Source organism: Gymnoscopelus microlampas (assembly GCF_963454915.1).
Source record: "Gymnoscopelus microlampas genome assembly, chromosome: 20".
Taxonomy (NCBI): Eukaryota; Metazoa; Chordata; class Actinopteri; order Myctophiformes; family Myctophidae; genus Gymnoscopelus; species Gymnoscopelus microlampas.
The window spans coordinates 26,280,663-26,424,841 of NC_139957.1; the positions used below are offsets into that span (position 1 = coordinate 26,280,663).

General features: G+C 41.9%; 4 protein-coding genes and 1 long non-coding RNA gene across 7 annotated transcripts; 4 read left to right on the top strand and 1 right to left on the bottom strand.

Moving 5' to 3' along the window:
* Positions 1–6,918: 6,918 nt before the first annotated feature.
* Positions 6,919–23,552, top strand: e2f2 (E2F transcription factor 2). 2 transcript variants are annotated; one of them, XM_084044743.1, is made up of 8 exons: positions 6,919–7,187; positions 7,303–7,745; positions 16,826–16,925; positions 17,616–17,835; positions 18,761–18,922; positions 19,493–19,607; positions 20,190–20,442; positions 21,505–23,552. In XM_084044743.1, exons 2-8 carry the CDS (start codon positions 7,467–7,469, stop codon positions 21,783–21,785), a joined length of 1,410 nt encoding a protein of 469 aa, XP_083900869.1. In that variant the 5' UTR covers positions 6,919–7,187; positions 7,303–7,466; the 3' UTR covers positions 21,786–23,552. The 2 variants fall into 2 exon arrangements, with proteins under 2 accessions (XP_083900869.1, XP_083900868.1); XM_084044742.1 differs by having other exon boundaries at positions 6,919–7,745.
* An 8,159-nt stretch (positions 23,553–31,711) lies between these two features.
* asap3 (ArfGAP with SH3 domain, ankyrin repeat and PH domain 3) lies at positions 31,712–69,375 on the top strand. 2 transcript variants are annotated; one of them, XM_084045345.1, is made up of 26 exons: positions 31,712–32,099; positions 37,439–37,511; positions 41,838–41,983; positions 45,718–45,792; positions 47,062–47,111; positions 47,725–47,848; positions 48,978–49,063; positions 50,258–50,333; positions 52,818–52,904; positions 53,499–53,608; positions 54,687–54,756; positions 54,936–55,023; positions 56,097–56,145; positions 57,605–57,771; positions 57,952–58,085; positions 59,269–59,360; positions 59,514–59,706; positions 61,046–61,131; positions 61,407–61,522; positions 61,627–61,694; positions 62,224–62,331; positions 63,613–63,820; positions 64,217–64,517; positions 65,335–65,563; positions 65,972–66,099; positions 66,262–69,375. In XM_084045345.1, the coding sequence occupies exons 1-26, from the start codon at positions 31,968–31,970 to the stop codon at positions 66,272–66,274; spliced, it is 3,009 nt and encodes a 1,002-aa protein (XP_083901471.1). In that variant the 5' UTR covers positions 31,712–31,967; the 3' UTR covers positions 66,275–69,375. The 2 variants fall into 2 exon arrangements, with proteins under 2 accessions (XP_083901471.1, XP_083901470.1); XM_084045344.1 differs by having other exon boundaries at positions 65,972–66,103; positions 66,262–69,374.
* A 24,112-nt stretch (positions 69,376–93,487) lies between these two features.
* Positions 93,488–97,267, top strand: LOC311036383. Its single transcript, XR_014599843.1, has 4 exons — positions 93,488–93,520; positions 93,772–93,869; positions 96,599–96,804; positions 96,885–97,267. It is a non-coding gene; the product is annotated as an uncharacterized lncRNA (long non-coding RNA).
* Positions 97,268–114,266: 16,999 nt separating this feature from the next.
* On the top strand, positions 114,267–118,497 carry LOC311036063 (uncharacterized protein; the record flags this gene model as incomplete). Its single annotated transcript, XM_084044588.1, has 6 exons — positions 114,267–114,802; positions 114,886–114,936; positions 115,233–115,409; positions 115,695–115,831; positions 115,942–116,006; positions 118,479–118,497. Exons 1-6 carry the CDS (start codon positions 114,745–114,747, stop codon positions 118,495–118,497), a joined length of 507 nt encoding a protein of 168 aa, XP_083900714.1. The 5' UTR covers positions 114,267–114,744.
* A 9,785-nt stretch (positions 118,498–128,282) lies between these two features.
* LOC311035856 (uncharacterized protein) lies at positions 128,283–131,083 on the bottom strand. Its single transcript, XM_084044320.1, has 7 exons — positions 130,941–131,083; positions 130,474–130,669; positions 130,233–130,285; positions 129,875–130,011; positions 129,700–129,764; positions 129,352–129,431; positions 128,283–128,759 (listed from the first exon to the last, which is right to left on the bottom strand). The coding sequence occupies exons 4-7, from the start codon at positions 129,932–129,934 to the stop codon at positions 128,641–128,643; spliced, it is 324 nt and encodes a 107-aa protein (XP_083900446.1). The 5' UTR covers positions 129,935–130,011; positions 130,233–130,285; positions 130,474–130,669; positions 130,941–131,083; the 3' UTR covers positions 128,283–128,640.
* Positions 131,084–144,179: the final 13,096 nt, after the last annotated feature.

Consider the following 144,179-nt stretch of genomic DNA (forward strand, 5'->3'; position numbering starts at 1 on the left):
TACATTATATGTAGAAGTATTTGCCTTGTTCAAACAACGTGATGTAATCTGATTTTAACGTAGCAGTGCTCTTCAATGGAGAGGGGAAACATTGACATGCTTTTCAGGGTTTGGTTTAGTGAATTGCTGATACATACGACAGGATGTATTCAGAAGAATCTTGAGGTTGAGTGATAGGAAATCAAACTGAGGGAGTTTCCTGTGAGTGTCTCTGTTTTTCCATTGACTGGGTGAGCACCCGTTCCAGTGTGAGGCAATCACTCCAGATGGTTAAGAACACAGGCAGGCAACAAGTTGTCACATAGCAGCACCACATGCTCAAAACAAGCATTTGGCAATCTAGGAATAAGTTCCTCATTGTTAAAATATGAAAATCAAAGGTCAGTGTATGGGATAAGGACATGTATTGAACACAGTGTATAAACGACCTGTAATGTTGCATTCCCATATTGGCATAAATACAGCATGCTATGGGTCTGGAGCACATGTGCCAATATGCAATACCTTTTCACACTATCAAATTAATACAAAATAAAAATGTAATTATGTGAAGTGTCTGATGGTACAAGAGCCCAATGGTTTATTATCTAGAATGAGAATGCCACACTTGAATTGAGCTCATAATGGAAGCAACCTACCCCACCTTATGGATATATGTGGACTTACAGGCCTTAAATTATGTGTAGTGTAGATCAGCAGTACTAGTTGGTTACGTGTATTGTCCCTGTGGGGACATGTGTTTTGTAAAATCATGTAATGTTATGCCACCCTACTCTGACCTGACCCACTGACAGAGTGCCAGCCAGTTAGGGTTAGGATTTTTGTTTAATAATTTAATTGTTAGCTGATCATCACTCGGGGTCATCACAGGCAATGTTCAAAAAACAGCTTCTTAAGTATTTATTGTATGTTTAAATTAGAGGAGTAAATGAGTAAATGCTAAAAGTGAGCATATTACAGCTAAAGAAATGTATACATTATGAATTGGCCAAGTGTGCGAGGATGACCAACGCTGAGTATGCAGGCTAAGACTATACTACGGCTCCATCTAGTGGTACAGAGGTACCACACTTTGGGACAAGTACTCTACTGGTATACAACTTTCTTCAGTTAATTTATATAAGAACAAATTGAAGGATGTTCTGAGTGACCTGATCACATAATGTCACATTCATTATCACACATTCCCTGATAACTTTTTGGTTTGCTTTATTTGTGTCTATTCTCTGTTTGCTTGTTTGCACTATGGATTTGACACCCAGTAAAATCAGATATGTCAACTATGTTAGCTAATTATTACCAGTAATCTTGTCATGGATAATCAGTTATAACCAGGTATTTCAATTATGTTGTTGATTCTTATTTGTATACATGATTGCAAATTGCAATTTGTCAATTCTATATATTCATTTTGTTTACAAATCATGTTCTATTAATGTTTTTAATGTTGTTATACATAGTTAGAGGCCTCGTATGAGCCCTGTGGGCTTCTTGCCTCCTCCTGGCACTTTTCTTTTTGTATTGTTCTTACATTTTGTGCTAAATAAATCAAATCAAATAAAAAAATCCATTAAGAGCGCACACACACACACACACACACACACACACACACACACACACACACACACACACACACACACACACACACACACACACACACACACATACAAAGAATGGGAAGGCAACGGGAGTCTGGAGCAAAGAAGAAACGTATTTGTTTCGAGATAAGCACGAAATAGCGCTGACATTACTCCCTCATCAGACACACACACACGCATGTGGGAGTTATGTCAGCGCTATAAAGTGCTTATTTTGATACAAATGAATTCCTTTTCTACCCCAGACTCCCAATGCCTTCCCATTCTGTGTGTGTGTGGGGGGGGGGGGGATAATTTAATCTGAATGTTGTGAAACACCAAGTAACAAATAACGTGGAATATGGAGTTACAATGTGGGACAAGCTAACTATGTTTTTTCAGGTTGGAAATTATTTATCTCTCTAGGTCATCCTCAGACGAGCCCTCCATCGTTGCTTCCAGTTATCCCGGTTCTCCATACATCTGGCCAGTTCGTTGGTACTTTGCGCTCCTGCATCATTCTTGAGTACATTCACGTATGTTTTTGTGGGACGTCCTTGTGACCGATGCCCGTGTGTTGGTTCCCACAGCACCAATTTGCTGGCTGGCAGTTCTTGATGTCTTTGGCAGTGTCCTGCTAGTCTCATTCTCTTGGCTGCTATTTTCTCGCTCACACTTGGCATTCCCTCATACAGGATCTTGTTGGTAACATGTGTACTCTTGCTGATGTTAAGTACTGCACGCAACATTCTGGTGTAGCACCCATCTAGAGACTTCTGCAGGGTTGGCTTCAGGGTCCAGCATTCACTGCCATAGAGGAGAACAGACTCTACTGTTGCATAGAAGAAGCTGAGTTTGATTTATTGATCCCATTAATGAAATTCAGTTGCCATGAAAGTTAGGCTACAGCAGTTATAATAACACAAGAACAGAAAATAAAGCTCAGCAGATAAGAAACAATTGTCAGGTGAGGGGAAAAAAAGCATAAGCAAGAGTCACATTGGTCATTGGTCATTGGTCATTAGTCCGCAGACTGGGCCGAACAGTGGAGCGACCGTAGGCATCATTGTACAGATTCATGGCAGCTGGCATGAAGGACTGACGAGTCCATTGGTCCTCTGTGGTGGGAGGGTGAATCTGCGTATGCCTCTGGTAGGCCTACTCAGCCCAACCCAACTATTTTCATTCTGGAGGGGGTGGGAGAGGTTTGCCACCAGCCTTATTCCTTATACTCACCTCCACCACCACCACCTCCACATCATCCTGTCTAGCACCAATGACAATGCCTGCCTTCTTCACAAGCTAGTTCAGTCTGTTTCTGTCCCTTATGTTGATGTAACCGCCCCAGCAGGCACTGCACAGAAAAGGACACTAGCCACAACATACTAATAACATCTGCAGTATCCTGTTGCACATGCCAAAGGACCTGAGTCTTTTCAGGAAGAGTTTGCTCGGGCCCTTCCTGTAGAGCCTCAGTGTTATCAGTCCAGTTCAGCTTGTTGTTCAGGTGTACAGAAACTTGCAGGTGTCCATTAATTGTAACTCCCCATGGATGGTACTGGGGCCTGGGGGTCTCTTTCTGCTACGGCGGTGATCCACCAGCTCCTTGGTCTAGATTGTGTTGAGGATGAATGTGGTTGTCATCGCTCCACCTCACGAAGCTCTCCACCACAGCATTGTAATTATCCATGTTATCGTTGGTAATAATACAGCTTACATTGACAGTATCATCAGAGAACTTCTGGAGGTGACACATTTTGGAGTCAGATGGGTGAACAAGAATGGTGACAGTACTGAACCCTGGGGAACTCTTGTGCTGCATCCTTGCAGTTTGATGTATAGCAGGTGAGGTAGTCCGTGATCCAGGCCACCAAGCCATGGTACATCTGCATCACAGAGAGCTTCTTGGCTAACCGGTGTGGTTGGAGTTGAAGGTGCTGAAAAAGTAAAATAAAATACATACTTTAACTTGTAGGTTAGTGCAGTTTCCAAATAATTGATTGTAAACAAAAACTTTCAGACTGTAGGCTCAATGAGTCAGTTCTGTAATGAGCGTGTCTGGTCACCTAAAATAAATAAATGAAATAAAATGCAATACTTTAATGACACTGCGTCATCTCACGTCCATGCTCAGAGGTTTTGTAGTCTGGCTGGGATTTTCCAGTGAACTTATAAATGTTTAATATTGACTATTAATGGGCTGTTTGTGTTTTCAGCATTTTGTTGCATGCTAAATAATATTAAATATTGCACCTAAAAGAAACACATTCATTACATGACCTTGTTGAACTCTGAATCATTAAATATGAGTCATCTGCTTGAGAGAAAAACAAAACCTTTGTGTATTTATTTATTGGAGGGTGCACCAAAATGGCCAGCAGCAGCCCTGCACAAACTTACACACACGCAGAAGCACACGCACACACACTCACTCAGAAGCACATGTGCGCACGCACACGCACACACACGCACGCACGCACGCACGCACACACACACACACACACACACACACACACACACACACACACACACACACACACACACACACACACACACACACACACACACACACACACACACACACACTAATGCAGGTCATTCTAACATGCATACTTGCTCACACAATCACATATTGTTCACATAATATGTACAGCACACATAGTCATATCCACATGACAATCATACTCTCTGCAATTGCAGAATTGTGCCTACATATTATTTTCAAAGCTTTTTAAGCTGCATTCTTTCTATCTGAAGGGGCCGTAAATCAAACAAGCACAATGCTCCAGGCTGTTGTTTTGCAGATAAGATGCCAGTCTCAGTCTACACCACAAGATGGAGGTGTTGGTTGAGCATGCAATGACTTGAGTTCTGCTGACATCCCAGGAATGCTACTCTAATCTGCCCTGCTACATATTGTGACCACAAAATCAACTTGTTTAGATAATGGGCTATGCTTTGTATGTCAAAACCAACTTCTGAGGGTCAAGTGTGGCTTTGACATGAGAACCCCAAGCCTCTGACCTTGTAACAAACACAAAGAAGAGAACAAGGCTACTCTGGCCTAATGTCAGCCACGGATTCCAACATTCAAATGCTGTAATTGTCAGCATTGTACTGGGATGACATAGACAGTGGTGGAAGAAGAACTCAGATGTTTTACCTAAAGGAGCATGTTACCCATTTTCAACCTTATCTTACAATGCTTCATTAATGCTCATTATAAGATGTTCTGTCTACTCACTCAGTGTCTTTTTGGTGGGCTATGGACAGTTCAGAAACCTGCCTACCAATGACATCATCAGCTGGGATTCCAAGCTGAAAGAAACAACAGCCTTTCTCACCTTGGAAAGTTAGCATGATGACATTGAAGCTGTTGCATTCATAAAAATAGATACAAAATCAATCTTGTTTGAAATGACCAAACCTGAATGCCGATGCTGTCATTGGTAGCCATGTTCCTGCTGTTCACAGCTCTCCTCTGACACACAGATCGAGTAGTTGAAGAAAGAAATACAGAAATACCATCTATGAGCATTGGTGAGGACCAATTATACAAAGATAGGTTGAAAATGGGTGCACTGGTCCTAAGTAGCGATACCACAATGGAGAAATACTTTGTATTGTATTGAAATCAAAATATACTTACTGTACCAGACTAGTTAGTTAATTAGGCTACTCATTGTGCAGAATGGCTCATTTCACGATCATATTATTAATTGGATTGTAATTACTAAATCATTGTGTTAATTATTTACTGTTGCAGCTAACATGTAGCTGATTTGTATTACTTTATGTGCAGCTGGTTAGCTTAACCTATAATAATACATCATAATATATCAGTTACTGTTTATTTTGTAAACTAAATTTGAAAAGGAACAGGAAACTAAAAGCTGCCTCTGCGGTTTAGTGGAGTAGTAAGTATAAAAAATAGAAACACTCAAGCAAAGTAAAAGTACCTCAAAATTGTACTGAACTGAAGTACTGTACTTTCCACTACTGGAAAAATTCTGACATAGTGACATATGCCAAGCAATAGTCAATAATAATTATGATCATTACTATTACAGATAGTGTAAATGTTAACAACTTGCACTGGCATGTGTAACCCCATTCTGGATCATTGTGTGAGGTGTCTCACACATATCTTAAGAGCTGCAAGCACAGCATGAGTAGCTATTTGCTCTGTAGGCTACTATTTACACCCAAGATCTATTTCTTTTCAAATGTGTCACAATATATAATGCAAGGCAGTGTATTGTTTGATAAGCAGGACTATTTACATATAAAGACCCACATGTTTTTACATGTAATGGGGTACAATTAGCTTTAGAGAAGTCATTAGCAACTGCCTGGGGTGAGCATATAGTGTTCCTTTTCTCATTTTCTCAATAAAATAGCCTATTGTAGATTCATTTCATGCAGTCAGATACCTCACTGAAGCTCTGCACTGGGTCTTCATTTAATCTTTTGGGGTTTGGCTGAGTTGGGTGGTGTGGAGGGGGGAGGGGTTGTTTTCTTTCAATATTTCTTCTGAGCCAATAAGCAACAGTGTTAGCCTGCTCAATTAATCCAATTATCATCAAGACATCATGCACAGGGTCAGCTACTTGTAATGGGCTACTACATTAACCATTATAACGTTTAAAATGTAGGCTAAATACTAAAATAAAACGTGTCTCTTCTCTCTTTATACATTATTAGAAGGGGCACATGTTTCAATGTTGACAATACAGAGGGAGAAATGTTTAAACTTGACCTATCATGGCATACAGTATATTTTTCATGTTAAGAGCTAAGCAATGATCACTTTAATCATGCATATATGTTAAGCTGCACTGATGTTTTTCTCTTCATAATGTAGTTGATGTCTAAAATATAGATCAGTGGTTCTCACACTTTTACATTTCAAGGACTCCCCTTAATGCTGACAGTATACAAATATTCAGTATACAAATACAGTATTTGTATACTGTCAGGGTTACAGACTTGTAAGGTTCATTGGCCTCAATGAACCCTGAGAGTCCCTGGCTGGAACCCACTTTGAGAACCACTGATATAGATTCAGTCATAGTCTGGTCATTGTCTCCCATGTCCCAAGTGGTCACAAAAGAACACCCTGTACCAAAAATCGACGCTGTCGCTTTAACAAGGCCGGCCACGCCCATATACAACAGCTTTTTGCAAATGTATGAGGAGTGTGACACGCCGAGCGTGCCGCCAGCCAATCAAATTCGAGCTCTAACCGCGGGAGATCTAAATTTCGCGGGACGAAGTTTGGCGGTAAAAAAAAAAGCTGTTCTTCCTACCTCTTGTCCCCTTGTTGTATGTTGTATGGAGAGCAGAGCTGGGAGCTGACGGCCAGACAGGAGTCATACACCGTCTCTGATCCCATGTAACTGAGGAATACAAGTAGACTAATATTTGTCATTCTCAAGAGGAACCTGCTTTGCTGCGAGGACGGGAGAAAACGCACAGTATTGGACTTTGAACTATAAGACCGATCGTTTGTTTGTTTATTTATTTATTTTCCTATACAATCTGCTCTGCTGGGCAACTTGCCTTTGCACTTTTGCTGCCGGACAATTGGACAAAGGATCACTGACCAAGGTGCTATTTTTAATTCACGAAACAGTCATTGATTTGAACCGCGTGTACTGCATATTACATTTATACATGTTGCTCTTCGTCAGCTAATTTGTTTTTATTTTCTAATTCGTTGCAGTGTTATATATTCGTCTGCACATTCTTCCAAGAAAGCCAAGCAACTTTCACATAGGACTAATTGTCCTAGAAGATTGATCACTGAGCCCAGTTATAACAACAGTAGAGACTTCTACTACCACTACTTCTTCACCAGCTAGCCAGCGTTTTAAGCTCAGCTTATTGATGAAAATGATGCGGATGCCTAAAGGCGTCTCTCCGGCGTTGGGTCGGGGAGCAGCAGCTGGACTCCCGTGCTCTCAGCAGCAGAAGTTAAAGGTTCTGACCAGCGGAGGAGTGAAGGCGGACCTGTTCCACACGGGACTGTCCAGTCCACCCATGTCTGGGTATTTCACCCAGATCTGCAACACCACGGTGGCCGAACAAAGAGCTTCAAGCTGCCTGTATTCAACCCCCCACGGACCAGAGGCTAAGCCGGTCAGATCATCCTCCGGTCGACTACCGGTAAATACTCAAACAAACACACACTCACCAGTGTTGCCATGTCCGCTTATTATTCATGTCAAGGAGCCCCAAATGAATGTGTAATTGTCTGTGGACCCCCATCTGAAAATATGTTATGCCAGGAACCCCAACCATACAAGATTTGTGTTTTTAAAATGTTTCAACAACAACAACAACAACACAAATCTTAACGATTTTTTAAAAATAAAATGGCAGATCTACAGGCTTGTAGATCGGCTATTTTCAAATAGCCATTGCATATAGGTTTAAAGTGCTCATGTGACCTAGTCGCTTCTTTTGGGCTTCTTCTCATAGACTTGGTTGCTTATTTCTCTCACACGACAATATGGCAACACTGACTCACACATACACAAACACACTGAACAATAAACGCAGAAACACAAAATGTACTGCATTCTACTTGTCAATGCAATAATGAATAACCGGTGCCTTGTGTGGGCAGATTAATGCCTGATTTGCATCGGTATGCATACATACTGTAACTGGGGTTTGTTCTGATGAGTTGACGTGATAAGCCACAGAGGAGCCACTGTGGCTGCTGTTGTGTTTGACGTGGATGAACCGTGTTGCTTCTGGGGTCTGAGAAACTACTTTATGTCTGTGACATTTCTCTCCCGCACCCCAGCTGTAGCACAGACAGACAGACACAGTATGTGTGTACGACGCTAGGATGGGGTGGGGGGGGGGGGGTCGTAGTTGATAATGTTTGGAGTGTTTTGGGGGGGCCCCCTCGTCAAAAGGAAGGATGAGTTGCCCCACAGTGGGAGGTTGCAGGGTGTGTGTGTGTGGGGGTAGAATCGAACAAAGCCTGGGGGTCATTTCATTGCTGCTGGAAGAAACCGGGTTTCATATTAAAGACTCAACATCACACTAGGCACCAAACTAAAAGCACTGCACCTATTCTATTCTGTTATTAGGAGTGTATAAATACTTTTCAGATTATTACAGAGATATACACTTTGTTTGCAGCTATAAGATTAGGCTGCCCAATCAGGTATTACAAGTAATTATAAGTAATAATTACCCAGGTCTATGGTTGGCACTCTCTTATTTAGACAGCTTGTTTTAGTGTTTACACCACAGGGCAGCTGTTCCAACCATGATCACTAAAACATGGACTCACCTACAGTATCTGATCTGCACCTGTGGTCGTGTAGTCCTGTGTAACCTGTCTATGGACACCGCACCGGTGCCGGTCAGAGGTCGTAACTGGACAACTGGTCTGTCTTCCTGGGAACAGGACATGATGTGCATGTTCCCGGGACACACTGAGACTTTGTTTATCCTCATATCCATGTGATGAGTAGCATTCATGGCAATAACATTATTGACCATATGATGTGTGCTCGGCTCAAGTTACATGTAAACCACAGATTGTCTATTTTTGGATTATGTTAAAAGCTTGATGACCTTTTCTGCTCAAACGGCTCAAGGCCTTCTCCCTACAGTGCAACATACTGTATATGTGACAGGACTGGCATAGAGTGAGCAACATGGAGGCCCTTCACAGTCCACACCTGTTGCTGTTTGTTGGGTCGGCCTCCTTGCAAACGCTGGTCCAATCTTCTCAGATCTAAGGAAGTGCAGCGGGGGCTAAAGGGGTTAATGGTCAAGGCTGGTCAGGGTCTCCAAATCTTGTGTTAACTCCCTTGGCCTTAGACCTGTACCCACTAATAGGCCCATCCAAGAGGATTAGTTGAGCATAAGTAAGGTGGAAAATGTAGGCTACCACCTGGTTTATCATAGGACAAGGTGAACCTTATTACCATATTGTTTTAAGCCTTTTCTTTCATCTCGCATCTTTAGGTTTCTGGTTAAGTTTGAGCAGACTTAGTAATACGAATCATGATAGTTTTGTTCTGCTGACAAACAACATGTATTAAACTCAGCAAAAGCCAACAATGTTTAATCTGATGTTCTCTTCTTTTTGCTTTTTTTTTGCACTAATTTTTCATAATTATTTCTATTATTATTATTACCTATGCTGCGGCATTGTCTGAAGGAAGCCGGACAAAAATAAGTTTTGCTCTTTTGTGCCTGTACACATGATGTAACAATAAAGCACAACCTTGAACCTTGTTCAGTTGAACATGTAATTCACTGGGTGTATAAGGCCTGGGTTGATCTGGCACAGTATTGTATGCAGTGTCATCAGGAGGAGATGGTGACACTTCCCTGATAAGCAACCAGGATGCTGAGTGTGTTTTAACACTGATAGGGCGCTCTCTCTGCCCAAAACACTGACAGTATATAGGCTGACTCCTTTTCTATGTTTGTCTCTGTTCTAACCACATTGACCACGCTTACATTAGGGATAAATGCACATACAGCTATAACAGAGACCATAGATCACTGCTGTTGGATGAATGCCCACACGGTTCTATACCCCGCAATTGAGCTTAAAGGAACTAAAGAAATGTGTTGTTATTGATACGTTATGGAAATTACAGGATGTACTAATGGGTTTCATTTTAAGTCCAGGCATTAGGAAACTTCCTCTGAACACAGAATAACATTTGATCCTCCATTAAGCAAAGGAAAAAAACATTTATTTTGTTTAATTATGTTATATGACAGCAGCCGATTCATGTTTTGGCAACAGTAATGTTTGTTTTAAGAAATAAACAAGGTTCTGAATGAACCTTGTGAACCACCGGCAACACATGATCTTAAGTGTCTATTCCTTCCTTCCCTCTTGTCTCAAAACATCGGATGATGGTTCCCCTTTCAATCTGTTCTCATTTTAATAGGTGAAAAAAGGCAGAATGTGGCAAATTAAGTCAAAAGAGGCTAAATGGGAATTGGGAATGACATTTTGCTTCTAAATACTTGTTCTTTTTATGTGGTTTAGTACTGACAAAAGGGGCAGGATCTTCATAGGAATGTGTGCACTCAACTACACTGTAGTAGAGGAGGCTTATTGTGAATGTGGATGGCATCTCAAGCTCTTGTTCATGCTGTGTGTGTGAACCCTTTGCTCTCTGACACAGTGCATGTTGTATATGACAAATTATGTACGCCACAGACAGCATAGTAATAATGAATCAGAATAGATAGCCTTCTATGTTGAGATAATAAGGACCATGAGATAATCAGTTGGATCATCCCAGACAGAATGAGTTATTGTCCAGGATCTCCAGAAAAAAAGAGATTCTTGCTTTCTCTTTTTCCTCCCCTCTTGTTCCCAAAAACCTGGGTTTTAGCGCAATGGGTGTTTAGACCATTATAATACATTTAGCCAACCATTTCCTTTTAGGATTCGGGGGTTAGCCTTTAGGCTTAGCGATGTGATACATACAGATTCAGCGTTAAGTCAGGGTCATAGTCTTCTGACAATGACCCAGTAATGAGGTGGGACATCCCCCCGCCAGTGTCCCACCTGATCGTTAACGCTTCTTTGGTTTCTGCCAGTCCCTCTCTGTGAACTGCTCACTTCCTTCCACTAATGCTTATAACAACATGCTAACCACATTCTCACTGGTTTGCTAGGTGAGAGCTAGCTTGGAGGGCTCAGTCTCCAAGCTTAGAAAGTTGCTTTGAGAAACAGTTGTACAGTGATCAAACGCAATCTTAGGAATGAAGGCCTACCGGACACAGCCCTGCCTTTTGAAAATGCGAAAGGATTTATGGTAAACAGTACATCTAGAGAACTTCAAAGACAGATATATCTCATACTCTAATGCTAGTAATTTAGCTGCCTGTGAACTGGTGATAATGTTGTAGCACTCAGGTTCCTTTCTGGTTGAGAGTGAGTGTGTTAACACAAAGTTTAGACTGCAGCGTTGGCCACTCTCACTGTAGCATCGGCTCCTGTAAAGGTTTTGTACTTGAATCATATGCTAGGAATCAGACCACTGTCATATTAAGGAAAGGCAGCATAGGTTTTGTCTTCCTGTAGGCTTTTTAGTGGGGATGGCAGGGCAACAACATGGGGGAAAATAGAAAAATGCAATGTGAATGTCAACCTGCTGGGTTTGCATGCAACATCCACAACATGTTGTCTCCCCTGCTTCCTCATTGTGGGCATAAGAGAAACATGGAATCGTTATGGCTATCAAATAACCTAGCCCTTTGGTACGAATCTATGTAAATACCTTTTTTTTATTTTTTTATCTCCCACCAGGATGGAAAACACCCCTTTTTACTATACATGTTTCTGTTGAAGTCAATGCATCCTTATATACTATCTATGAATGCACCCATAACTTATAAATGGAAGAGGCAGTGGGCTCAGGCGGTAGAGCTTCTGCTTGGGAATCGGAAGGTTCCTGGTTGCATCCTCAGCTCCTCCGAGGTTTAGAGTCGAGTGTCTTTGAGCAAGACACTGAATCCTTAACTGCTGCCGATGAACAGGCCTTGCATAGCTTCCTCTGCCATCGGTGTGAATGGGTGAATGTAATGCAAATTGTAAGCAATTGTATACAGTGTCCTTCGCACACTGGCTCCAGCGATCCTCCACGGAAATCCCTGTGGTGAACTTCCATTCAGATTGTGAGATCAGGCTGCCAGGGTGTGAGATTGGCCACGTTGCCCTGCTGTTCACACTTGAACCAAAAGCTGCATCATTCCCTAATCCCTGTCTACTTTCCATCATGTACCTTGTTTTACCCCAGCCTCAGGCCAGCATCTAGGCCCAAGAGGACCATAATGTCCTCAGTGGGAGGGGGTTTGCATATCAAAGCCCCTCCGCCAGCCCACCCAAAACAGATCCGCCCTTCTCTTTCACTCCCTCAGGGACCCATTGACAATCATGCCAACAGCTAATGCAGCAGGCATTGTTGTTATTATTTGCCCAGCCATGGGTGTGGTAAGTATGGTTTTGTGTACAGAGAGGAACAGGAGATACTATTTGCCGGCATACAAGGACTTGCCCTTGGCTTAGCCTTAGATGGAACTCACTGCAGCCTGATAGACAAGGTTTGTTGGTTGAGGAGAGGCCCAGCTAACAGAGTGTTGAAAGTCTTTCACGTGACTGAGATTATGAGCAAAATACCACTGTGGAAAGTTCACCACCGGAGAAACGGCGGGAATGAAGCGAGGGAGGAATAGCATACTCTTGGGTGTAACTAGTCAGAATGAGGCAATAGTAATCATAAGTGTGGTCATTACTGTAACTGAACTGACTTGGAGATAAATGGCTGGTAGGACTGCAGTAGATCTAAGCCTAAAATGTGTTGTGCCACTGTGTCGCTCGCAGAAAAATACCAGATTTTTGGTGCAATGAGGTTATTAGGCTTTTACCGGCGGGTTTAATACACTTTTAATGTGGGTAATTGAGCTCACTGAAGACGGGGCCAGTTGCAGAGACAGAGTTATTGAGCGTAACGATTTTATATTCCCACATACATTTCTGTTGAGTATTTATTAGAACCCGTAATATATTCAGATGTATACATCGCCAAAGGTCTCAAAATATTGAGCTATAATTTTTCATATGGTCCAGCAGCCTTAATGGTAGCTGCATTGCAGCTATGTTGGACTTATTTGAATTGGTTTGGCTTACTGCAGGTCTCCCGTTTCAGATTGCCCTAATTATGGCAATGACTTTTATGACAGTGTATTGCACTAGTGTCTTTGTGCTTGCATGTGAGGATTTCCTTTACCATAATCTGCACTCTTAATTTGTTCATTTACAGTGATGGGAAGTTGGCTGAGTGAGAGACAGACAGGCTGTATTTTCACTAGCTGAAATGCTGTTTGCATAACTTGGCTGACTCACCATATAAATCTCTCATGCAAGCAAAAGGAGCCCCTCACCCCATACAGCTGCAGGGTGAAACCGTTGGTTCTCGTTCTCATTTGACGCCCTGGATATGGTTGAGTGTCAAAAAGAAGACCAATGAGGTCATGCCATGTCTTATAAGCAGAATACGTGTTTCGTTCAGATGGGGAAAAAAAGTATACATATACATATTATAGAATCTGTATACTTTCCTGCCATCTGAATGTTGGAATGGGGCGCGACCACGATGATTGCAACATCTCCGGTTCGATTCCAGTCAGTACCATGTACTATTACAAGTCCTTCCCTCTCTCCACCCTCAGCATCCTGTCTCTCTACACCCTCTTAGCTAAAGACATAAAATACATAATAACAGAAAATCTTTGAAAATATATGAGGGAGGAATCAAGCAAGATGAGGTGAGATCCACTGTCTCTCCCAGCTGCAGTTGTCATAGATGTTCTTAACCCACTGACATATAATCTCCTGTGGTTTCTGTACTTGACAGCTACGGTCAGAGTGGTGTTGAGGCAACAAAGTGCTTGTTAATCCCAGTATCCCACATCATTCTGTCTTCATTTAAAGAAAAGCTGGGCTGTCACTCTTGTCCTTTGTCTGTCTCTGCCTGTCTTCTATGCCCATATGCTGTAAAGATTAGCACACACTGACACACACACACCTGCTGTGGAGTTCCAGATGTCGCTAACTAACAGGTGGACATGTCATGGAGCACCCTGGGACAATGGCAGCCTTCATTAACCCCACAGCAACCCTAAGGCACCCACTCGTCCTGGCATAGGCCATGCCCTCTCACTTGATCAACTATTTTTGATCTTTTTTATATTTTCTCCCCAATTTAATCATTGCAAATTCACCCCCATGTGTTTATAGCCCTGCCCTGTCACTGCCAACCCCTACTTTTGGTTTTGGGAGGGCGCAGTGTTGCCATGTCCGCTTATTATAAGCGACTTTGGGCTTCTGTTTCTGTAAAGTCGCTTGTAAATATTGGTAGTTGCGGGTAGTTTTTTTTGGGCTTGTTTCTTAAGTGTAGTTGCTTTGGGCTTGCTTTAAATAATAATAATAATATTAATAATATTAATAATCATTAAACCAGTGGTTTTCACATATTTTCATGTCATGGACCCCCAAATAATTATGTATTTGTCCCTAACCCCAGCTGAAAATGTTTTATATTCCACAATTTATTTCAAGATTCTTTTTAAAATAGCAGAACTAAAAGTTCACAACGTGTCGCGAGTTTGTAGCCAATGTATACAGTATATAGGTTTAAAGTACTCCTGATGTGGCCTAGTTGCTTCTTTTGGGCTTGTTTCGTAGAACCTGGTTGCTTATTTCTCTCACAAAATTTGGCAACACTGGTCACCAGCCCCTTTCACCGTCCTGACAGTGAAGGTTTCACCGGGAGGGGTTGTAACACATGTGGAGGGACATGCTATCCCTCCCAATTCAGCACCCTGCTGAACAGGTGCCCTGACCAATTTGTAGGAGTCACTAGTTCAGTGACAGACCACCCTCCCCTGCCGGCTTCCCACCCAGAAACAAATTATGTTGTGTTCTTTGGAGCGATAACATAAATGATAAATAATAATAGATAAAGATAAAATAAAATGGAATACATAGATTTGGTATGACGCTAGGCATCTGCACTCACTGGGTCTACAACAGTTAACCTTTACAGGCGTGATCCTCCTTGTACACCCCAGTAGTCCAATGTCAAGCAGGAGTCTGTATTCCCAAAGGACAGAATAGACAGCAACTATTGCTTTCATTGTATCTTTCAACAGTGTACAGGAAGATCATTCACCAAACCTGAACATGTGAGCTGCTCTTTTGCTTCCTCTTCAGCAAATGAAGACATAAGGTGCCTTAAAGTGTATACACTGTCCACAAACATGTAGGGAAGGCAGAAGAATGAAAAGTAAGAATTTATAGGTTCAGAGGGAGATAGAAAGAAAGATAGCTGGATGACTGAGGTTCTAACCAGAAGCTACTAATTACCCAGCAGCCACAGCAATGTCTGGATGAAATCCTACGCCTCGTTAGTTCAGTCAGCTGTGTGTGTCGAGAGGCTGGTCATGTGTGGGTCTGTACGTGTATGCACATAATGTTTGTATTTGTGCACTCTCTTGTTAAATCCTGTCAAGTAGAGCGGTTCTGCATCAGCACTCTTAACCTGAAGGCCTAGTAGTCTAAAAGGACAATATAGTAGGAGCTAGCAATAACGTTGTGCATGGGAACATTAGACATTTAATAAGAGCCTTGAAAATAAATGGAAAATATTTGTAAACGTTTTAGCTTACTTTTCTGTAAGGTTAATTCGATCAGCCCAATTTATCCAATGTTAAAAATGAGCCGTCGAACCCACTTCCCATCCCTTGGAATTAGACAGAATTTCAGTTTTCTTCTGATAGAGCTATATAGGTTAGTGAGTGATATGAAGGTGTTTTCAGAGTTTATGATGCGGGTCAAAGGGTGGTGTGTGTGTGTGTGTGTGTGTAGGTGTTTAGTGGTACTGTAGGTTTCAGTATGTGTAGCACATTGCAGTCAGGTGATCAACTCTGTGTGTGTGTGTGCGTGTGCGTTTCTCTTGTGGTGGCAGTGAGTGTGATAGCAGCAATGCATGAGAGAGCCCCGAGTGTTGTAATGGCAGCCAGATGAAAGGGGAGGGCAGAGGGGAGGAGGAGGGGTCATTGAATGATTCTAGGGATTTCCTCGCGTTTCGCGGGCAGTAGGTCGGGAGGCGGTCCCAGGCACACACTCACTCAGTCACTCGAGTCCACCAGCCCCCTCTTGAAGTGCTTGAGCATGTGTGAGGGGGGGGCCTCTTTGTTCCGTCTGTAGAGGGCCACCGTCACATTTACGGCTTGGCACTATTCAGCAACCCCTTATTTAGCACTTTCACCTGTCTCAGCTCCAGGGATGGGCGGGGCTTATTCCATACATTTTATGCCCATGATTTAAAGCTTTGCTGAAATCAATGTGATTTGTCATTTAGGATGATGAAGCATTTAGGATGAAGTGTTGTTCCCCAACAACAGGCTGTGATGGGATTCAAGTAGTGTGGCTACAAAGATGATGGTTTTGGGGGGTTATGGTAAACACTCTTGTCTTGACTATAAGACACCATGTATGTTTCATGTTTGCTTTAAACACTTATGCCTAATAGCTCAATATACATACTTTCTCGTTAGTCGTACGACAACTACCAAAAATATTTTTTGCTAGTTTTTGAGTATTTGAGTTTTTTTTTTTAAGTCATCCAGAAAGGGACACAAGGGTTAATGTGGTTAATATAAATCAACTCTCTGTTCTCCAGGCTAAGAGGAAGCTGGACCTAGAAGACCCTCTTTACCTGCCAGAGTTCCGCACCCCAAAAGGCAAAGGCAGCGCCGCAAACAGGATAGCAAGTCCCAGAAGTAAGTATACTTAAGTTGAAGTGTATAGGCGCAAGAGAGGGGATTCTTGTTGGGTTGGAGCAATTTGTAGAAACATTAGACCTTAAAGGGGCTACACCATGAATTAAAAAAACATATATTATATATAAATATTGCCCCCTAATACGTTTTAAACAGGTTGTAAGCCTAAAAAACATCCAGATATTTTTTCTCACAATCTGACTGTCTGTCATTCCAAGCTTTTTCAGCTGCAATACCAAAACGTCCTATTGGGCAGGGGGGAGCTACTGAGCAATTCTGTCTGGCCATCCTCAATGCAAAATCAGTGCAAGTGACATCACTTGCACAGCCATTCTGAAATGGCCTGTTCAGACACGCCCATTCAGGAAATCCATGAAATGAGCATGAATGACTGAATGTTAAAAAAAAATATTTTTTGGGGTACAAGAGACACTGGGGAGCCCAAAAAATACTAAAAACCTAAAAAAAAATGAAATTCATGGTGTAGCCCCTTTAATTGTCGAATATTTAAGCATGTTCTAATCATGTATACTTTACTTTACTTAAAAACGTTTTCCAAATATTGTATTTTTTAGCATTTTGGGGGAAATATAGACAATTTAACACCGAGGTGCCCAACCAGATTGGTGCCCATCTATCCTGTTTGTTACCTAGTCAACAATCTCATCTCATTTTGTGTGTTGCCCTCAGCTCCCAAGTCTCCAGGGGAGAGGACGCGGTATGACACCTCTCTGGGACTGCTGACCAAGAAGTTTGTGGGCCTGATCTCTGAGTCTCCTGATGGCGTCCTGGACCTCAACTGGGCCACTGAGGTCCTCGAGGTCCAGAAAAGACGCATCTACGACATCACGAATGTCCTGGAGGGTGTTCAGCTCATTCGCAAGAAGTCGAAGAACAACATCCAGTGGATGTGAGTACAGTATAGGCTAGAATGGAATAGGAAATACAACTGTTCAGTTTTGAGTCCGATGTAGTCTTTGACTTAGTGTTGGACTTTGACTAGTGTTGTGCCCGTGCTTTAATGAGGGGGGGGGGGGGGGTTGTTGTGGTCGTGCATTAACATTTAGCACCTCATTGACACGCTGGACACTAGACTGGGGGGGGGTTGAGGAGTCATGCACAATGGGTTTCACTAGATTGTAAGTTCTGCCTTTTGTTTTGTTAAGTAGGCTAACAGTAGTGAGAGATAGCAGCATCACATAGGACTGAGTGTGGTTGTTCTACAGATACATAATGTTCATAAATATTCTTCTATCATATTACAAAAGTGATGGGTCGCACTCATCTAAGAGGATGTCGCACCAGAGTAGTCAGAGTGGGTTGGTAATAGATAGAAATATATAGAAAATAAACACAAATAACTTGTTGATGGATAGAAAAAGTTAAATTACGTATTTAAATGTATATTAATGAACTACATATCTGAAAAGAAAGTTTAATTATACAATGAGGAAGCAAACAAGTAAATACAAAATACTCACACATGATGAACTTACCTTTTTTCTACTGCTCTTTTAGCAGTCTGACCTGTCTGAGGCACTAAAATAATCAATGGGTTTCTTTTTTGTTTATTATTAAAACTTCGGGACACATTGGCTGCATAACTGCCGGCACGATATCATCAAAAAAGTCAAGTAATGGTCGATATTTAAGTCAAACCGGTGTATCGGTCGGGTTCTACTGTTAAGGTATTCTGGTGGATACTAGTTTAGACTCCCAATTACAGGATATCACCAAGGTGTGATACTAGTCTGACAACACAGATGTATTGACTGTTTATTGTTGAACGCGTCTGGCTTACACTTCTCATGCCGTGTGTGTGTGTGTGCTTCCAGGGTTGGAGGTGTATTTGAGGGTGGTGCAGGAGGGGGGCCGAAGGCCCGCGCACTGAGGAAGGAGCTAGGGGACCTGGAGAGAGCAGAGGCAGCTCTGGATGAGCTGATCCAGTCCAGCTCTGCACAGCTCAAACACCTCACCGAGCACAAAGACAGCCAAAGATATCCTTTTTATTGTTTGTTTCCCAAACAGTGGGTCGGGACCTATTTGCGAGTGAATATCCTAAATTTCCTAAATTAAAAGATTTCCACAATAATTCACCCATTTCCATGAGTTGAAAAACTAATTAAAACATTTTTCTAAAATAATTTCATTACTTAAATAAAAAAATAAGAAGAAATTCCCTAAATTAGAAAACAAGTGTTTAAGAAGTAGTGAAAATAGAAGATCTGGTAGCTCGCAACGCGACGCAGCTTGCAGATCTGCTATTTTCACTAGTTCCCGGGCAAACATCTGATTTCTCTTTTTGGTCTTGAGCTAAAACGTTTGCAATCCACTTTAAAAACGTGTGAGATTGTACACAACAAGTTGAGACAACCTTTTTTTTGTCCATGAGATTTACGTTTTCTCAAGCTGGTTTTGTGAGATCTGTCAGTAGTTATGCAGACAGTTATGCAGATTCATCATGACCCATAATTATTGAACCAGTTGTACACAGGTATACATCTTTCTCTGCCTGTTTATGTATCTGTATCCAATACATGTTGTTATAACCCTTAACCCCACTGTACGTTGGGTTATGTGACCTACCATGACATCCGCTCCATAGCCACGCTCCAAGATCAAACAGTCATTGCTGTCAAGGCCCCTGCGGACACCAAACTGGAGGTACCAGAGGCAGCAGGGGTGAGTTCATATTTTTGTTCATAAGTTTCGCTCAGGTGGCACAGGGGTAAAGTTCTATAAAGGTTATTATAGTTTTAGAATTTTTCATGAGTTATTAGTTTTGACTTTTTATTTTCAATCTCTATTTCGATTTAATAAGCATTAAGTGTTCCAATGAACACAATTGGACGTGTTCATGGAAGGGAAGCCAGGCAGGGAGGGTGACTTCTATTGCTGCACTAGCAGCTCCTGTTCAGTGGGGTGTGGAACTAGGGGGGAATAGCGTGTACCTGTGCATGCTTCACATCCTCACAGTGAAACTCCTCACTGTCAGATGAAAAGAAGAGCCTTGACGTCACACGTATAGGAGGAGACATCTGTTTGTCTGTGCTCCCCCTAGGACCAACTCTAGATGTTATCAGTGACAAGGGACTAGAATACATGGGGAATCGGGCATAATGACTAAATTGAAAAGGGGAGAAGGAAAATTGCCCCCCCAAAAAACGTTGGTTGCATTTCCAGGCGTCCTGATGCCATGCATACAGTTGTAAATGTTGACTTTTAACTTTAACAAATATCCTCTCTTTCTACCCTCCTCACTAGGGTCAGCAAGGATCATTACAGATCTATCTAAAGAGTAAGAATGGTCCCATCGAAGTGTACCTGTGTCCAGAGGAGGCTCTGGAGGAAGCCAGCCCCATCAAATGTTCCAACACCCCCAAAAAAGAATACCCACAACCTCTACCTCAGTCCCTGGGCCCCCCTTCTACGCCCACCATGGCACCTCCAAACTACAGTATCAAAGAAGAGTGCAGTATCAAAGAAGAATACAGTATCAAAGAGGAGCCTATGGAGGGTACTATAACTAACTATAAATGTTTCAACAGTCTATTGTTGCTAGGAGACTCAATTCAACTCAATCAATAAATAATGCTGGTGAATAAAAATAACATATGGATGGACCTGGATGGATGGAGGTTATGTTTCAACTATCTGCTTAAAAAAAGGCACCAAAAGGCAACTGCATAGCGTCTGCCTTTAAAATGTACTGGTCAATATGCTTTTTAAAGAGTGGTTTAGCTTTTTGAGAAATATGCATAATACGTGGACCGTTCAGCTGAAGGCGCAGGATAGGCTTGTCTGGAAATGCTTCCTATTTCACAGTTTTCAGTTCAACAATTACCTAATATAATTACACCGTATTCACAAAAAAGTTGTATTTTCATATAGGCAGGCCTATTAATATATCACAATAAGCGAGTTGTGGTCCAGCAGCGTGAGCTTCAGGCGGCTCAAGGCAGTAGCCTTTCCCAGAAGCAGGGCTGACAGGGTATGAGATGGACAGAGACTCTGTGTAGGTCTCTGGCAACATGTCCATCAACAATACCTTTAGGCGAGAAATGTGCCATACAGTTGTTCAATCTTGATTAATTTCACATCTACACCAACTAGTTTTGTTATCAATATTTGGTACGTTCCATAGAGTTATATTTAAGTCCAGTTGATCGTGCGACTCGTCATTTTTAGCAGAAAAAGGGTTCTAAGTATAGCCTCTTAGAACGGATAGGCGGATAGTGTCATACCCGTTTGTGGTTTACCAGGGCAACAGTTACAAACAGGGTGTTTTACAACGGTTTACAACGGTTGAAATGTTCAGGACCGTGGTGTTATTTAACTTATAGAATTAAGTCATCTATGTATATTAGCATGTTTGATTATTTAATGTGCTTTTTTTTTGTTCTCCCTCACAACGGTTGGAAAATATGAAAGCAGGCTCTTTTAGAGTTGAAATCTATTTCTGTAGAAGTGTTTTTGTTTTTTTTGTTATCAAGTGTGCCATACTTTTGAATCCTTCCATCGTAGACGATTATGAGCGCAATTTCATCCTTTCTCTTCTCTCCTCCTGCTCTTCACACAGTTAACCTGTCTAAACCAGCCCCAGCCCCTCCCGCCACCCCAGCCGCCTCCAGTTCTTCTCTGCTGGACGTGGAGGGTCTTCTGGGCCTGCCCCCCAGCCTGCTCCAGATCACAGAGGACCAGCTCCCTGGTACTGCCTTCATCCCCGATCCCAACACCCCCTTTGTCAGTTTCTCTCCCCCCCTGGACCATGACGACTACCTCTGGAGCTTGGAGGACGGGGAGGGGGTGTCCGATTTCTTTGACACCTACGACCTGGGAGATCTGCTGCTCAGGAGTTGAGATAAAAAGACACGAGGTGGGGGGAAAGAGGTATATGAGAAAGAAGGGGGCAAATGGAGTAAAAGAGGAGGTCAATTTTAAGGAATGCCTCGTTGGGGACTGGGGTGGGAAACATTACACTATGAAGCCATTACTATTTGCTTTAGCCATGCCTGTTCGATGTCAATGATTATAAAAGGGGATTTACCCCCCCTTGGTTTATTTTTTATAATGCAAAATTATTTTTACATTATTTTTTAAAAAGGACGGAACTGGGGTACAGGGTTTGGGCTGTGATTGACACTGGTGTGGTGCACTGTACCACCAGCAGGACGCGCTGTTTCTAAACTGGTAGATTTGTTTCTGCCAAACTGCCATAAATATGCTGACCTAGGAAAAGTTTGTAATGTCATACAAACATGGGGGTTTATTATGCATATCACATCACCTGGTAATGAATTGTGGGCATTTGAGGCGGTGTTTACAGTGTGAGATATCTCAGGAATTTTATTTTATTTTGTCTTCCTCAATTCCAAAGTCTAAATGTTTGTTCCACTCTTTGACCCGTAGGGGGCAGTATTGTACTATGTTAGCTTTAACTGCCTTTCAATTCAACATGATTCAGTCACTGGATGAGAGTAAGCTAAAACCCAGCACCCAGAGCCACATACTGGGTGGGTGTTAAGAAACCTTATCTTCATGTATCTCATCACAGATACTTAAGCAAGATGATTTCTATCAAATATTGCTGTCAATATGGACTTTCCTATTTGATCAATAAGTGTAAATAATTTGCTGTAAATCTTACTATTAATTTCTATCTATATGAAAAACGCAGGTAGATCTGATTTTAGTGTATTTTCACTACTTAATCAGGGTTCTATTTTGCTTTAAGCTTTTTGTAAGGCCAGGTACAGTTATAATCAGCGTTGCAACATGTTTCCAAATATTCTCATAATAATCTATGCTGGACCCATAGCCAAAGCTCAAAGGTCTTCTCTTATAGACATAAAATGGCTACCGATTGAACCATAACAATCTCTCTATCAATGATAATGATTGATAGCTTATTTTTAATTGATAACATCAAATTACTTTTTGGTTAGTATAGAAATACTATATGGATATGCAACATCTGGGTTGTTGCTAGGTGGGACGTAGTTAAGTGATGTAATTATTGTTAAATGGTGTCATTTTCTCTCCTTGTTTTAGGGGGGGAACTTTTGATTCAATGGCAGTTTGTTTTGACAATGCACCCATACAGAAACAATGACTACTCTGAAACTTTAACTGTTGTGATTTTCTTTTGTGTTTTGGTCGTTTTTAACCTTTTTTAAAAGTCAAAATAAGTGCCCTCAAAGTCAAAGTTGTGACTGGTCTGTCATTAAAACTATCTGGAAACATTCTAGACATTTGGCTACCTGAATTCCTTACTGAAGTGTGATGTTTTGTTTTTATTTTCTTTGCTTCCCCCACACAGTGTGGGAGATAAGCTATGTGTCCTGTCCTACCAAAACTTGAAATGGTGTGTTTGTGTGTGTATTTGAAGGTTTGGGAATTGGGTGTGTATCTACATGTGTGTTTTGAAAATGTAGATTAGAGAATGTGAATTCAGAAATTTGTAGTTCTTTTTTTGTTTTGTTTTTTTACTGTACAGATTTTTTTTATTTATACCTACCTTTCTGAAATTAATTGGAATATTGATACTACCCATTGTACAGAGGATTTGACTGTGTTTGAATGACATGCAGCACTTAATATTTTGTTATGTTGTGTGGTCTGTTTGAATTGATTTAATAAATATGAAACATGGTTTACATTTGGGATTCAGTTGTTGTTGTTGATGAGGTATTTGCCAAGTACATTTGCACATACATGCTCACTGAATCCCCTCCACATGATCCCGAATGCAGTGGTGCAAAGTAACATTTACTCAAGTACTGTACTTAAGGAGGTATTTGACTTTACTGAGGTATTTCCAATTTTCAGTACTTTTACTTCTACTCAACTACATCTCAGAGGCATATATTATACTTTTACTCCACTACAGTTATTTGAAAACTTTAGGTACTAGGTTACTTTGTAGATTTTGATTATTATTACAAACCATACATTACCCACTTCATCTCTATACATTTCGGCCATTAGAAAATAGCCGATCTACAAGCCCACAATGCGACGCATTGTGAGCTTGTAGATCGGCTATTTTCAAAAGGTTTGAAAACTTGTGAAATGGGACATGCTGCATAATGAGTACTTTCTACTTTTGGTACTTTAAGTACATTTTGATACCAATACTTGTACTTTTACTCAAGTAAATTTTGAATTCCTTACTTTTACTTGTAAGAGAGTATTTCTACATCGCAGTATAATACTTTTACTTAAGTAAAACATTTGAGTACTTCTTCCAGCACTGCCAGAATGCCACAGCACGCCTGCAGGTCATCAACCTCTCAATTTTGTTTTTAATTCACATGTCGCCACCCTTTTGCGTTCCCTTCACAGGCTTCCAGTTGCTGCCCACACTCAGAACAACACACTGGTGTTGGTCTACAAGGCAATCAAGGGCATGGCACACCTGTACTTTCAGGACATTCCCTAGAATACCCTGTTCAACGCTCCACATGTCCAAGACTCTTCTCCCTCCTGGCTCCCAAGCTGTGGAGGCAGGGTAAGTGATATTTTCAGGTTAAAACAATTATTAAACTATTAACAGTTATTTAAAAAATGGTCAAGTGACAAACGGCTCGGTGACTAATAAAAACTTAAAGTTGCAATCTAGCACTTATTTTATGGAATAAAACATTATTTTAATCAATCTGTATCAGAGAGTATGTTAATACAACATAACTTATACATCTGCAGTGGATGGAGGTGGGCTCTCTACACTAACATTGAGAAACTTTGACCCTGGGTAGGACACATTATTGGCTGAAAGGTAGTTCTGCCTGAAGCTCATAAGCACAATATCTTCCCTGTCCAAGTGGGAATTTGGTCTCTGGGATACTGGGGTTTGAATCACTGTTTGCACTTAAAAGTTACAGACTGCAGTTTTAATTTATGCTCCGTCCTATGAGTGTAAATCAGGCTTAAAAGACCAACTGCTTTACATCTTTTCTCAAGCAGAAATGTTGGGTTATATGTTCTTTGTAACCCACAGCCTTGGAGACACTCATCTCAGTGTCAGTTTATGGATAACGGGCTGCCGAGGAGCATTGATCCAACGGAAGGTGACGTTCTCAGGCATAGAGAGAATAGAACAACATGAAACATGACAAAGACACTAACCAGGCTATAAACTCACTCAGACAGGTTGACAAAAACGTCTTGTCATTCTTTGCGGTTGGCAGTTACTATGGAAACGGCCTGACAAAAGGAAGCAGACAAGAGCGAAGGTCATAAAGGTCAGTGGGTCACAAAGGAACGCTAATGCTGCATTCTGGGAGAGGAAAAAAACATTGTTGGGAAAATTTAAAAATCTTGTGTTTGTCTACACTAAATTAATGCATGTGTGCTGCTGATGCATCTGTATTAACCCAGACTTATTCATCCTTATATACAGGTATTACAAACAGAAGATAATTCAAAGGCACAATCTTTTTTTTTATGTCCCGAAATATAAGCTCCAAATATACCAAAGGGTACAATTATCTGCCCTGTTAAAGTGATAGTTGACAAATACATCATATAACATGTCAGAACATGCCTGCTTGTTTCCACTTCTCAAACGCAAAACTGTTAAATCAGAGACACAAAACACTTTTAAAAACAAAGTTGTATATTGATAAATTATACTGCCAACAGAGCTCAAATATTGCATAAGCGGCTCAAGTTAAAAACAAAAGATCATTTCAGATTGTGGACATTTTTAATGAAGACCCCCCCCCCCCCCCCCCCCCCCCCACCACCATCAGCACAGTGTGAGAGTTCTCAGCAAGCTCAGATTTATCAGTATTCCCCTGAACCGACATAATTGATCCATTAGTGCTAAATCTCTAATAACACATGCTGAACACAACAGCGTGTGTGTGTTTAACAAGTAGTAATAAACCAGTCAGACATCCCACACATGCACATTGAACAAGCGCACGTACGTACGTAAGCAGGCACTTGTACATATGCTGACTAAACAGTATAACCCTGTTTTTCACACTTTTATCTGAGAATTTGACATCCAGCCAAAGACTGGCAGGATTGTTAGTTCCACAACCACATCACAGACATCTGTAGGTGTTTGTTGGCACTGGGCTAATCATGCTACAGCTCGTAAATAAGCAGGACTCAAAGGTGTGGGAGCTGATTGCACTATAAACAACAGTTACTAAATAGGTGTGTACTGTATGAATGATAATGTGTTGGATTTGTTGTCATGAAAAAGGTATATGGCAAACATTTGAATGCAGGGCTGTGTCTATCTGTATAATTTAATCCCACGCTACCCTCTCAGTTTCAAAGGTAGGCCTACTATGCAATCTAAAAGGAACGGAAAGTGTATGAATCATAAACAAGTTTGTCTAGCGTTTCTCTTTCACAAACCAACACCTATTTCTATGTAACCAGACAGACCCTTGTCATATTGACTGGTTATTTGATGAGTCACAGAGGACGGACAGGTATATTGTCACCTGAAGAGCATGAAGAGACTTACTATCAACAATCACATTAGTCTGAAACTGTTGCTAGGTGGATCACTTAGTCAGGGATCATTTACTATTTACATCACATAAGCTGCTACCAATGTGAAAACTGGCTGTTTCAGTAGCCTATCATAGTGGAGTTTTGCAGTTTGATGTTTCCCACAGAGAAAACTTTACTCTGTCTTATATTTTTCTCCATGCTTACCAATTTTTTGCCGGTAAATCAAGCAATCTCTCTCTCTCTCTCTCTCTCTCTCTCTCTCTCTCTCTCCCTCCCTCCCTCCCTCAATCTTCAATTCCTCCTCTCTTCACTCATGCATGTCGACCAGAAGAGGGGGATATTTTACGGTAAGCAAGGGCCCCCTGGTTTGACATAGGCAGTAAATTGATAGCAGGTCTGCTCGGGCTGAGTCAACAGGCTGGGGAGAAGTATAGTGTGTGTGTGTGTGTGTGTGTGTGTGTGTGTGTGTGTGTGTGTGTGTGTGTGTGTGTGTGTGTGTGTGTGTGTGTGTGTGTGTGTGTGTGTGTGCGCGTGTGTTGGGGTGGGGGGGTCTCTGCTGCTCCTCTGGGCTGCTGGGAAGCAGAAGGTAGTCCTGGGCTCCTGGCAGCCATTACTGGAACACATCACCTCATTACTCCCCTGTGTATGCACAGTGTGTGTGTGTGCATGTGATAAACAGCAGCCTGATAATTAACCATTTAAGCCCTATACGACAGATTTCGTAGGTGAACGATCTACAAGCTCACAACATAGCTTGTAGATCAGCATTTTTTTTTTTAAGTTGAAAAGATTTTCAAAACAGGGATGCCAGGGTGAAAGTGGTTAAGCATATTGATAACCCAAACCTCAATCAGAGGCTCTGGGGTCAGCTGGTGGACTGGAGATGAAGTCTCTTCCTTATCACAGAGGCCTACTATATAATGTAAAGGGGGGGCGGGGGCAAATGAGAGAGAAAGAAAGTAATTGAGCGCACATAAAACATAAGTAGTTGCCAGTTCTGAAGAAAAAAAAGGTGTTTTGACATGTGTGTGTGTGTGTGTGGGGGGGGGTCTAATAAGGAAGAGGGTGGAGACAGAGTGGGAAAACATTAAACGAGTCATTCACACTCGCGCGCACACTCAAGGTCCTCAAGTGTGTGTGTGTGTGTGTGTGTGTGTGTGTGTGTGTGTGTGTGTGTGTGAGTGTGTGAATGACTCATTTAAGGACAAGTCAAGGACAATAGTTTTTTACATGCACGTTTCAATAGGGCTTCCTTCCATCGTTTAGCATCCCTCTGCCACAATCCTGAGACTGAGAGTGTAAAAATTGACCCATTAAAATGGACTCTGTATTTTACTGTGCATCCTTCCTCCTTATGCTGTGCATTTTAACCACATGAACCCTACCGTCCCTATCTGGTGGCGAACATTCTGAGAAAATAGCAGATCTACAAGCTCACTTTGCATTGCAAAATGTTGTGAGCTTGTAGATTGACTATTTCCAGCAAAAAGACTTGGTGTAGAGGGAAAAAAGCGGTTCAAATACAGTTGCAACTCAGGTCGGGTTCACTAAGAATAGTGGGTTCAAGTGGTTAATACACCCCCCCCACCACCACCCCTGCACCATTCACTTATTGCATCTCTTCTCTCTGTCATTCCTCCATTTCTATTCTTTCCTGTCCCACTTTCCTCTCACCCCCTCCTCCCCCCTCCACTCCCTATCCTTGTGTTCTTCTCTATATTTTAGCCCATATTTTAGACAGAGCGGCTTGCTCTGTCTCACAATAGGAGGATCCAGGCTGAAACACACACACACACACACACACACGCACGCACGCACGCACGCACGCACGCACGCACGCTCGCTCGCACGCACGCACGCACGCACGCACACACGCACACACGCACACACACACACACACAAAAGCCCTGGTTTTGTCCTGGAGGCTGCTGGGAAATTGAAGGAGGGTATTGTTGGGACACAGCAAGCCTCAGCAGTACATCAACCAATGCATTGTGCACAGCAGTGCAGTGCAGCACATGCACTCGCACGTGCACGCACGTGCGCACGCACACACACACACACACACACACACACACACACACACACACACACACACACACACACACACACAGCACAGGACCACAATGGAAACAAGTCCCCAGGACTTTTTGTGTTATCCTTTTAGCCTTAATGTCCTACTGTACCACGTGATGTTTACATTTCTGACTAGTAAAGTATTCCATCAATCAAAAAAAGAAAACACGTGTGCATTCAATTGAACATTGAACAGAAAAACATATTAATAGCAAACATATGCAGGCATGAGAGCTGTCCTCTCTCTCTCTCTCTCTCTCTCTCTCTCTCTCTCTCTCTCTCTCTCTCTCTCTCTGTGCGTGTCTTTCTCTCAATCGCACACATACGCCATGCCATGGAAACAATGAACAGAATTAGGCCATGGAAATTATGGCTAGCAAACAATGCTCACCGCATTGTTTGGAATGCAATTCCTTATAAGAGCTTTCTATTTGCTAATGTTTTCAACACTGGAGTTTAGGGTTTTGCAACTTTTCCATTAAAGGCGGAGAGTGTAATCATTTTGATGGGAGTATTGCCTTGACTTGCAAGGAGAAAGAATGAGTGGTATTTGATTTGCCTACAGTGCCGTTTGACTGTGGTAAAGTGTGCCTCAAATGGTAGGATAGGACATTATATGGGAAAACATGGTTGTTAACCACTCCTTTAAGCTTCCCCCATAAAAGCTTTTGTGTGTGTGTGTGTGTGTGTGTGTGTGTGTGTGTGTGTGTGTGTGTGTGTGTGTGTGTGTGTGTGTGTGTGTGTGTGTGTGTGTGTGTGTGTGTGTGTGTGTACTTGTGTGTGTGTACTTGTGTGCATGCTCACACTGCAAGACAATCTCAAATGTCATAATTTGTTAATGTGTGTTATGCGTGTATGTATGTGTGCATCTGTGTGAGCATTTGTGTGTACGTGCATGCATGTGTGTGTAATTGTGTGCATGCTCACATATACTGTAAGACCTGGATCTAGAACATATTAATGCTCTTGTGTGCATGCATCTGTGTGTGCGTACGCACGTGCATGCATGTGTGTATGCCTGTAAAAACATAAAAAAAAGAGATTAACAACACACAAAAAGGAGTTTGTCTATCTTTGTGAATACAAACACAGCACCACTGTGAGCACATAGTGAAGGCCTGACATCCATCCCCTGCCATTCAATGAACAGAAATAATAACTTTCTGTGGTGGGAGAGAACACAAGACAGCCGTTTCACTAGATAGTGTCTCCATTTGCCCTCCCCTCTAGGAAATATGGCCATCTCAGATTGAGCTGCGGCTCATTCAGAATGCTTCTCTTTGTATATCAAATGTGGGCAAATATGTGGTTTTGCGGTTTAACCAAAGTGTTTGACTCTACTCGACTATATTTGGTCTTTACTGCAGTTTCCTAAAATCACCCACCTATGCTTTTTAAGTATGTTATTGTAGCAGTCTCCCCCCTCAGGCAAAAGCTCAGTGATGATGGAACTCTGTTGTTTGAGGTGGCAGGTCTGACAATAGCAGGTATGCAGGGCTTGGGTGTTCTTGCCCAGGTCAGAGCGGAGGGCCTTCATAGATCCTCCTCCAATGGGTTTCGAGATACATAAGAAGGGTGGAGGTCGGCTGTGTTTTCAGCCATCCAGGTGCAGGGCCCAATGAGGTGGATAATGTTACACACCACTACTGACACCATCTATCTCCTGGAGCTATGGCGAGGCTCTGCCTGGCACAGAGGTCTGCATGCATAAAACTTTGAACTTTCTTTTAATTCGCTTAGCCTACTGATTATCAAAGACATGCCATTGACACACCAAAACCATTATAGGGCAGGAATAGACATGGCTCTGCCTCCTCGGAAATATCAAAGTTTGAGTAGTTAAATCTGAATAGGACCCCTCATTGAGCTTGATAATGAATTCCTTTCGTCTGGACTGGAAAACTTTTTATTGTTTTTACTTAATTTCTATTTGCAGATTTTCATTCACAGTTACAGTCACAGTGCATGAGTTCATGTGTAACATTATCAAGCATCATATTCCAGTCCATTCATGAATATGCATCATTGTTAGTGGTGTCGTCTTGTTGGTATCTATATTCAGCCCGTTTCTCCCATTCTTCAAGGAATAGAGTCTCTTGCAATCTCAAGTTATGAGTTGGTTTCTCCATTACAAATATCTCCTCCACAATGCTCAGCCACTGCTCACACATTGGAGGATCTGCTTTGGATCATAGCCTTGCAATTGCTTTTTTTGGTCTGGAGAACTTATGTAAATAAAAAAATACATAAAAGTAGCCTAATCTTCGAGTTTCAATTGCGACATTTTTCAGATGCTCTGCTTGGCCCCCCATGCCCCAGAAAATAACCACCACCCAGTCATTGAAATTCCTCCCTCTACTCCAGTCCATGAGCTTTAGTCTGTGAATGAGGCATTCTCCATGGAGACCACACTTGCAGTCTCTATGGTTTGAATAGAGATGAGAGGACAGAGAGAGAAGGAGAGCAAGAGAGAGAGAGTGAGTGAGGGAGAGAGAGGGGGAGAGAGAGAGAGAGAGAGAGAGAGAGAGAGAGAGAGAGAGAGAGAGAGAGAGAGAGAGAGAGAGAGACGAGGGCAGAGAGACTCCATCTCTTCAACAGTGTGCCAAGAAGTACAAACATTCCCACGTGATGATGGCATCATTGCTCCCTCCCTCACAGAGCGCACAATAGCGCGCTGGTGCACCTCTCCCGCGTTGCCATGTCCGCTTATTGTAAGCGACTTTGGGCTTTTGTTTACTGTAAAGTTGCCTGTAAATATTGGTGATTGATTTTGGGTTGCGTTTTTTTGGCCTTGTTTCTAAAGTGCAGTTGCTTATTTTGGGCCAATATCCTAAAGGTTGTTATAAATCAGTGTCTCTCAAACTTTTTCATGCCCCCCCCCCTAATTAACATGTAGCCTACTTGGCCACAGATCTGAAAATATTTTGTGCCAGGGACCCCCATAGAATATTTGTGTATTTAAAATGTTTGAAAAACATACATTTTCCTAGAGTTTTCTTTGAAAATAGCAGATCTATGCGACGCGTTGTGAGTTTGTAGATCGTCTATTTTCAAACAGACCATGCATAATAGGTTTAAAGTGCTCATGATGTGGCAGTGGCCCATAGTTGCTTCTTTAAGGCTTGTTTTCCTAGACCTGGTTGCTTGTTTCTCTCGCAAAACCTGGCAACCCTGGTGCACCTCTCTCCACTCATGCATTGGTTCCACACACACACCACCAGTTTAGAGAGACGGGAGAGAGAGAGAAAGAGAAACACAACTCGGTCAAAGAAAGACTCAATAAGACCCGCTTCAGTCAAACTTTCAACGCCACATTTGCAGAGGAACTTTAACCACGAGGAATGTGAACTATTATTCCCTTCTTTCCTTTTGTGTTTTGAGGACCATTATCAATGGGAATACGACGGGGGCACATGAAACTTTGAGGAACTTTTCGCTGCACTATAACAGTAGTTGGAAGCCCTTTTTTCTTTTCACCTGAAAGAAACCATGCCGGAGAGACTGAGCATCTCGGACTTCGTGGTTCTGACCACCGAGGACATGGCCTCTCCGCCGGGGTCATCGTCCAGCTTTCAGTCCAAGATGACTGAGTGTCGGAACACAGTGTCAGCGGTGGAGGAGGTGAGAGGAACTAACACACCACACACACACACACACACACACACACACACACACACACACACACACACACACACACACACACACACACACACACACACACACACACACACACACACACACACACACACACACCTTCCTTTTGTCTGTTGTTTACCTGTCTAGACCAGTGGTTCTCAAACGTTTTCGTGTCAAGGACCCCCAAATTGACACTTATTACCCCACGGACCCCCATTTGAAAATATATGCCTCAGGGACCCCCATAAGAGAAGATTTTTACGGCTCTAGCAGTGATTCTAAACCATTTTAATTTCAAGGACCCCCAGTTTGACACGCATTAGGCTACGGACCCCTATTTAATGGCATCTCTATCTCTGGGACCCCAATTTATATAGTAAAATCAATGTTAATTTAACTCGGAGAGTGTACAAATGGAACACCTTCCAAATGGAACCAAATGGACCCGTTAGGGTCCATTTGTACACTCTCAGAGTTACAGACCCATAAGGGTCCATTTGGTTCCTATAAATCATTTAGCTGGGTATATTACCTGGTATCCCCTCAAGTACCCCTGGGGGTCCCCGGACCCCACTTTGAGAACCAATGCACTACACACACCTTCCTTTTGTCTGTTGTTTACCTGTCTAGAGCAGTGGTTCTCAAAGTTTTTAGCTTGCGACCCAAACTAGTGGAAATAGCAGATCTACAAGCTCTCAACATGTCGCATAAGCTTGTAGATCTGCTATTTTCATTACTTCTTAAAAGTGTCTTTTTCGAATTTATGGTATTCCTCAGATTCTTGTTTTTATTCATGAAATTCTTTTGGGAAATGTTCGATTAGATCTTTTGGGGTTTTTATTTTTGGACTAATAATTAAAATAATTTAAAAACAAAATGTAGGAAACACAAAAACCAAGGGTTATTTACTCGCGACCCATAAACAATGGTCCGTGACCCAGATATGGCTCCCGACCCACTGTTTGGGAAACGGTGATCTAGAGAAATCATGTGTCTCTGCTCTGCCATTAGTTGCAGGGTAACTAGATGATTGGATGGTTTGAGAACATTATAGCAAATATACGAAATGATGATCAAATCGTTTGAGATTTATAGCAAGTGCCCTTTGCTTTTACAGTGCAGCAGGTTACAGTAACATAAGAAGTTCCACTGTTGTTCACCTTTCACTCACATAAATGCAAGGCAAACTCCTGACAAAAAGCACACTTACACACTGTTTATAGACTAAATAATGGACACGAGACCCCCACCCACACACACACACACACACACACACACACACACACACACACGTCACACACACACACACACACACACACACACACACACACACACACACACACACACACACACACACACACACACACACACACACACACACTGTCACTGTGTGACCAAAATGTGGAAGAAGTGGGTGTCCAAAAACTCTTAGCCTATTGCGATAAAAATAGTTTTGGAAAGAGTGTTGATGATTCTCTGAACCACTGGAAAATGTAATGCAGTGCAGAACAGATTGTGTCTGTTCATGCCTTCTATCTCTATGCTATTCTTGTTTGGAGGGATACTGTATAGGACACAGGTCATAGGTTATGATCGTGGTGATTTATGCATCAGTTTGTCCACGGCTGAGTTGTATAGGGTTAAATAAGGTACTGCAGTAGTAAGTAGGTAGGCATAATACATAGAACACATGAATCAGACTGAAGACAGAACACACACACACACACACACACACACACACACACACACACACACACACACAGACACACACACACACACACACACACACACACACACACACACACACACACACACACACACACACACACACACACACACACACACACAATGATACGTACAGAACATACACATGACACAACACAGCAGACCAGAAGTGTGCCTATAGACATAATAGACTATTGTGTATGTGTGTGTGTGTGTGTGTGTGTGTGTGTGTGTGTCTGCATATCGGTGAAAGCCAGTACTGTATGTTTGAGTGCATGGTACCCATTGCTTCAAGGGCTGTTGGAGGTCTGTGGGTCTGTTTGTTTGTTTGTTTGAAATCAATTCTCCTTTGCCTGTGGTTCCAGACGTCTTATGCCAGACGAGGAAGCCATAAGGGAAGTTACTGTGAATTCCCCCGTAATACAAATAATCGCAGTGTCTGCACAAATAGATCTTCTGTCTGCTTATTCCGCAGAACAAAACATCCTGATTCACCATTATACTGTTACAGCCAATGACATCCTTTCTGTTTTCAGTCAGATTGACCAACAATCAACAGTTTTTTTGGGGTGGGGGGGGGGCTATATTCTCACAGAATGGTTGATAGAGCACATAAGTAAACTAATAAACTAATGTTAACATTTTGAACATACCGTAGTTGACAGATTCTGTTTAACAGACCAAATATGCATTATTATAAAATAAATGTGAATTTAAGATAATGATTTTATCCCACAAAAAAATGAATCCACAGCATTGTGGAACGGAGCTCTTAGGGTAATGACAGTCACATGTCTGAAATGTGTGAAAGGCTGTGAGAGATGGAAGGTTTACACTGTCTGGAGCCTGACCTCACCTCAACCAGCCCTGTGACGTGGAGACGGTCATGAGTGGACGGGGAGGCAGGAGGTCGGAGGAAGTGCTGCCAGATTTTGCGAAAGAAATGAGCAACTAGGTCTATGAAAACAAGCCCAGAAGAAGCAACTATAGGCCACATGAGCACTTTAAAACCTATATGCATCGGCTATTTGAAAATAGCCCATCTACAAGCTCAATGTGAGCTTGTAGATCTGCTATTTAAAAGATAAAAATCTTACGGCTCGGATCTTACGGGTCCCTGCCTCCCTGGCACAAAATGTTTGCAGATAGGGCGTGGTCCGTGGACAAATACATATTAATTGGGGGTCCTTGACATGAAAATGTTTAAACCACCGGTTAACAACAGAGAAAACAAGCCCAAATTTGCTTATAATAAGCAGACTTAAATGACATGGCAACACTGACAGGGAGAGGAGGTCGGAGGCTCTGGTGTCCGGCCCAAGAGTTTATATAGAAGACCGTTCTCGAGAGTTTGCCCACTGTATTTATGTGGGTCTAATATCATTATTTATGGTTATGACACGCTGGAAAATACATAACTGGAATACCTGCTATGGGAAGGGACGTGCTGGAATCCTACACATGTGCACACGCTCACAACAGGCACGCATACAAACAGACAGGCAGACAGGCAGACAGACAGACACACACACACAGATGTAATGCAACTTAATAATCAGCCCTATTATAGACTCATAGGCATAATATGCTCCCTGTGGTCTGCTCTGGACCAACAGATTGGTTAATGTGTGATCATGTGTGTTTAATGGAGGACCGCCGTTGCAGAAAGAGAGGGAAAAAATGGAAGGATAAAATGGAAGGATGAGTGTGAATGAAATAAGCGGCACACAAAGAACAGGAATGGTTTCGTTTCGTGGGCACAAAGTACCTTGTTTGAGGATGACACGGTTTGTTGGTCTATCTGTAAGTGAGTGAGTCATCTTGCCAGGTTAATGGAGTAAATAAGGGTCCGATATCACTTTGAGATCAAATTGCACACTCAGCTGCCAGGACGTGGCTTTTTGTAGAAAATAATCCTGTAGGGTGCACCTCTCTCTCTCTCTCTCTCTCTCTCTCTCTCTCTCTCTGATACAAAAACACACAGCAAAATCCTTTTTTCTCTCGGGAGTGTAATTGACCCTAATGTGGACCCGTAAGGGTCCGTGAAGTTTTAGCCGTGCAGACACGCTCTATGACAGCAGGTGAAACATGCAACCCCATGACGTGTGGAGGGTTTGTGTAACAGACAATAAGGAGGAGCAGGGAGGAGACGGCCAGTGGAGTGTCTGCTCAGACAGACTGACAGACAGACAGCATGCACCCTCATGTTTCAACACCAGCACATATTTGGGTGGAGCTGTTTTGCATTGTCCAACAGGGACATGTGTCCCTGTTGATGGGACTGTATACTGTACGTAGCATGTGTTTCTGTGTGTGTGATTTTGAATAGGTATTCGTTTTTGTATGACTGACTGATTATCGCTGTGTCCGCCTGTCTTCTGCAGAATTTATGCACCGTCGTGCAACTAAGTAAATCTGACTTTCCTGTGCTCCCCAACGGCTCTCCATCTCCCAACATGCACAACCTGTTGCCTCAACCTGTACTAGCTTACTGTGTTTATTTTCCGTCTGCCAGCTGGCTTACCAAACAGTGCCTGCGTGTCTCCGATCACTGTGCCCATGCATTGTCCACGTGCCATTACGCAATACCCACAGTGTCTTTAATTAGTGAACTTACACCAAGGGAGTGGACTGGACTGGGAAAGACCAGGGCGTGTAAACGGCAAGCAGAGGGGCAGAGTCTCTGTTCTACTGCTCTAGATTACAGGCCAATTAAGGTTATTTCGGGTGACATGTGGGAGGGGAGCCATTATATGTCTAGTTCTATGAAACAAGTCGCTTGTATTTAAGAAAAATCAAGTGGGCTGTACTTTCAAGCACACAGACCTGCTTGATTGTGCTGCTGCTGCTGCAATGGAGCCAATTGAACAGTTCTGTCATGAGCAAACCCCACCCATCTCACACTGCAAGAGACTTAAACAAACACTATGCATGTATGTGTGTGTGCTCTGCATAATTATGTGAAAGGATTTGCAAGGCAAGGTTCCATTTTTTTTTAAAGTCAGTTGAAACCATGATGACTTTTACGACACGGTTGTTCGACAAAGGATAAATAAGCTCTAAGTTGTTAAGCTGTTTGTCGCCAGTCTGTTATATGCAGTTTCATCATAATTTCTCACGCTAATATGTCTATCTGTCAGTCAGACAGGCAGACAGACAGACTCAGAGTCAGACTGTGAGTTTAGTGACATCAGCAGGGCTGACCATGACAGTGTAAGACTGAGCTGATTGCGTTGCTGGCAGGTGCTGACTCAGTCATTTACCTGAATCGCATACCGTGAGAAAACAGAACTCTTAATTGAAAACACACACACACACACACACACACACACACACACACACACACACACACACACACACACACACACACACACACACACACACACACACACACACACACACACACACACACACACACAGCATGAGAAATGTAAGCCAGACACGGTTCAAAATGAAACTCTGTGTTGGACAACAGAGCTTGTTTTTGTGAGAATCTTTAACTGCCCTAGGCCTAGGGCATCAAAGACATGAAAGGTTTATTTTCTCAACATTTGTTTTTTCAATGCCACATGTATATTATTTTCTTTGTTGTATTTCAGTCTCTGGAAATGGACCAGGGGACGTTGCAGAGGATGAAAAAGATGATCAAAGCTATACACACTTCTGGACTGAGTAAGTTTCCGCAACTCTTAAACATACACGGCACGCTCACACCACACATAATCAGTGATTCTCAACCTTTTTAAGTTCAAGGACCCCCAGCTTGATATACACTAGGCTAGGCCACAGGCCTCTAGGGCTGTCACGATTACAAATTTAAGTTGACAATTCATTGTCACACAAATAATTGCAATTTACGTGTCTTTGGCATTGAGCAGTGGAACATATGAATACAAATTGAATTTCTGTTTGCCTTTTAGGCTTCGTAATCCGATATGACAAATAACTTAAATATATAAAGGAATTACTGACATATTTAATAAGTTCATGGACATTTTATAAATAATAGCTGAAATAGCTCTAGATCTACAAGCGTGTAGATCTGTTATTTCAGTTATTTTCTACATTTGACAACATGGAAACGATTATGACGATTCTGCAAAAATAATGCATCTGAAATAGATGTCTGATTATGTAATAATTGTGACAGGCCTAGCCCCCATTTGATAAAAAACACTGAAATCTACACTACACTAAAATCATCAGTGTTAATTTAACTGAGAGTGTAGAAACGCACTCGGAGTTACTGACACATAAGGGTCTATTTGGTTCCTAACTATCATTTAGCTGGGGACCCCCAGAAACCCCTCAAGGACCCCTGGGGGTCCCTGGACCCCATGTGTTGAGAACCAGTGGACTAAATCAAATGTGACCACTTATACCTAATGGACTGACTGTATTATGATGAACTATTTCTCACCAAGCATGCTTCTTCCGGCCCGTACGGCTGGCGTAGCGGTCCGGTCACCTAGGCTGCTGATGCAGCCTGACAGGGTGTCGTGGGTTCGAATCCCGATCCTGATGACCTTTCCTGTGACTTCCCATCTCTCTCCCCCCATTTCCTATCTAATAAAGGCAGAAAAAGCCCCAAAAATATATTTAAAAAAAAAAGAGGGAAAAAGGGAAAAATAATTTCAACATTATAAATACAAACACATGTCTATTGGCGGTTGAGTTTTAGGAATGAAATGATTTAATTCCTAAAACTAATCCATTTGCGATTGAGTGCTGCTAGAATAGTTATGGCTGTGTGAGCTGTTCAATGCTCAGGGGAGCCTCCGTGGACAGATGACATCATGATCACAATGTGTTACTGTAGTGTAGGTGGAGTTGTTTATGAGTAAAGCCCCTCGTTATGTGGCCATGGCGTGTGGGATGAGGAGTAATTGTGATTACTGAGGTCTGTGTGTTTCCAGGGTCCTCGCATGTGTGTGTGTGTGTGTGTGTGTGTGTGTTTGCATGTTTACTGTAAAACTGTCATGTGCACAGTTTTCCTCGCATGTGCTTGCTTGCATTTGTGTATGTATGAATGAGTGTGCACTCGTGCTTTTGACCGTGTGTCCAATTAGATGGCGTGTGACCTGTGTAGGATGTGTGTCAGGTCTGCTGTGTGAGCTGCCCCACCCAACGTGTCTTCCACCAATGAAACCATTAACTTACTTGCATACAACAATGAAGCCTTCAGTGTTCAACAGTCCGCCAGAGCCCCACAGGTCAAGGAGTTTAAGTGTGTGTGTGTGTGTGTGTGTGTGTGTGGTTGTATGAGAGTGAATGAGAGTGTATGCGGGTGCTTAGCACGTTTTACGTCATCATGCCTTCCCATCATCCACAAGAATCACTCAAACGTTCAAAACAACAGTCATCCATTGAACACGATCACCTCCAAAATGCATGTTGGAGAGAGAAGGGGGTTCAGAACGGATGTTTTTCAGTTGGGGTTTTTCTCTGAGCCTCACAAGCCTGGTTCCCATTTCCCCTCAACTCATAGTTTTTGAGAAATCATGAGTCAGGGGACAAGCACCCCAGAATTAGGCAACCAGAGTTGTGTAGGTCAGTAGTAGTACTGCTACAGTACACGGGTTAGATGATACACTTACTACAAAACTATTTTTCAATATTCTCTGTTTGTCACTGTCTCAACATCTCTCTACCTCCTTTTAAAATGTTCTCTCTTTTTTCCTCCTTTCTCTTCCTTCTCCTCTCTCCTTTCCTTTTAAGTAGAATCGTACGGGGCGCTTCGCTTCCAGTAATGTGAGGACTGAAGCAGAGCGCCCCTCTCCCCCACCCCTGCTGAACCCCTCAATCAGTCCTGATGTTTCTTATGATGAACAGCAGTCCACACACACACACACACACACACACACACACACACACACACACACACACACACACACACACACACACACACACACACACACACACACACACACACACACACACACACACACACACACACACACACACACACACACACACACACACACACACGCACACACACGCGCACACGCACGCAAAAACACATGCACGCTTGTCTATATTCCCTTTTTTCACTCTCTGCTCCTTCTAATGGCTGATTTATACTTTGTCATATGACGGAGTCGTGCACCGGCAAAAACAGCCATGCTCTTCAAGCTCACAACACGTCGCGGATGCGCTGCGTTGTGAGCTTGTAGATCAGCTATTTTCGGCGCACGCCTCCGTCGTACGATGAAGTGGAAATCGGGCTTATCCTCCTAACCACCACTTCTCCGCTGGCCTCTGCCAAGATGCTGTGGTGTGTGTGTGTGTGTGTGTGTGTGTGTGTGTGTGTGTGTGTGTGTGTGTGTGTGTGTGTGTGTGTGTGTGTGTGTGTGTGTGTGTGTGTGTGTGTGTGTGTGTGTGTGTGTGTGTGTGTGTGTGTGTGTGTGTGTGTGTGTGTGTGTGTGTGTGTGTGTGTGTGTGTGTCTGTGTGTGTGTGTGTGTGTGTGTGTTCTCTGGCAGAGTGACAGTCTTGTGGTTCTCCAGTGGTTTCTAGTAGTTTAAGGTCATCCATCAGAGCTCCACTGTGACTCAGTCGTTTGTCCGCTTGATATACAGATGTTTGCTGTTAGTTGCACTTTGATTTCTAGTTATGTTATTAGTCAGTACATCACTAATACATTCAAAGCAAATTCTGTTGTTTATTAAGACTTTGTGCCCTTTGCTTTTCGTTTTTCTTTCTTTCTCCTCTTCTCTCTCTCTCTCGCCCTCTTTCTGCTTAAGCAGAACGTTTTCCTACAATACTTCCACGTTCTCTCCCATAATTCACTGTTCTTTTGCCATAAACTGCTTTTTTGGAACGCTCTTGTTCCATTCACTGCATTTGTCGACCCGTGTCTGACAGATACAGTCCTTTTACCATAGCCATAGTATTGTCCTGGATTCCAGACAAGACCAGACCAGAGCCATGGAGACATACTGGCTCTTTTATGCTGCTTATTTCTATTTCTTTCTGTTTAGTCTGCTGTGGATATTTCCACTGCCAGGCCCAGTTCAGGCCAGTCTTGTCCAATCCATACTGTATGCTCTCTCTCACTGGCTGCTTCTATTCTCTATCTACAGCTAGTCAAATGTCAGTGCCTGTCCCCTAAATGTTCCAGGGTCAATGAAAGCATTTGTATACTAAACGGGACTAAGGAGACATTGTTGGATAATTCAAATAGGGTTTAAAAAAACTGGGACAAAATATTATACACAACATAGCATGGTGGGATGAGGGAAATTGTGAATGGAGATATTCATTAACAAAACAGTAAACACCCATCTACAGTGTCTCAAAATGTTATATGACTGACTGTATTCACACCCTGTAGGGTTGGGGCCCCCATCCCCTGAGTATGATAAGGAAGGGGGAAAACGACCATGTAAATATGAACCATGGCCTTCAGGTCTCACTAACATTTGTGTTAATATCTCTGTTAGAGTAGGGTTCAATTAATAGCTTGAGCCACTTATTTTATAAGTCTACGATGGCGTCTCACAACGAACATAGCCGATCTACGGAGCTCAGCCAGTCGATATAAACTTACCAAACCGGGAGATCACAAAGGTCGCGACCCTGGGGGAAAGTGACCTTTGGAGGTCTGGAGAAACATCAGTCTCCCTGACTTATGAGCCTCGGCCTGTCTCCCAACCCAGGACGAGCGGGAAGGCTGCTCCTGATTTAGTCCATATGCTTGGTGTAACCATGACGAGAGTTAACTACAGGCCAGATGCAACCTCATTAAAGTTTTCATGACATAGAACTGGAATGGCAGGCTGTGTTCTCATTCTACTTCCATATTGGAATATATTATATATAACATAATGTATTTTGTATGTCATATAGCACTCTAAAGCTCTATTTAGGTATACTTCATGCAACGCATTCTAATCTTGAAAATCTGTTCTTTTTGGCAACACTGCTGTGCGACTATAAGTTAAAATGCTACAAACACTCGATTTATAGTGTGTTAACCTAACTGTGCATGTTGTTTTCAGACCACGTGGAGAACAAGGAGCAGTACATTGAGGTGTTGGAGAACTTGGGGAACAGCCATCTGACCCAGGACAACAACGAAGTGTCCACAGGCTTCCTAAACCTGGCCGTGTTCACCAGAGAGGTCACAGCACTCTTCAAGAACCTGGTGAGAGAGAGAGGAGATTGAGGAGAGGAGGTGCACGAAAGGAGGAGGACATGGGGGGGCAGGATGAGGAAAAGGAAGGAGTGTAGAGGCTTCCTCAAATTAGCTGTCTTCACCAAAGTTCAACCGCGGTTCCCGAAACCTGTTGAGGAGAGAGGAGGAAAGCTGGATGACAGCAGGATAGAGGGAGGAGGAGGTGATGGGAAATTGGAGAGAGGTGTTGTTGGGGTGGGGGAAGAGGGGGGGCTTCCTTAAATGAGCTGTCTTCACCACAATTCAACCACATGCTGCAGAACCTGTTGAAAAGGGAGGTACTAGTGGGGAGGGAAAACAAAGACTGTTGACTCCGTACATCTGTTCACAGAGGGAGGGAAGCTTTCTGTTCAACCTATACATTAGTTTAGTATTACATGGTAAAATAGATCTGATGTGGTTCTATAACTCCATCTCCTCTGTTAACGCACATCCTGTGCTGTTGACTTAAATGAGACCTGGGTGTTGAGTGGTCGTCAAAACACTGGCCGCTCCACGCACACAGCGCCATCACTAAGCAGTGATTTAACCATGTTATATGAGGCCATTAAACTGTGTGTGTGTGTGTGTGTGTGTGTGTGTGTGTGTGTGTGTGTGTGTGTGTGTGTGTGTGTGTGTGTGTGTGTGTGTGTGTGTGTGTGTGTGTGTGTGTGTGTGTGTGTGTGTGTGTGTGTGTGTGTGTGAGAGAGAGAGAGTCAGAAGAGAAGAATTATGAATTGGAAGGCCAAAAGGGCACAGGAGCATTTCTGTCAGTGGCAGGAGAGCACCAAATCCATCAAGAGTGTGTGTGCATGCATTTATGCGTGGCCTGTGTCTACATAACTGTACGGGGAGTGTTTTTTTTAAACAGCTGCACACGGGCGCCTCTTGACTCTCCGAAATCTGGAGCAGTCCGGAACCCTCCCACTGATAGTCTCCATAGCGATGATAATTCATCCCAGGCGTCTTATATGCGAGTGGGACACACCACACACAGAAATAGACCCCCTCCCCCTCTCAGTTGTCAATCAAGGCCATGCAGAGGAGAGGGAGCAGGCCTTAAGGAAGCAAGCATCGAGGAAAACTAACCCAAGGTTGATTTAAGGACTCATACTGTAAATTCAACCTGAGTGCTCTCATATGTGTTGTGTGTGTGTGTGTGTGAGAGAGATAGTTGGCTTATGCATGCATGTGTGCATGAAAGTGTATTTGTGTGTCTGTGCACGCAGGTATGCATTAATGTGTTGGGCAGTGTGCCTGTGTTTCTGTGTGTTCAGTGTTTTGGGAGCTGGTATTTCCCAATGTCGGAACAGCAGGCTTGTCCTGACCTCATGCGTTGGAGGCCACCCAAAACAATCAGGGAAGGTTGAACTCTCCTCCTCTAGTCAATATCAAGGTGAACTCAATGGTCAGCTCAGTCAAGGAAGTGGTTGGATATTTATTTTCTTTAAGAGGTCACTACGAAGAGACACAGCAAGAGTTTTTTCCCTGAGACCATCAGAGCACTGAACAATGACAAAACAAAACAAAACTGCCATAAGTCAAACGCCTTCAATCTGTAAACACCCTTTTTGCTCACAACAGAGCTTACGCTGTCTTTATTCTCCCTCTTTTTGGAACAAAACCTCCTGCACATGTACTTTGCACATATTTTATTTGCACTATAAGTTTTACTGCATATTCTTTATATCCTGGTTGTCAAATGATTCTCCCTTCATATTCTGTTCATTGATGCTAACGTTTTACCTTTACTTTCTTATATATATATATATATATTGTTATTGTTAGCACAGTCTGTGGAGCATAATCACTCTCAACTTATATGAGTGAGTGTTAAATAAACCCCTTTGAATCATTTGAACTAATGTGATTGGATTAGTTATTAGGCCAATTCACTTTGCCAAGCCATAGTAATTGAAACAATAGATGATGTGCTGCTGTTCCACATCTGCAGGAGATTTGATCATTGTCAAGTACATTTAGCATAGATAGATAGTTAGGTAGACCTTTATTGATCCTGCGGGGGGGAATTTCCGTGGAAATCAGTCGCAAGAGGCAGCGCAGCAGATCCAGATTAGTAGAGAAGTAAGAGGTTAAACATGGTTCTTCTGCCTTGCCCTTGTCCCTGAGTTGGAAAAACTAAAACTAAACAGCATTATTGCACAGCCTCCCCTCTCCCGTCCTAACAAGCTGACACAGCCTGTATACCATTAACTAGAGCACACTGATAAGAGGACTGTTGGGTGCAGGCCAGGGTGGTTTGGCCTTGATTCTGGGTGTGTGTGTGTGTGTTTGTCCACGTCAGCGTGTGCATGTGTGTGGACATGAGTTTGTGTGTGCCCGCGCATATGCCTGTCACAATTATTACATAATCGCCTAATCGCAAATATTTTAGATAATCGCAATTATTTTTGCATAATCGTCATAATCATTTCCATGTGGAAAAATGTTGATATACTTTCAAACATTTTCAAAAATAGTGGAAATAACAGATCTACAAGCTCTAAATGCGTCACGACAAAAACACAATTAAATTGTCAATCACAATTATTTGTGTGACAATTAATCGTCATGTTGTCATAATCGTGACTGCCCTGCCCGCCTGTGTCTGTGTGTTTAGATGTCATTCTAATACGTGTGTCCATGTCCCTGCTGGAGCTTATCTAGCTCTTATGAAAACAAAGTGAGAGAGAATAGGATACAGACGCGGTTTCATCATCAGTTCATGGCTTGACTCACTAACATTCACTGCTGACTCAATGGCATCTCAATTGCTCTCGCAAACCGCATAATGAATACCAACATCCTCCAACACTGTACATAAACACTTCATAAAACTTGATTCTGTAATGTTCCACTGGGACCCCCACAAAAAAAAATCTTCAATGGTGCAAATTATTGTCCTGTGTTTTCTTTTTGGTGATTCACTTGTCCAAGGGGGACTGAATCACCGGGTTCATAATGTTAACCACGTTCATTCCCAGAAACATTCATCTTCCCGGGGGAGATGAGAAGAATGCGTTCTTGCGTAGGACTTTGTGAGATAAGGAAAGGGAAAGTGATGGCCTGTTATTATAGGATATGTGCATTATGTATTGTATGGTACAGATACATGCAGAAAACTGGAGTGGAACAGAAAAAAACATGTTTGGTAGGTACTGTACTATGTACTGGAGATTCCCGTTCAATCACTGCAGTATTACTCCTTGAACTGAATCTATAATCATCTCTTATACTTACAGTATACATCATGATGTTAGCTTTTGCATATTTGTCTGTCTTTCACTGTAACGTAATCACCTTTATTATGCCATTCCGGTAACAGTAGAGACAGCCAAATATGACTGCTAGCATACTTGCTCACTTACTCATGCTGGTCATGTAGCTACTACACTCTGTAATTAACCACTTAAGCCCTATATAGATACTCACAATGTGTTGCATAACAACATGTTGTGAGTTTGTTGATGTGCTATTTTTGAAAATCGAGAATTTTACTTAAACTTTTTGATTTTCACCTACTGTATAATCACATTCCCAAAATAGGGATGCCAGGGATAAAGTGCCAGGGATAAAGAGTTGAACCAGATGCATATCTATTTCTAACTAGACAAATATCAACATCTACTGTAACTTGCTTGCTTACTTCTCCCCCTCTCCTATTTTCCCACCTCTCTTTGCCTCCCCCAACCCCTTTCCTCCCCCATCTGTCATCCCACCCACAGGTGCAGAACCTCAACAACATGATGGCCTTTCCTCTAGAAAATGTCTTGAAGCCCGAGCACAGAGACAGCAGACTAGTGAGTCTATTATTATATAATGTGAACAATGCTTCTGTTGTAGTGAAAGTAAGCACACGTCACAAACACAGAGAATGGCTTCATTCACCTTTTACGTGAGCGTATGAGAATCCCTTTGATTTTTTTTTAGCTCCCATAGTGTACGCAACTATGCTGAACAGGTCTGTATGGTTTTGTTTTTCCTGTCAATTGTTTGGTTACATTTGGAAACTGTTTTGCTTATGCCAGGCTTAAAAGGCTAATTAATAAGCTAACAACGCGACGTTTCATTGTGCGACAGAGTATAAATTAGGCCTTAATGTTACTGTAAGCTACTGCACTGTCACTGTCTGTGAGACAACTGTTTTGACAGCTGGGCATTTATTCTAACTGTCTGCTGGGCAAGGCAAAGACCTTTGGTAGACTACTGGTGCAATGTAGATAGCTCAAATTCCTGTTCAACCACATAGCAGAATAAATCCTGTACATCCTAAGTAATAGTACTGTGTGTTCACACCCTTATACTGTACATAAATTATCTACTGTCTAGGAAGACTTGCATTGGCACCAAATTCTACATTCTTCACAATGTCCTTGACTGTGTTATAGTCATAACAACTACATACAAATATACAGTACCAGTAACTGGTCGCATTCTGTCCAGGAAGATATTACTCTGCTGCAGTAAACCTCTTAAACTAAACATAGTTTTATCTCAACGTTTATGAATATGTATATTGCAGAGTGTAATAACAGCATGGCTTTACTGTGCAATCAAAAAGGTTTTCAAACAACAACTATGTTTTCAGAAACCGTAAAATGAAGTTGTATTTATCTGATAAATATTATATATTTCTGGTACATTTCCTGTGCCTGCGTCATTTTGGCGCGAGTGTCAGGGGAAGACACAGATACAGACCAATCCCGTTCTCTACGGCTGGCCCCTTCGGTGCCACATCATAAAGTATTTCACAATGAGCGTTTTCTTCAGACCTTTTTTATTTATCTCTTATTTATTATAATCATTACTAAGTGCTCACCCTGCCTAAACCCCCCAGACCAGTCACACACCAAAATGTTGCTTGGCTAAGTCGCCTTTTTCCGAACTCCGTGCTGGAGTGTCATGTAAGGTGAACGTTCATTGTGAGTTTAGATTACATGCATTTGGGGTTCAGTGTTTATAGCCATCGAGAGGAAGTCTGGATCAGATGCTCTCTTCTCTTGTTCTGTCCATATGTTTGACATATGCCCCCCCCCCCCCACCCTCTCTGTTGCTCTAATCCTTCTCAGGAGCTGAAGAAACAGATGGAGAAGAGTTGGAAAGAGTATGACATAAAGATGTAAGTGGTGAACCATGGTCTTCGTAGTTATGAGCACCTATAACATGCTGTTCTTAAATCTACTTTAAATTTGATTATAACACAACACTAGATCCCCAGGAGAGGAAAGAGTTTAGTCCAGGACAGGTGCAATTGCTGCTGTGGTATCACTGCACATTTACAGTCCTTGTTAGATTTTAGGTATTGTCAATGGGCTTCTTCCCCTTGGCTGTTCTCTGTTACAGCTCAATAAAATAAAACCAAGGCACTCGCACTTTGCTGTCTTGATTTCATCTTGGCATTACAGCGGTGGCTTAAATTGCTTTGTAATGCTGTAAGAGAGACTCAGTTCTTCTATACTGTCCTTTATCTAATTTCCTACTCATTCTGGATAATGTGAAGGAATAAAAAGTATTTGCAAGCGTCCACAATTATACAAACAGAAAGTACAACTACAAAGCCTGAATATGTACTCTCTAAAAGAATGTAATAAACACATCTTTCTTTCTTTTGTTCTTTCTTTCTTTTGCTTTCTTTCTATTGTTCTTGCTTTCTACTCTTGCTTTCTTTCGCTTTCTTTCTTTGTTTCTGTCTGTCTCTCTCCGTCCTTTCATCCACCCCTCCACTCATCCAGGGCTAAGCTTGAGAAGGAGAGGAAGGAGAAGGGCAGACAGCTGGGGCTGATCAGGACGGAGGGATCAGACGGAGGAGAGGACATGGAGAGAGAGAGACGGACCTTCCAGCTGCAGATGTGTGAGGTGAGGTGTGGCGGTGGCGGTGAGGGGGGATTACTGCCAGTCAAAATACCTTACCCAGGCACCTTTTCATGGAATACCAGTGGTGGACCGGGTTCAGATTCCTTGGGTGGTCTTGGTAGAGCACTTAGCTCCAAATTTCACGCATGCTCATCATCTGCATTCTGCACGAGCAGCGTTGATTCCTAGCAGCTGTCAGACACTATTAACTTAAATTAACTGAAAATGCATTTTAAGGATGGTAACGTTGCTCCGCTCACATGACCTTCAGCTGAAAGCCACTCAGTGAGCCCCCTGTCAAATTAATTGGCTGTGCTTATACAGTACACACAGGCACGGTTGACATACGCTCAGGGAAGCTCCAATCCACATGCAGATACAGTTTACGATCCCTGAGAGAAGTGCTGCTGAGTGCTGACTGAGACCAGCTGTTGAGACAAAGAACAGAGTAATGCCCAATTTATACTCGGTTGCGCGCCGTGTATCACACCGAAAATAGCTGATCTACAAGCTCGTAGACCGGCTAGCTTGTAGACCGGCGCACAACTAAGGATAAATCAGGCGTTGCTATAAGTCTTGCTCCACTGCACAGTTTTTCTTTGCTTCTCTCTCTCTCTCTCTCACGCACGCACGCACGCACACACACACACGCACAGAACCCCCCCCCCCCCCCCCCCCCCCCAGCTCCACTCTCTGCCTTGGTCAAGACAGATGGATGGATTCAGACTGGGGGTTTTATGGAGCAAGGACAATGTAGTCATTCCTTCCACAGAGCAAAAAGCCATACAGCTCGCTCACCCGAGGCTTTTTCCTACCTGTTTCAAACATGCATTAAGATTTAAAGCAGGAAAGGAATGGGTCAGACAAGGCCTTGGTTCTTCGTCCTTGTTATTCTGCGTTTCCCAAAAACGTTTTCCATATTTTGAGAAGGAATACACTCTTCAGGGATCGCTGACATGGTGGACCGGTGAAATATGGTGCACACACCCTTTCAAAATAAAAAGCACCATAAAACACGTCCTATTCAAAGGATGCTGTTTAGTCTAGGATGAGTCCTACATTATGAGTGCTACTGACAAGTGGTCACTTTGTGCCTTCTTCTTCATGTTTGTGCACATTTATACAATTCTAGTACCTTCTGAAGATCCAAGAGCTGAAGGTTCGCCAGGGGCCTGACCTTCTCCAGAGCCTCATCAAGTACTTCCAAGCTCAGCTCAGGTTGGTTTCACTGAATATACTATTCACAGTTGTCTATATCGAAAATTAGGCTGTTCTTGTGTGGAAAAATGACACCTCTCCTTCACACAAGACGGTTATTAAAGCTAAGTAGTATTATGCACAATAGACTCAACTGTTGATATATGAAGCATGTCTTCAACAACATACCTTGCAATCAGTCTGTTTAGCTCTGCCTGGCTTATGGACTGGAACAGACAGTGCCAGCGATTTTGTGTGTGTGCCCAACTATTTAACCATAACCCATCATAACTCCTCATGCCTAAACTTAACCAATCAGAGGCAGAATAGGGCAGGTCATGCCTCTGACATTCTATGTGCTTGCTGTTCTTTATATAGCTCAATGGTGCTGAGGTTAGAGTGAGAGTAGAACGCTGGATGACACCTCTATTGTGGTGTACTTGTAGTACACCAAAAGTGTACTACTTCACTATTTGAAAGTATGCTTTCACATAGTGAGATAGTAAGTAACTAGCCCCAGTAGCTGTAACTGTATAATTGAATTGGGGAAATGAATTAGTTACACTACTAGTTACCACAAAAAGTAATGTAGTTACAGTAACACATTACTTAGTTGTTAAGTAACTCCAGTCCCAACACTGGTGAAGTCTGTGAAAACACCAAATTGTAGTTTAGTTGTGACTGGGAGGTTTCTAGTTCAAATAACATAACAGTAAGTTCAGACTAAACCCCGGCTAAAAGAATATAGGTGGGGAAGGTGATTTAAGAAAGACCTTATCCCTACTAAGGAACTGCTGTCCCTTCAATTATTACAGTGGAGATGTTTGCTGGTCCACCAGTAAAAAGCTGTGCTGGTTGTACTGGGCAGCTCCCAGGTACTAGGATGTGAATGTGGCTGTCAAGCAGGGCGTTGCTGAAAAAGAGCTTACATGCTCACTCAACCTGCTCTGGATAAATGAAGAGTAAACACAAGTGATGCAAGGCCTTCCTTTTCAAATCCTGATATGGAAATCATATGGACTTGATTTTTTAATTTTATAAGCTATTATTAACATAGTTAAAGTTTTCCCTTTCCAAATCCTACTATGAGTTTTATGTGGCATAGGAGTAGCTCGTACAGCCTTGGTTGTGTGGTGTTTTGGTTGGTGTGTGAACTGGAATGTCTTTGACCGATACGCCGTCATGACTCAGCGTTTGTTGTTTTTCTGCGCTCAGTTTCTTCCAGGAGGGCCTGAAAGCTGCAGAGAACCTGACCCCCTTCATCGAGAAGCTGGCCACCTCTGTTCACACGGTAAGTACAGGATCTGGTGGTTTGTTTGGTTTGTCTGTCTGACATATTCACCGCTTGTTATTTGCCATTCTCTTTAATAGATTGAATGTAAATTGTTCATACATACTGTTGTATACATGGAAGGGTGTTCCACGAACCTTCCATGGTTACATTTCAAATTATGTGTCTAGAGCAGGGGTCTTCAACGGGGGGTCCGGGACCCCTACGGGGTCCTCAGAGTTACTACAGGGGGTCCGCCAAATCTATGTGAGATTTTCTCTCTTTTTTTACACTAACCACTTGAACCCCAGCATCCCTATTCTGGGGGAACATTCACCAACAGATCTACAAGCTTATCTACAAGTTAACAACGCGATGCGTTGTCAGCTTGTAGATCTGCTATTTTTGGTGAAGAAGTTTGGTGTAGAGACAAAAAAACAGAGGCAAATGTCAAGTTTACTAAGTATTGAGGGTTTATAAGTGGTTAAATGTCTGGCAAATACACATTAACATGAATCCAAAATATAAAAGCTTGCAGATCGGCTATTTTCAGCATACAACCAAACTTGTGTAAAATCTGCCATTACGACGCCATCAAGGCCCACCAAAAAAACAATTGCAGACAAAATCAACTGTAGATTTTTCCGACTAAAATCTTATATTTAGTCGACTAAAACTCGACTAAAACTAAAACTTTTCAGATGACTAAAATATGATTAAAACTAAATGTAATTTTATTGAAAAGACTATGACTAAAACTAAATAAAAAATTGCTGTCAAAGTTAACACTGAAAGCTATCTATAAAATCTATGAAAAAGTTTGTAGAAAACACAATAAGTAGTGGGGGGTCCCTGCTTCATCTCTCTCTCAGCTAAGGGGTCCTTAGCCTGAAAAACGTTGAAGACCCCTGGTCTAGAGACAACACGGTTGTGGGACTAAGCGTAAATAAGCCTTAGCCACTCACAACCACCTGCCCACGAGTGGAGGCTGGGGTTTGATTTCCCCCTCGGTGCCTTCGGCTTGGCCAGGCTCTCCAAACGAGTTTGCGAATGAGAAGCCGGCAGGGGAGGGAGCTCTCTGCCGCCGCACTAGAGACTTATACAGGCCGGTCTGTTCAGCAAGGAGCAGAACTGGGAGGGATAGTGTGTTCCTCTGCACGCATTACATCCTCCTGGTGAAACTCCTTACTGTCGGGGGGGAAAGAAGTGCCATGGTGACTTCATGTGCATTAGAGGAGATGTGGTTGTCTACACACCAAACAGTAGGGTTTGGCAATGACAGGCAGGGACTATGCAGATGGAGGGGGTGGGGACGACAACAAAATAGTAGATACAAGTAAACACTGTCAGAATGTCTGTGTTTGTTATGGATTCAGGACTGTATTAGTGTATTTGTCATCCGATTACTAGCTATGAGGTCAAAGGTTAGAGTCTACTCCGGCTGCTGTCAGCCTATATTTTCCTTTTAATCAATGCCTCAGTTTGATGTTATCATAAATAACAAAGACACGCTCTCCCATGCACACTCACTGATGTTATCACTCACCACCACAAGGCACACAGGCACAAGGTTTTCTCCATTAGTCATCTCTACTTCAGTCACAATAAGGGACAACACTGTGGCCCCACAGAGACCGTAAGTCACATGCAGTTTAGAACCGTTTCAGACAACAGTTGTGTAATGGCTATTGCGCTGTTTCACTGTTTACAGCCGCCAAAACCTCAGCCTATTTACCCTTCCAGAACCAGAGAGTTCTGGAAGGGGTTCTGAACCCACAGGCAGACATTCATTAGGGGCAATTCCCAGAAATGCTCTTCCATTTGCACAAAGATGAAACTGAAAGCGTTCCTCATTTTAATTCTTTCCCTAGCACACAGCTCTTTCTCTAACCACTGACAGGTTGCAGGTCTGCGCACAGAGCAAGCTTTCTCACTGAATTTGGGTACAGCGGTGGAAACTAATACTTGATGCCGGGGCAGTTAGAAGTTTTTCTGGTTCTACATGGGAGAGCAGATACTAGCCCAGACAAGTCAAACCTCAGTGTCTAAAGGGAATTTTAGAAAAGTTATAAACAGAGGTCTATGATGCAGTTCCCAGGAAAAAGGCTCTAATGTTCCCAATGATTTCCCTTATGTGGCAGGGAAGATTGGTCAAGCAAGATTACTGCTTACACTGACAACCCCCCCAGGAACACACACCCTAGCTTTCCTCTGTTCTGCATTATTTGAGCCATCAAGTAAAAGCTCTGATGTATTACTGTTCCACACCCAGATAAAGAGGCCACATCAGGAAAACATTTACTGTGATCCAATGAATATTGGAGATGTTTTCTCCTCTGTTGAAAACATCTTGTGTTTCCAATTAAACCAAACTCTAGTTGCTGTAGCCTAAATGAATGAGCTGACCACTGTGTGTGGTGTGGTGTTGTGTGGGGTGTGTGTTTGGACGTTTGTGTGTTTGTGTATTTTATCTACTGTATGTGTTGTACTTTGTGTATACTGCAGGTACGTCTTGACCAGGACGAGGAGGTGCGACAGCTCTCTCATTTGAGAGATGCCCTCAGATTGCAGTTACAAGTGGAAGGAAAGGAGGTATGCTAAGCCATAACACCATTACCACTCCAGAGTATACAACTGCAATGCTTTAAACAAACACACATCTTTTGGTGTTGAACAGAGTTTGTATGCAACTCTGCAAAACCCTGGAGGATATTTTACTATACAGACACAGTAGTACTCTACTCACTTAGCCTGGAAAAGGATCAGATTAGGTTATCTCTAATATGATTATCTCTAATGCTAATCATATTTGCCCCTGCAGAAAGTTTTCAGAAGCATGCATATCTTAAAAACAACCCCAAAAACACCAGGTACTGGACAGTGGGCAGAAGGATTGAGTCTCCACACTAGACAATGCCCCCATATTTTTGTATTGGTATACGACGTTTCGAGTGTCAGGCTGAAGAAGAGCTTGACGCTTTAAATGTCATTGTATTCCCATAAATGTTCATGGGAGCATTGTCTAGTCAGTGTGTGTGGACTCTATCTTTTACTACTCCTCCCTTTGGTCAGTTAGTGACTGTTTCAGATGGTTTGTCATTCCTTACACCTGCTGTATTTTCCTCAACCAGTGGATTTGCTAACTGGTGGTTTGAAGTGATGTCTAATATTTTTCCTTTCTCTCAGGAGTACCTGAACAGGAAGAACTCTGGCAACGGCTACAGTATCCACCAGCCACAGGGCAATAAGAAATATGGGACAGAGAAATCTGGCTTCCTGCTCAAGAAGAGTGATGGGTAGGTAGGGAGGCATGGTTGGAAGGAGAGGGGGGGATTATTTTAATGTTAACATTGTATTCCCATAAATGGTATAGCAGTCTAGTCCCCTGCCTCATCAAATCGCATGCACCCCCCTTCCACCTCTTATTTCTCTTGCATCTCCTTAACCTCTCTCAGCGTTGTCTTCAGTGTAAAGAAAATGGTACAGAGATTGAATTTATGAAAATTGCCTGATAAACAGTAGGAAACAGAGTGTAGAATGTGAAGTACTGGTTATGTATTGGATCATTCTTTTGGGAGACCTGGATTTCTACTTCCAGTAAGTTTCCCCTCGTTCAGACCTGGGTGGAGAGACTGGAGCAAAGATGGGCTTTTAGTTGGAGAGAGAGAAGGGGGAACTCAGACTTCATTTACCCCAGCTGGTCTTCATTATTGTGGGGTTGAAGATTCAAGGAGGGGGCCCCTCCTCTGGAACTTACTGGCAGACTAGCTAGCTGAGTGGATCCAGCTTTTACATCGTAACCCCCCTCGCACACACACACACACACACGCATTTGCACATACATTTCACATACTGTGACTCAGAGCCAGATTATGGTGAGATAAGATGAGAGGATGTGGTTCAGTACGGTGATATGGAGACAAGAGAAGAGTAAACAACTCTCAGTTCATTGATACAAAACAGAAGATTCTTACCTGATTGAATTTAGGTAATAAAAACAAGAGTACTGTGTGAACAGGAGTGAGTTTGGCCAAGCACAGAGTGCAGGTTACGGCTCTTCTGTTCCAGGGAATACCCAAAGCACTAACCTGAGTGATTAACTTAACCCATTCAATCCGGGAAAGCATCTGAGCCATTTTAGATTTGAGCTATGTACTGTATATAGCAACATAAGTTTTTTTCAGAAAACTGTTAGGCATTTTAGAGGGCATTTTTTTAATCGACCTCAGGTCTAAATGGGAACAGCCAACACTTGAAAAGTATCAAAATGGACTTCAGAGTTAAATGAACACTCAGGATTTGCACTGTGACTGTTGTCTTCCTTAACAGCATTTGGAGGTGACACTTTAACGTGAATGGCTTGTCCTCTTGCAGGATCAGGAAGGTGTGGCAGAAGAGGAAGTGTGGGGTCAAATATGGCTGCCTGACTATCTCTCACAGCACGGTGAGGACAGACACAGGGCCTAACACGTTCAATAGACATTTAAATCCAATGGACTTGCACACCACTCCAACCCACTGGCTTTTAAGTTGAATTGTGTTCCATCAGTACAACAAAGTACAGCAAACGAAATCCATGGCTGACCAGAATGTCTGTCTGTCTGTCTGTCTGTGTGCACTCAGATCAATCGACCACCAGCCAAGTTGAACCTGCTGACTTGTCAAGTGCGCCCTAACCCTGAGGAGAGGAGGATATTTGACCTGGTCACACGTAGGTTCACCCCATATCACCTCAGCGCACGCACACACGCGCACACACATGTTTATAATTATTATAATTATATATAATGTGTTTTTATTGATGTCTTGCTGTAACACCTTAATTTCCCCTCGGGGATGAATAAAGTACGTACGTACCTACACACACACACACACACACACACACACACACACACACACACACACACACACACACACACACACACACACACACACACACACACACACACACACACACACACACACACACAACCTCCACAGTGAAGTCTCATGCAAGAGTCATTTGTGATGCAGCTGGCTGCGTGATGTTAGTTCCCTTGGCCCAAATATTGATACAAATTATGACCAGATTATGTTTTGTTTGGAAATAAACTGTAGATGACTTTTATCTGCACGGTGGTGATGTGAAACAGGTGTGAATCTCTGGCTTTTGCCAGGTTCATACCACATTAGTCACACAGACGATTTATCCAATGCTGCCAGTATTGTTTTACGGTATCTTATAGTCTCTCTGTCTCCCATTACATAATGAGCTTCTTTAATCTTTAATACACAGTAAAATTCTCCTTAATTTACATTTTTTCAATTGTACATTTATTCATTTATTCTCAGAGTTAAAGCTGCAATCCAAAGCTCATCTTTATAAAAAAAAACATAATTTTAACAAGTGTTTATGGTCGAGTATGTTAATACAATTTAACTAGCACATCTGCAGTGGTTGGATGTGGTATAGACACTGGTGTCGGGTATAGGACACTTACTGGTTGACAAGTAGCCCTGCCCGAAGATCATAAGCCCAACTATCTCCCCTGTCCAAGGGCGGATACCATCTTGATTGAGCGGTAGATCAACCAACTACTGCTCAGTCAAGACAGTATCCGCTCTTGGACAGGGGATATATTGATTTTTGGATTACAGTTACAGTTACCTTCCTCCGTCCGGAGAGGACACGAGACTTACAGATTGCAGCTTTAAATTAGCACTGAGGATCTTACAGTCAATTGTCAGAGTGTCTGTTCATACTAACTATGCTACCCTTTCTCTTTGTACTCTGTGTGTGTTTAGACAATCGGACGTATCATTTCCAGGCAGAAGATGAGCAGGAATGTATGATGTAAGCGCTGAAACCCTCTTTTCATTTGCTACCGTATATTTGAGTCTGTCTTTCTCCACTTTCCCCCACCCTTACCTTTCTTCACCGACTGTCTGATCAAGTCTTTACATGCACGTTAAGGAATAGGTGCAAAATGGAGAAAAATACCATGCTGTAGGGTAATTAACGACTTGAATCCTAACATCCCTACTCTGGGGGGAACATTCGCCAAAAATATCAGATCTGCAAGCTCACAACACGTCGCAACACGACACGTTGTGAGCTCTGTTTTTGGTGGAGAGATTTGGTGCAGAGGGGGAAAACAGCTGATCAAGTACAGAGCCGACCCCTGTCAATGTTTTTTTGTTTACTAAGTAATAAGTATAGAGGCTTTAAGAGGTTAAACATAAGAAAGAAATGAATTCATAAAGATGCATTCATACATGTCAGTCAGTGGGATGAGAGGTGTGCATAGTCTGAACACTTACACCATTGAGAGACCGCCGAAAACAGGGCTAACAAACAATGGACAAACAGAGATAGAGAGACAGAGAAGAGGAGAAGTTGTAGTTGTCCTTTTGGAGGCCCCTGGCCCAGCTGGTGTTGGGCGGGGCCGATCTCTGGAGGGAGCCACAAAGCTGAGCAAGAACGTGTGCGTCTGCTTGTGCAACATCATGCATATGTATGCATGTGTGGGTGCATGGGTAGTGTGTGTGTGTGTGTATTGGTGGGGGTGGTGGGGGGGTTCTATCTCCTGCCCTACCCTGTGTGTGGGCCTGTGTGCAGATGCTTTGATGTGCTGTGAGACGATGTGGAGACAGAGGAAGAGGAAGGGTGAGTGGGATGAACAGGAGGGAAGGGGTGGGGGGGGGGGGCACAGCTGAAAGGACAGGGGAAGCGACAAGCTTGAGAAACGAAGGACATGAGGTTAAGTGTGAGAGGTGGGCTGTATGAAGCTTATGTAAACGGTGGGGATGGGGGGGGGGGTGAAAGTGGCACTTGGATGACTAAGCACTATGATGGGTTGTTTGGATCTGTTTTTAGCCTGTGGAGAAAATTAATTGCCGGTCCTTTGGCTGTTCTTGTTATGACGAGTCTGTGCTGTGCATCTTGCCTCCTTCCCTAGTGAGATATCACTTTGAAGTTATTCATTTTAATTGAAAACAAAATGTTACAAGTGAAAGGAACCAGTTATCTTCTTAACATTTTCTGTGTGATTCAGACTGTTTTACAGAGCATGTGTGTGTGTGCGTGTGTGTGTGTGCGTGCGTGTGCTTTCTTATATTTTTATCGTTGTAAGGACCAGATGTTCTTGAAGTTGAGGGCTATTCAGGTTATTCCAAAACATAGTACCCTAAATGCATGGCCACTGGATATTTGCTCCTGTAGATTTTATTATTGATGTTGTGACATTACCAGGTCAGTGGAAATCTGTTGAAATTCAGCAATATGTGTGTATGTATACGTGTGTGTGGTTTAGCTGGGTGTCGGTGCTACAGAACAGTAAGGAGGAGGCTCTGAACACGGCATTGGGTGGAGACCAGCTACACCTCCATGACAGCGGCCTTCAGGATCTGTCACGAGCCGTCATCGCTGAGCTGCGACGCATGCCTGGCAACGAGGTCTGTGCTGACTGTGGAGCAGCAGGTCAGCCAATCAAATTAATTAAGATGAATGAAAGTCATGGGATGTTTAGATTATTTTATTCAGTATTTATGTGTGGGGGAAAAGACACACTCTTTCTCTTTTGTCTGCCTGGCACCCTTTACTCGCTCTGTCTCTTACTGTTTCTCCTCCTGTCTTCCTACCTGTCTCTCTGTATCTCAGATCCTACATGGCTGTCCACCAACCTGGGCATCCTGACCTGTATAGAATGTTCTGGGATCCACAGAGAGTTGGGGGTTCACTACTCCAGGATCCAGTCTCTAACACTGGATGTACTCAGCACCTCAGAGCTACTGGTAATAAACACACACAGCCTGGGGCGTCGATTCACTATTATTCACATGGGTAATTTTTGTATCAAAGGGGCCCCTGATTAGCCTTTTATTAATATTCATTAAAATACGAATACAAAATATTTATCTTACTTATACCCTACCACATTGTACTGGTGGCTTCGTTCGAAGACAAGGAAAACCTATTTTATTGCCGCAACAGCTCGCAAATACCATACATACAGACCAACTCAAACTCCTTGATGCTTCCTACATACCCCATCAGTCATGGTATAAATACTATAGGCACCTTAGGCTTAAATGAAAACCACAACACATAAATCCCATAACACATCCCCGTAACACAGGCCCAATGCAAATAATTACACAATGAATTGATAGTAAAGCAGCTTAATAAGCCCTTGTGCCCCATGGCATTCTGGGAAATGTGGGAAAAGGAAAATCCCCTCCTTGGGGGACCCCCTTGCGGTGTAAAATCCTGTGTATGGGTTCACATACACCTTAGGCAAATTATGCCACTGCTCACAGCCTATTGGGTGAAGGGCAAACCCCACACATCTGACTCTAAAGAAGACTTAAACAAACACTGGATTTGTTGCTGTATGTTTGTGCTCAACATACAAGGATTTGCAAGGCTCATTTTGTTATTTCTTCACCCCAGTTTCACGGTTGTTCGACAAACGATAAGTTAGCCTCAAATGTTTCTTGCCAGTCTGTTATCAGTGTGAGAAATGTTGATGAAACCTCTACAGACAGACCGATAGCCACAGAGAGTGACAGTTAAGTGACATCAGCAGGGCCGAACCATAATAGTGCAATTCTGTGCAGATTGCTGGCAAGTGCTGACTCACCTGAGCAAACTTAACTCAACTGAAAACACACACACACACACACACACGCACACACGCACACACGCACACACGCACACACGCACACACAGAGAATGATAACTGAGTTCATACGCACACACACACACACACACACACACACATACACACACACACACACACACACACACACACACACACACACACACACACACACACACACACACACACACACACACACACACACACACACACACACACAGAATGATAACTTCGAAAATTGCCTAAGTACAGGCTTGGTGTAACTGTTATACTTTACTTTCTAACATCCTCATTTCATTCTCTCTGTCATGGTTCAGCTAGCGGTCAGTATCGGCAACACCAGGTTCAATGATGTCATGGAGGCAGGTCTTCCCAATGACAACGTCAAGCCATTTCCCCAAAGTGACATGTGAGTTCTCCTGATTTTCGATTGGTCAAATGGAGACCAGTTTCTATATTATGTATAAATAATATTTATGATTTAATATGTCAAAATAATACTATTCATAAATAAAATATTATTGCCCCACACAAAATAGCACTAAAATATATGCATTTCCAGGAATGCCAGAAAAGAGTACATCGTGGCAAAGTATGCTGACCGTCGGTACGTCCTCCTGAGAAGAGACGATGCAGATCCTGGCCGCGTGTATGACGCTGTGGGGGCTCGTAACCTCACTTCCCTTCTACAGCTCTATGCCGAGGGCGAGGATTTGGCCAAGTCTCTCACACTGCCCCCCGATGGACAGGTTAAGGTAATTGGCACCTGCAAGCAGATGTGTGTGTGTGTGTGTGTGTATGTGACTATGTGTGCGTGCGCGCGCACACACACACACACACACACACACACACACACACACACACACACACACACACACACACACACACACACACACACACACACACACACACACACACACACACACACACACACACATATATATACTTTATACATATATAATATGTGTGAACGCCTGCTTGTTAAAAGGCACTGTAAGACTTCAAAGCTCTGAATTAAAACCAAATGACGCTCTTTGAGCAGGAATGACATCTCTTCTAGACAGGATGGCCCACCCTGCATTTTCAAGACTGTGGAAAACACTAGAACACACACATGCACCCTTGTGCTGTGTGCAAACATGCACTTAAGTTCTGATTAATATGACCGAACCCACAGCACTGCTTTTGTCTGTGTGTGTGAACGTCAGTGGCTCTAATGTCTAAAAACGGAAAAGTCAAATGTGGATATGTTACAGTATGTGAAATATGTGTTAATTGTTCTCTTGTGTTCAGGGTGCATTGTGGGTAGTTAGTTAGAGGCCTCGGTTGTAAGCCGGCCTGCCCTCCCATCTCTGAGGGCCTCTAATCAAATCTTACCCTCTCTTTTTCTCTCCTCATCCTCTCATCCTGTTATCCCCTCCTCTGCCCTCTGTTAAAACGCTACACTTCCTCTCTTCCACGCCTCTTCATCTTTTCTTTAATCGTATTCCACCCTTCTCAAATCAGCGGTTTCCTGCTCAGAGAGCCAGTACTGTGTACCGTTGCTGACAGCTGTGTGTGTGTGTGTGTGTGTGTGTGTGTGTGTGTGTGTATGCGTGCGTGCGTGTGTGTGTGTGTGTGTGTGTGTATTTTTTGGCTCTCATTTATTATTTCAGCTTTCAGGTCACAGCTCAGAGATAGGGTCATTGAAACCGCCCCCTTCCATGTTTGACATAAGCACACACTGATACAAGCAAAAGGAAAATTAGCCTTAAGTGTGAGTTAATATAAATTCAAACATTGTGGGCAGCAAAGCATTCAGGCCTTTTTAAGACCTTTTAGAAATCAAGTGTAAAAAAACTAAACAAAACAAAATGACTTCATCACTGTCACATGAAAACATGCTGTCAATAACGTATTTGCGGACTGAAATGTCAAGTTAATGACATCACCACAGATAAAATGTTAAATATTACATTCAGTGGCCGCACTGGTGGCTCAACCAGGTAAGAGAGCATACCTTATAAATAAGGCTGTAGTTCTTCCTACAACTGGGGGGGGGTCACATTCAGCTTGGTCTAAAGTAAATTCATTCTACCTTTCTCCTTCTATTAGGATGTTAGAGAGACACCTCTGCACCTTGCTGTGCGTCTGGAGGACAGGAGCTCTCTAGCATTGGTGGATTTCCTCATCCAGAACAGGTCAGTGCTCAGACTATTGTTCATACCTACCTCAATGGTTTGTAGATCAGTTATGATGCTGCAACTTACTCCGGGAGCCACAGGGTTGTCTCGTGGCCTGTCTTCTTATACTGAAAGCTGTGTGTGTGTGTGTGTGTGTGTGTGTGTGTGTGTGTGTGTGTGTGTGTGTGTGTGTGTGTGTGTGTGTGTGTGTGTGTGTGTGTGTGTGTGTGTGTGTGTGTGTGTGTGTGTGTGTGTGTGTGTGTGTGTGTGTGTGTGTGTGCGCACGCGCGCAGTAACTGTCTGGAGAAGAGGACAACAGAAGGAAATACAGCTCTTCACTACAGTGTCCTGCACCACAAGCCTGAGTCTCTCAAACTGCTTCTCAAAGGAAAGGCCACCCTCCACACAGGTAAACATATGCACATTATGTGCACGTTCAAACACAAACGTTATCGTCAATGCGATTAAATGTATACATACATACTTATTTATATTTTCTATATTTTCCTCCAGTGAACTCTGCGGGTGAGACTGCAGTGGATATCGCCAGGAGGATGCAGCACATGCAGTGTGTTGAACTGGTGGGGACCTCACTCTTTCCTTACTCAATTCATGGTCTACTTCAGGAACCGTAGTCTTAGTTTGTTGTTCAAATAAAGAATCAAGTTGCATCATTAGAATACTTACCAGAGAGTCAAATCCCAGGACAAAAAGATTCAAATCCCATCGCTGGAAATGGTACCTTTTAAACTAACTCCCAATGCAGCAAAGCTTAGCAAACCCCAGCGTTAGGAGTCTTATCTTCATCAGCTCCCAGTGTGTGTCATCTATAAACTGGGTTGTATTTTCTTACCGGCCATCTGCCTGGCTGAGTCAGACCTGCTCTGTGTAATATCCTGTTTTGTTCTTCACTTTAACCTCTGTGTTATAGACATAAGAACAGAAACAGTTGGCTGGTATAAGCTCCTTGATGAAGCACGCATAGCTAGCTGCTTGATAGATTTCATCATAGCTGACCCTTTGAGTGTTTCCGTGGCATGACATTTCAGATTATTATTATTAAATACTACTCTAGTGAGTGTTCTTAGTGTTGTTCCCTTTGTGTTTCAGCTGGAGCTGGCTCAGAGTGGGAAGTTCAACTCTCAGATCCATGTGGAGTTCCTGTGGGAGACCCAGTCTCAGGAGCTGTATGAGAGTGAGGATGACCTGGATGAGAGGGTAATGGAAAACACACAAAACAAAACACCCTTTCGCAAGTCTGTCACTCTCTGCCAGAACCTGAAAAACAGAGAAGATTGGGCACACCTGTCAAAAGCAAGTGCAGGCAAAAGCGGCCTCGAGGTCAACAACCACACAGTAAAATCTTTAGTGTTAATTGAACTCAGATAGCGTGCACAATGGACCCGTAACAATGGACCCTTAAGGGTCCCTTTGGTTACATGCGTGCGCTCCGAGTGCGAGTTACAAATGGATAAATGAGCACTGAGCATTTTACTGTGCACAAGAAAACAAGATTCACCACAAAACTGCTTCCACTTGAAGATACATGTACAATTTAGGCATTTAGCAGACGCTCTTATCCAGAGCAACTTGAAAGTTTGAAATCAGAGTAAATGGCATGAACCCTAGTCAACAAATGTCAGGGTAAATGGTCACATAAGTAGAGTGCAAATAGAATAATGTAGGGCTTTAAATAAACAAGGATACTTGGTAAACATCACACCTAGCATCTGTCTAAACATATAAATAACAGTCGTAGCATTTGTGGTCAAGAAAAACAAATCTAAATAACAAAACATGTGAACAAGTAACTAACATAGATCTGCATAGTGTACCTAACTATCATCTATCAAAAAAGGTGAAGAAGGGATACAAGGAATGAGAAGTTCTAGGGTGAAGCGCTGAGTCAGTGTGCACTCCTGACTGCAAGGGGGAGTTTATTCCACAGCTTGGGAGCCAAGAGGGAGAAGAGTCTAGGATGTGTGGAGCGTTGGCCAGGGTATTTTAGGGAAGGTTTACTTTGAACAGCCTTCCTGTATTAGCTGTGTAAGTGCGCAGGAAGGGGTGTAGGGTTGGATCATGTCCTGAAGGTACAGGCAGGGGTGCCCTGCCCTTTATTGCCTTGTAGGCCATCACCAGTGTTTGTATCGGGTTCGGGCAGCAACTGGAAGCCGTTGAAGGGAATGCAAATGTTTTGGTTAGGTTGAAGACCAGGTGTGTGTATTTAATGAGACGACATTGATGTTTTGGTCAAAAGAACTTCCTCAGAACCCTCAGCCAGAAATATCTAAATATAAAACTCATCTATTGATGTAGTTTTTTTTTGTTCACCCAACATATCACACCTTCACCACCTTTGACAGAGTATTATTGGTTCTTTCACCTCAAGTTCTGTATTGGTTGGGAAAATAAGATGTAAAAAGAGAAGAGGAATGCAGTAAAGAAGCCACAGTGAAACGGTGGAGATTAACCCTTTTTCTTTCACTCCCCCTCCTGCAGTTGAGCCCATCGCCCAGAAACCACCGCTCTCCTCTTCACTCAAACGGAGCCCCCTCTCGCTGGAGTGTGGCTAATGGGGCTAATGGCGCTGGCAGGCCTTGTCAGACATATGAGAACCTGGACTTCCTGTACAGAACCCCGCCAACCAACAGTGCACCTACCGGCGGCTCCATGCCACCACCGCTGCCAGCTAAATCCATCCAAAGAGGTGAGCCCCCCCGAGTTTCAAAAGGTCTGCATAATGTGATGTACCCTCTCCCTTAACCTCTTGGAGATGAGTAACTCATGCATCAAATACAGATAGTTGTTCCGTTTAAATAAATAGCATGTTGATCATGAAACGAAATAAAGCGAAAGTAGCCAATCGATACGCTGTGAGCTTGTAGATCTGCTATTTTCACCATTTATGAAAACTGAATATTTTTACATCTTAAAAAAAAGGTATTTGCATTTTTGAACATGCCCAAAATAGGGATTCCATGGTTGGTGTGGAAGTAAGTGGAAACAACATTTACCTCGTGGCTTTGTCTATGTCTATCTCTCAGCCTCACTGAAATCTCTCTAAACCTGTGTCACTCCTCACTTTATTTGACCCCCTCCGCAGGCCGCTCAGACCCACAGATCTCGGTCACCACCCAAGAGGGCAACCCCATTACACGCCGCTGCTCCAACCCGACACCCCACCCCTCTGTCTCCCAGACACAGGCCAGACACAGCCCCCCTTCCCCCAGCATAGAGAACCAGGGTCAGGGGGGGAGGCCGCCTCGCTCGCCGCACGGACAGGGGGTGTCGCTCCGGGGACAGAGGCAGACCATGTCTTGGGAGGGGCAACCCACTGCCAACTCTGGCTCTCAAAGCAGTGTCACCCCAGCGTCTCACTCTCAGAGCCACATAGGGCCTGTCAGGTAAGAGAAAACAGAGCTTCACTGCTGCTAAACCACAACAACCACAGTCATCAAATCACTGCTGACAGCGCCCTCTACTGGAGGTTAATATAGCTGGTAGACTGAGTAATACTAATAATACATTTTAGTATTATTATTATTAGTACAGAGTATTAGTACAGAGGACAGTACCTAAAGCTGAATCGTGAATTGCATTTGAGAATCAAATGTAAATAAACCTCTTATTTTAGAATTCTCTTATTAATATTAACCCATTGAGACCTGAAGCCGATTCTACATGTCTCGTAAATCAGTTTTCTGAAAAACGTATGTTTCTATATCAGTGGTGCTCCATCTTTTTCATGTCAAGGACCCCCAATATGATATGTATTTGGCCACGGACCCCCATCAAAATATTTTGTTCCAGGGACCCCCAGAAGCAAATATTTAAAAATGTTCGCTTTAAAAATATATATATTCAAAGATTTTCACACATTTTCACGAATTTTCAAAAATAGCAGATCTACGAGCTCGTAGCGCGGCACTCGGTGCCGCGCTATGAGCTTGTATATCTGCTATTTTTGAATAGCCCAAAGTGTAAAATAATGCTTTTTAGCTCAAATCTAAAAATGACACAGATCCAGGTCTTAATGGGTTAACACCTGTCACAGCTTTACATTTCCCCAGAACACTGCTAACACGATCCTTGTTTGCGTTCAATTTTCCATCCTCCTATTTTTCCCCTGCTTAGATCTGTCCCTAAACTATTTCTAATGAGAGCAGACCAGCTGTAATTAGAGCAATTTCATGTAACTTTGACCTGTTGCACCCTCTCCAGTTCAGAGAAGACCACTTCGTACCGCCGCACCAGCAGTGGAGGCGGAGGCCAGTCGAAGTGTGGTGTGATGTCTCCTGCCTGTGTGGGGAGCCAGGAGGAACTGTACTGCAGCCTGATGGCAGGTGGCCCTGGCTCGGCCCCGGGACAGTCCCTGTGCCCGGCGCCAGCCCCGGCTCCGTCCTCCTCACCTCTCTTGGCCCCGGCACCACGACCGCGCCGGAACGCTATGGTGACACTATACTTCTAATTTCATTCAATCAGTGTGTGTGGTTAACGGTTTGAAGTATTACAAATAATAATAGAAAGTAGTTGGGTTCATGTAACATTGGTATCAATTTGTTTCTCTGTTTTTTTTCTGTTTTTTTTTTCTTTATCCCTTGATTTTGGAACCCATTTTTTTGCCAATTGCCTATGTAATCCTGGGTGCTACTCTCCCTCTGCCAGCCTAGCTAGGGAGAGCCCAGAACTGAGCTCATGCCTCCCTGTTTCTCAATTCTTGATTGTTGACTTTAAAATGTGTTCATTCACAAATGCCTGTATGTCTGTTCATATGAGACTAGCAAGAGTGTATGAGATTTCACAGTCAATCTTAACCTGCTGGTAATACGCTGACAAATGCAATGCTCGTCCTTCCCAGGTCTCTGGCAGCAGGCCGCGACAGAAGCGCGTCAAGGCTCTGGTGGACTGCAGAGCAGTCAGCTCCGAACAGCTGGCCTTCTTCAAAGATGAGATCATTGTGGTCACATCCACTGATGACCCCCACTGGTGGGTGAGTGAAAATACAGCTATTTACTGCACATAATGTTATTGAATGGAGGTACATCTTGTTTTACATTAGATAAATACAATTGGGTAAGAGTTTAAGAATTTAATATTGTACAGGTGGGATATAATAATACAAAATCTTGTGTTCCCTGTGTTTACCAGGTTGGTCACATAGAAGGAGACACGTCAAGGACTGGGAACTTCCCTGTTAACTATGTACATAAACTTGCAGACTGAAAGGACTTGGAAAAGCCTTCTCATAGAGTGAATACTGTATGTTCATATACTGAAGGACTGAACCAGCATGGGATGCTTAATGAAATGTTATCCTCACATTGTGCGGAGTACGTTCATTGGAGAGGATCACGTAATTCCCTTCAATTATGTAATTCTCTACAGACTCAAGCTAGAGGATTTGGACAAATTTGGATCTCTTTCATGTGAGGAACTGTAGGATACCTGAGGATATATAATGCACCGTACCCTTCAACAGTCTTTCCTCCAGGAAACCAAGATGAGAACAGAAGCCTTTCAAAGCTTCTCACTCAAAGGAAAACGTGTTTCCTTTGTAGCTGGTTCTTGGTATTCTAACTCAAAAGGATGGCGTGTTTCCATTGTGGTCTATTTTATGATAATGACAACTATGAACCACTGCTCTTCGGAAATTTATACTTTTTCCACATATGTAGCCATGGGTCAAAACTATTTTTAAATCAGTTTTTATTAAAAAAAAGAATTACACAGTTGTATGGCAAGGATTTCTATGCTGAGAGATAACTGCAGCCCTGCAGGAAAAAAATTGAGGTACTTCAACATTTATTTGATGGAATCCCCTTGAGAGCCTGCAAAGCCATAAAAATGTGCTTAGCAAGCTTCTGCATAGCAATGAATAGAGTAGCAGTCTTTTCAATTACAATGTGTCGAGGCTTTAAACCAGAGACAGAGGAGAAGAGGTTAATATGAACTCTGTATCTTTTACAGTCTCCCTGTGAATCAGAAAGTGGCCACATGCCTGTTAGTCTGTCTCCAACAGAAAGCCAGGCCTCCTGGCTGCCAGGGCAGGGTGCTGAAACCTTAGCCCCCACCGTCTAACCTGATTTTGGGCACAAATCCAGCATTGAGTGCGCCCTGGCAGGACGGAGGGGAGAAGATCCAGTTTCTTCTGGCTCCAGGAATATGTCCCAAGAGAATAAGGACGGTATGTTAGAAATGAGACTCTGTAAAGAAACTCTGAAAAGAAAAGGCCTCTGTTCTACCAGGAAATAGCACTTGGAGATAGGAGTACGTGTTAGTAATAGTACCCCTGTTGTAGTCATTTGTTCAGTGAACATAAAGGTGCACACTTCTCTATACACACTTGTGAGTTGGAGCAGTTGCAGGTACTGTATGCACATGCCAGCTAGAATCGTCCGATATGGGTTTTTCAAGGCTGATACCGATATGTGGGAGAACAGGAATCCCGATATCAACCCATTCTGTTTCACTCTCTAAGATTTCGATATCCATAATTACTGTAGCAAACTGTACCCTAAAAAAGGCATCCCATTCTGTGCATGTGCCTTTCATTCTATTTATTGTTTACTCTATTTTACATTTCAAGCACTTTAAGCTCTTACTGGCTGAGAGTAGCGCTTGAGATGTTTTTCTTATGCATTCAAAATACATGTGAAATTAGTTTTAATTGTACTGGATATTTAACATATTCATCATCAATCGGCATAATTATCTAATTATCAAATTTGACAATTTTGAAAAACTATTTGGGGAATAAAAGAAACCTGCCTTATCAGCATCCTTAGTCACCGTCCCCATATGGTGCAAAATGCAAATATCGGCTTGATTTATCAGTCAAGCCGATATATCGGACCGTCTCAAATTGCCACCCAGGAATACCATGTCGGTGTGTGTCCCCTAAGCTAGAGCAGCTACAGCTTCTCTCATGCCACTGTTGTATATATTGTGCATATTCTCATTTGTTTTGCTCTTCCAATCCCCAGAATAGATTTTTCAATGAGTTCATGGTTGCAGCTGATGTTTGCCGTCTTGTACTAATTTGATGTTAATGTGCTTGGTCGCATGGAGAATGCTGTTTCTCTGTTCGATTAGCAGTCTAGACGGTCCTCAGTGAGAGAGACAGGAAAGACACCATGTACTGTAATGGACACTCACTTCCTCTCTACATGCTGTAGTCTCAATGACACACAAATGTATGTTTTTTTATACCGTTATTTACCCATGGTAGGTGCTCCCTGCTTCACACTCACACAGTAAATCCTCTATGTTCATTTAACTCAGAATCTACAAATGTGTGCACTCTGAGTTAGAGTAACACTCAATTATACAGTGTACAGTTATTCACATTCATCTGCCCAGTACAAACCACAGTCTTACTGGTGGCCACCGAGCAGCTCTTATTGTGAGTTAATTATGAGTGTCTTTCTCAAGGGCAATTATCTTAACCCAGACAATGGGGGGGATATAATTGTATTTGCACACTTGCACAGTAAAATGCTGAGTGTAAATGTAGCTCTGAAAGTGTTTCAGAGTTTCATTAACATAGTTAAAGTAACTCAGGATTTTGCTATGCAGATTGCATTTACTGTCCTGTATGCATTCCTGTGTTCATGCAAGTGTTGGGGGGGAGTTTATTGTCTTGTTATTTTGTAAGGGAATAAGTAAACATTAATGTTTGACACAGACCAGGTTATTATACCAAGGCAAAGGTTGACTGCACAATGACAGACTTTCTAAGGAGTGTCCACTTGACCATAAATATAAGCAGGAACTCCATTGTTAAATATGTTACCACAAAGTATAAATGTAAACATTATTAAGGACTAGATCATAGAGCACGAGGATACAATAGATGTTGGCTTTTGTAAAGTATACATAATAAAGCACCATACCCTTTTTACTGTAAATATTACATTAGTTGTCCACATTTCACATTGTATAATACTGCACATTTCATGATATATGTTGATTATATGTCTTTCTGTTCCTGGCATGAGTAGAATAAAGTACTGTCGCTCTCAACGCCCTGAGGGCTTGTAAATGGACTGTCTCCTTCCTGCCCCAACACCAGCAACCATGATTTGAATAATTTAGAAAGTTTGAGCTCACGCACTGTACAAGACCCCCTCCCTACAAATGACTGGTATACAGCTGAGAGAAAGGTGAGTAGCCAGCAAAATTAAAAGTCATGCTAAATTGAACAATGCATTATTTCAAGAAACAGATTCAGTCTTGACTGGCCTATAGAGCTGCCAAATGAGTGGTTTAATTTAACTAACTCAATATCTTTTAGAAATGTTCAATACTAGAAGTTCGGGCCGCTACGCGGCCCGAACGTCTAGCGTGACGCGTCGTTCACTTTGCAGTGCCACCTTACAGGCACCTCACAGTGTGAGAGAGAGTTTTGTGCTCTCCTAAATCCACGGCAGGCTTTGAAAGTACTCACTTCAGAAAGAGGTGACGTGCATCACCTCTCCAATGACCAAAACCCACTTTGTGATTACTCAGACCTGGTATGGCAGACCTGTGGGGAGTGTGCAGTGGTGTACAATGTGAAAAGATAGTTGAAATCGCAGGAGATGAAGTTAGCAGTTTATTTGTGTAAAGGGTCGTCGGCGTGGGTTGTGTTGAGGATGGAAGCCGTCGAACTGGTGCATCCTACCTATTTATAGGTAGGATGTGATGTCATGCTGTCGTGAGATTACGTCACACTGGCGTGTCTCATCGTGATGTCACGACCGTGATGTCATATGACGTCACACTGGCTACATACATACATACTGACAACCGACATGGCGCAGGATTCAAATTGTATATATATAGATGCATAATTACTGACATCACTATGACGTCATTGATACGTCATATCTCTGCTGTGGGGCAGAAACCAGCTATGTCAAAAATGTTTTTAGAAAAACACAATAATGCCTTGTGGTATGGTGACTTTATACATTGTCAGATACTTGAATGTGTCCTTGCATCACTTTACCCAATACAGCTACAAGTGGAGTTGTTTTTTACCATTAATGTGGAGATATTATTTTTTCCCGTCTGTCATTCTAATCAATGATCTGTAGGACCTAGAGATAGTAATTTCTTGAAATCATATTCATTTAATTTGCAATAATTCAACTGTATGGCATGCTAATGTTTTGAGACACATTGTATTATATTACTACACAATAGTAAATACATAATTCTAAAAATATGTTTTAAATAACTGATCTAAATATGGATTATAGTTATGATAAGTTTTGCCATAATCATGTAGCTCTACAACAGAGGCATAGCCATGACAGCAATGGTACAAAATAATATAAAAAAAAATGTATATATATTTTTTTTAAACAATCATTTTCAGCCATTCGGCCAAGTGTTTTCTATTCGGTTTCGACCAAGAATTTGATATACTGTAGTTATAGCAGTGACTGAGGTGTAGTGGAGTAGAAATAAAAGTACTGGAAACACTCTAGTAAAGTAAAAATACCTCAAATCTTTACTGGAGTACAGTACTTGAGTAAATATAATTAGTTACTTTACACCACTGTTCTATAAATCTAATTATTTTGCTGGAAAAATTCTGGCACTGTAGTAGAACGTGGCTTAAAACATGGTAAACATTACCTAACCACCCACACACATTACCAGGTATTGTTTAACTTCAAATTGAATTATAATTGCATTGTTTGTTTTTAATGTCAATAATTAAAGTAGCTATTCTTCTTAATACATAAAAAAAAAGTGATCTACGTAGTTAGTGGCAGTGTCTGAGACAACAGATGCTGACCGAATGCGTGTGAGCGTACAAGCGCATCCGCAACTGGTTTCGGCCCACATCAAGTCACCATTTGACCAATTTGGCCCTGACCCCAATATTGGATATTGGGGTCGGGGCCAATTGGATCCTCAAACTGTTGGTCAAACCACCTAGAGTCTAGGTGGTTTGACCAACAGTTTGAGGATCCAATGGAGTTAGGAGTTTTAGTCAGAAGTGCTTTTCAATGCTTAATTGGTTTGTAAAACCCACACACAGACGTAAAGGGTGTTCAATAGCACTGATTTATAAATCCAAATTCCTGCCCGACAGCGACGATGTACATTGTCTTTATGACGTGGATATTGAAGAGAGCTTTACAAATCGAATGATGCAAGTGCAGAAAGATAACAAAAGAGATGACTGACATTGTTAGCTGCCTTCCTAAAAATAGACACACACAGCCACATGAAGTCCGAGATCCACATGGAAGCCAACTGTTATTAGACCATGTTATTATTTGGATAACTAGTCTATAGTATGACTTTTTTTCGTAATGACATGGCATTCCCATCATTAAGTAAAATCATAGCTGTTGCGCAGCAGTGGTCTGCGCCGGGCACCTGACCTAGGTCAGCACGAGCAATCTTATTATCATAAAGATTACAAAAAATTCAAACACTGATTTGCACTTTTCCACAAAGACCACCACACCACTGGGAAGCTTAATGTATTTTTTTAAACTCAGGGTGCAGCTTGAATCTCATTGTAGTTTGTGTGCTGAAAGAGAGCGAGAATGACAGAGTGAGACGGGAGAAAGGGTTAGACATACAGATGGGAAATTAACTTGGAAGATGAAGTCTGATCTTTGTTCCACAACTTCAGTTATGGTACTTCATGACAAGTTCCAACAACCCTTGGTGCTAAAGTTTAAGGTTCTAAAGGTTAAGAAAGTGTCAAGTGGCATCATGTAATATGAACTCATAAGATAAAGTAATAAATCTATGCATGCCAAGAGGCGGGGGTGTACAATGTCCATTATACTTCAGTGTCAAGGTTAACTGCAGCAGCAATGACTTGTGACATCAAGAGTTTTACCGCTTTCTGCCTGTGCATCACGATCACTCCCCACAGTATATGTTCCTCAGAATTTACAGATATCACTTCACTTGCATATTGAGACTGCAAAGCATAGAGGCTGGAATAGATTGTTCACCAACATCTTGTAGACAGGTAAGCACACTGAATAAGAGAATATGTTATAATCTTTCAGTATATAATTAGACTTAAACAAAGTTGAGTTGACCAAATGACAGAAAACAATGTTTAAAAAATGACTGAATATGCAATTATCTGTTATATATACACCGTATATTTCTGTGATTGAATAGAGCCATGTACTCAAATGTGGATTTAATGATCTAATGTTGTAAACACTGATTCTTTTCATTTAGGCTGTCTAGTCTTAATATATTTCTCGCTTACAAAGAACACATTAGACTGTAGCTATAGTCCAATAAAGCAGACAAGATTACTCCTAAATCCAGTATAGCATACACAAGAGGCTAATGTTAATTATAGTTTAATTATTATTCATTTCAATTAAATTAAATTGATTATATTCCTTTCTTGACCTACAGCAGAAGCAATATTTATATTTAAGGTTAAGCCAGACACTTTGTAATCACATAACATAGTAATTGACACATTCAACCTCATAGGACTAGCACACTAATAGACTAGGGGCTCTATATTGTGTGCCGCCTTACCCCTTATCCCTAAACTTATTAGCCATATTTTACTATTTTGAAAAACATTTTAAAATAGTTCAACTAGCCGATCTAAACTGCCCACAAAAAGTTCGGAAACCTAACATTTCTCCCCTTCAGTAATACCAATTGGTATTCTGTTTTATATTATTTTTATCGTTGATTTGTCACCTTTACAACGAGGTACAGCTTGTAAGGATTGCGCATTCGTGGAATGAGCAACACAGCTAAACGTGTGGGTAGCGCCTCCAAAATATCTGCCAAAATGCCGCAATATGTTTCTGTTGGTAATCGCTCTTGTTTTGAGCAACCTGCCAGCACACACCTGCTGAGAGGTGTGTGACTGACTTTGTTGAGTTTGTGTATGCTCAAAGCAGCAACACTACCCGCATGGAAAGATGCCATGTTTGTCCCTTCAGGGTAAGGCCTGTGCAATAGGGCAAGTGGAAGCTGGTGTTCAGTTATGCAGAGTGGCAGCATTATTTGGTGTCAGCCCTGGTACCATTTACAAACTTAGGCCCAAGTTCTGTGAGACTGGCGAAGTCAAAGGAAGATAACAACCCAAGAAGACCGGTTCCTCACCCTTGCTTCACTGAGGAACCATAGGTTTTCTTCCATAGATTTACAAGTTTCAGGACCCATGCTCAGGTGCCAGTCACACACCTGCCTGCAAATGGTACCTGGGCTGACACCAAATAATGCATAATCTGCGTAACGGGCCACCAGCTTCACTTGCCCTATTGCACAGGCCTTATCCTGAAGGGACAAATGTGGCATCTTTCCATGGGGGCTGTGTTGCTGCTTGGAGCATACACAAACTCAACAAAGTTGCAGAACCCATGCTCAGGTGCCAGTCACTCACCTGTGAGGCAGTCACACACCTGTGACTGGCACACACCTCTCAGCAGGTGTGTGGCTGGCAGGTGGCTCAAAACCAGAGCGATTACCAACAAAAGCATATTGGGGGATTTTGGCAATTTCTTTGTGGGCAATACCCACACGTTTAGCTGTGTTGCTCATTCCACGAATGCCCGATCCTAACAAGCTGTACCTCGTTGTAAAGGTGACTAATCAACGATAAAAATGATATAAAGAAAGATAGGGCCCTAGGCCTCATAATAGCAGTACAAAGTATAGTACAAAGTCCCTAATAAATAATCTCTTCAGGGACATTCTGTTAAAGTTTTACCATCTTCAAATACACTTTCCACTTTACCTACATAATAAACATCATAATCATGATCATGATCATGATAATCCCTAATTGTAATATTGTATACTTTTATTGTTTTATTTTGTATTGCTATGACTGTAAGATTGTCATGAGCTCACTACAGCAAATTCATAATCACTGCTGCAGTTGATGTGGCAATAAAGCTTTGAACTGATGCACATTAGAGTAGAAAGTACAAAATATTATAGAACTGGTGATACAGTATATGTACCTGTAATGTGCTTCTGTCAATGTGTTACTTATTGTAGTTTGTACTTTACTTATTGTTATTATTTTATCATTTTACAGCTGTAACAGCAGCTACAGACCAACAGAGAATGTCCAGTAGAGCCTCAGTCTCCATCAGAGGTGAGTTCTATTAAAACAGAATCAACCAGCCAAATGCTACATGTTTGGTCACATCTCTGATCTTTATGGATATTACATTTATTTTTCCATCCAGGGAAGAACTCTGACCTGACAGAAATGAGAATTGTTCTGATCGGGGGAAGACATGGATGTCACCCCAGTGGAAAGAGTTCAGTGGGAAACATCATCCTGGGCAGAGATGTTTTTGAGACACATAGAACCACAGTCAAGAGTATCATGAGACAAGAGAAAGTGTCTGGTAGGCAGGTCACTGTCGTCGACACCCCAGGATGGAGAAATTCTTATCCGGTGGCTCTGACCCCAAAACTGACCCAGTTAGAAATCCAGAAGAGTGTTAATCTGTGTCCTCCAGGACCTCGTGTCTTTGTCTTAGTGATGCCATTGGACACCACATATGTAGGAACAGGGAAGTCAACAGAGGAGCATGTGAGCTTTCTTCTCGGTGACCAAGTGTGGAGACACACTATTGTGGTATTCACTGTAGATGATAAAGACAAAATGAGACCTGTGAAAGATCTCATTAGATCTGATTGTGATTTAACAGATCTTACTAAAAAATGTGAAGATCGCTACCATGTTCTTAACATTACTGACAAAGGAGATGGAAGTCAGGCCAGAGAGCTGCTAGAGATGATAGAGCGGATGATGAGTAGTGATGGTTCTCCTTATGAGACAGAGAAACACATCTCAGAGGAGCTGGAGAGAACTATAGCAAGAGAAGCCGAGCAAAGGAGGGCAGACGTTCAAGAACAAAGAACTGGACTTCCAAAAGCTATCGGTATGTTTTTGATTTACCTGGTCAAAATAAAAAATGTATTCTATGTTGACTTTAAGTTTATTTAATTTGTAGCAATTCTTATTATTGGATATTAAGCATATAATAACCATGGCAGTGTGGCTTTGTTCCTTAAACAAAAGCATGTCAATTGAAAGTTAACCATTATTTCTCTGACAGGACTGACTGACCCCAGGATAGTGTTGCTGGGAGGGTGGCTGTCTGGGAAGAGCTCAACAGGAAACACCATTCTGGGTAGAAGTGTTTTTAAAGCTGGCCAGGGAAGGTCAGTGCACAGTGAAGTAAGACAGGGTAAAGTAGCAGGGAGACAGGTGACAGTGGTGGACTCACCAGGCTGGATCTACAACAGTCAACTTAAGAACACATCAGAGATAGACAAACTAGAGCTCCACAGCAGTGTGTATCTCTGTCCTTCTGGACCACATGCTGTTCTGCTGCTGGTTCCTGTTCATCAAGCATTCACTAAAGAACAGAGAGTAGCAGTGGAGGAACACATGTCTCTTCTGACACAGAGAGTGTGGCGTCACACTATAGTTCTGTTCACCTGGGGAGACTGTTTGGGAGACACAAGCATTGAGCAGCACATTGCGGCTGAAGGGGAAGACCTTTGCTGGCTTGTTGGCAAATGTGGGAACAGATATCATGTCTTCAACAATGAGAAGAGAGATGACACCCAGGTCACAGAGCTTCTAGAGAAGATAGAGGAGATGGTGGCAGGAAACAGAGGTGGCCTCTATGCAGTTGATGGAGATGTTTCCCAGAAGTTATCAGAGAGGAAGAGAAACATAGAGAAAGATGTGCAGACATTTAGGACCAGGACACACAGAAAAAGAACGGATCTGTCTGAAGGTGATCCTATCTATCTATCTATCTATCTATCTATCTATCTATCGAAACATTACTGTTATGGTCAATTCAGTCAGAATAGTTATGTACTAATTCATATAGCTCAATCTGTGAAACCAGGCTCTAATGAGATTCTGTGTGTCAATAGAACATCAGAGTCTACCAGATGTGAGGTTGATGCTGGTTGGCATAAACAAGTCTGGGAGGAGCACAGCTGGAAACGTCATAATGCAGAAGATTGTGTTTAGCGAAAATGGATGGAAGGTGAGTGAATATTGTATGCATTTTATGTTATGATGGTGATCAAATTGATCAAATTAAAATGTCTGATAATAATGCTAAATTATACTAATAATACATGAAGCAAATTAATATCTGCCATTCCATGCTTAAGAGAACATTTCAGTTAGGACAGAATATAGACAGAATAACCTATCCTATTCAAAACCTCAATAACTAACATACAGTATACCTCATATTCCAGGAGTTTAAATCCCACACTCCACTAACAGAATGTGTTAGGCAACAAAGACGTGTTGCTGGAAGAGATGTGAGTGTGGTGGACTCTCCAGGCTGGTCGATTACACCTCCATCAGAGCAGATCAAACACATCCTTCAACAGGGTCTGACTCTGTGTTCTCCTGGACCCCACGCTATCCTGTTGACTGTGTCTGTCATGTCCAGCTTCTCTGAAGCTGACAGGAGGTCAGTCGAGGAACACATGGCGCTGCTGGGGGATAGCGTCTGGAGACATGTTCTGGTTCTGTTTACACACGGACACTGGCTGGGAGAGAGACCTGTTGAGGAGTATATAGAGTCTGAAGGAGAAGTTCTGAAGGGGCTCCTGGAGAAATGTGGCGACAGGTACTATGTCCTTGGATTCCTCGACTGGGACATTTCTGAGGTAACAGAGCTGATAGAGAAGATAGAAGACATGGTGTTTAGGAACAGCGGACACTTTGTACCTTTAGACTCAAGAGAAGACACTTCTGAGGACAGGGTGGGACATGGGACAAGAGAGACAGGACTGGACAGTAGAAAGACAGGACAAGAGGAGTGTAAGAAGACGAGAGGGAAGGAATTGAAGAAGAGTGGGAAGGGGGAAATGGTGATGAGGATGAAAGCACAATTCGAACCTTCAGACTCAAGAGAAGATGGGTCTGAAGACGGGGTGGAACACAAGACAAGACAGAGGACACAGGAAGGACTGACAAGACCACAGGCAACTGAAGAGGTGTGGAGGGAGATAGAGGAAGAAAAGAAGAAAATGAAGGAAGAAAAGAAGAAAATAAAGGAAGAAAAGAAGAAGATGGATGAAGAAAAGAAGAACATAGAGGAAGAAAGGAAGGGGCTGGAGGAGAGAATAGTGTTAGCTGTCAGGAGAACTTGTGAGTATCACTCTGATTCATGCTGACAGAATTCAATGTGTCTTGCAGTGTAAAGTGTGTGTGTGTGTGTGTGTGTGTGTGTGTGTGTGTGTGTGTGTGTGTGTGTGTGTGTGTGCGTGTGCGTGCGTGCGTGTGTGTGTAAAATATTATTATTATCATTACACTTCCAGTAATGATCATCCAGACACATTTGACCAGTTCATGTTGTATTAATGTCATTGTAAATGTATGTTCCAGTGAGTGGTGAAACTGACAAGGTTTATGATTGGCTGAAAAATCATCCTGGATCATCCTATTCAGGATATGGCACCAAGAGTTATGCTTCCAGCAAGAGAGATATGAGTGAAGGTGAGGAAGATGTTTTTTATCTTACTTAAAGGTTCTATGACATTCATTTTCACTTTTTTTTTATTTTTTATGTTTTTTGGGGGGTTTTATGACCTCAATTACACCCAAATAATCTGAACTTTGAACATTCAGTGGATTTTCTGTGGTCTGGGATTTTCTGAATAATTAGGCTGAAAAGTAATCTGAGCTTGGCCCTTCGGCAGTGAGGTCACAGCCGATTAGTCCCGCCCACTCTCCTCCTCGCCCCTCCCCTCCCCTATCCTTTCCTTTGGGGGGGGGGGGGGGGGGGGGGGGGCGGAGCAGAGGCGATGATTGACAGGCAAAATCCCTCACCAGCGACACCCGCAGGCAAAGATTTCTTTTTTCATTGCAGTTGAAAAGGCTTTAAAAATGTGAGAGAAAAACACCTGCCATGGATCAATGGAGTGGATTTTTTTGTTAAAACTTTCTATACACGTTTGAAGGACCATGACAAAGACTTTTAATGTTTGGTAAAACTGAACGTCATGAAACCTTTAATGTAAGAACACTTTTTTATTTGTCTACATTTCCTCCCTGGCTCTCCTCTCTTCATCTAACAGTTATCCATCATATGATGGATAAATGTTAGCTCATTCTAAGGATAGAGGAATATTTGTTCTTCTTTCCTCCTTGGCATTTAATAATTTTGTTATAATATACATTTTGTATTAATATATTCTTTTATGTATTTCTTTTCTAGTCATTCTTTACTCCCTTGAACGTTGAACTTGAAATAATGTTTTTATGCATAATGTATTGATCAGTGCTGATTAGAGAGGAAAAATCACAGAAAGGTTATTGTTTATAATAGTTAACACATTTCTACATGGTGTTATGTATTAATGATAAATATACAGTGGAAGAATGGAGCAGACAAGAAGATGCAACGGAGAGAATGGAGAAAGTTGTGATGTCAAAGACAGAAGAACCAGCCCTGCCAGTTGTCAGGAGAAGACAGAGCAAAGACTTTAATCCTCCAAGTAGTGAGTATCATTCTAATTGATCTGCTGACACAATTCAATGTGACCATTCTTACAGTGACATTTCTAAATGCATACATTTGTACTTCATCAGATGAACTGAATTGAATTGTGGATAACACTTGAAAAGTGACCTAAACGTAAAAAGCATCCTCTTTCAGTATCAGCGCATATAAACCCTGAAAAATAGCTTCCAAGCTGCACTATGTAACTTTCCTCTTCTACCCCGGATTTAAATCCTGTTTCCTGCGCAAGTGCTGACATTTTACCATTGAGCTAACAGAGTCTGCTTGCTTGCTCAGAGGATAAATTGAATCTTGACCATAAGGTCAAAATTTGAATCCGATTCGCGACGATCTAATGTCTAAATGTCTCAATAGAGCAGGGAGACAAAATACAACCGCCCAATTGTATATTGGATTAACATACTCTACCATACAGATTTTATTCATTAACAAAAGTTACATAGTGCCGCTTTAATATGTATATAATTAATATGTGTGTCCATTAAATATATTATTATTATATATAATAATTATCATTTTATGCATTTATTTTTCTTGATTCAACCAGACTCATTTACCAGTTTATGTCAGGTACCGGGCTCTGTTATTCTTATATTGTAAATGTTCTGAAGGGTCTGTTGTTTTCTGTTGCAGTGAGTGGTGGAACACCATCTGAAGCAGGAAGTTCACACTACGAGTCAAATGCTACAGGTTCTGATTCGCTGAAGAGTCATAGTGGATCATCCAGTTCAGGATATGGCACCAAGAGTTATGCTTCCAGCCAGAGAGATACTGATGTGATGAGTGAGGGTGAGAAGATGTTTCTATCTTACATGATCATTGTCTCTCCTTTCATCATGGTTATACATAATATGATGGATAAATGTTAGCTCATTCTAAGGACAGAGGAATACTTCTTAGTTATTTTCCTCCGTGCCATTTATTTCTTGTTTTCTAACTAATTGTATTTATTCAGTCTTATTTTATTTAATGTATTTATCTATTCATTCTTTACTACTCCTTTCAACTTTCAGGGTCCCCACGGTCATGAAATTCCTGGAAATATTTTGAAAAAAAAAAAAAAAAAATCCAGTACTGGAAAAGGTTTGGAATTGATCAAACTTCATCAAAGGTCCTGGAATTTATCAAGGGTCCTGGAAAAATATTTGGCTATGCATTGTTTTTGGCTATTGATTATTTTTAATACAAAACCTTTTCATAAACATGTATAACATTACACGAAATATGTAACATAAGTAGTTTTTCGCCGAACAGGCTGTGTAACACCCCATCCGCACTGCCAGCGATGCGACGTGACGCGACGCGACGCGACGCGAGCGGGCGATGAAATCTCATTAAAATACATGTTTTTGAATGAGACCGTCCTGACCTACCGCAAGCGAACCGTGCAACGACGTCGTCCACCCCTCCTATTTTCGCTCGCAGGCTCTATTTGAGCGAGGTTTCGCGGCTGTGCCCCACCCCCAAACACTTTTTATTGTTTTTTATTTATTTATTTTGCTACACTGCCTATCTTTGGGCATTGTACATAGGAGTAAGAGACACATTATTGCGCTGAATGATTGTTATATAGGCCTGGAAATTGGGCTAAATATTCTGGAAAAGTTTTGGAAAAGTTTTGGAAATTCATTGCTAAAAATGTGTGGGGACCCTGAACTTTGAACTTTTAGTTTTTTAACACACTAAGTGCCAGAGTTTCATTAAAACAAGGTACATCTAGTGCTGGCATTTCTTACCTTTTACGCTGATATGTTGCGTGCTGTAGTCGCCGAGACGAGGACGCGGATGTAAACAAAGGGTACTGTACGTGCACGACGGTGGAGGGTCCCGTCTATCGCCTGGAACAATAATATTTCTAACGCGACCTGCCATTGCAGAGTGATCGCCCATCGAAAACGGCTCGTTTCCACCACGTTAAAAAGGAATGGAGATATGAAGCTTTTTCTCAAGGAGTTTTAATAGGAGAGGACGAGAGGTAGGATTTTTGTCATGGATCCACATTCGGCCTTTCCATTGTAGAGACTCTGTGGATGATCCCAAAGTTGCGTTAGGGCGCCCTGTGTGGAAAAAAAAAACAAAAAACAAGAATGGGCTTAAACGGTTATAACCGTTTATGGCACTCCACACATAGCTTTTCAAAAACGGTCCGAACCGGCACACAATGTGTTAATTTACATTAGCCAATTATTTTTTACACCTTTTTCTCCCCAATTTAGTCGTTATGCCAATTGACTCCTCCCCACACACATTTCTGTGTTGTCACTGCTGTCGCATTCTACTGACTCACCTGCCAGTGAGGAGCCCCCACCAGGAGTCACGTAGAGCCTTCGTCCTACTCCTCCAGCCCAACACTATCGATCTTTGCCCAATGCAATGATCGATATCACCCTCCCTGCCCGGCTTCCCTCCCCCGAAGCCAATTGTGTTAGACGCTCGACAAAGCTCAAATGTTCTGATGTCTTTTGTCTTCTGTTGCAGTGAGTAGTGGAACACCATCTGAAACAGGAAGTTCACTCTGCGAGTCACCTGCCAAGGGTTCTGGTTCGCTGAAGAGGCATCCTGGATCAGTAGCGTCCTCAAGACATGGCACCAATAGTGACGCTCCCAGTCTGACAGAGGCTGATGAGTTGAGTGAAGCCTTCTGATGGGCTGAAAAGACTGAAAAGGGATGAAAAGATATCAGACCAGTGGTTCTCAAATTGGACTCCTGGGACCCCCAGGGGTCCTTAATATAGCATCAAAATCAGTTAAAACTTTAACCCTATCAACAAGCTCACAAGATGTATTTTTGTGAGCTTGTAGAGATGAATTTGGCAAATTTGGAATATTGTTTTTTTTTTTTTTACATTTTAACAACGCAAAACTTGTATGGGGGTCCCTGGCACAAAATATTTACAGTTGGGAGTCCGCGGCCAAATTCATAATTGGGGGTCCTTGACATGAAAAAGTTTGAGAACCCCTGCCAAAGACCATAGCAGGGTATGGCACTATACTTGAAGCTCCCAGCCAAAGAGAGACTGATTTGATGAGTGAGATGAGTATGCACTAAAATATTAAAACAGACTTAAGTAGTAAATCTCTCATTCATTTCAATTGTATCACTATGTTTTGACATGTACATAAAGTTCCTCATGTTTCACCAGAGGAAAATATCCTGTGTGGATCAAAATGTTGTATTTGAATAAACAGTTCTAGGTGCAAGCTCAAGAATCTGAGTGTTCCATTTTTTTGTTCGTACAGTTTCTGTACTGCATGGCATTCTAACAACCAAAAGTCGAAATCACTTTGGTTGCTGATGAACATAAGAGTTGTTTGAACAATCATTTTCTACATTATGCCATGTTAACCCTAGCATTCCAATATTATTTTGGGCTTTTCTGCCTTTATTTGGATAGTACAGTCGAGATAGACAGGAAACAGGGAGTAACACGCAGCAAAAGTAATCAGGCTCAGGAATCAAACCTATACATGTAGGCATTAGAGCCTTTATGTGGTACGCGCCTTAGGACTAGGTCATTGCCATCTGCACCCCTAGCATTCCTATTCGGGGGGGAACATTTGGAGAAAATAGCGAATCTACAAACTCACAACTCAACCACGATGCGTTGTGAGTTTGTGGATGTGGTATTTTCGGCAAAGAGATTTGCTAATTTGCTAGCATACTAAGTATAGACGGTGGTCAAAATAAGTGGTTAAATAAACAGACTTTAAGGTAGAGAAGGGAAGACTCCAATACACTGTAAAAAAGCAGTCCCTATGTTACTGCAGAAGTATTTGAGACCTTTTTGATGATAGTTGTGCATTGTTATTGACCATTTAGCTTTCTCACCCGACAAGTAGGGGATTGACTGGGTATCACCTTTTTCCTTTCTTTACACATGGTCAAGAAGTGAAGCTCTGTCTGCACTACAGTGAGAACACAATGTCCCCTCTGGGCAGCCAGGTTTGCCGCTCGTTCTCTATATCCAGGCTGTGCGCTGTGTGTACATTGTACACACATTCTTCATTGTACATTCTTCTAAGTGTACCATGGTGTTAAGATACATAAATTGATAAACTAAGACTGAGGTAGTTGGTTCAAGTCCATCTTTTTGTTTTATTTTATTTGACACATTAACTTTTAATATTTCAAATGTAGTTTTCATTTATAAGTAAGAGAGGTGTTTAAACTCTTAAACTAGCATCAAACAACAAAGACAAGCATGCAAATGGGGATTTGATCCAGGTCTCTCATATCACAGACAGCAGCACTAACCAGTTGGCTATATGGCAAGGCACTCAGATTGGTTTGTTATACATGTTACACTTATACAAAGCTTGGGGACTCAGAGCCAGGTGTCAATCAACTGTAATCAAGGTGTTGAGAGGGGGTGGGACTAAAAGAGGTGGAAGAGAAACAGTCTGAGTGAGAGAAACAGGTGAAAACAGTGATATTTGTTATAAATTCAATATTCTGGTAAATGTTGAATGTTAGTGTGTTTGCTGACATTAATAACTACAAGGTGGGTTGTGGGGTGGCTGGTCAACCAACATGTAAGCCTGGAGGAGAGGAGAGTGTGTGAGACATTTCAACAAGTTTGTGAGTGAGTACGGATGCCTTCTGAGAACTGTAATGACATGGACATTTATAGTCGAAGAGGATAGGGCGTCTGATAGTGTTGTGGTGTTTTGGATAGTGTGCTTCGGGACCCTGCTATCAAAGCTGCTTCAGTTTAGGTGCTCAGGACTTGTCACTTGAGATCCAGGCGCACACAGGCAGGTGGGGTACTGGGTTCTCCAGCCAGCACACAGACAGACAGGTGGGGTACTGGGTTCTCTAGCACACACACAGACAGATAGGTGGGGTACTGGGTTCTCTAGCACTCTACTCATCTTGTTGGAAAACTGCAGCACCTTCTAACGTTTTCAAGCAACTGTGAATACAGACAATACTTTCCTTCATGATTTCAAATGAGCTCCAACAAGCATGCCAACAAATTTGGTACCATAGTACCAATAGTTTCAAACATTCCGCGTATTTGTTTTTTATTTTTCATTCGGGCTTTATTTATTAACATGGTTGTAGAATAAATGCCTTTATTTATTACATACAATCTTTGTTGGGATATTCATGTTTGATAGTAATGTGGTTCATGTGGTAAAAATATGTTTGTAACTGCTGCCATGATTATTATTTTGTATAATTGTTATTTCTTTATTGTTTGCTTGTTTGTTTCATGAGTATTATTTTATTTTATTATTATTGGGAAATTTGTACCAGAAGTGTTTTGTTTATTCATTGCCCTGAACCCTTTATATGGTCCTGTATCAGTGCACTTTCTCTTTTGGGCCTTGAGTCCCAAGACTCAAGGCCCAAAAGAGAAATGTGATGTCTCCGCGGGAGCCTCTGTTTTGACTCAAGACCCAAAAGAGAAATTTGGTGTCTCCCCGGAATCATACGAGGAAGTAAAATGTATAATAAGCAAGAAATGAAACATGGCCGCAATAAATGGATCCAGGGAGAAAGCGTGGCAAAGTATTGCCGACAAATTAAATGCACAAGTTGTCCAAAAATATATACAATTTATATGCAAGTTCATAAATATATAATTCAGTTAGGCTTAAACATGAGGAATGTATAGTGAATATTGGAATTATCGCCTACTAATCTACAATGCGATAGCCTATTATATGCGCCATGCATCCAACCAATATGTCTGAGTCTGTGCTCAGGAATGTGTCAAAAACAAAAAAAATCGCTAGTAGTAGCAATGTTAACTAACTTAGCTGTGGTAAATGGTTTAGCTGGTACCCCCCCCTCACACGATGTAGGCTGGTTGTATGCACTGCTGAGAGGGTGGTGGTGACATGTTCTCCAGTGTCCAACTGCTTGTAGAAATGGATCTGAACAATATATTTTTCTTCCTCTGTGTTCAAGCACGCGTTGGCTGCATCTCGTAATCCTGCAGAACAGATCAACCAGGAGCTCCCCCTCCTCGCCACTGCTGTGGAGTCTGGCTCTCATGGTGAGTCACACACACCTGTACGAATAAGATAACTGCAGTGGTGGACAAAGTACTCAGATATTTTACTTAAGTAAAAGTAGCAATACCACAATATAAAAAGTCTCTGTTTACAAGCAAAAGGCCTGTGTTCAAAAGGTTACTTGATGCTTAAAGTACCAAAAGTAAAAGTACTAATGTTTGAAAATAGCAGATCTACAGGCTCACTTGTAGATCGTCTATTTTCAAATAGCCTAGGTATAAAATAGGGCTAAAGTGGTTAAAGTATGTTTTATAATATAATATATAATATTATATCTCCAAAGTAACTAGTTACTAAAGTTTTCAAATTCATTTTGTTGAGTAAAAGTACAATATTTGCCTCTGAGAAGTAATAGAGTAGAAGTAAAATTATTGAAAATTGGAAATACTCCAGTAAAGTGAAAATGCCTCAAAATTGTACTTAAGTACAGTACTTGAGTACATGTACTTAGTTACTTTACACCACTGGATAATTGTTTAATGAGGTTTAACTGCTTTAATAAATCTGAGACTCCTTGGACCATGTCATTCACTCATCTCTCCATCGCAGCTTCTTGCTCTCAGGAGAACCTGTTCCCCTGTCGTCAGCCTCCAGCACAGATGTACGCCCAGGCAAGGATAACTTTTATTACAGTTTGTAAAAGTGACAGTTTCATGCTCATTGTCTGATGTGACTTTAAGGTTGACATGTAAATCAGTGTGAATGCTAATGTGCACTTCATTATCATCATCAATGTATGATTATTTGTCTAATTGTTTGTTTTTAATGTCACCTTTTCTTCAATAAAGCCCTGCCAACTACACCATATGGCCTGTTCCTTGGAGGAGTTGATGCAAAAAGGACTTTAGCTTGTTATTAATTCAGTTCCTACATTGACACAATAGTATATGAGAAAAGTCATACTAAACTCGTACTGTGTCATAAAAAATGAAGTCATACAATACTTTAGTATAAACAAAATGCCATACAGTCCTGTCGTTAAAAAAATACTTACAGCCTAAATTGTTCACAGCACAGCTATCTATTTTTATATTTAATTCTTGTGACAATGTCAGGGTGACTGGTGTGGTTGTCATGGTTACTAACCATGTGTCATGTGTGTCAGAATGATTGGAGGGCGGAGTGTGTCATCAGTGGAGATCTGGCCCATAGATATATATAAAGGCTAGATGACTCACCCGCGCTGCTGGCCAATGGAGTACGACGTCGCCACATGGCGGCCATCTTGGGACGGTCATTCATAACATTATGTCTATGGTGCATATACTTTGAAATAACCATAGCGTGCTCAATTTTCATCCGATTTTCAAACGGTTTGGTGTTTTGTAAACACCAATGATGTAGTTATGATATTATTGTATAAAAAAAAAAAACATGATTATAATTATAAGTATGCAGTATCATAACTACATCTTTGGTGTTTACAAAACACCAAACCGTTTGAAAATCGGATGAAAATTGAGCACGCTATGGTTATTTCAAAGTATATGCACCATAGACATAATGTTATGAGTGACCGTCGCAAGATGGCCGCGGTTGAGCTACGCTTGCGCCGCCCCCTTGAGCCATCTAGCCTTTATATATATCTATGATCTGGCCCACCTGGATTGTCCTCTATAAAAGAGGTGGCTGGACTTCATTCTTGTTCACTCTCTCACCGTAAAGCTCACTGGGAGCACTCCAGCCTTTTGCTTGTTAAAGAACAAGATCACTGTGGTAGAGGTTTGGGTTGTGTAGTTACCTTGTCATGATGTAACTCCAAAGGTGAACAAGAAATCTAAAATAATTGCTGTATAATAATTGAATAGAAATTGATCATTCAAAATATGCTCCTCATTGACATTGTACGGTGAAACGGCTCTCAAAGTCACTCTTTTAGCACGTAAACGAACACAAACAAAGCTGATTCAGTCAATATAGAACATCACCAAACCCAGCACTGTTCAACTTCCTGTTTATTTTACTATTTGAAGATCCAGATCCGCTGATCCAGTCCGAGTTCTTTTTAATAAAAATAGCAAAATCAACAGGATGTTAGCATTTTTATTTAAAAAACAAACGGTACTGGGTTTGGTGATGTTCTATATAGTCTGAATCAACTTTATTTGCGTTCGTTTGTGCTAAAAGAGTGACTTTGAGAGCTGTTTCAGCCTACAATGTAATTCAATGAGGAGCATATTTTTTTATTATCAATGGAGCAATTATTTTAGATTTCTTGCCCACCTTTGGAGATGCATCATGCCTGACTCGTCCATCCCCTGGGTCGTAAAGTAATTTCCCTATGGAGAATAACATTGGGTCATCATAGAATCGTCTCATAAGAATTGTGGTCCAAAAATAAACAAAACTGCCTCGGCGATATTGTCAGGGAGGAGCCTCTGCATCGTTTATGATAGTCAGTCACTCATATTTGAAACAACAACAAATTTAACTAATTCGGCAGAAGTAACATTAGCGTTTTCTCACCGTCAGTTGATGCTTCATATCCATAAGAGTAAAACCGCCGGGGTCATTTGTTTATGTTTGGAACACAGTTCTTATTTGACGCGATATTAAACACGTCTATGGGAATTCAGAACGGGGGGAAAAGGTTTTAAATCTTCTAAAGGTCTAAGGTATTCTCTAAAATTCAAATGGTAGCCGATATGTCCTAAGTAGGCCGAACGTTGTAGAGTTGGAACGGAGTTTGTAGCTAAAAGTATATATATATTCTGAATGTCTGATCTAATCATTGCTACGGTCTTGTAGGGAATCGACAGACTGTGCCAACTGCAGTGGCCGAGCTTTGAACCTGTAACCTACGGCTCAACAGGTAGTCACACTAACCATTCACCTACAGCTCTACTTAGACCTGTAGTTCTAAAACATTTTCTTGTCAAGGGCCCTCCAAATTAACATGTATTTGGCAGTGGACCTCAATGTGAAAAGATGTAGTGTCAGGGCCTGATATGGCTGAAATTCTTAAGCACTTTTGGAGGCATGATGTGAGAATGTTCAGGAACCAGACAAGCTCGAAAGTGGTCTATCAGAAGTTTATTGATTACGGTCAATAACAGCCGGATGCAGTCTCATGTCAGCACTAAGCTGACCTGCGAGAATAACAGCATGCCTAGTCATGGCAAGTTTGCAGTATTTATACCCGCTTGGTTCCTCCCCTAAATGGGAGTTGACCGATAATTCACACCTACATGACAGATGGCATCATATAACAAATACATGTGGTTGACAATTGCACTCAAATAGCAGAGGGAATAATCCCAACAAAGGTATTGCAGAATGTATTATCAATCATATAATACATTAAGAAGCATCTAGTCTCTGTTAAACTAATCAAGACAAGGATGAAAGATATCATAGATTGTGTGTGTGTGTGTGTGTGTGTGTGTGTGTGTGTGTGTGTGTGTGTGTGTGTGTGTGTGTGTGTGTGTGTGTGTGTGTGTGTGTGTGTGTGTGTGTGTGTGTGTGTGTGTGCGTGTGAAGTCTAATTTACATTTACATCAGATAGAGGGACAGCAGGCTACCATTTGTCCATGATCAAAGAACATGTGGGGGGTTCTTTGACACCCCACTTGTCTGTATTGAAATGTCAACTTACAAACGTAAAATTCCTCCTCAGGCCCCCCATGAAAAAGATTTATATTTAAAACTTTAAAATTATTTTCACACAATGTCAGGGTTAAGAATCAAACTCCTAACCTTTTATTTCTCAGGCAGGCTCTTTATCCAGTGGGCCACTGTGCCATGCTAAAGATTGAAGGCCAATTAGATAATGACAGAAAAGCCAAAGGCTTGTTTCCATTGGGGTTCATTAAGCATTCAGAAGCAACAGCACAACAAACCATAGACAAAATAATATGCTGTAAAGATCTTTTGTTTTTGTTTTTGTATTGTTGTGTGTTGTTCCCTAAAGAGGAATGAAGACCTCATCACAGCAAGGCAGCTGGTAGCACAGTGGGTTGAGTCACTGCCAACACTGTTAACATGTTCCAGAGCTTGTGGGTTCAAACCCCACTGACTCTTTACCCCGAAACCTTCCTTTAAAGACTGAGGTCCAGAAGAACTACTGTAAACCCGCCCGGAAAGTAGTGAGGATTGGCCAGTACCAATGGCGCAGCGGACTAGTCACAGGGCTAGTGGCGCAGGACACCTTGTACAATGTACTTGGTTCAAACCTCGTGTCAGGTACTGAAAAATAACCCATCGATGCGTGAGCAGTGGGCACCGGGAGGGCCGTGTCCTCCCAGACAATAAAGCAGAGGGGTTATAGTAAAATTCCAAACGGACAGCTGGAATATTACTGAAAGGTAGAGAGAGAGAGAGTACTTACTACTACCATATAACTAACTAATATACTTACTATATAACTAACTAATATACTTACTATATAACTAACTAACTACTATCAGTCAATGTATCCGCTGCCCCAAGTTACCTGGGACACTTGACTCGAGTGGGAATCGAACCCACTCAAGTCAAGTCATGTTATTGGACAGACGCCCTACCAGTTGAGCTATGCTGTTGGCTGAGAGTTACAGGTTTCCTGGTGGTTTTAACTTACAGGTTTCCTGGTGGTTTTAACTTGTTTTTCTAGAAGTTAGTCTGCAAAGGGAAGCATCACTTCTATAAAAGCACAAGAGCCAACAATCGTTCAGTGAAGACTTTGCAAGAGGACAGTTCTTGTACAAAGCATGGTGGTACAGTGGTTAAGATACAGGGCTTGCAACCCGAAGATCCTTGGTTCAAACCCAGCAAGGACATTTCTTTAAGTTGTACCATAAAGGTACAAGAGCCAGTTAAAACTTAAGAAATGTCCTTGCTGGATTTGAACCAGGAGTCTTCGGATTACAAGTCCTGTATCCTAACCACTGTACCACCATGGTTCATGCTAGAACTCTCCTCTTGTACACTCTTAACTGAACAATTCTATAAAAGCACAAGAGCCAACAATCGTTCAGTGAAGACTTTGCAAGAGGACAGTTCTTGTACGAAGCATGGTGGTACAGTGGTTAAGATACAGGGCTTGCAACCCGAAGATCCTTGGTTCAAACCCAGCAAGGACATTTCTTTAAGTTTTACCATAAAGGTACAAGAGCCAGTTAAAACTTAAGAAATATCTTTGCTGGATTTGAACCAGGAGTCTTCGGATTACAAGTCCTGTATCCTAACCACTGTACCACCATGGTGCATACTAGAACTCTCCTCTTGCACACTCTTAACTGAACAATTCTATAAAAGCACAAGAGCCAACAATCGTTCAGTGAACACTGTGCAAGAGGACAGTCCTTGTACGAAGCATGGTGGTACAGTGGTTAAGATACAGGACTTGCAACCCGAAGATCCTTGGTTCAAACCCAGTAAGGACATTTCTTTAAGTTTTACCATAAAGGTACAAGAGCCAGTTAAAACTTAAGAAATGTCCTTGCTGGATTTGAACCAGGAGTCTTCGGTTTACAAGTCCTGTATCCTAACCACTGTACCACCATGGTTCATACTAGAACTCTCCTCTTGTACAGTCTTAACTGAACAATTCTATAAAAGCACAAGAGCCAACAATCGTTCAGTGAAGACTTTGCAAGAGGACAGTTCTTGTACGAAGCATGGTGGTACAGTGGTTAAGATACAGGGCTTGCAACCCGAAGATCCTTGGTTCAAACCCAGCAAGGACATTTCTTTAAGTTTTACCATAAAGGTACAAGAGCCAGTTAAAACTTAAGAAATATCTTTGCTGGATTTGAACCAGGAGTCTTCGGATTACAAGTCCTGTATCCTAACCACTGTACCACCATGGTTCATACTAGAACTCTCCTCTTGCACACTCTTAACTGAACAATTCTATAAAAGCACAAGAGCCAACAATCGTTCAGTGAAGACTTTGCAAGAGGACAGTTCTTGTACGAAGCATGGTGGTACAGTGGTTAAGATACAGGGCTTGCAACCCGAAGATCCTTGGTTCAAACCCAGCAAGGACATTTCTTTAAGTTTTACCATAAAGGTACAAGAGCCAGTTAAAACTTAAGAAATATCTTTGCTGGATTTGAACCAGGAGTCTTCGGATTACAAGTCCTGTATCCTAACCACTGTACCACCATGGTGCATACTAGAACTCTCCTCTTGCACACTCTTAACTGAACAATTCTATAAAAGCACAAGAGCCAACAATCGTTCAGTGAACACTGTGCAAGAGGACAGTCCTTGTACGAAGCATGGTGGTACAGTGGTTAAGATACAGGACTTGCAACCCGAAGATCCTTGGTTCAAACCCAGTAAGGACATTTCTTTAAGTTTTACCATAAAGGTACAAGAGCCAGTTAAAACTTAAGAAATGTCCTTGCTGGATTTGAACCAGGAGTCTTCGGATTACAAGTCCTGTATCCTAACCACTGTACCACCATGGTTCATACTAGAACTCTCCTCTTGTACACTCTTAACTGAACAATTCTATAAAAGCACAAGAGCCAACAATCGTTCAGTGAAGACTTTGCAAGAGGACAGTTCTTGTACGAAGCATGGTGGTACAGTGGTTAAGATACAGGGCTTGCAACCCGAAGATCCTTGGTTCAAACCCAGCAAGGACATTTCTTTAAGTTTTACCATAAAGGTACAAGAGCCAGTTAAAACTTAAGAAATATCTTTGCAGGATTTGAACCAGGAGTCTTCGGATTACAAGTCCTGTATCCTAACCACTGTACCACCATGGTGCATACTAGAACTCTCCTCTTGCACACTCTTAACTGAACAATTCTATAAAAGCACAAGAGCCAACAATCGTTCAGTGAACACTGTGCAAGAGGATAATCCTTGTACGAAGCATGGTGGTACAGTGGTTAAGATACAGGACTTGCACCCCGAAGATCCTTGGTTCAAACCCAGCAAGGACATTTCTTTAAGTTTTACCATAAAGGTACAAGAGCCAGTTAAAACTTAAGAAATGTCCTTGCTGGATTTGAACCAGGAGTCTTCGGATTACAAGTCCTGTATCCTAACCACTGTACCACCATGGTTCATACTAGAACTCTCCTCTTGTACACTCTTAACTGAACAATTCTATAAAAGCACAAGAGCCAACAATCGTTCAGTGAAGACTTTGCAAGAGGACAGTTCTTGTACGAAGCATGTTGGTACAGTGGTTAAGATACAGGGTTTGCAACCCGAAGATCCTTGGTTCAAACCCAGCAAGGACATTTCTTTAAGTTTTACCATAAAGGTACAAGAGCCAGTTAAAACTTAAGAAATATCTTTGCTGGATTTGAACCAGGAGTCTTCGGATTACAAGTCCTGTATCCTAACCACTGTACCACCATGGTGCATACTAGAACTCTCCTCTTGCACACTCTTAACTGAACAATTCTATAAAAGCACAAGAGCCAACAATCGTTCAGTGAACGCTGTGCAAGAGGACAGTCCTTGTACGAAGCATGGTGGTACAGTGGTTAAGATACAGGACTTGCAACCCGAAGCTCCTTGGTTCAAACCCAGTAAGGACATTTCTTTAAGTTTTACCATAAAGGTACAAGAGCCAGTTAAAACTTAAGAAATGTCCTTGCTGGATTTGAACCAGGAGTCTTCGGATTACAAGTCCTGTATCCTAACCACTGTACCACCATGGTTCATACTAGAACTCTCCTCTTGTACAGTCTTAACTGAACAATTCTATAAAAGCACAAGAGCCAACAATCGTTCAGTGAAGACTTTGCAAGAGGACAGTTCTTGTACGAAGCATGGTGGTACAGTGGTTAAGATACAGGGCTTGCAACCCGAAGATCCTTGGTTCAAACCCAGCAAGGACATTTCTTTAAGTTTTACCATAAAGGTACAAGAGCCAGTTAAAACTTAAGAAATATCTTTGCTGGATTTGAACCAGGAGACTTCGGATTACAAGTCCTGTATCCTAACCACTGTACCACCATGGTGCATACTAGAACTCTCCTCTTGCACACTCTTAACTGAACAATTCTATAAAAGCACAAGAGCCAACAATCGTTCAGTGAACACTGTGCAAGAGGACAGTCCTTGTACGAAGCATGGTGGTACAGTGGTTAAGATACAGGACTTGCAACCCGAAGATCCTTGGTTCAAACCCAGTAAGGACATTTCTTTAAGTTGTACCATAAAGGTACAAGAGCCAGTTAAAACTTAAGAAATGTCCTTGCTGGATTTGAACCAGGAGTGTAGCAACTCATAATGTAATAACGGCTCATAATGTAATAATGGTTCATAATGTAATAATTTAAATGTAATAAAAACTCATAATGTAATAATCAGCTCATAATGTAATAAAATAATTAGCGCATAACGTAATAACAGATTTTTCTATAATATAATGTGGGAATCTAGGTGACTGGTGCACCCACTGCACCTGACCACCATGACCAGGAAGTATAAAAGCCAGCTCCTCCCAGTAGAGAGCCATTTGTCTCTGCTGTAGGCAGCATGGTTCATGCAGGGAGAAGGAGAACACATGGTAGGCCAAAAACTGAACCTTGTAGATCTGCTACTTTGTGCGACCCTTTTGTTTGTTGTAGCTCATGCTAATGTTTAGCTTATTGTTTGAGCACATGTTACTACTGGCTTTTGTTTGTTTGGTTGCCTATTTTCTGTTGAGCACATGGAGGCTTCCCATGCTCTTTAGCACTTTAATTTAGCCAACAGCATTGTGTTTTATTATCTTTTAATGCATGTATTTATTATTTCAGTTTTACAAATGAAGTGACCTCCTGGTGGTGTCTGTTCTGTTCTGTCTGCCCTACCTGGAGACACGGGTAAAGCAGTATCTTATGCTTTTTTTTTTTTTATACAGCAGCTCTGGTGTTGAGGTTGGCCTTATATTGTGTGCACCGTTACTGCAACACAAAGTAGGTTTTAAGCTGTTTTGTTCTTTTAATGATTTGAATATAATGTTTTATAGTGTGATACTAGGGCTGGCAACTAATGCGTTTTGTTTGTCTCCTTAAAGGGACCACACCGGCCACTGTTTTCCACTGTTAATTTACTCTTTTTGTTTTGTTTGTTTGAGCCATCTAGCCAAGGTACACTGTAGGCATAGGTTTTAACATTTATCCATATTGGCATATTTTAACTGTTTCTCTCCTCTGTTCTGTTACAGTTTAATTCATGTAACCCTGTTCAAGGCCGGGTCCGCCCTGCTGCACACGGCTCTCCTCTCAGCTTGGGACTGCACTGGGGACCCCTTTGGTTTTATTGGTGTGTATTCATATAACCTGGCACTGCATGTTTTGTATTTGAGTTTTGTATTTATATTGCATGATTTCTTTGAGGCCTGTCCCCTTTTCTTTTCCCCTAGTTATTTTGGTATTCACTGTGTGCACCCGCCCTTCCTTATAATGTGAGAGGTAACTGTTAGATTGCCATTTTAATACTAAATACCTTGCCTTAAATACCTTAATTGTCGTGCTAGTTTGTAATAGACAGTGATGTGTTTTGTAATTTTATGGTAATAAAGTTGTTATATTTTTCCACAAACTGCCTCTAGTAAAATAATTGTTCCTGTTTAAGGGAAGTTGAACAGAATAAGGTTTAAGGGTTCCTCCTGCCCCCTCCACAAGCGGGAGGTGGCGTAGTCAGGCATATTACAGTGGTACTACTCAGTTACTACAGTAATAATGTGTTACATTATAAATCTCACGTGGCCGCTTATAATGTAATAAAAGTTCATAATGTAATAATGTCTCATATTGTTGAGAAAAGTAAAGTGTTACATCATAATAATCATTATCAGTATCATGGTCAGTATCAGTATCATGGTCAGTATCATGGTCAGTATCATGGTCAGTATCATGGTCAGTATCATGGTCAGTACCATGGTCAGTACCATGGTCAGTATCAGTATCATGGTCAGTACCATGGTCGGTATCATGGTCAGTATCATGATCTGTATCATGGTCTGTATCATGGTCAGTTTCATGGTCACAATGATACTGGCCATGATGCCGACCATAATTAACCATGATACTGGCCATGATACTGGCCATGATACCGACCATGATACTGGCCTTGATACTGACATTAAACTGACCATGATACTGACACGATACTAACCATGATACGTATATGATACTGACATTATATTGACATGATACTGACCATGATACTGACCATGATACTGACATTAAACTGGCCATGATACTAACCATGATACTGACCATGATACTGACATTAAACTGACCATAATACTGTCATGATACTGACCATGATACTGACCATGATACTGACCATGATGCTGACATTCTACAGACCATGATACTGACCATGATACGTACATAATACTGACATTATACCGACCATGATACTGACCATCATACTTGCCAGGAAACAACAATTTGAACCGTTATTGTCTCCGCCAGGCCGAAAGGCATGGCTAGAGAGTATGTTTTACCCCTGTCTGTCCGTCCGTCCGTCCGTGTGTCTGTTAGCCCGGCCGCTGCGAAACTGTGCACACACACTCCCTGGATGCCAAAGCCGAACATCTGCCCCAAAATTTTCAGATTGTCCTGTTATAGCGCCACCAGGAGGCCGATTTGTGCAAAACACATTTTTGGATATCACTCCTACAGATTTTGTCCAAACCTCACGCAAATCGGTACACAGTATCTATATAGTCATGTGATCAACACGGGTCTCTCCGATTTTTATATTCTATCCTGATTGGCTAAGATTGGCTTCCAAAGTTTGCAGGATTGGTTCGTTTTGAACAAAATGCCTCAAATCATCAACGCAGTGTGCGATTGCCGTGAAATTTTGCGCACACCTTCCCACTAGGCCGAGGAAGAAATGGCACCCTTTTCACATTGGCCTGTTATAGCGCCACCAGCAGGTCTAATTTAGCAAAACACATTTTTGTAACAAAATGCCTCAAATCATGAATGCAGTGTCCGATTGAAAGGCCTAAGAAGAAATAGCACCCTTTTCACATTGGCCTATTATAGCGTCACCAGGAGGCCACAATAACCTCCCTGACCTGGCGGAGACCTGTGCTCCGGGGAGCACTTTTTCTGGTTACATTATGCAGTGTTATTACATTATGAGTGGCTACGCAAGATTCTTAATGTAACACATTATTACATTATGGGCTCATGATTTTATTACATTATGAGCTGATTATTACATTATGAGCTTTTATTACATTTAGTTTATTACATTATGAGCTTTTATTACATTTAGTTTATTACATTATGAGCTTTTATTACATTTCGTTGTGTATGTAATGTAATACATTTACAGTAATAAACCGGGCTAACGGTCCCAGAGATTAGCTGTTCACAGACGGACGGACGGACGGACGGACGGACAGGGGTAAAACATACTCTCTCGCCATGCCTTTCGGCCTGGCGGAGACAATAACGGCTCAAATTGTTGTTTCCTGGCAAGTATGATGGTTAGTATCATGGTCGGTATAATGTCAATATCATGTACGTATCATGGTCTGTAGAATGTCAGTTTCATGGTCAGTATCATGGTCAGTTTAATGTCAGAATCATGGTCAGTATCATGGTCGGTATCATGGCCAGTATCATGGTTAATTATGGTCAGTATCATGGTCAGTATCATGGTGACCATGAAACTGACCATGGTACTGACCATGATACTGATACTGACCATGGTACTGACCATGGTACTGATACTGACCATGATACTGACCATGGTATGGACCATGATACTGATACTGACCATGGTACTGACCATGGTACTGATACTGACCATGATACTGACCATGGTACTGACCATAATTAACCATGATACTGGCCATGATACTGGTCATGATACCGGTCATGATACTGACCATGGTACTGATACTGACCATGGTACTGGTACTGACCATGGTACTGACCATGGTACTGACCTTGGTACTGACCATGATACTGACCATGATAATGATACTGACCATTTGTGGTATTGCTCTATGACCATACTAGCGGCCAGGCATCAGTGAATCAGGCACGGAAGCAGCTATTCACCTAGAAGGGCAGAACAATTGATGGACTCCCCCCAACACGAGCTGCACTGATTCAACATACAAAGAGGGCAGCCTACCAAGCTGGCCACTGCTGGGGACAGGCGATGGTTGCAGCCCCTGAACTCCCATCCCCAGGTGAATGGGGGTGGAAGAGGAAGGAGACAGGTGAATGCAAATAATTTAATCCACTTCTTTACACTTGTAAACCTGTGATCTGACAATAAAGCTGATTCTAATTTTGACAGGAGGATGGGAAGTGCACTGGACCACACAGAAGCGAGCCTGGCCTGTCGGGAACTCTTCCGCTGTGGTTGCAAAAAGGGATGCAGTGGACAATGCAGATGTGTTAAGACAGCACTTCAGTGTACTGCCCTTTGCTACTGTGGTGGACTGTGCAACTAACATTGTGTAGATTATCTGGCTTTATTGAATAGACCCCTTAACAGACGACGTCACACTGCTAAGAACCAATATGTGCGGAACCAGTATGTGCGCAATGAAACCCATTCTATCAGGTCTCGCTAGGACGCACCTCACTAGCCAACACACAAGAGGGGGTTGGGGTGTATTTGCGCTGGGTGAAACCAGCGCAAATAATTGGTCTATATGCCATTATGCTATGACTCATGAGTACTCTGTCTTTGTTGTGTCTTATAGTCCATTTAAAATAATTATGCAATGCGACTTCTAATAAAAGAGTGAAAACAGTGAAGTACTGCATTCTTGACTCTCACGTGTCAGTTTGAAAACATGTAGGCTACTGTACTACATCATTACATATTTTGATGGGTTTACAATTATTGAATTAACTGAATGCCAAATATATGTAGTTAGGTAGTAGCATGTTGTAAATAGTACCACTGTATTCCTCATCCTTGAAAATGTAGGATTAGTCACCAGAATCAAGATCCTAGGTGGTCTAGCACCTGAGTTATTGGTAAAATGACAGCAGGTGGCGGCCATTTTGGAAAATGGCTGCCATAGTTACCACAGGACAAAACTGCGATGGCCCTATAGCCAAAAATGTTCCTTATGGCATGCCCTAACGGTGTGCCAAATGTCATGCTTTTATCGTAAAGTGTACGATTTTTGCTCGAAACGGCCGGACTAATATTGTGTTGAGTTTATGGACGGTTAGCTTGGTTTGTTATCAGTTCATGAAATACAGATTGAAAAGTATTATAAAAAAATGACAAACATCACTGAGTGTTAATTAGGTGTGTAAGCCTATTAGTGATCTGTTTAATGTTTTGTTTCAAATACACTTTCTTTTCTCTTTTTATCCCACGATTTTTGTAACCCATTTTTTTTCACCCAGTGCCAATTGACTAAGCTGTAATCCTGGGCACTACTCTCCCTCTGCCAGCCTGGGGGAGAGCCCCGAACTGAGCTCAATGAGCTTGTAGAACTGCTATTAAAAAATATATGTATTGAATATGTATGTTCTTTTAAAGCGAACATTTGTAACTCAAATCTTTGCTTCTAGGCGGGGGTCCCTGGAACAACATGGTCTCCCCTACGTCCGTGTTCAAATACATATCACTTTGGGGGTCCTTGACATGAAAAAGTTTGAGAACCACTGATATAGCATCATTTTTTAAAACAATTTGTAGACTCCCTCAGAAGCAAAGATTTGAGTTACAAATGTCCACTTAAAAATATATAAATATATATTCAACAATTTGCACATATTTTCACGACAAAGATAGCATATCTACAAGCGCATAGCCAGCCAAGGATATGAAGACTGACAGATGAATTCCCCCAATCACATGACACCCCTCTACTACTTGCCCCGCCCGTTCTCTGTCTCTGCCACATTCTCTGCTGTGAATCCCTATTCCCACAGAACCAACCTGGCAACCTGCACTGCAGCTGCACTGCAGGAGAGATCACTGAGAGCGACAGAGTCACAGAGCCCAAACAAATTAATACTAATCTAAATACATATGGAATCCACACAAGACAGCACACACACCTTGCCCATCATCTCAGTCTTGCCAGAGGGCTAAGCGTTCCTTTCTGATAACATTGGTGAGTTGCTACAAACTTTTGTTAGCTACTTTAGCAGCTAAGCAGGTGTTTTGTAGTGATACAAGGACAGGACCATTGCTAAAAATGCATTGCTTGATTTGTTTACCTCTTGTTCAGCATAAGGTATATTGAAGGACTTTGAATGAAAGAAATGTATTTCTGCAACAAAGGAATGTGGTGCTATGGATAATAAGAACAAACTAAACCAGAGTTGAGTTTGCTACTCTTTCTGTAAAGTGTGTTGAAAATGAAAGGTTTGAATTGTACATAGCAAAGGAAGGTATTTGATATGACTGTATTTCATACATTATGGTTAAAAAACACGTCATTATAAGCACTTGAAAAAGGTTAAAAAACGTGTTTCATGAGTTTAAAAACAACTGCTAAAAAAGAAAAAAGACAATTTCATTAGAATAAGTGATGATGTCGAAGTCATCTGCCTTAATTCATTGTAAAGTAATTATAGTAATGCTGACTGATCGTCAAAGCCATGTTAAAAAGCACTTTCAGTACAGTTTGAATGTTCTATTATTTAAATTTGGAGCTTAAGTGAGCTAGTGTTATGATAGCCACCTGTTGTTCTTACACACAGTATGGGAAACTAACAGAGTCTTTTATTTGTTTTTGTACTGTCTTGCCAGTTCTTACGTTGATCTTTGGATCGTAATCAATTCATGATCAGTTCAAGTCTTATATCTTTCGGTGGGGACCGCTACACACAACTTGATGAAATTGTCTGAAAATTCCAATGCACTGCATGATTCTTTGATGCCTCTTATTCCACATGATGAACAAGAAAGGCAAAATGATTGGTTCTCAAAGGTCAATAAATATAAAGATGGATTCATTAAAGATGTTGATGCCTGGTTCTCAGTAGCCAGAGGACCCCCAAGCCAACCTCAGCTAGAGGCTCATGACAGGCCTACTGAAAGGCCCCAGCAGCAGAAGTAAAAGTAAAGCAAGTAAAAGTCTGGAATTCAAAATGTACTCCAGTTAAAAGTACAGAAGTATTGGCATCAAAATGTACTTTTTGCAGAAATGTCCCATTTCAAGTTTTCAAAATGTATAAAAATCTTTTGAAAATAGCAGATCTACAAGCTCACAATGTGTCGCATCGCGATGCATTATGAGCTTGTAGATCGGCTATAACTATTTTCAAAAGGTTTTTATGCATTTGAAAACTTGAAAAGGGACATTCTACATGAGTACTTTTACTTTTGGTACTTTAAGTACATATACTTTGGTACTTTATGCCATTACTTTTTTACTTTTACTCAAGTCAATTTAGAATTCTGGTTTTACTTAGGTATTTCTATATTGCAGTATTGATTGTTTTACTTAAGTAAAACATTTGAGTACTTTTTCCACTACTGGTCTATCAGGGGCGTCAATTGGGTATAGCAAGGTATGGCATTATTTTCAATCATACATGCAAGCATTAAAAGGATATGCTGCTTGCTATTTTCCAAATGGAATAGTTACAAGACATGTGCTTCATAAAATCATGAATGTGATCTATGTCTACAGCATTGATTATTATGTTATTAAATTACTGTAAAATAACTACAAATTCAAATTAGAACAAAATGATGGCTTTCACAAGGTATTATATTCTCCACAACACTTGTATTCCCTCTATCTTGACAAATGGTATATTCCCCGGTTCAGTAGGTCAGCACAGGTTAGAGAGTTAGATCCCAGTCTATTCAGCCAAAACCAAAGCATTTAAAACCCTTGCTGCCATTTCTGTTGTTGTGCCAGGCAAGCATTGTCTGTAAGTGTGACTCTATTGATTATTAACTCCTTAGACCTGTATTAGTTAACTTTGTTGTGTGAAGGTGATTTGGGATGTCTTCTTATGCTTAGATTTACACAACCATGTGGGTTACATAAGTTGTTGTTTGTGTTATTTTTCTTTTGAGAGATTATTGTTTAATGGGATTTGGTACAGTGCCGTGCTGTCTAATTTGTGGTTATGACGGATATGTTGTAACTAATCAACTGCACCACAAATGATCTGTGTTTATTAGTATGGACTATAGTAATCTCCCAACTTTATTCTTCTTCTTCTTTCTTTCTAGATAATCTGTATTTTGCCGCGCTACTCCTCCCACAGTTTGTGCCTGAGAGACTGCACAGTATGCTTATTTAGTCTGCCGATCACATAATCACCTCTGTGTCCTGTACAGACCACCATCGAAGGCCGGTCTCTTGATGTGGGACCTGAGACGAGGGCGTGGCTGCACGTCATTGAGCTGGACGTCTAACGATGACACACGAAAGAAAAGGACGCCTGAGTATCACTTCTGTTTGTAATCTATGTAATATCTGTTTGTTTATGTTTGTAATATATGTTTCATTTTGTTGATTTGCAGTGACCTTTGGAGTTGCATCATGGCGAGGTAACTACACAATCCAAACCGCACACACACACAGGCACACCGGAAAAAGTGGAGTGGATTCCTGGAGCTATCCCCCCCCCCCTCCTCTCTCACACAAACACGGTGTACAGCTGGTTGCCTCATTCATTCGTTCGCCACCACGGTAAAGGTCGTGGGGCATTTTTATTTTGTCTTTATTTCATTTTGGTTAACCAAGGTTTCAATACATTTGTGAATAACCTGTTTTGAAGGAACAGTGGGTTGTGAATAGTGACTTTCTGTGAACTGACACTGAACTGCGTGGTATTGGACAAACTGTGGACTGGATTGGGGATTATTTTACAATACAAAGTCAAACTGAGGTTTTTTGTGTCTGTGTATTTCATTCATTCTGTTGTTTATTGAGTTGAAGGTATTCTTTTGTGGGTAATCAATCCCTGGTTTCAGGTTTTAAGGTTCATTTGGTTCTACTAATTGTGCATTTAAATCCTGTGTAAGGTTGGCTTTTAAAAAAGTGTTTTTTTTGTCCAGACTGGACTAAATTCGTGTTAGGCTTTGGCCTAACTGGCACCCCAAACAGTAATATCAAAGCTAAACCGTTACATAAAAAGTGGCACCCCAGATGTTTAAAAGGACCTCAATCTCAAGCAAAAACAACTGAGTTCACAGGTGCAAAACCGGATCATTTTCAACAAACAAAGGAACAAACAAGCAAAACTGTGCAAACAAGCTCAGTGGGAAATAACAATTTTATTTATTCAAACGCGATCAAAAAGGGAACATTTGCAATTTCAAAATGGAAAAGTTTGATGGAAACTTGTGGGTCTTTGATGAAATAGAAACTCAGCACCCGTGTTGGTGTCAAACCCACCACCCTCAAACAAATCATCACCACCACCACCACCCTCAAACAATGTCAACTCAAGCTAACCAGCCTCAAATATATGAACCGGATGGAAATTCACCTGCAGTAAGTGAAATAAATCAGATCAATGAACCGGATGGAAATTCACCTGCAATAAGTGAAATAAATCAGATCAATGAACCGGATGGAAATTCACCTGCAATAAGTGAAATAAATCAGATCAATGAACCGGATGGACATTCAACTGCAATGAGTGAGCATGAACTGGAAATTGAAACGCCATACTGAAGTTCTGAGGGTTGTAAATACTGCTCTGCCCCTATTGTACACAATTTGGAACACACTCAATCATCAGTAGCAACATGCTTGAAAAATCTGGAGACCATGAATACAGAAATATTAACACTACTTCAGTGGCTGGAACTGCTGTTCAAACCACACTACAAACCAGTTCTCCTGTCATACCACCTACTGCACCATCTGGTAAGGCGCATCAACATCTGCAGTCCACGCTACGAACTGGTGGAGGTACACGTCGGGAGAACGTACAAGGTGACCTGCGAGGAGGATTTATGGGCAAATCTCCCATTAAACTCCAATTAACCACCTTTGGACAGCGTGAGGACACCTCAGATCTATTGCGTTATTTGGAAAAGTGCCGTGACTTTCTCGCCATGCAGCCCCTGTTGGATGAGGAACTCATTGTGACACTCAGGAATGTGTTTCATGGCACTGCCAGAGACTAGTGGGATGTAGTAGGCCAGGAGACCAACACCTGGGCGTGTTGGTCTATGAGGACGAATTGGCTGAGAGTTCGAACCCGAGTACAGGGTGAAGACGAAAGCCTTAGACATTTTGCCTATATGTACAGGTCTCTGTGCCAACGTTGGCAGCCTCAGATCAGTGAGGAGGACGTCATTAAACTCATTTTAGAGAATGTGAATCCTAAACTCACAAGCCAGCTGCGAAGCAGTGGAGTGAACACGGTGGATTGCGTTGGTTCGACTTGGACAACAACTAAACAACAACTTTATTTTGACGCGCTATTCCTCCCACAGTTTGGGCCTGACAGACTGCAGTATGCTTATGCAGACTGCCTATCACATAATCACCTCTGTGTCCTGTACAGGCCACCATCGGAGGCCGGTCTCTTTGATGTGGGACCTGAGACGAGGGCGTGGCTGCACGTCATTGAGCTGGACATCTGATGATGACACACGAAAGAAGGAAAACGCCTGCGTATCACTTCAGTTTTTAATATATTGTAATATATGTATTATCTGTTTGTTTATGTTTTTAATATATGTTTCATTTTGTCTCTTTGTTGATTTTCAGTGACCTTTCGAGTTACATCATGGCAAGGTAACGACACAATCCAAACCCCTACCAAAGTGTGTATGTGTGCGCGATTTAGTGTTGACTATAGTAGACTATAGATCTTCCGGGTTTCTTCTTCTTTCTTTCAAGATAAAGTTTATTTTGCCACGCTACTACTCCCACAGTTTGGGCCTGACAGACTGCACAGCCTCTGTGTCCTGTACAGGCCACCATCGGAGGCCGGTCTCTTTGATGTGGGACCTGAGACGAGGGCGTGGCTGCACGTCATTGAGCTGGACATCTGATGATGACACACGAAAGAAGGTAAACGCCTGCGTATCACTTCAGTTTTTAATATATTGTAATATATGTATTATCTGTTTGTTTATGTTTTTAATATATGTTTCATTTTGTCTCTCTGTTGATTTTCAGTGACCTTTCGAGTTACATCATGGCAAGGTAACGACACAATCCAAACCCCTACCAAAGTGTGTATGTGTGCGCGATTTAGTGTTGACTATAGTAGACTATAGATCTTCCGGGTTTCTTCTTCTTTCTTTCAAGATAAAGTTTATTTTGCCACGCTACTACTCCCACAGTTTGGGCCTGACAGACTGCACAGCCTCTGTGTCCTGTACAGGCCACCATCGGAGGCCGGTCTCTTTGATGTGGGACCTGAGACGAGGGCGTGGCTGCACGTCATTGAGCTGGACATCTGATGATGACACACGAAAGAAGGAAAACGCCTGAGTATCACTTCAGTTTTTAATATATTGTAATATATGTATTATCTGTTTGTTTATGTTTTCAATATATGTTTAATTTTGTCTCTCTGTTGATTTTCAGTGACCTTTCGAGTTACATCATGGCAAGGTAACGACACAATCCAAACCCCTACCAAAGTGTGTATGTGTGCGCGATTTAGTGTTGACTATAGTAGACTATAGATCTTCCGGGTTTCTTCTTCTTTCTTTCAAGATAAAGTTTATTTTGCCGCGCTACTACTCCCACAGTTTGGGCCTGACAGACTGCACAGTATGCTTATGCAGACTGCCTATCACATAATCACCTCTGTGTCCTGTACAGGCCACCATCGGAGGCCGGTCTCTTTGATGTGGGACCTGAGACGAGGGCGTGGCTGCACGTCATTGAGCTGGACATCTGATGATGACACACGAAAGAAGGAAAACGCCTGAGTATCACTTCAGTTTTTAATATATTGTAATATATGTATTATCTGTTTGTTTATGTTTTTAATATATGTTTCATTTTGTCTCTCTGTTGATTTTCAGTGACCTTTCGAGTTGCATCATGGCAAGGTAACGACACAATCCAAACCCCTACCAAAGTGTGTATGTGTGCGCGATTTAGTGTTGACTATAGTAGACTATAGATCTTCCGGGTTTCTTCTTCTTTCTTTCAAGATAAAGTTTATTTTGCCGCGCTACTACTCCCACAGTTTGGGCCTGACAGACTGCACAGTATGCTTATGCAGACTGCCTATCACATAATCACCTCTGTGTCCTGTACAGGCCACCATCGGAGGCCGGTCTCTTTGATGTGGGACCTGAGACGAGGGCGTGGCTGCACGTCATTGAGCTGGACATCTGATGATGACACACGAAAGAAGGAAAACGCCTGCGTATCACTTCAGTTTTTAATATATTGTAAAATATGTATTATCTGTTTGTTTATGTTTTTAGACTATAGTAATCTTCCGACTTTCTTATTCTTTCTTTCAAGATAAAGTTTATTTTGCTGCGCTACTACTCCTACAGTTTGGGCCTGACAGACTGCACAGCATGCTTATGCAGACTGCCTATCACATAATCACCTCTGTGTCCTGTACAGACCATGTGGGACCTGAGACGAGGGAGTGGCTGCACGTCATTGAGCTGGACATCTGATGATGATACACGCAAGAAGGAAGACGCCTAAGTATCACTTCTGCTTTTAATATATTGTAATATATGTATTATCTGTTTGTTTATGTTTGTAATATGTTTAATTTTGTCTCGCTGTTGATTTGCAGTGACCTTCAGATTAATCAAACTGTGTGATGAAGCAAGGGAAAGTCATTCATCATCACAAAATTCATGGTTTCAACCAAAAATGTATATTCTGGAAGGTTTTGTACAGGATGTACACCTGTGGCTATCAGAGGTGAAACAGCAAATGCATGTCATTATTCAGAAGGAACTACCAATACATGTCACTGTTGAAAAGGAGCCACAAACACCGGTCACTGCTGAAAGTGAAATGTGGAGTGCTGTACATTCTGATGACATTGGACCCCATGACAGTATATCAAATGTATCAAAATCCACACACAAATCCACTCCATCAAAATTATCTTCAACTTCATCTGCTCATCATAGCTCAGGCTGAAAAGGCTGCTCTCATGGAACAGGTGGCTGGCTTACACAAAAATATGAAATTGAAGCATAACAGGGACAACTCAGAATGCAAAAGGAGCAACTGGAATTGGAGACTCAGCTGGAAGCAGCAAATGCAAAGGCCCATGTACTGGAAACCATGGGCCAAGGAACTCATCAAGAGTGTCAAGTGGGACAAACTCAAAGAAAGGAGCTGCTGCTCCAAAGGAAACAACCCCATTCAACCCAAATGCAAATACATACCTACCTACCTAAAAAGGAAACAATGGAAACCACAAAGCCTCCCTCCCAGCCACAGGTTGTGAGACCAAAACAACCACTTCATGAAAAATCTGCCAAAGCTCATTACATGACTCCTCTAATGCAATACTCTCTCCCCAGGCAAAATGTTCAAACCGAAAATATAATAAACCAAAATGTGCAAACTGAAAATGTACAGCTTCATGGGAAAAAGAATGTTCAAGGTCATGTCACTCACACTACACCCCCTGCAGGTGATATTTGTAATGTGCTACGAAGACAGAATGAAAAAACTGCTTTACTGGTTAAGCAAAATCTGTATTCCACTTTACCACCAAGAGACATTCCAGTTTATGATGGTGACCCATTGCAATATGAAATGTTTATCAGGGCGTTTGAGAGAGGAGTGGAGAAAAAGACTGACGATTACAGTGACTGCTTACATTACTTTGAACAATATACAAAAGGCCATCCATACAAGCTCGGATAAACCTGGAGGAACAAGGCATGCAAGCTACAGGAGAGGCATGGACATCGTGCTAAGCTTTCTGACCTTGTACAATTCATAGAGAGACAGGTAAAAAATACTGTCTGACCCACTGTTTGGAAACATACAAGATGCTAAGCAAACTACAACTGTCAAAACCTCAACCATCATCAAACCAAGAGACACAAGAGACATTCCAAGAAGCAGTTTTGCCACAACAGTAACACCCATAGAAACGGCAGTGCAGTCAAATGGAGTGGAAAGAAGTGTATTCATCAGCTATCATAATGATTGTCTTTTCTGCAATAAAAGTGGTCACACATTGGAGCGGTGTCCACAGATGAAATAGAGAAGACACAGAGAGAAGATGCACTACTTAAAGGAAAAGGGAGTCTGTTTTTGGCTGTTTGAAAAGAGGACACTTAAGCAGAGACTGCACAAGTCGTTTAACCTGTGATACGTGTGAACAAAACCATCATGATATACTCCACATTGAAGAAACCAGTGGTGAGCTGTGGATTTTTGAACTAAGGGTACTGTATTTTATGACGTCACGTGCGCAGGCATGTGCACATAGCCACTTACTAATACTGTATTCAACATGTGACTATTAATGTATTTATATTTCTTATTATTTTGTTGCATTGTTAATTTGTTGTTTTTATTTTTGTTTCAATTAATCAATAATTTTATTTTCCTTTTAGTTTTATATAAAAGCCCTTTACATAGACTCACCCACAGATAAGCAGTTAAAATAATCAGACAACTTGTCTTTGTCTTGTCTCAGAGAACTGGGTGCTCTGCTAAGCAATCCCCTTCACACTCTGCAGTGCACATTCAATTCAAGTACATGGCTTTTCTCCAGTAGCCTAATGTTATGCAAAGCAGCCAGGTAGACGCTATTGAGAATGTCTCGCCACTGACGGCGCTAACCTTCAGAGGCTATTGTTTAAACTTTAAGGTGTTAACGACCGCCGCTGACGGTGAGTGCATGTTGAGCACGCGTGAGCCCCCAGCCCCCACAGTCTCATAACTAAGGGTACGCCGTACCCGCCCGTACCCCCTAGAGCTCAACCCTGGAAGAAACGGAAAAGAAATCAATAGGAAACAATGCTGTCGTCTCACCTCACACATGTGGTCATATTGGGGCCGGTGATGAAACCTCCATCTTCTCCATAGTACCCGTTCAAGTGAAGAGCCACAGGGAGACAGTGTTGCAAACATATGCATTTTTGGACCATGGAAGCACATCCACATTCTGCACTGAAAACTTAATGAGAAGGCTAAACATTACCGGACAAAAAACTAATATTCTTCTCCGCACAATGAACAAAGTGAAGCCTGAGACCAGTCACCATATCTCAGGTTTGGAAATAGCCAAGTTGGACAAAAATGATTTCATACAACTCCCTAATGTGTTCACTCATAAAACCATGCCTGTCTCACAACACAATATTCCAAAAACAACAGGGCTTGTCACCATGGCCTTATTTGAAACATATCAAACTGCAAGAAATAGACTCTGGTGTTGACCTACTGATTGGCAGAAATGCTTCAAAGTTATTGGAACCTTTTTGGAGGTGGTTAACAGCCAGGCAGATCGACCATATGCTGTGAGGACCCTAGTGGGGTGGGTCATCTATGGTCCCTTGATAGGAGACAACAATGTCAGGGATGAGACTGGCTGCACTGCTGCGGCTGTCAATCATATCATATATCCAGAAAAACAATCAGGACTTCAGTGAAAGAACAAGCAAGGAAATGGAAGCCAAGTCAGGGTAGGATGAAAGATGGACTACTGCGTGAAACGGATCTGTTCCGCAAGGTGGCTTGCCTCCCACAAGAAACGTTGGTGGTTATGTCCTCATACCCTTTCGCCATGGTCTGGAACAGCAATATTAAAGGTTACATTTTCTTTTTCTTTCAGCTAGTTCCCGTCATGGCTGCACCTTCCTCGATCATCACCTGCTTGTCTCTCTCAGCACACCCTAAATTTGCTATTTGTCTTGCGTTTCAGCATCCTTCTCCCTCCGCCTCAGATAAACCATCTCTACCTCACCTCTCGCTTTATCCACCTCTCTTGCTTTATCGTCTAACCTTCTAACCTGGGCTTATACTCAAATGTAGTCATTTCTGTTCTCATCCCTCCATGTTGCTTCTAATGAGAATCGTAGCATTTTCAATCCGGCCGCCTCTAGTTCTTTGCCCTCTACTAACATGACCACTTGCCCGGTGATTTATTGACTATGGTTCACATAATTTATTTTCTGATATTGCACTAACATGTTTGTGCTGTCTTTTTCAGGTCATGTATGCCAGGGATGTGTGGTTGGAGGATGGAAAGGAGACAGAGGGTACAATTCCTAATAATTGGATCGACAGGGGTAAGGGAACCATTAGATGGCCAAATGCCAAACAAACACAACTTACAAGATGAGAAAGGACCCCCAGGAGGACTGGCTGACGTCCCAGTTAGTCAAGATAAAGATGACTTCAGGCAGGTTTTTGGATCATTTACTCAATAATTCAAGTACAAATAGTTGAATCAATGTTTACAGTTGAATTGTATAACTTCTAGTTAAAGCTTGTGAATGTGACAACTACAACCTGACCAGCCAAGCAGAGGAGGAAGAGGAGGATGTGGATGTGGTGATAAGAGGGAAGAGGAAACCTGTTAAAAGACAAGATGATGACTGATGCAGAGTTCATATGTTTCTCAAGTAACTTCTAAATATGAAATGTGTTAACAGAAACTGGGCCTCACATTGTAGACCATTCATGTTTTATATGACATTTTGGAGCATTATGGGTAACTTTCTTCTATAATCAATTTATAAGTCCATTGTCAAAAATGACAATCAAATGCTTTAATAAGCCGTATAGGTGCCCTCCTTTCCTATCACACCAAGGAAGTTGCAGTCCAGCCAGGACAACAATGTGTTACTCAATGCTTGTTGAGTATTGATGTCAATTTATGAAATACCAGTAAGACTCCCTAATCGGGAGATAAGCGACCGTAGGTCACATGTATACAGAAGAGGGCTGTAACGGCGATTGGTTCCTAGTTGTGTGGAGGGATTGTTTGTGGGGGGCAAGCCCCCGAGTTACGGCATTTTATGTGAGCTGCAGTGGCAGGGGGTCCTTTATGTTTCAGACTCTGAAAATCAAGCCCTGGATGGCCTGGTGGATGTCGTGGTGGACACCATGTCTGTCGAGTTGGAGCATGCTGAGGGGCCTTGGCACAGGGAGATGTCTACACACAGTGAGTATGAATCACATTTAAGCAGTCACCTTTTGTATTTGGTATCTAAGAACATTCTTTGTCTTTTCCAGGCTCCCGACATGCAAGTGTAGCACCTCGGAGCAGAGAAATGTCCACACCCCGTGAGTATTCACTTTCTCCATTGCACCAACACATTTTAAGTACAGTCAGTACAAGGTGTTACATGTTGTGCATACTAAAGAAATCATTACCATACCTAATTCACAAGCAATGAGTAAGTAGTTACAGGCTCAATGTGTTGAACTATGTGTATCAGAGGAGATGTGTGATTGTCAACATCTAAGACCAACCAGTAGGGGTAGTCTTTTTCAGTGTGACATGGTGTTGTAGTAGTATTATGTCCAAGTATTAAGTCTTTAGTGATGGCTCCAGCCATCAGGCACAGTGATGGCTCCAGACACAGTGTCGGATACCGGCACAGCATCAGGACCAGCCACGACTCCAGGTACAGCAACAGCTCGGAGGCACTCTGTCAGGTCCAGACATGATGACAGGTCCCACCGCAGTGATGGGTCAAGGAACACGGTCAGGTCCAGACATGACAGATCCAGGGACACGGTCAGGCATGGTGAGTTGTCCAAAGGCCCCAAGTAATCAAAACCTTTACAATTCAGCAAGTAGTATCGTGCACCCCTAATTGTTACAATATGACATATTTATTATTTCTCATCTAATGTATAGTCATCTGTCTTGGAAAGTTTTAATGCAAAAATAGCACTTTGTAATTTCTAAAATGTACTTTTGTTCTTATTACAGGTGCTATGCAGTGACTGAGAGGCCAACATGGGCATTCCCATTGCCAGCACAAGGTAAGTTCTGAGCTATTTCAATGAAGACCCCCAACAAACTGGGGGACACTTAATTTGCAACCCTTCTCTCTTCTGCCCATTCTCTCCTTTCTTCCTTTACTGTTCTCTCTGTCTCCTCTCCTATCGGGACACAAAAACTGCTCTTCAATTATATCAGTGTTTTGTATCATTGTAGGGTGGTGTCTATAACATGTCTCTGTGTACACTTACTTATTTTTCAGTATACCAGAAGAAAGTCCTGACCATATCAATATTCACTAAAGAACCTGCCTCTTCAGCGGCCAGTCATGTTGAGAGAATGGAGGACTTCCAGAGAGAGGAGCAACTCATCAGTGATGTCCAAGCTTTTAATACCCTGGTAGGCTTTTCAAGAGTCTGGAAGTAATGACCAACATAAGATGCACTCGCACACTTTTTACGTTCCTCTGGGATATGTCAGTGAAAGTTTTCATGGACTTATTCCAACAGGTGCTGCAACTTTCCCGTTATAGAGGGAAGGACGTTAAGGACTGTGTCCACAAAGTTCTTGACAGGTATGTTTCAACATACACTATGAATTAACCCCTGTGTGATGTAAATTGTAATATCTGTTTGTTTATGTTTGTAATGTTTCATTTTGTCTCGCTGTTGATTTGCAGTGACCTTCAGATTAATTAAACTGTGTGATGAAGCAAGGGAAACTCATTCATCATTGGTGGTTTTGCCATTACCTGAGGAGGAAATTGCAAGGCAGAATGCATGGTTTCAACCAAAAATGTATATTCTGGAAGGTTTTGTACAGGATGTACACCTGTGGCTATCAGAGGTGAAACAGCAAATGCATGTCATTGTTCAGAAGGAACTACCAATACATGTCACTGTTGAAAAGGAGCCACAAACACCGGTCACTGCTGAAAGTGAAATGTTGAGTGCTGTACATTCTGATGACATTTGACCCCATGACAGTATATCAAATGTATCAAAATCCACACACAAATCCACTCCATCAAAATTATCTTCAACTTCATCTGCTCATCATAGCTCAGGCTGAAAAGGCTGCTCTCATGGAACAGGTGGCTGCCTTACACAACATATATGAAATTGAAGCATAACAGGAACAACTCAGAATGCAAAAGGAGCAACTGGAAATGGAGACTCAGCTGGCAGCAGCAAATGCAAAGGCCCATATACTGGAAACCATGGGCCAAGGAACTCATCAAGAGTGTCAAGTGGGACAAACTCAAAGAAAGGAGCTGCTGCTCCAAAGGAAACAACCCCATTCAACCCAAATGCAAATACATACCTACCTGATCAAACTCCACAAAAAGGAAACAATGGAAACCACAAAGCCTCCCTCCCAGCCACAGGTTGTGAGACCAAAACAACCACTTCATGAAAAATCTGCCAAAGCTCATTACATGACTCCTCTAATGCAATACTCTCTCCCCAGGCAAAATGTTCAAACTAAAAATATAATAAATCAAAATGTGCAAACTGAAAATGTACAGCTTCATGGGAAAAGGAATGTTCAAGGTCATGTCACTCACACTACACCCCCTGCAGGTGATATTTGTAATGTGCTACGAAGACAGAATGAAAAAACTGCTTTACTGGTTAAGCAAAATCTGTATTCCACTTTACCACCAAGAGACATTCCAGTTTATGATGGTGACCCATTGCAATATGAAATGTTTATCAGGGCATTTGAGAGAGGAGTGGATAAAAAGACTGACGATTACAGTGACTGCTTACATTACTTTGAACAATATACAAAAGGCCATCCATACAAGCTCGGATAAACCTGGAGGAACAAGGCATGCAAGCTACAGGAGAGGCATGGACATCGTGCTAAGCTTTCTGACCTTGTACAATTCATAGAGAGACAGGTAAAAATACTGTCTGACCCACTGTTTGGAAACATCCAAGATGCTAAGCAAACTACAACTGTCAAAACCTCAACCATCATCAAACCAAGAGACACAAGAGACATTCCAAGAAGCAGTTTTGCCACAACAGTAACACCCATAGAAACAGCAGTGCAGTCAAATGGAGTGGAAAGAAGTGTATTCATCAGCTATCATAATTATTGTCTTTTCTGCAATAAAAGTGGTCACACATTGGAGCGGTGTCCACAAATGGTAAGAGAGAAGACACAGAGAGAAGATGGACTACTTAAAGGAAAAGGGAGTCTGTTTTGGCTGTTTGAAAAGAGGACACTTAAGCAGAAACTGCACAAGTCGTTTAACCTGTGATACGTGTGAACAAAACCATCCTGATATACTCCACATTGAAGAAACAGAGAAGAAATCAATAGGAAACAATGCTGTCGTCTCACCTCACACATGTGGTCATATTGGGGCCGGTGATGAAACCTCCATCTTCTCCATAGTACCCGTTCAAGTGAAGAGCCACAGGGAGACAGTGTTGCAAACATATGCATTTTTGGACCATGGAAGCACATCCACATTCTGCACTGAAAACTTAATGAGAAGGCTAAACATTACCGGACAAAAAAAAAATATTCTTCTCCGCACAATGAACCAAGTGAAGCCTGAGACCAGTCACCATATCTCAGGTTTGGAAATAGCCAAGTTGGACAAAAACTCCCTAATGTGTTCACTCATAAAACCATGCCTGTCTCACAACACAATATTCCAAAAACAACAGGGCTTGTCACCATGGCCTTATTTGAAACACATCAAACTGCAAGAAATAGACTCTGGTGTTGACCTACTGATTGGCAGAAATGCTTCAAAGTTATTGGAACCTTTGGAGGTGGTTAACAGCCAGGCAGATGGACCATATGCTGTGAGGACCCTATTGGGGTGGGTCATCTATGATCCCTTGATAGGAGACAACAATGTCAGGGATGAGACTGGCTGCACTGCTGCGGCTGTCAATCATATCATATATCCAGAAAAACAATCAGGACTTCAGTGAAAGAACAAGCAAGGAAATGGAAGCCAAGTCAGGGTAGGATGAAAGATGGACTACTGCGTGAAACAGATCTGTTCCGCAAGGTGGCTTGCCTCCCACAAGAAACGTTGGTGGTTATGTCCTCATACCCTTTCGCCATGGTCTGGAACAGCAATATTAAAGGTTACATTTTCTTTTCCTTTCAGCTAGTTCCCATCACGGCTGCACCTTCCTCGATCATCACCTGCTTGTCTCTCTTAGCACACCCTAAATTTGCTATTTGTCTTGCGTTTCAGCATCCTTCTCCCTCCGCCGCAGATAAACCATCTCTATCTCACCTCTCGCTTTATCGACCTCTCTTGCTTTATCGTCTAACCTGGGCTTATACTCAAATGTAGTCATTTCTGTTCTCATCCCTCCATGTTGCTTCTAATCCGGCCGCCTCTAGTTCTTTGCCCTCTACTAACATGACCACTTGCACGGTGATTTATTGACTATGGTTCACATAATTTATTTTCTGATATTGCACTAACATGTTTGTGCTGTCTTTTTCAGGTCATGTATGCCAGGGATGTGTGGTTGGAGGATGGAAAGGAGACAGAGGGTACAATGCCTAATAATTGGATCGACAGGGGTAAGGGAACCATTAGATGGCCAAATGCCAAACAAACACAACTTACAAGATGAGAAAGGACCCCCAGGAGGACTGGCTGACATCCCAGTTAGTCAAGATAAAGATGACTTCAGGCAGGTTTTGTTTTTGGATCATTTACTCAATAATTCAAGTACAAATAGTTGAATCAATGTTTACAGTTGAATTGTATAACTTCTAGTTAAAGCTTGTGAATGTGACAACTACAACCTGACCAGCCAAGCAGAGGAGGAAGAGCAGAATGTGGATGTGGTGATAAGAGGGAAGAGGAAACCTGTTAAAAGACAAGATGATGACTGATGTAGAGTTCATATGTTTCTCAAGTAACTTCTAAATATGAAATGTGTTAACAGAAACTGGGCCTCACATTGTAGACCATTCATGTTTTATATGACGTTTTGGAGCATTATGAGTAACTTTCTTCTATAATCAATTCATAAGTCCAATGTCAAAAATGACAATCAAATACTTTAATAAGGCTGTCTATTTTAGATATAGATATGTTTGTTTTTACTTTATATTGCAGCCGTATAGGTGCCCTTCTTTCCTATCGCACCAAGGAAGTTGCAGTCCAGCCAGGACAACAATGTGTTACTCAATGCTTGTTGAGTATTGATGTCAATTTATGAAATATGATAATGATGTATTGGGTACACACAACATGAAATCAGTTACAAGCTGATTGTTATGTTTCAGACTCTGAAAATCAAGCCCTGGATGGCCTGGTGGATGTCGTGGTGGACTCCATGTCTGTCGAGTTGGAGCATGCTGAGGGGTCTTGGCACAGGGAAATGTCTACACACAGTGAGTATGAATCACATTTAAGCAGTCACCTTTTGTTTACAAATCAATATTTGGTATCTAAGAACATTCTTTGTCTTTTCCAGGCTCCCGACATGCAAGTGTAGCACCTCGGAGCAGAGAAATGTCCACACCCCGTGAGTATTCACTTTCTCCATTGCACCAACACATTTTAAGTACAGTCAGTACAAGGTGTTACATGTTGTGCATACTAAAGAAATCATTACCATACCTAATTCATAAGCAATGAGTAAGTAGCTACAGACTCAATGTGTTGAACTATTTGTATCAGAGGAGATGTGTGATTGTCAACATCTAAGACCAACCAGTAGGGGTAGTCTTTTTCAGTGTGACATGGTATTGTAGTAGTATTATGTCCAAGTATTAAGTCTTTAGTGATGGCTCCAGCCATCAGGCACAGTGATGGCTCCAGACACAGTGTCAGATACCGGCACAGCATCAGGTCCAGGACCAGCCACGACTCCAGGTACAGCAACAGCTCGGAGGCACTCTGTCAGGTCCAGACATGATGACAGGTCCCACCGCAGTGATGGGTCGAGGAACACGGTCAGGTCCAGACATGACAGATCCAGGGACACGGTCAGGCATGGTGAGTTGTCCAAAGGCCCCAAGTAATCAAAACCTTTACAATTCAGCAAGTAGTATCGTGCACCCCTATTTCAATGAAGACCCCCAAAAAACTGGGGGACACTTAATTTGCAACCCTTCTCTCTTCTGCCCATTCTCTCCTTTCTTCCTTTACTGTTCTCTCTGTCTCCTCTCCTGTCTCATCGGGACACGCAAACTGCTCTTCAATTATATCAGTGTTTTGTATCATTGTAGGGTGGTGTCTATAACATTTCTCTGTGTTAATGTACACTTACTTATTTTTCAGTATACCAGAAGAAAGTCCTGACCATATCAATATGCATTAAAGAACCTGCCTCTTCAGCGGCCAGTCATGTTGAGAGAATGGAGGACTTCCAGGGAGAGGAGCAACTCCTCAGTGATGTCCAAGCTTTTAATACCCTGGTAGGCATTTCAAGAGTCTGGAAGTAATGAACAGCATAAGATGCACTCGCACACTTTTTACGTTCCTCTGGGATATGTCAGTGAAAGTTTTCATGGACTTATTCCAACAGGTGCTGCAACTTTCCCGTTATAGAGGGAAGGACGTTAAGGACTGTGTCCACAAAGTTCTTGACAGGTATGTTTCAACATACACTATGAATTAACCCCTGTGTGATGTTTGGGTGCGCTGTGGTTTTCAATGTGTGAACACTTATTTGGTTAATTCTTCTAGATGAGCGCCTGACTGCATGTTTCCATTAATTTGCCTTTTTTTTTTAGTTTAACACCTGAATCATCTGTTATGTCATGTCAATGACATAATGGTTGAACATTAAGTGAAAATTAGTAGTATAAAGGGTTTATACCATGTTTTACAATAAATCCTAATCCTACTACATTATCAAATGTAATTTGTTTTTCTTAAGGCTCTTCAGTAACAGTCTGATGGCACAGTTGAACATGAAGGGGGAAAAAGAGAAGACTGCAACTTTCAGCGCAATACAAGGTAAGCCCATATTTCATGTTGACCAAGGACAAATCTAAATGTAATTGGGTAAAACATGTCCTTCCCTGTTGACATAAAAAAAATACAATGCCAACTGTCTACCGTTACCGTTGCTATCATAACATTTTAAATAACTGGTGGTTAGGTGTAGAAGGGAGATGGCTTTGTATTAAACTAGTTGTGGATGTACAAGCATTTTTTCATGTCAATATGGAGACTCACAATCAGTTTTATTGTCACTTCCACAATACACACTAGGCAAACAGGGGAGAAAAATACTATTCCCCAAAACTAAAAAGAGGCAAACATTAAAAAGTAAAGAGCAGACAACATTGGTAAAAAGTGCTGATGCATTCAAAGTGCAATCCATCTTTTAAGATGTTGGTTTTGGGGGCAATATATGGCGAGCATGGGTTCAGGGTTCTGATGGTTTGGGGCAGCTGTTGGATGACCTGCTGGTGCTTCCACCTGAGCTCTTGAACCTCCTACCAGATGGCAGGAGTTCAATCGAGCTGTGTATTATGTCAGATAGGGACTAGGACAGCATGTTGCCGTTGCACATTCTTTATTGTCTTTTTCTACTATGCAGATGCAGTCATGAAATTCGACCCAGAAGCCACAGAGGACCTCATAAGGCAGCATGCCGCAGACCACCTCAAGCATGCTCCAGCGAGAAGGGGAGGCGGAGGACACACAGCAGACACACACTCAGGACTGATTTAACTTGAACTTTCACTGTCCATTGTGGGGGATCTTAGTGTCACAGTATTGTACAGTATCGTGTAATTTGAACTTGTGTTCTGTTCAACGAAGTAGCTCTGGTTGGACCTTACCCTGGTAGCTCACTGGCTATTCAGTACAGCACTTGTTTAATATTTTTCAGTTGTTGTGGAACCGGCCCAAGCAAAAAGGGTGTCCCTGCAAAGTAGGCTGTGCTATTATGTTTTATTATTATTTTATTTTCATTCGACTAGTGACGTGGACTTGGACTTAGCCCCCCTCGGACATACCTGTGGACTACACCAGGTACAAATGACTTTTTTGTTGCTCTCCCTCATGGAGCTACTTGCGGATTATACCAGGGTCAGTCCACCTTAGGTGGACACGCACTGACCTTTTGCACCTTAATCCCATGTATAACGCACTGACTTTTTTGTCTTTTTTTTTTATTGTGCTCTTTTTCTCTAAGCACCTTAACGTCCATAAGTATATTATGCACAGTATACATACATTGCTGCTATGCTCAGGCACCTTAGTTTTTTATTATCTCAGGTACTTTGTAAATATGTAGATAACTTGTTTGGCCTTCTGTTGTTCTCTTGTTTGATCTCCTTCCCACTTGCCCCCCACCCCTCTTCTTCTTCCCCCCCTCTTCTTTCTATGGAAATTAACGTTGCGCTGGGAACGATGTACAAAAACGAATTTCACCCACTTTTGTACCTTGTAAACCTGTGATGTGACAATAAACCTGATTCTGATTCTGACGTGTAAAAAAAAAAAAAAGAGAAGTTAACTGCTCTGTTCTCGATCAAGCTTAATCAGCCCTAGTGACTGCCTTTTGTGTGTGTGTGTGTGTGTGTGTGTGTGTGTGTGTGTGTGTGTGTGTGTGTGTGTGTGTGTGTGTGTGTGTGTGTGTGCGTGTGTGTGTGTGTGTGTGTGTGTGTGTGTGTGTGTGTGTGTCCTTCTGTATGACCTTCTGTATTCAGTCTTGAGCTAGACTGCATGGAACAACATTGTGGGAGTTAAGTGGCTGTCCCGCTTCTATTTTGTCGAAAATAATTCAAAGCTGGCTTGATCTGCTGTTTGTTTGAATACTTAATTAGTCAGAAAGGTAAACGTCATGAGGTACGTTAAGGCTAAAAGGATAACACAAGTCCTGGGGACTTGTTTCCATTGTGGTCCTATGAACTAGATTCCATTTCAGGGGGTCTAGTTCCAGTCCACAAATATTCCACAATCATATGGAATATTTGTGGAATACTGTAATTGTGGAACATTTGTTTGCACAGCTGTGTATTCACAAGAAGAATAAAGAGATAATAAGGAAATAAGTGTGTATTGAATTGTGATTTGTTTGTAAACCTCTGTGTACTGTATTCCCAGTTTTCAGAAGGTGGCATAACCATTTGAGCTTGTTAATTTTCCTGTAGCTTTGTTTGATTAGCTTAGCAGCATGTTAACTACTAACTATGTTAAAGCTACAGGAAAATGAACAGGAAATGGGGATTACAGTTATGCACCGAGCCTAGAAGAAGTGTATTGATTGGTTGATTGATCAGTTTATTGAATATTAAAATTCAAAAGGATAAAAAAACACAAGAAAGCCTGTAGGCTTGTTTCAATTGTGGTCCTTTGGGAAAGGGGACATAGGGAGCAACAATACAATACAATATAATAACATAAAAAACATAAAACAAGGCCAAATAAAACTTACAAATTCAAAAAGGACAAACAGAAGACTAAACATCAACTAAACAAAAACTAAGATTGGGGTAAAGATGTCTATAATTAGTCTAAATTTTACGTAGAAAAGATGACCACATTTGGACTAGAATAAGCCCTTATGTAGAGGTTTGGACGTTCAGAAGACATCCGACAAAGACGCAATTAAAACTTTAATTCTGCACCCTCCAGGGACCAAAATGGGACGTTCAAAAATGACCTCATTGCACAGTGGGAATAAAATAATATACTGTATATGGGAAAACATCTGTTCCATTCCTGTTGTTCCCTGAAGATAAAGGTCGAGCTCGTTTGCCTGACCCCAATTGTTATAATTGATCGTTCCTTCCGACCGACCGAGAGGCATACCGGACCGAGGTGGAAGGGCAACACTGCCCTCTAGTGGATACATCCAGTTTGTACATGCACATGTTAACCCAGAGTACAGAAGTCCTGACGTCACTCGTCCGTCCCCTGGGTCGTAAAGTAATTTCCATATGGAGAATAACATTGGGTCATCATAAAATCGTCTCATAAGAATTGTGGTCCAAAAATAAACAAACTGCCTCGGCGATATTGTCAGGGAGGAGCCTCGGCATTGTTTATGATAGTCAGTCACTCATATTTGAAACAGTCCGTTTCTGGCAAATTTAACTAATTCGGCAGAAGTAACATTAGCGTTTTCTCACCGTCAGTTGATGCTTCATATCCATAAGAGTAAAACCGCCGGGGTCATTTGTTTATGTTTGGAACACAGTTCTTATTTGACGCGATATTAAACACGTCTATGGGAATTCAGAACAGGGGGGAAAAGGTTTTAAAGTTTTACGGTTCTAGAGGCTTTACATCTTCTAAAGCTCTAAGGTATTCTCTAAAATTCAAATGGTAGCCGATATGTCCTAAGTAGGCCGAACGTTGTAGAGTTGGAACGGAGTTTGTAGCTAAAAGTATGAAGGACTAGTTAGGGGTCAAAAAACAGGCCGAATACGTAGTGACAATAACGTCAGTGTGCTCGCTAAATATATACTGTTAGGCACATACGTGAAATGTGGCCTCTGCACTTTAACAGCCTCCAATCACTCTAAGATTGCCACATTGTTGACCTGACCTGGAATCGTACCCAGCACATCCAGGACCTCTGGTTCACCAGGCAGGCCCACTAACCACTCAGCTATAGCACTCTGATTAACATCATGTCAGAAAATGAAATGAAACAGAGGTCTGATTATACTGAGTCAGAGTCAAGCTTTACAAAATGTAAGTTGTGTAAAAAAAAGTCTCACTATACTAAGTTGTTATTTGTTTGTTTAAGTCAGGCTATACTCTACTCAGAGTCAAGTTTACAAAATGTACTAAAGTACAGTGAACGTCTGTGCGGTTTGTTTTCATCACTGAAAATAACGTACATGTAAACAGATATAAAACTGCTGTCATGTGCAGTTGGGGTGAAGAAACACAACCATTTCACTCCTAATAGTACCTATTTGATTTGACATCCGGACTTGCTGCTGTGGCTGAGGCTTGAACCTGTTACCTGCGGCTCACTAGTCAGTGACTCTATCCATTCACCTACAGCTGTTTCCTTGTAATCTGTGGTTCTAAAACGTTTTGTTGTCAACCCCCCAAATTGACATGTATTTGGGCAGTGGACCCCAATGTGAAAAGATGTAGTGTCAGGGCCCCCCATGAAAAAGATTTATATTTATGCTGTAACACATTTTAAAGTTATTTGTCTTGTTTGTTGTTCAAGTCAAAGCACCAGGAAGGCTGTACTTGAGAGCCATCTGTTAGCTCAATGGGTTGAGACACAGTATTCATGATCCAGAGGCCATGAGTTCAAATCCCATTGATGTCTTTCCTTTGCAGACTGGCTTCCAGAAGATCAAGTGAAAACCATCAGGAAGGCTGTATTTGTCATCCAACTCTTAGCTCAATGGGTTGAGACGCAGTATACATGATCCAGAGGCCATGAGTTCAAATCCCACTGGTGTCTTTACTGTGATGCTTTCCTTTGCAGACTAACTTCTAGAAAAACAAGTTAAAAGCACCAGGAGACCTGTAACTCTCAGCCAACAGCATAGCTCAACTGGTAGAGCGTCTGTCCAATAACATGACTTGACTTCACTTGAGTGGGTTCGATTCCCACTCGAGTGAAGTTTCCCCGGTATCTTGGGGCAACAGATAAATTGACTGATATCCTTAGTGATGCTTCCCTTTGCAGACTAACTTCCAGAAAACAAGTTAAAAGCACCAAGAAACCTGTAACTCTCAGTCGACAGCATAGCTCAACTGGTAGGGTGTCTGTCCAATAACATGACTTCACTTCACTTGAGTGGGTTCAATTCCCAGTCGAGTCAAGTGTCCCCGGTAACTTGGGGCAACGGATAAATTGACTGATATCCGTAGAATAACTTGTAGGAGCGGTCCTGGGTTCGATTCCCACTAACGTCAAGTCCCCGGTAAATTGGGGCAGCGGATAAATTGACTGATATCCGTAGAATAACTTGTAGGAGTGTCCTGGTTCAAATCCAGTCACCACCTTAGTAACTGAGACCGAATCTGGCCAATTCGGTCTCAGTTACTGAGATAGATAGAGGGTGTGTAGAGTGGGCGGAGTAGAGTAGGGGTAGAGTAAAGAGGGAATGTAGTGGGAGGAGTAGGACTAGGGGGAGGATTAGGAGTAGGACTAGGGGGAGGAGTAGAACTAGGGGGAGGAGTAGGACTAGGAGTAGAACTAGAGTAGGGGGCCCAGAGTAGGAGTAGAGGCCAGAGTAGGGGGAGGAGTAGGGCCAGAGTAGGAGAAGGGGTAGGGCCCAGAGTAGGGGGAGGAGTAGGGCCCAGAGTAGGGGGAGGAGTAGGGCCAGAGTAGGAGAAGGGGGAAGAGTAGGGCCAGAGTAGGAGAAGGGGGAGGAGTAGGGGGAGGGCCCAGAATAGGGGGAGGAGTAGGGCCTGAGTAGGAGAAGGGGGAGGGCCCAGAATAGGGGGAGGAGTAGGAGGAGGATTAGTGGGAGGGCCCAGAATAGGGGGAGGAGTAGGGCCAGAGAAGGGGGAGGGCCCAGAATAGGAGGGGAGGAGTAGGGCCCAGAGTAGGGGGAGGAGTAGGGCTGGAGAAGGGGGAGGGCCCAGAATAGGGGGAGGGCCCAGAATAGGGGGAGGAGTAGGGCCCAGAATAGGGGGAGGAGTAGGGGGAGGAGTAGGGCCCAGAATAGGAGGAGGAGTAGGGCCCAGAAGAGTAGAGGGCCATGGTTTTGGTTTCTGTATGTAGGTGGTGGAGGGAAGGTAGTTAAGGCCAACATTCCTATTTCCCTCTAGTTGTCCTCTTATTGCAAATCTCCACACACGCGATATTGCAAATCTCTAATAAAATTTCACCTCCATACAGAAACCAAAACCATATCCCTCTCCTGGCTCCCTACTCTGGCCTCTACTCCACCCACCTACTCCTCCCCCTATTCTGGGCCCTCCCCCGGCCCTACTCCTCCCCCTACTCTGGGCCCTCCCCCAACTCCTCCCCCTATTCTGGGCCCTCCCCCAACTCCTCCCCTGGCCCTACTCCTCCGACCCCTACTCCTCCCCCTATTCTGGGCCCTCCCCCTACTCCTCCCCCGGTCCTACTCCTCCCCCTATTCTGGGCCCTCCCCCTTCTCCTACTCTGGCCCTACTTCTCCCCCTATTCTGGGCCCGCCCCCTTCTCCAACTCTGGCCCTACTCCTCCCCCTATTCTGGGCCCTACTCCTCCCCCTACTCTGGCCTACTCCTACTCTGGTCTCTATTCTTACTCCTCCCCCTATTCTGGGCCCTACTCCTCCCCCTATTCTGGGCCCTCCCCCTTCTCCTACTCTGGCCCTACTCCTCCCCCTACTCTGGGCCCTACCCCTTCTCCTACTCTAGTTCTACTCCTCCCCCTAGTTCTACTCCTCCCCCTAATCCTACTCCTAATCCTCCCCCCCCTCTTTACTCTACCCCTACTCTACTCCGCCCACTCTACACACCCTCTATCTATCTCAGTAACTGAGACCGAATTGGCCAGATTTGGTCTCAGTTACTAAGGTGGTGACTGGATTTGAACCAGGACACTCCTACAAGTTATTCTACGGATATCAGTCAATTTATCCGCTGCCCCAATTTACCGGGGACTTGACGTTAGTGGGAATCGAACCCAGGACCGCTCGGTCCTGGGTTGAACTGGATTTGAACCAGCACACTCCTACAAGTTATTCTACGGATATCAGTCAATTTATCCGTTGCCCCAAGTTACCGGGGACACTTGACTCGACTGGGAATTGAACCCACTCAAGTGAAGTGAAGTCATGTTATTGGACAGACGCTCTACCAGTTGAGCTATGCTGTCGACTGAGAGTTACAGGTTTCTTGGTGCTTTTAACTTGTTTTCTGGAAGTTAGTCTGCAAAGGGAAGCATCACTAAGGATATCAGTCAATTTATCCGTTGCCCCAAGATATCGGGGAAACTTCACTCGAGTGGGAATCGAACCCACTCAAGTGAAGTCAAGTCATGTTATTGGACAGACGCTCTACCAGTTGAGCTATGCTGTTGGCTGAGAGTTACAGGTCTCCTGGTGCTTTTAACTTGTTTTTCTAGAAGTTAGTCTGCAAAGGAAAGCATCACAGTAAAGACAACAGTGGGATTTGAACTCATGGCCTCTGGATCATGTATACTGCGTCTCAACCCATTGAGCTAAGAGTTGGATGACAAATACAGCCTTCCTGATGGTTTTCACTTGATCTTCTGGAAGCCAGTCTGCAAAGGAAAGACTCATAGGAAAGACATCAATGGGATTTGAACTCATGGCCTCTGGATCATGAATACTGTGTCTCAACCCATTGAGCTAACAGATGGCTCTCAAATACAGCCTTCCTGGTGCTTTGACTTGAACAACAAACAAGACAAATAACTTTAAAATGTGTTACAGCATAAATATAAATCTTTTTCATGGGGGGCCCTGACACTACATCTTTTCACATTGGGGTCCACTGCCCAAATACATGTCAATTTGGGGGGTTGACAACAAAACGTTTTAGAACCACAGATTACAAGGAAACAGCTGTAGGTGAATGGATAGAGTCACTGACTAGTGAGCCGCAGGTAACAGGTTCAAGCCTCAGCCACAGCAGCAAGTCAGGATGTCAAATCAAATAGGTACTATTAGGAGTGAAATGGTTGTGTTTCTTCACCCCAACTGCACATGACAGCAGTTTTATATCTGTTTACATGTACGTTATTTTCAGTGATGAAGACAAACCGCACTGTACTTTAGTCGTTCACTGTACTTTAGTACATTTTGTAAACTTATGACTCTGAGTAGAGTATAGCCTGACTTAAACAAATAACAACTTAGTATAGTCAGACTTTTTTTTACACAACTTACATTTTGTAAAGCTTGACTCTGACTATAGTCAGACTGTTTGGTTTCATTTTCTGACATGATGTTAATCAGAGTGCCATTGCTGAGTGGTTAGTGGGCCTGCCTGGTGAACCAGAGGTCCTGGATGTGCTGGGTACGATTCCAGGTCAGGTCAACAATGTGGCAATCTTAGAGTGATTTGAGGCTGTTAGTTGTTAAAGTGCAGAGGCCACATTTCACGTATGTGCCTAACAGTATATACTTAGCGAGCACACTGACGTTATTGTCACTACGTATTCGGCCCGTTTTTTGACCCCTAACTAGTCCTTCATACTTTTAGCTACAAACTCCGTTCCAACTCTACAACGTTCGGCCTACTTAGGACATATCGGCTACCATTTGAATTTTAGAGAATACCTTAGAGCTTTAGAAGATGTAAAACCTCTAGAACCGTAAACCTTTAAAACCTTTTCCCCCCTGTTCTGAATTCCCATAGACGTGTTTAATATCGCGTCAAATAAGAACTGTGTTCCAAACATAAACAAATGACCCCGGCGGTTTTACTCTTATGGATATGAAGCATCAACTGACGGTGAGAAAACGCTAATGTTACTTCTGCCGAATTAGTTAAATTTGCCAGAAACTGACTTTTTCAAATATGAGTGACTGACTATCATAAACAATGCCGAGGCTCCTCCCTGACAATATCGCCGAGGCAGTTTGTTTATTTTTGGACCACAATTCTTATGAGACGATTCTATGATGACCCAATGTTATTCTCCATAGGGAAATGACTTTACGACCCAGGGGATGGACGAGTGACGTCAGGACTTCTGTACTCTGGGTTAACATGTGCATGTACAAACTGGATGTATCCACTAGAGGGCAGTGTTGCCCTTCCACCTCGGTCCGGTATGCCTCTCGGTCGGTCGGAAGGAACGATCAATTATAACAATTGGGGGTCAGGTCAGATGTTTTCACATATACAGTATATTATTTTATTCCCAATGTGCAATGAGGTCATTTTTGAACGTCCCATTTTGGTCCCTGAAGGGTGCAGAATGAAAGTTTTAATTGCGTCTTTGTCGGATGTCTTCTGAACGTCCAAACCTCTACATAAGGGCTTATTCTAGTCCAAATGTGGTCATCTTTTCTACGTAAAATTTAGACTAATTATAGACATCTTTACCCCAATCTTAATTTTTGTTTTGTTGATGTTTAGTCTTCTGTTTGTCCTTTTTGAATTTGTAAGTTTTATTTGGCCTTGTTTTATGTTTTTTATGTTATTATTACGGGGCCAGGCTTCCAGCATGGACCCGTATTGTTATTCGCATTATTCCATTTCTTCTTCTTCTTCTGCCGTTTTTGCCAGTTCTGGCTGAACCGTGCATACGCTTTTTATGAAACTCGGCCATATGATAGATGGTCATGAAAAACGATCAAAAAATAAATCTCACAATCTTTCGTCAAAAGGTGGCGCTATAGCACTCAGTTGAAAATGCCAACTTTGAACAGGTACAACTCATGCCCTGTTTTACCTACAGCCATAAAACTTCAATACACACATGCGTCTCCTCATGATGAACAACTTTCACACTCTGACTTTTGACCTCTGACCCTTAGATCTCCCACCATTTCCAATTATATGAAAAACAGTTAAAACCTATCTCCTCCTGGGATTTTTGAGTAATCTGCACGAAACTTTTTACACATGAACTTTGGACCTATACCAAAAAACGTTTGCAAAATATCTTCCATAAGTGAAAAAATGAAGCTTTAATGAGCCAATGAATATTGCAGTTTTATGACAATTATTCATCTGCCCCTAAAACATACATGCAGACTTACCATTCTTTGAAACTTTGCAGAAATGTAAAGGGCCATTCCAAATATCACTGAAACCAATCTTACTCCAATTGGTCAAACGGGGGCGCTATAGCAATTTTTTTTTAATTGAAACTTTAAACAGGCAAAAGTCATGCCTCGTTTGGCCGACAGCCATTAGACCTGCTTACACATGTGCCTTGACTAATGAGGAACACATCTATCACGTTAACCAGTAAGCACCGCTCTTATATTGTCCGCAATCTTGAGCAGTTTGAAAAACACTTAAACCCAGGATTTTTCAGCTATTTGCGTGAAACTGTATCATCTGTGTGATCTCCTTCCACAGGTTCTTGTCTGTTGGTGGCTTCTCGCTTAAATGTGTGCCCCACAACCTGAAGGTCACCAGTTCAAGCCTCACTTGGTGCAGACTTCATCTAAGTTGCATTTCACACAACATGACTATCAATGAATACATCTGCAATTGTTAAAGATAACATGAAATACTTCATTGAGTGTTTTTTACATACTTCATTGTGAAAATAGCTGATCTACAATCTCACAACTTTTCAGATAGCAATGAGAGTATGTTTTTTCAATGTATAACATACTTCATTGTGAAAATAGCCGATGTACAATCTGACAACTTTTAATGGTTTGTGAGCTTGTAGATCGGCTACTTTCACTAATTTTGGTTCTGAGGAGATGTACAATTTCTTCATTGGTAAATGGTTTGTGAACGAGTGATCTTTGTGTTAGTGAAACAGGGGCTTGGGTCATGACAGAAGGCAAGAGTTTGTGATCCTCAACAGACAATATCAGCCTAGACAAAGCTATAGCACTATAGGTAGTGTTGCAGCTACCTAAGAGTGCCTCACGATCGCAAGGTTTCCGGTTCAAGCCTCACTTGATGCAGACTCATTTAAGTTGAATTGCAAAAAACATGACTCAATCTATTCCGTTTCCATGGCTCTCTCTCTCTCTTCAATCTATTCCGTTTCTATCTTCAATCTATTCCGTTTCCATGTCTCTCTCTCTGTCTCTTCAATCTATTCCGTTTCTATCTTCAATCTATTCCGTTTCCATCTCTCTCTCTCTCTCTCTCTCTCTCTCTGGCCCCGTATTATCGCTGCTTGCAGCTATATTATTGTATTGTATTGTAGCTCCCTATGTCCCCTTTCCCAAAGGACCACGATTGAAACAAGCCTACGGGCTTTCTTGTGTTTTTTATCCTTTTGAATTTTAATATTCAATAAACTAATCAAACAATCCACTTCTTCTAGGCTCGGTGCATAACTGTAATCCCCATTTCCTGTTCATTTTCCTGTAGCTTTAACATAGTTAGTAGTTAACATGCTGCTAAGCTAATCAAACAAAGCTACAGGAAAATGAACAAGATCAAATGGTTATGCCACCTTCTGAAAACTGGGAATACAGTACACAGAGGTTTACAAACAAATCACAATTCAATACACACTTATTTCCTTATTATCTCTTTATTCTTCTTGTGAATACACAGCTGCGCAAACAAATGTTCCACAATTACAGTATTCCACAAATATTCCATATGATTGTGGAATATTTGTGGACTGGAACTAGACCCCCTGAAATGGAATCTAGTTCATAGGACCACAATGGAAACAAGTCCCCAGGACTTGTGTTATCCTTTTAGCCTTAACGTACCTCATGACGTTTACCTATCTGACTAATTAAGTATTCAAACAAACAGCAGATCAAGCCAGCTTTGAATTATTTTTGACAGAACAGAAGCGGGACAGCCACTTAACACAAAGCACACACAAAGCAGTCACCAGGGCTGATTAAGCTTGATCCAGAACAGAGCAGTTAACTTCTCTTTTTTTTTTTTACACGTCAGAATCAGAATCAGGTTTATTGTCACATCACAGGTTTACAAGGTACAAAAGTGGGTGAAATTCGTTTTTGTACATCGTTCCCAGCGCAACGTTAATTTCCATAGAAAGAAGAGGGGGGGAAGAAGAAGAGGGGTGGGGGGCAAGTGGGAAGGAGATCAAACAAGAGAACAGCAGAAGGCCAAACAAGTTATCTACATATTTACAAAGTACCTGAGATAATACAAACTAAGGTGCCTGAGCATAGCAGCAATGTACGTATACTGTGCATGATATACTTATGACGTTAAGGTGCTTAGAGAAAAAGAGTACAATAAAAAAAAAGACAAAAAAGTCAGTGCGTTATACATGGGATTAAGGTGCAAAAGGTCAGTGCGTGTCCAGCCTAGGGTGGACTGACCCTGGTATAATCCGCAAGTAGCTCCATGAGGGAGAGCAACAAAAAAGTCATTTGTACCTGGTGTAGTCCACAGGTATGTCCGAGGGGGGCTAAGTCCAAGTCCACGTCACTAGTCGAATGAAAATAAAATAATAATAAAACATAATAGCACAGCTTACTTTGCAGGGACACCCTTTTTGCTTGGGCCGGTTCCACAACAACTGAAACATATTAAACAAGTGCTGTACTGAATAGCCAGTGAGCTACCAGGGTAAGGTCCAACCAGAGCTACTTCGTTGAACAGAACACAAGTTCAAATTACACAACACTGTACAATACTGTGACACTAAGATCCCCCACAATGGACAGTGAAAGTTCAAGTTAAATCAGTCCTGAGTGCCTGCTGTGTGTCCTCCCCTTCTCGCTGGAGCATGCTTGAGGTGGTCTGCGGCATGCTGCCTTATGAGGTCCTCTGTGGCTTCTGGGTCGAATTTCATGACTGCATCTGCATAGTAGAAAAAGGCAATAAAAAATGTGCAAAGGCAACATGCTGTCCTAGTCCCTATCTGACATAATACACAGCTCGATTGAACTCCTGCCATCTGGTAGGAGGTTCAAGAGCTCAGGGGGAAGCACCAGCAGGTCATCCAACAGCTGCCCCAAACCATCAGAACCCTGAACCATGTATTGCCCCCAAAACCAACATCTTGAAAGATGGATTGCACTTTGAATGCATCAGCACTTTTTACCAATGTTGTCTGCTCTTTACTTTTTAATGTTTGCCTCTTTTTAATGTGCATCATGAGTTGAGGAGAATGGCATTTTGCTCCCCTGTTTGCCTAGTGTGTGTTGTGGAAGTGACAATAAAACTGATTGCGAGTCTCCATATTGACATGCAAAAATGCTTGTACATCCACAACTAGTTTAATACAAAGCCATCTCCCTTCTACACCTAACCACCAGTTATTTAAAATGTTATGATAGCAACGGTAACGGTAGACAGTTGGCATTGTATTTTTTTTATGTCAACCGGAAAGGACATGTTTTACCCAATTACATTTTGATTTGTCCTTGGTCAACATGAAATATGGGCTTACCTTGTATTGCGCTGAAAGCCGCAGTCTTCTCTTTTTCCCCCTTCATGTTCAACTGTGCCATCAGACTGTTACTGAAGAGCCTTAAGAAAAACAAATTACATTTGATAATGTAGTAGGATTAGGATTTATTGTAAAACATGGTATAAACCCTTTATACTACTAATTTTCACTTAATGTTCAACCATTATGTCATTGACATGACATAACAGAGGATTCAGGTGTTAAGCTAAAAAAATGCAGTCAGGCGCTCATCTAGAAGAATTAACCAAATAAGTGTTCACACATTGAAAACCACAGCGCACCCAAACATCACACAGGGGTTAATTCATAGTGTATGTTGAAACATACCTGTCAAGAACTTTGTGGACACAGTCCTTAACGTCCTTCCCTCTATAACGGGAAAGTTGCAGCACCTGTTGGAATAAGTCCATGAAAACTTTCACTGACATATCCCAGAGGAACGTAAAAAGTGTGCGAGTGCATCTTATGCTGTTCATTACTTCCAGACTCTTGAAAAGCCTACCAGGGTATTAAAAGCTTGGACATCACTGAGGAGTTGCTCCTCTCTCTGGAAGTCCTCCATTCTCTCAACATGACTGGCCGCTGAAGAGGCAGGTTCTTTAGTGAATATTGATATGGTCAGGACTTTCTTCTGGTATACTGAAAAATAAGTAAGTGTACACAGAGACATGTTATAGACACCACCCTACAATGATACAAAACACTGATATAATTGAAGAGCAGTTTTTGTGTCCCGATAGGAGAGGAGACAGAGAGAACAGTAAAGGAAGAAAGGAGAGAATGGGCAGAAGAGAGAAGGGTTGCAAATTAAGTGTCCCCCAGTTTGTTGGGGGTCTTCATTGAAATAGCTCAGAACTTACCTTGTGCTGGCAATGGGAATGCCCATGTTGGCCTCTCAGTCACTGCATAGCACCTGTAATAAGAACAAAAGTACATTTTAGAAATTACAAAGTGATATTTTTGCATTAAAACTTTCCAAGACAGATGACTATACATTAGATGAGAAATAATAAATATGTCATATTGTAACAATTAGGGGTGCACGATACTACTTGCTGAATTGTAAAGGTTTTGATTACTTGGGGCCTTTGGACAACTCACCATGCCTGACCGTGTCCCTGGATCTGTCATGTCTGGACCTGACCGTGTTCCTCGACCCATCACTGCGGTGGGACCTGTCATCATGTCTGGACCTGACAGAGTGCATCCGAGCTGTTGCTGTACCTGGAGTCGTGGCTGGTCCTGATGCTGTGCCGGTATCCGACACTGTGTCTGGAGCCATCACTGTGCCTGATGGCTGGAGCCATCACTAAAGACTTAATACTTGGACATAATACTACTACAACACCATGTCACACTGAAAAAGACTACCCCTACTGGTTGGTCTTAGATGTTGACAATCACACATCTCCTCTGATACACATAGTTCAACACATTGAGCCTGTAACTACTTACTCATTGCTTGTGAATTAGGTATGGTAATGATTTCTTTAGTATGCACAACATGTAACACCTTGTACTGACTGTACTTAAAATGTGTTGGTGCAATGGAGAAAGTGAATACTCACGGGGTGTGGACATTTCTCTGCTCCGAGGTGCTACACTTGCATGTCGGGAGCCTGGAAAAGACAAAGAATGTTCTTAGATACCAAATACAAAAGGTGGCTGCTTAAATGTGATTCATACTCACTGTGTGTAGACATCTCCCTGTGCCAAGACCCCTCAGCATGCTCCAACTCGACAGACATGGTGTCCACCACGACATCCACCAGGCCATCCAGGGCTTGATTTTCAGAGTCTGAAACATAACAATCAGCTTGTAACTGATTTCATGTTGTGTGTACCCAATACATCATTATCATATTTCATAAATTGACATCAATACTCAACAAGCATTGAGTAACACATTGTTGTCCTGGCTGGACTGCAACTTCCTTGGTGCGATAGGAAAGGAGGGCACCTATACGGCTGCAATATAAAGTAAAAATAAACATATCCATATCTAAAATAGACAGCCTTATTAAAGCATTTGATTGTCATTTTTGACAATGGACTTATACATTGATTATAGAAGAAAGTTACCCATAATGGTCCAAAACGTCATATAAAACATGAATGGTCTACAATGTGAGGCCCAGTTTCTGTTAACACATTTCATATTTAGAAGTTACTTGAGAAACATATGAACTCTACATCAGTCATCATCTTGTCTTTTAACAGGTTTCCTCTTCCCTTATCACCACATCCACATCCTCCTCTTCCTCCCCTGCTTGGCTGGTCAGGTTGTAGTTGTCACATTCACAAGCTTTAACTAGAAGTTATACAATTCAACTGTAAACATTGATTCAACTATTTGTACTTGAATTATTGAGTAAATGATCCAAAAACCTGCCTGAAGTCATCTTTATCTTGACTAACTGGGACGTCAGCCAGTCCTCCTGGGGGTCCTTTCTCATCTTGTAAGTTGTGTTTGTTTGGCATTTGGCCATCTAATGGTTCCCTTACCCCTGTCGATCCAATTATTAGGAATTGTACCCTCTGTCTCCTTTCCATCCTCCAACCACACATCCCTGGCATACATGACCTGAAAAAGACAGCACAAACATGTTAGTGCAATATCAGAAAATAAATTATGTGAACCATAGTCAATAAATCACCGGGCAAGTGGTCATGTTAGTAGAGGGCAAAGAACTAGAGGCGGCCGGATTGAAAATGCTACGATTCTCATTAGAAGCAACATGGAGGGATGAGAACAGAAATGACTACATTTGAGTATAAGCCCAGGTTAGAAGGTTAGACGATAAAGCAAGAGAGGTGGATAAAGCGAGAGGTGAGGTAGAGATGGTTTATCTGAGGCGGAGGGAGAAGGATGCTGAAACGCAAGACAAATAGCAAATTTAGGGTGTGCTGAGAGAGACAAGCAGGTGATGATCGAGGAAGGTGCAGCCATGATGGGAACTAGCTGAAAGAAAAAGAAAATGTAACCTTTAATATTGCTGTTCCAGACCATGGCGAAAGGGTATGAGGACATAACCACCAACGTTTCTTGTGGGAGGCAAGCCACCTTGCGGAACAGATCTGTTTCACGCAGTAGTCCATCTTTCATCCTACCCTGACTTGGCTTCCATTTCCTTGCTTGTTCTTTCACTGAAGTCCTGATTGTTTTTCTGGATATATGATATGATTGACAGCCGCAGCAGTGCAGCCAGTCTCATCCCTGACATTGTTGTCTCCTATCAAGGGACCATAGATGACCCACCCCAATAGGGTCCTCACAGCATATGGTCGATCTGCCTGGCTGTTAACCACCTCCAAAAAGGTTCCAATAACTTTGAAGCATTTCTGCCAATCAGTAGGTCAACACCAGAGTCTATTTCTTGCAGTTTGATATGTTTCAAATAAGGCCATGGTGACAAGCCCTGTTGTTTTTGGAATATTGTGTTGTGAGACAGGCATGGTTTTATGAGTGAACACATTAGGGAGTTTTTGTCCAACTTGGCTATTTCCAAACCTGAGATATGGTGACTGGTCTCAGGCTTCACTTGGTTCATTGTGCGGAGAAGAATATTTGTTTTTTGTCCGGTAATGTTTAGCCTTCTCATTAAGTTTTCAGTGCAGAATGTGGATGTGCTTCCATGGTCCAAAAATGCATATGTTTGCAACACTGTCTCCCTGTGGCTCTTCACTTGAACGGGTACTATGGAGAAGATGGAGGTTTCATCACCGGCCCCAATATGACCACATGTGTGAGGTGAGACGACAGCATTGTTTCCTATTGATTTCTTTTCCGTTTCTTCCAGGGTTGAGCTCTAGGGGGTACGGGCGGGTACGGCGTACCCTTAGTTATGAGACTGTGGGGGCTGGGGGCTCGCGCGTGCTCAACATGCACTCACCGTCAGCGGCGGTCGTTAACACCTTAAAGTTTAAACAATAGCCTCTGAAGGTTAGCGCCGTCAGTGGCGAGACATTCTCAATAGCGTCTACCTGGCTGCTTTGCATAACATTAGGCTACTGGAGAAAAGCCATGTACTTGAATTGAATGTGCACTGCAGAGTGTGAAGGGGATTGCTTAGCAGAGCACCCAGTTCTCTGAGACAAGACAAAGACAAGTTGTCTGATTATTTTAACTGCTTATCTGTGGGTGAGTCTATGTAAAGGGCTTTTATATAAAACTAAAAGGAAAATAAAATAATTGATTAATTGAAACAAAAATAAAAACAACAAATTAACAATGCAACAAAATAATAAGAAATATAAATACATTAATAATCACATGTTGAATACAGTATTAGTAAGTGGCTATGTGCACATGCCTGCGCACGTGACGTCATAAAATACAGTACCCTTAGTTCAAAAATCCACAGCTCACCACTGGTTTCTTCAATGTGGAGTATATCAGGATGGTTTTGTTCACACGTATCACAGGTTAAACGACTTGTGCAGTCTCTGCTTAAGTGTCCTCTTTTCAAACAGCCAAAAACAGACTCCCTTTTCCTTTAAGTAGTCCATCTTCTCTCTGTGTCTTCTCTATTTCATCTGTGGACACCGCTCCAATGTGTGACCACTTTTATTGCAGAAAAGACAATCATTATGATAGCTGATGAATACACTTCTTTCCACTCCATTTGACTGCACTGCCGTTTCTATGGGTGTTACTGTTGTGGCAAAACTGCTTCTTGGAATGTCTCTTGTGTCTCTTGGTTTGATGATGGTTGAGGTTTTGACAGTTGTAGTTTGCTTAGCATCTTGTATGTTTCCAAACAGTGGGTCAGACAGTATTTTTTACCTGTCTCTCTATGAATTGTACAAGGTCAGAAAGCTTAGCACGATGTCCATGCCTCTCCTGTAGCTTGCATGCCTTGTTCCTCCAGGTTTATCCGAGCTTGTATGGATGGCCTTTTGTATATTGTTCAAAGTAATGTAAGCAGTCACTGTAGGGGTGTGCCGATACACTAATTTCACCAAACGATACGATACGATATTTGGCTCACAACTTCGATACGATTTCGATACGATACGATACGCACTTTTTTTATTATGAAAATATATGGAGGAGAAAAAAAGAAAATGCAAACAAATAATTCTGTTTTTGCATTATTCAGACATGCAAACTTGTAGCTTTTCAGCTACAATAGCCGTTTTGAATCCAAATAGTATGACACCTGACCCGAAAAAAAAACATGTTGTTACTCTTTTCACTTCGGGGCCGTTTGCATGCCTGATTATTATGATTGTAAAAAAAAAAAAAAAAAAAAAAAAAATTTTTTTTTTCAAAAACGATATTTTTTTTTTCCAAAACGATACATATCGTCGCGAAAACGTATCGCGATATATCGCGGGACGATATATCGGCACACCCCTAAGTCACTGTAATCGTCAGTCTTTTTCTCCACTCCTCTCTCAAATGCCCTGATAAACATTTCATATTGCAATGGGTCACCATCATAAACTGGAATGTCTCTTGGTGGTAAAGTGGAATACAGATTTTGCTTAACCAGTAAAGCAGTTTTTTCATTCTGTCTTCGTAGCACATTACAAATATCACCTGCAGGGGGTGTAGTGTGAGTGACATGACCTTGAACATTCTTTTTCCCATGAAGCTGTACATTTTCAGTTTGCACATTTTGGTTTATTATATTTTCGGTTTGAACATTTTGCCTGGGGAGAGAGTATTGCATTAGAGGAGTCATGTAATGAGCTTTGGCAGATTTTTCATGAAGTGGTTGTTTTGGTCTCACAACCTGTGGCTGGGAGGGAGGCTTTGTGGTTTCCATTGTTTCCCTTTTAGGTAGGTAGGTATGTATTTGCATTTGGGTTGAATGGGGTTGTTTCCTTTGGAGCAGCAGCTCCTTTCTTTGAGTTTGTCCCACTTGACACTCTTGATGAGTTCCTTGGCCCATGGTTTCCAGTACATGGGCCTTTGCATTTGCTGCTTCCAGCTGAGTCTCCATTTCCAGTTGCTCCTTTTGCATTCTGAGTTGTTCCTGTTATGCTTCAATTTCATATTTTTGTGTAAGCCAGCCACCTGTTCCATGAGAGCAGCCTTTTCAGCCTGAGCTATGATGAGCAGATGAAGTTGAAGATAATTTTGATGGAGTGGATTTGTGTGTGGATTTTGATACATTTGATATACTGTCATGGGGTCCAATGTCATCAGAATGTACAGCACTCCACATTTCACTTTCAGCAGTGACCGGTGTTTGTGGCTCTTTTTCAACAGTGACATGTATTGGTAGTTCCTTCTGAATAATGACATGCATTTGCTGTTTCACCTCTGATAGCCACAGGTGTACATCCTGTACAAAACCTTCCAGAATATACATTTTTGGTTGAAACCATGAATTTTGCCTTGCAATTTCCTCCTCAGGTAATGGCAAAACCACCAATGATGAATGACTTTCCCTTGCTTCATCACACAGTTTGATTAATCTGAAGGTCACTGCAAATCAACAGCGAGACAAAATTAAACATATTACAAACATAAACAAACAGATAATACATATATTACAATATATTAAAAGCAGAAGTGATACTTAGGCGTCTTCCTTCTTGCGTGTATCATCATCAGATGTCCAGCTCAATGACGTGCAGCCACTCCCTCGTCTCAGGTCCCACATGGTCTGTACAGGACACAGAGGTGATTATGTGATAGGCAGTCTGCATAAGCATGCTGTGCAGTCTGTCAGGCCCAAACTGTAGGAGTAGTAGCGCAGCAAAATAAACTTTATCTTGAAAGAAAGAATAAGAAAGTCGGAAGATTACTATAGTCTAAAAACATAAACAAACAGATAATACATATATTAAAAACAGAAGTGATACTCAGGCATCTTCCTTCTTTCGTGTGTCATCATCAGATGTCCAGCTCAATGACATGCAGCCACGCCCTCGTCTCAGGTCCCACATCAAAGAGACCGGCCTCCGATGGTGGCCTGTACAGGACACAGAGGTGATTATGTGATAGGCAGTCTGCATAAGCATACTGTGCAGTCTGTCAGGCCCAAACTGTGGGAGTAGTAGCGCGGCAAAATAAACTTTATCTTGAAAGAAAGAAGAAGAAACCCGGAAGATCTATAGTCTACTATAGTCAACACTAAATCGCGCACACATACACACTTTGGTAGGGGTTTGGATTGTGTCGTTACCTTGCCATGATGCAACTCGAAAGGTCACTGAAAATCAACAGAGAGACAAAATGAAACATATATTAAAAACATAAACAAACAGATAATACATATATTACAATATATTAAAAACTGAAGTGATACTCAGGCGTTTTCCTTCTTTCGTGTGTCATCATCAGATGTCCAGCTCAATGACGTGCAGCCACGCCCTCGTCTCAGGTCCCACATCAAAGAGACCGGCCTCCGATGGTGGCCTGTACAGGACACAGAGGTGATTATGTGATAGGCAGTCTGCATAAGCATACTGTGCAGTCTGTCAGGCCCAAACTGTGGGAGTAGTAGCGTGGCAAAATAAACTTTATCTTGAAAGAAAGAAGAAGAAACCCGGAAGATCTATAGTCTACTATAGTCAACACTAAATCGCGCACACATACACACTTTGGTAGGGGTTTGGATTGTGTCGTTACCTTGCCATGATGTAACTCGAAAGGTCACTGAAAATCAACAGAGAGACAAAATGAAACATATATTAAAAACATAAACAAACAGATAATACATATATTACAATATATTAAAAACTGAAGTGATACTCAAGCGTTTTCCTTCTTTCGTGTGTCATCATCAGATGTCCAGCTCAATGACGTGCAGCCACGCCCTCGTCTCAGGTCCCACATCAAAGAGACCGGCCTCCGATGGTGGCCTGTACAGGACACAGAGGTGATGATGTGATAGGCAGTCTGCATAAGCATACTGTGCAGTCTGTCAGGCCCAAACTGTGGGAGTAGTAGCGCGGCAAAATAAACTTTATCTTGAAAGAAAGAAGAAGAAACCCGGAAGATCTATAGTCTACTATAGTCAACACTAAATCGCGCACACATACACACTTTGGTAGGGGTTTGGATTGTGTCGTTACCTTGCCATGATGTAACTCGAAAGGTCACTGAAAATCAACAGAGAGACTAAATGAAACATATATTAAAAACATAAACAAACAGATAATACATATATTACAATATATTAAAAACTGAAGTGATACTCAGGCGTTTTCCTTCTTTCGTGTGTCATCATCAGATGTCCAGCTCAATGACGTGCAGCCACGCCCTCGTCTCAGGTCCCACATCAAAGAGACCGGCCTCCGATGGTGGCCTGTACAGGACACAGAGGTGATGATGTGATAGGCAGTCTGCATAAGCATACTGTGCAGTCTGTCAGGCCCAAACTGTGGGAGTAGTAGCGCGGCAAAATAAACTTTATCTTGAAAGAAAGAAGAAGAAACCCGGAAGATCTATAGTCTACTATAGTCAACACTAAATCGCGCACACATACACACTTTGGTAGGGGTTTGGATTGTGTCGTTACCTTGCCATGATGTAACTCGAAAGGTCACTGAAAATCAACAGAGAGACAAAATGAAACATATATTAAAAACATAAACAAACAGATAATACATATATTACAATATATTAAAAACTGAAGTGATACTCAGGCGTTTTCCTTCTTTCGTGTGTCATCATCAGATGTCCAGCTCAATGACGTGCAGCCACGCCCTCGTCTCAGGTCCCACATCAAAGAGACCGGCCTCCGATGGTGGCCTGTACAGGACACAGAGGTGATTATGTGATAGGCAGTCTGCATAAGCATACTGCAGTCTGTCAGGCCCAAACTGTGGGAGGAATAGCGCGTCAAAATAAAGTTTATCTAGAAAAAAATAATAAAGTCGGAAGATTTTATTATTTCCGGACCACACAACAGCTAGGCACTCCAGTTCGCTGGTTGAGTAATTTCTCTCCGCTTTGTTTAGGCTTCTGCTAGCGAAAGCTAACACCTACAGCAGTGGCTTGAGTCCATTGTAAGTTGCCATGTAAGTTGTACTTCACTTCAATCTGACCCACTGGTGTTTTCTGCTCTCCATCGGCCAAGTATATGGGACCCTTAGTCCAAGGAGTCATGTCACCTTTTCCCCTTTCCTTCATTGCTGTCCATAGGCCCCGATTAAGCAGTGTGAAGGAGGAGCCAGTGTCCACAATCGCTCTCCCTTTCCAATGTCCTATCGCTACGGGCACCATCAATTGGAGTGATGGCTGCTTTGAGGTTTGTTTAAGTGGGTGAGATGCGGAAAGCTTCAGGGAAAATAATTGCACAGAAGTTACCGTGTTGGCACCAGCCTGGGGACCTTGTCCTGAAAAAGACTGATATCCCTTACTTTTCTTTCCATCATCCGCAAGGGGACGTGTAGCAGGAGCATGTGTGCCCTTAAAACGCCAACAGAACGGTGCTGGAGCTTTGGAAGAAGTGGTTGTATTCACAGTGACTGTGACTTTTACAGCATTATTCTGTCTTGTTTTTGGTGTTGTTGTCTGTACTCTCTGGTCATAAACACGCCGATTTTCCCTGTCTTTTGCCAGCTGTTGTCCAAGTCGAACCAACGCAATCCACCGTGTTCACTCCACTGCTTCGCAGCTTGCTTGTGCTGAGGCTGCCAACGTTGGCACAGAGACCTGTACATATAGGCAAAATGTCTAAGGCTTTCGTCTTCACCCTGTACTCGGGTTCGAACTCTCAGCCAATTCGTCCTCATAGACCAACACGCCCAGGTGTTGGTCTCCTGGCCTACTACATCCCACTAGTCTCTGGCAGTGCCATGCAACACATTCCTGAGTGTCACAATGAGTTCCTCATCCAACAGGGGCTGCATGGCGAGAAAGTCACGGCACTTTTCCAAATAACGCAATAGATCTGAGGTGTCCTCACGCTGTCCAAAGGTGGTTAATTGGAGTTTAATGGGAGATTTGCCCATAAATCCTCCTCGCAGGTCACCTTGTACGTTCTCCCGACGTGTACCTCCACCAGTGCGTAGCGTGGACTGCAGATGTTGATGCGCCTTACCAGATGGTGCAGTAGGTGGTATGACAGGAGAACTGGTTTGTAGTGTGGTTTGAACAGCAGTTCCAGCCACTGAAGTAGTGTTAATATTGTTAATATTTCTGTATTCATGGTCTCCAGATTTTTCAAGCATGTTGCTACTGATGATTGAGTGTGTTCCAAATTGTGTACAATAGGGGCAGAGCAGTATTTACAACCCTCAGAACTTCAGTATGGCGTTTCAATTTCCAGTTCATGCTCACTCATTGCAGTTGAATGTCCATCCGGTTCATTGATCTGATTTATTTCACTTATTGCAGGTGAATTTCCATCCGGTTCATTGATCTGATTTATTTCACTTACTGCAGGTGAATTTCCATCCGGTTCATGTATTTGAGGCTGGTTAGCTTGAGTTGACATTGTTTGAGGGTGGTGGTGGTGATGATTTGTTTGAGGGTGGTGGGTTTGACACCAACACGGGTGCTGAGTTTCTATTTCATCAAAGACCCACAAGTTTCCATCAAACCTTTCCATTTTGAAATTGCAAATGTTCCCTTTTTGATTGCGTTTGAATAAATAAAATTGTTATTTCCCACTGAGCTTGTTTGCACAGTTTTGCTTGTTTGTTCCTTTGTTTGTTGAAAATGATCCGGTTTTGCACCTGTGAACTCAGTTGTTTTTGCTTGAGATTGAGGTCCTTTTAAACATCTGGGGTGCCACTTTTTATGTAACGGTTTAGCTTTGATATTACTGTTTGGGGTGCCAGTTAGGCCAAAGCCTAACACGAATTCAGTCCAGTCTGGACAAAAAAAAACACTTTTTTAAAAGCCAACCTTACACAGGATTTAAATGCACAATTAGTAGAACCAAATGAACCTTAAAACCTGAAACCAGGGATTGATTACCCACAAAAGAATACCTTCAACTCAATAAACAACAGAATGAATGAAATACACAGACATAAAAAACCTCAGTTTGACTTTGTATTGTAAAATAATCCCCAATCCAGTCCACAGTTTGTCCAATACCACGCAGTTTAGTGTCAGTTCACAGAGAGTCACTATTCACAACCCACTGTTCCTTCAAAACAGGTTATTCACAAATGTATTGAAACCTTGGTTAACCAAAATGAAATAAAGACAAAATAAAAATGCCCCACGACCTTTACCGTGGTGGCGAACGAATGAATGAGGCAACCAGCTGTATACCGTGTTTGTGTGAGAGGAGGGGGGGGGGGGGGTAGCTCCAGGAATCCACTCCACTTTTTCCGGTGTGCCTGTGTGTGTGTGTGCGGTTTGGATTGTGTAGTTACCTCGCCATGATGCAACTCCAAAGGTCACTGCAAATCAACAAAATGAAACATATATTACAAACATAAACAAACAGATATTACATAGATTACAAACAGAAGTGATACTCAGGCGTCCTCTTCTTTCGTGTGTCATCGTTAGACGTCCAGCTCAATGACGTGCAGCCACGACGTCCAGATCCAACCCTAGTCTCCCCCAGGGAGGAACCCCAAATTTTGGAAAGAAAGACTAGTGCTGTTATACCTTAAGATGAACTTAATGAAACAGGCATGATTAGTCAAACAGTGGTACAACTGTCTGCCACTGACTAGAAAGAAAAAAATCTTAACAATAATGCATTGCACCTGTGCTGACCTACTGAACCGGGGAATATACCATTTGGGTATATACCATAGGGAATACAAGTGTTGTGGAGAATATAATACCTTGTGAAAGCCATCATTTTGTTCTAATTTGAATTTGTAGTTATTTTACAGTAATTTAATAACATAATAATCAATGCTGTAGACATAGATCACATTCATGATTTTATTTTATGAAGCACATGTCTTGTAACTATTCCATTTGGAAAATAGCAAGCAGCATATCCTTTTAATGCTTGCATGTATGATTGAAAATAATGCCATACCTTGCTATACCCAATTGACGCCCCTGATAGACCAGTAGTGGAAAAAGTACTCAAATGTTTTACTTAAGTAAAACAATCAATACTGCAATATAGAAATACGTAAGTAAAACCAGAATTCTAAATTGACTTGAGTAAAAGTAAAAAAGTAATGGCATAAAGTACCAAAGTATATGTACTTAAAGTACCAAAAGTAAAAGTACTCATGCAGAATGTCCCTTTTCAAGTTTTCAAATGCATACAAATCTTTTGAAAATAGTTATAGCCGATCTACAAGCTCATAATGCATCGCGATGCGACACATTGTGAGCTTGTAGATCTGCTATTTTCAAAAGATTTTTATACATTTTGAAAACTTGAAATGGGACATTTCTGCAAAATGAGTACTTTTACTTTTGGTACTTTAAGTACATTTTGATGCCATACTTCTGTACTTTTAACTCGAGTACATTTTGAATTCCAGACTTTTACTTGCTTTACTTTTACTTCTGCTGCTGGGGCCTTTCAGTAGGCCTGTCATGAGCCTCTAGCTGAGGTTGGCTTGGGGGTCCTCTGGCTACTGAGAACCAGGCATCAACATCTTTAATGAATCCATCTTTATATTTATTGACCTTTGAGAACCAATCATTTTGCCTTTCTTGTTCATCATGTGGAATAAGAGGCATCAAAGAATCATGCAGTGCATTGGAATTTTCAGACAATTTCATCAAGTTGTGTGTAGCGGTCCCCACCGAAAGATATAAGACTTGAACTGATCATGAATTGATTACGATCCAAAGATCAACGTAAGAACTGGCAAGACAGTACAAAAACAAATAAAATACTCTGTTAGTTTCCCATACGTTGTGCAAGAACAACAGGTGGCTATCATAACACTAGCTCACTTAAGCTCCAAATGTAAATAACAGAACATTCAAACTGTACTGAAAGTGCTTTTTAACATGGCTTTGACGATCAGTCAGCATTACTGTAATTACTTTACAATGAATTAAGGCAGATGACTTCGACATCATCACTTATTCTAATAAGTGATGATTTTTTAGCAGTTGTTTTTAACTCATGAAACACTTTTTTTAACCTTTTTCAAGGGCTTATAATGACGTGTTTTTTAACCATAATGTATGAAATACAGTCATATCAAATACCTTCCTTTGCTATGTACAATTCAAACCTTTCATTTTCAACACACTTTACAGAAAGAGTAGCAAACTCAACTCTGGTTTAGTTTGTTCTTATTATCCATAGCACCACATTCCTTTGTTGCAGAAATACATTTCTTTCATTCAAAGTCCTTCAATATACCTTATGCTGAACAAGAGGTAAACAAATCAAGCAATGCATTTTTAGCAATGGTCCTGTCCTTGTATCACTACAAAACACCTGCTTAGCTGCTAAAGTAGCTAACAAAAGTTTGTAGCAACTCACCAATGTTATCAGAAAGGAACGCTTAGCCCTCTGGCAAGACTGAGATGATGGGCAAGGTGTGTGTGCTGTCTTGTGTGGATTCCATATGTATTTAGATTAGTATTAATTTGTTTGGGCTCTGTGACTCTGTCGCTCTCAGTGATCTCTCCTGCAGTGCAGCTGCAGTGCAGGTTGCCAGGTTGGTTCTGTGGGAATAGGGATTCACAGCAGAGAATGTGGCAGAGACAGAGAACGGGCGGGGCAAGTAGTAGAGGGGTGTCATGTGATTGGGGGAATTCATCTGTCAGTCTTCATATCCTTGGCTGGCTATGCGCTTGTAGATATGCTATCTTTGTCGTGAAAATATGTGCAAATTGTTGAATATATATTTATATATTTTTAAGTGAACATTTGTAACTCAAATCTTTGCTTCTGAGGGAGTCTACAAATTGTTTTAAAAAATGATGCTATATCAGTGGTTCTCAAACTTTTTCATGTCAAGGACCCCCAAAGTGATATGTATTTGAACACGGACGTAGGGGAGACCATGTTGTTCCAGGGACCCCCGCCTAGAAGCAAAGATTTGAGTTACAAATGTTCGCTTTAAAAGAATATACATATTCAATACATATATTTTTTTAATAGCAGTTCTACTTGAGCTCAGAATCATGGTCAGTGAGCTCAGTTCGGGGCTCTCCCCCAGGCTGGCAGAGGGAGAGTAGTGCCCAGGATTACAGCTTAGTCAATTGGCACTGGGTGAAAAAAATGGGATACAAAAATCGTGGGATAAAAAGAGAAAAGAAAGTGTATTTGAAACAAAACATTAAACAGATCACTAATAGGCTTACACACCTAATTAACACTCAGTGATGTTTGTCATTTTTTTATAATACTTTTCAATCTGTATTTCATGAACCGATAACAAACCAAGCTAACCGTCCATAAACTCAACACAATATTAGTCCGGCCGTTTCGAGCAAAAATCGTACACTTTACGATAAAAGCATGACATTTGGCACACCGTTAGGGCATGCCATAAGGAACATTTTTGGCTATAGGGCCATCGCAGTTTTGTCCTGTGGTAACTATGGCAGCCATTTTCCAAAATGGCCGCCACCTGCTGTCATTTTACCAATAACTCAGGTGCTAGACCACCTAGGATCTTGATTCTGGTGACTAATCCTACATTTTCAAGGATGAGGAATACAGTGGTACTATTTACAACATGCTACTACCTAACTACATATATCTGGCATTCAGTTAATTAGATAATTGTAAACCCCTCAAAATATGTAATGATGTAGTACAGTAGCCTACATGTTTTCAAACTGACACGTGAGAGTCAAGAATGCAGTACTTCACTGTTTTCACTCTTTTATTAGTAGTAGTATTGCATAATTATTTTAAATGGACTATAAGACACAACAAAGACAGAGTACTCATGAGTCATAGCCTAATGGCATATAGACCAATTATTTGTTTACC

Excerpts from the sequence above, each read along its gene's own strand:
- e2f2 (XM_084044742.1), top strand. The coding sequence starts at position 7,467 with ATGAAAATGATGCGGATGCCTAAAGGCGTCTCTCCGGCGTTGGGTCGG. Across the intron at positions 16,926-17,615 it reads CAGGATAGCAAGTCCCAGAA|CTCCCAAGTCTCCAGGGGAG; the intron begins GTAAGTATACTT and ends TGTTGCCCTCAG. Across the intron at positions 18,923-19,492 it reads GAGCACAAAGACAGCCAAAG|GTTGGGTTATGTGACCTACC; the intron begins ATATCCTTTTTA and ends ACCCCACTGTAC.
- asap3 (XM_084045344.1), top strand. The coding sequence starts at position 31,968 with ATGCCGGAGAGACTGAGCATCTCGGACTTCGTGGTTCTGACCACCGAG. Across the intron at positions 47,849-48,977 it reads TCCAGCTGCAGATGTGTGAG|TACCTTCTGAAGATCCAAGA; the intron begins GTGAGGTGTGGC and ends ATACAATTCTAG. Across the intron at positions 49,064-50,257 it reads TACTTCCAAGCTCAGCTCAG|TTTCTTCCAGGAGGGCCTGA; the intron begins GTTGGTTTCACT and ends TTCTGCGCTCAG.
- LOC311035856 (XM_084044320.1), bottom strand. The coding sequence starts at position 129,934 with ATGGAGGACTTCCAGAGAGAGGAGCAACTCCTCAGTGATGTCCAAGCT. Across the intron at positions 129,432-129,699 it reads GTCCACAAAGTTCTTGACAG|GCTCTTCAGTAACAGTCTGA; the intron begins GTATGTTTCAAC and ends GTTTTTCTTAAG. Across the intron at positions 128,760-129,351 it reads GGCTTTCAGCGCAATACAAG|ATGCAGTCATGAAATTCGAC; the intron begins GTAAGCCCATAT and ends TCTACTATGCAG.